This window comes from Microtus pennsylvanicus, chromosome 8, assembly GCF_037038515.1.
Source record: "Microtus pennsylvanicus isolate mMicPen1 chromosome 8, mMicPen1.hap1, whole genome shotgun sequence".
Lineage (NCBI taxonomy): Eukaryota > Metazoa > Chordata > Mammalia > Rodentia > Cricetidae > Microtus > Microtus pennsylvanicus.
In genome coordinates, this window is record NC_134586.1 from 105,453,458 (window position 1) to 105,594,594 (window position 141,137).

Consider the following 141,137-nt stretch of genomic DNA (forward strand, 5'->3'; position numbering starts at 1 on the left):
GAGAAATCCTGTCTTGTAAAACCAAAACAAACAACAAAACAAAAAACAAAAAAAAAAACTTTTCTGAGGCCGGGCGGTGGTGGTGCACGCCTTTAATCCCAGCACTTGTGAGGCAGAAGCAGGCAGATCTCTGTGAGTTCGAGGCCAAAATGGTCAACAAGAGCTAGTTCCAGGACAGGCTCCAAAGCTACAGAAACCCTGTCTCTAAAAACAACAACAAAAAAAATCTTTTCTCGTCGATCTTCCCTGTGATGATCCCCATTAATCTGCAAGGTTTTTTGCCTTGGGTCTTCGTGATGGCTTTCTCCGAAAAGTCTTCTCTCTTAGTTTTCTGGTTGCTCTGAAGGCTCCTGTCTGTGCGGTCTTCTTTTCTTGATCTTAGCTTTTCAGTTTGCGGGGTGCACTGCCTCCTTCCTCCGTCCCTGGAGTCCCTTGATTGCCTTCGAAGGTTCCCCCAGTCCGGGGAGCCCGCCTCTCGCCTGCATCTCTCAGCTACGGCTGCTGCGGTGTTCTCTGCAACTGGGAGGGCCAGCGGGACGCGCACGCCGGGCGCGGCGGCGACGCGGGGCCGCGCGCGCAGCGTGCGCGGTGACGTCACTGCGCTGGCGGCGGCGGCAGGGCTGTTTGTTCTGCTCTTCCCGCAGCCGAGGGAACCGAAGCAGTGGCGGCGGCTGCGGCGGCGGCGGCGGCTGCCGGCGGTGTCCGCAGGCGAGCGTGGCCTGTGAGTGCGGCGGCGCAAAGGGCGCGGCGGACGGGCCCCGGCTTTGCGCAGGTGGCCCGGACAGCGGGAGGCGGCGGCGTGCGGCCTAGCGTCTCAGGTGAGGACCGGTGTCCTTCGCGGTCGCGAGGCGGGCTCGCCGGGCCCCACGGCGCGGCCCGCGTAACCTGCATTGCGTAATGGAGCCGGTGCGCCACCACCTACGCCATCGGCGCGGCGCGGGGGCTGGGAGGCCGGAGCTTCGTGGGCCCGGAGACTGCTTGCGGTCTGCTGGGGCCGCCCGCGCCGTTGGGGCGGCGGCGGCGGGGCGAGCTCGCGGGCTTTCGCAGTGGAGCGGCTGTGGCCGCCGCTGTCCCCCGGGGCACGGGCGGCATTGGAGATCGGGACCGGGGGCGCGGGCGCGCTGGGCGGCGGGACGGGCGGCCGGGGGCGGGTGGGGGGCGGGCCAAGCGCCCGGCACTTCCTGCCGCCGCCATTTTGTCAAGTGAGGAGGAGGAGGAGGAAGCGGCTGCCGCGGAATCCGCGGTGCGCGCCCGGCCCGGGTAAGTCCGGGCTCGGAATGCCGGCCGCGGGTACTCCTAGTCCCCTTTCTGCAGTTCCCCATCGGGACTGGTCGGGGCTGCGCGCTGCGTCCCGGCGCTCTGACCTTCCGCCACCTGGGTCCTCCTGCCCGCGCTGGGATAGTGAGTTCCCGCTTCCATAATCTCACCTTTCGGCTGTTCCTGGAGCTCTACCTAGAAAGAGGTAGAAGATCCTGTCCAGAGGGAGAGGACTGCCACCTCCTGCCTGCCCCAGACGGGACCCAGGGAACAGGAGGGGTGACGAAGGACTAGTGGTTCCCTCGACCCACCCACTCCCAGTCTGGAAGCCCCCTCTTTGGGCGCTTTGTTTTGCCAGGTTCTGTGTGCTCTGGCGTCACTTGCAGTGATCTTTTTTATTTGCGAGTGTGTGTGTCGGTTTAGGGTGGGGATGTGGGGGAGTTGTGATTCAGCAAAATAAAATGACCCCCCTCCACACACAAACACGGAAATAGCACAACTTGAAGGAGATACCCCCACGACCGGGCCTTCGTTGGGGATGGGAAATCCCAGGTTAGTGTAGTGGACAGTGTGAATACTTGTGCTCAGGCCGGTGGATGAGTCATGTGCTTCTGCTAAGTGGCTGACCTCTCTTTTAGTCAAGACAGGAATTTTTTTTTAAAGTGTTTTTAGCCTGCTTATTTACTTGTTTATGCTTTGTTCAACCTGGTTAGATTATCTTCTCTCGCATTCTATGTGTCTTGGATGTCAGTGATGTCTTGCAGCAAGCCTGTAGAAAATTGGAATATCTTTGCTTACCATCGACGGCCCTGGTCACAAAAATCCGATACGCTGTGTACTAAGCCAATGTGCTCTTTAGTGCTGTAATGAATGGTTGGAAAATTTTTATGAATGGAGATGTCAACTTTTAATAAACTATAGTGCCTGTAATTGGTAGACCTTGGAAGTTGTAAAGAAAGTCAGGTACAAAAAATTTGAAGGTTTTGTGAATGTTTTCAATTTCAAGAAGACTTTGGATGGCACGGTATTTTATGGCCTTTACAATAATTGTTTATTTGGTTTTTCGAGACAGGCTTTTCTCTGGGTACCTTGGGTACCATGGAACTTGCTCTGTAGACCAGGTCGGCCTGGAACTCAGAGACGTACGCCTGCCTTTGCTTCCTGAGTGCTGGGATTGAGGGTGTGAGTCGTGCTGACACTGTTGTTTTAAGGCCTTTCCAATAATTAAAAGAACAAGCTTTTCATTTAAATTTGGATGGGGATGATCTTTCCACGGAGGGCATTTATAGATAACCAACTCCTTCCTACCCAGAAGATAAAGCCAGGAAGGTTGGAGAAGATAAAACTGTCAAATATTTTAAGTTGATCAAATCAAGAAGAAAAGTGCCTAATCTACTACAAAATACAAGCACCACATATTTGGGGAGATGGTAGAGTTAGGTCTCAGGCTGGAGTCAGTCTCTTAAAATGGTGTGGTAGTTGGTTTTAACTGGAAAAAACCCACCCCCTTTTATCTTGCGAGTATTCTCCTAATGCAAATTTGCTAAAGATAAGGGATTTTGCCTACTGATAAAAGTTGGGAGACAAAAGTGGCTCGGATAGTTTGGGTGTTCTGAAAGTGTGTATCTAGTTTGGAGGGCTGCAGGGGTGAAAATAGCTAAGAATTTCTGGAGAACCTTAGACCACTTAGTAACAGTTCCACTAAATTATTGGATTTTTTTTTATTTTTTATTTTTGGTTTTCTGAGACAGGGTTTCTCTGTGGCTTTGGAGCCTGTCCTGGAACTCCCTTGGTAGACTAGGCTGGTCTCGAACTCACAGAGATCCGCCAGTCTCTGCCTCCCAAGTGCTGGGATTACAGGCGTGCGCCACCACCGCCCTGCATTATTGGATTTTTTTAAAAAGGAATTTAGACTTTGTTTTCAAGAGATAGTCCTTTTGAGCCAGTTTCTGTGATCTTTGCCCTAAATCACACTTTCACTATTTGGAAATAGGGAATGATGTTGTATATTCAGGCTGTTAAATGACTTGAGAATTAGAAAATTTTGAAGATTGGAAGTTACGTTAATTTTTGTGCACCGCACGCATTCTTCCCTTAGCGGCCAGAAAAGGGCCTCAGATCTCCCAGACTTAGAGGTGCAGATGTTCGTGAGCAGCGGTGAGAGTGCTGAGACCAGAACCTGAGTCCTCAGCAAGTACAGATGATCCATCTTGCCAGTCTCTGGATGTTAATATATTTTGAGACAAGGTTTCACTCTAGCCTAGGCTGTTGTTAAACTCTACAGTCCTCCTGTCTCAGCTTCCCAAGGGCTGTGAGCCACAACATCCTGCTTGGGATTGTTTTCAAAGAAAAGTCATTTTGGGCACTTTGCTTCTGACAGCCCACTGTCATCTGTGTGGTATAAAGTATTTTGATGTCTAGAGTCTGCAGAGCTGGCTCAGCTGCTCTTGTGTAGGACCCACAGTGGTCAGTTTACAATGTCCTATAACTTCAGCTCTTCAGAATTGACACTGTCTTATGACTTCCTGGAGCCCAGCATGCACTGCACATCCCTTCATCCCTCACCAAAAGTTTGAAAAATGTGGGATTGATGACATTGGTTGGAAAGAAGATGGGCAGAGTGTTACAGTAATCTCAGCACTAAGCAGAGAGGCAGGAGACTCCCCAGTTATAAGATAGCCTGGGCCACACACTCATTCTGATAACAAGAAAGAATATTTGTTATTGAAAATTGCTAATGGAAGCCGGGCGGTGGTGGCGCACGCCTTTAATCCCAGCACTCGGGAGGCAGAGGCAGGCGGATCTCTGTGAGTTCGAGACCAGCCTGGTCTACAAGAGCTAGTTCCAGGACAGGCTCCAAAACCACAGAGAAACCCTGTCTCGAAAAAAACCAAAAAAAAAAAAATTGCTAATGGAGCCAGGTGTGGTTGCACACGCCTTTAATCCTAGCATTCCAGAGGCAGAGGCAGGCGGGTCTTATGAATTTGAGGTCAGCCTGCCACACAGGGAAAGTTGCTGGACTACCAGGGCTACTTGGAGAGACCCTGAATTGAAAAACCAAACAAACAAACAAAAAACCCTGTTAATAGTAGTATTGTTAAGTCTTTGTGATTTTTTTTTTTATTCTAGTAAGAAAATACTGGACATTTGCAAAGTGAGAGTTCTGAGACAACTCTTGCTGCTATTTCATTTAATACATGTAGCATGCACATGTAACATTTTCCTTTAAGTTACTTTTTTTCTTTCATCAGAATTAAATTCCACCAGAGGCTTTTGACTTTGCTTTTTCTTATTCATTTGTCTCTTTGCCTAAAAGAACATCTTAATAATTGGATAGGAATTTGCCGTACATAATACTAAATGCAAGTTCATTAAAAAAAATACTACGACTTATAAGGAGTGTGAGTTTTAACTAAGGTAACATTGAAGCCCCTAGTAATTTTGGTAAATTTACTGAGTTTGAGCAGTGTGGTACACAATTACTTAATGTGCACTACTGTGTGTTCTGAGTTTTCTACTTAGCAGCTTTCAGTGTGCCTGGTTGGAATTGATCTGTCAGTTCAACCTGGCACGGAGAAAGTTTTTTAAAAGGGAGATAAATTGTGGAGAAAGTTTTTTATTTTTATTTATTTATTTATTTTTTTTTTTGATTTTCGAGACAGGGTTTCTCTGTAGTTTTTGGTGCCTGTCCTGGAACTAGCTCTTGTAGACCAGGCTGGCCTCGAATCCCCCTGCCTCTGCCTCCCTAGTGCTGGGATTAAAGGTGTGCACCACCACCACCAGGAGAGAAAGTTTTTTAAAAGGGAGATAAATTACATAAGAAATGTAGCATTTCTTAACTTTCATGTCAGTAAAACATTTGTTACTTTTTGTTTGTTTGCTTGCTTTTTCCAGGCAGCGATTCTCCGTAGCTTTGGGGCCTGTCCTGGAACTAGCTCTTAGACCAGTCTGGCCTCAAATTCTGCCTCTCCAGTGCTGGGATTAAAGGCATGCATCACCATCGCCTGGCTAGTTACTTTTTTTAAAAAGTTGATGGTTTTATCATTGATTCTTGTATAAATATCAATCTCTGTCATTCCTTAACTCTTACTATGTACAAGAGAAAAAAGATATTTTTTACAGTGTTTTTTTTTTTTTGGTATCTCAAGTGTTACCAGTTTTGTGCAATCTGAGGTTAACACTGTTGTATAATTTTTATCAAACTTCTTGTTTGTTTGCTCTTTGTTTTACATTTTTAAGAACACCTTTGAGGTGCATAATTCACACAACAAAATTTACCTAATTTCAGCATGGTCACAGACTTGTGCATCCATCGCTATAATTAATTATAGGACATTTCTATGTCCTCACAAAGGACCCATCTTTTTGGTAGCAAGTTACTTTCCATCCTCCCATAATCCCTGGAAACTATAATCTACTCTGCACATTTGCTCCTTCCAGATACTTCTTTAACCTTTGGTGCCTGACTTTCATTAAGTATGTTTTTAAATGTTTCATTTAACATGGATCAGCACTTTATTTTCTTTAATGAGAAAATAATACTCTATTTAGGTGTATCACATTTTATTTACTCAATTTTAATGGATAAAATGGGCTTGAGTATAAACTACTTTTTGTTTGTTTGGTTGGTTTTTTTAAGATAGGGTTTCTTTGTAGCTTTGGAGTAGTCCTGGAACTCCCTCTTGTAGACCAGGCTGGCCGCGAACTCACAGAGACCTGCCTGTCCCTGCCACCCAAGTGCTTGAATTAAAGGCATTTGTCACCACCGCCCAGCTGTAAAACACTTCTTTTATACAAGGTCAGACAGGAGTGGTGGCTCAGGCAGGTGGGTAGAGACTTGGTAACCCCCCTGGGATGCGTTGTAAAGCCCTGTTTGTTTGTTTGTTTGTTTGTTTTGGATTTTTGAGACAGGATTTCTCAGTAGCTTTGGAGCCTGTCCTGGAATTAGCTCTTTTTTTTTTTTTTTTTTGGTTTTTTCGAGACAGGGTTTCTCTGTGGTTTTGGAGCCTGTCCTGGAACTAGCTCTTGTAGACCAGGCTGGTCTCAAACTCACAGAGATTTGCCTGCTTCTGACTCCTGAGTGCTGGGATTAAAGGTATTTGCCACCAGTGCCCAGCTGTAAAGCCCTGTTTATAAGAAAAAAAGTTGTGCGTAAGTATTTATGTGGACATGCATTAATTTTTGTGGGCTATATAGATGTATGTAATTTGATAGGTCAGATGATAATTATAGTTAACATTTTGAAGATGTACAGAAACTGTTGGTTTGTTTTGTTTTTGATTTCTAGCAGAGGGATTAGTTTGAGTCTGGGTCTCAGCCAAGGAAGACCTTGAATTTAGGGTCCTTCTGCCTCCACTTGAGTGCTGGAATTAACAGCTGTGCTTCACCATCCTCCATTTATGTAGTGCCGGGGAATCATACACTGAATTTTGCAAGTTAGGCAAGCACCTTACTAGTTGACCCGTTCCCCCCAGCCCTGCAGAGATGAACAGCATTGCTTTGTAATGCTTATATCATAGGGTCAAAAGAAAAGCCTAGCAAAATGCATTTAGATGAATGGAGATATGGTAGCCTGAGAATGTAGGTGCTTACAGAAAAGTTTGATACAAGTATGTAGGAGAAAGTCTGGAACAGGTAGCCAGAGTTTATACTTAGTTCTCACTGTCCTGAAATTCACTGTTTAGACCAGGCTGGCCTCAAGTCACAAACATCTACCTTTTTTCTATTTTTGCTTCTGTGTGCTGGGATTAAAGGCGAGTACCAACATGCCCAGCCTTAAAATTTTGAATTGTGTATTTCTTTTGGGTTTATGCATGTCTGCCTTAAGTATGTGTAGTGGTCAGTAACTTTTGTAGGAATCGATTCTCTCTTCTACTGTGTAGTTCTTGGGGATTGAACTCAGGTCCTCAGACTTTGCTGCGAACACCTTTACTTGTTGAGGCATCTCACAGGCCTTATACCTCTTTTTTTTTTTTTTTTTAAAGAAGGGTTTCTGTTTCTCTGTGTAGCCCTGACTGTCCTGGAACTCTGTAGACCAGGCAGCCCCTTGAACTCCGAGATTCACCTGCCTTGGGCTCCCAATGCTGGGAATAAGGCATGCGCCACCATGGCATGCTTCTCTCTCTCTCTCTCTCTCTCTCTCTCTCTCTCTCTCTCTCTCTCTCTCTCTCTCTCTCTCTCTCTCTCTCTCAAAGGCTTATTTTCTGTGTTTGAATGTTTTACCTGCATATATGTGTGTTAGCTGCAGGCCTGGTGCTCTTGGAGTCAGAAGAGGTAATGGGATTCTATGGACCTGGAGTTAAGGATAGCTGTATGGATCTGGGTACCAAACCTAGGTCCTTTAAGATCGATCAGAAATGCTCTTAATCGCTGAACCATCTCTCTAGTCCCTTATTTTTATTTTTTAAAGCCACCTTCTTTTTCTTCCACACTAAACAACCGGCCACCTTAATACAACTATCCACATATCCCAGGATAAATTTCAGAATGATTCTGAATAAGTTGATGAAACAATGTCCAGTGTCACGTTTAGAACTGAACAGATACTTATCTCTTCCTAATTTCCACATAGGCAGGGGAAGATGGAACCTGGGGCCTCTCAAAAGCTAGGCAAGAGCTTACTATTGGGCTATGTGTGCCGCAGTCTTGACTTATACGGTTCTTGTCCCTTGATGTCTCACTGTGTAGATCTGGCTGGCTTCTTAACAGAGATCTAAGCTATGCGTCACAACACCACATCATTTTTATTTTATCTGGACAATTGTAGGTGTTTGTGGTCATTTAAAGAGTTTGTAAAGTTTAAAATGGTTTTTGAAGTTAAAAAGCTATCTTTTAATCCTATCATTCTTTTAGTTTTTCCCCCTATACTTTTGTAACAAAATTGGGTTAGACCTTCAAGATCATTGCATAAGCTAGGCAGGCACTCTACTACCTAGTTATCTTCCTAACTCTGTTGTTTATTACTGTGACAGTATATGAGTGTTAGTGCAAGTGTGGAAGTCAGAGGACAACTTTTTAGACTTGGTTCTCCATTCTCTTTATGTAGGTCCTGACTGTCTCTTGTCAAACATCAAAAGCTCTTTGAACTGCTGAGCAGTCTCACTTGCCCTGGTTGGGGTTCTGTTTTTTGAGATAAATGCCCTCTGTAACCCTGGCTGGTCTTGAAATAAGTCAGCCGGCATTTGCCTTCCAATTATTGGGATTACAGATGTTCATCAGCAAAGCCTACCTAATTTCTTTTGTTTTACCAAATTACTACACGGGTAAGCCTTCCTAAAAGTACTTAAACTATCATTTAATTCTAACATAATTTCTAGTTTTGGATGTGGTTTTCAGATTTTCATCTCTAGGAACAAGACCACTATATCAAAAGGTGTGTATTTTTGAAATTTTTCAGTTACATGCGTTTCCATTTCTTTTGTAAGAGTTTAGCAATGTCTTGTTTATATAAATGAGGTTCTTAACATAAGTGACTTGTGAAATATAAAATATCTTTTCTTAGGTGTATTCTCAGGGCTTCTGAGAGAAAAATGTTCCTGAGCACTTGCTCTTTGACCTTTCTCCCCCAAATCCAGTTTCCTGGTCCTGCCATCAGAGCCCCTATTAATCTGATTGTTGTGTGTGTGTGTGTTTGTGTGTGTGTGTGTGTGTGTGTGTGTGTGTTGAGACTGGTTTCTCCAGCTTTGGAGCCTGTCCTGGAACTTCCTTCTTAGGCCAGGTTGGCCTTGAAATATGCCTGCCTCTGCCTTGTGAGTGCTGGGATTAAAGGCTTGTGCTACCACCTCCAGACCTTATCTGGTTGTTTTAAGGAAGGTGGCTCCAGAGACCCAAGCAGGCTTTCAGTTGCAACTCAGTTTTACTATTGTGCTCATAAGACTGTACTTGGCATCTTGAATCTAGTCCTGCTGCCTGACTTTCAGTCTCTCATTTGTCCCTGCCTGTCCTTGCCTTTTTTGCATTAAAATAAATTTCTTGCATGACACTCATTTTAATCTTGTCACCAGTCCAGAGCTCTCTTAAGGTATTTACAATCACCAGGCGGCGGTGGCACAAGCCTTTAATCCCAGCACTCCAGGCGGAGCTCTGTGAGTTCGAGGCCAGTCTGGTCTAAAGAGCTAGTTCCAGGGAAGGCTCTAAATCTACAAAGAAACCCTGTTTCGAACAACGAAAACAAGGAAAAAGAAGGTATTTACAATCTGCTTGTATTACGTAGGATAAAGAGAAAGGTGGGAAGAAGGTACCAGGCATTGAGTATATCCACAGGTAGGAATAACTTAACTCTGATGCTGATAAAGCAGGGCTTGGTTTTCTGGGCAAGTCATCTGATCATACCACTAATCCACCAGGTGCCTTCCAAGGGTGCCTTGTCTCCTTCTAAGCCAATTTCAGTGAAGACTAATGTAGACGATTGATAATAAAGGTGGGAATTGCCCATCTTACCTGATGAGATACTAAGAGCAGGATAATGGGATTAGTTGAAATATACTAGTTATGAAGGTATCTGCTTTGATGTTTGCTGCAATTTGGAAAAATGATCTAGCAGGAGCAGGCCTGATGATGATGTAATTTTATGAAAGAGCAAAAAGATGCTGGTGGAGTGGAGACAGACACATCTCTGCATACCCTTACTGCTTCCATTGGCTCCGTTTTGAATTGTATTGATGTTCAGGTTTGATGATGGTCTCCAGCAAGGGATTGGTAGGATGAAACTAACAATTGAATGGCTGAGCTGTTATAGTTCCTGAATGTTAGGTTGGGTTCTTGCGATTGGATTTTAGGTCTTGACCACGAGAACCAATTTCTGAGGGAATATCTTTTTGTTAGTTTGTGTGAAATTCAAAGATGTATTTTACTTGTTTTGAGGCAGGGTTTCTCTGTGTATTCCTGGCTGTTCTGGAACCCACTCTATAGACCAGGCTTGTCTCAAACCCACAGACATCTGCCTGCCTTTGCCTCCCAAGTGCTGAGACTAAAAAGTGCTGGGATCAGAGGCGTGAGCCGCAACCGCCCAGCTCTTTTACAAATAGGTTGGATAATTTAAACATTAACTCCAAATTAAGAGAAATTGCTGGACATCTTTCATCTCAGCACTGAGGTGGCAGAGGCAGGCAGACAGATCTCTTGAGTTTAAGGCCATCCTGCTATGAAGGCTAACCAAGGCTACATTGTGATGCCCTATCTCCAAAACAAAATCAAACGAAGGAGAAATTGAGTAAATTTCACATCTCCTGAATGCTGGGATTGATGGTGTACTATCGTGCTTACTGACCCTTTTTCCCTCTAGAGAAAATCCTGTTAGATCTTCCATTGTGGGGTGTCTCTAGAGCTCAGCAGCAAGCAATGGTCTTGGGTATCATTGTATACCAGAAAGATAGCTGTGGAAGTCACTGTCAACGGTACAGACTGAAGTTTGTAAAATGGAGTCTGTATTCTAAGCTTTGAGAACAGGGTGGCACTGTATGTGTGACTGAGGGCATATCTTGGGTAGGGAAAGTGCAAGCCAGTAGCAGCATTTGTTTTGTTGAAAGGACTGAGAATATTTGTCTCTCTCTTTTATTATGTATAGTGTTCTGTCTGCATGTATGCTGCAGGCCAGCAGAGGGCACCCAGGTCTCATTGCAAATGGTTGTGAATCACCACACCATGTGGTTGCTGGGAATTGAACTCAGGACCTTTGGAGGAGCAGGCAATGCTCTTAATTGCTGAGGCATCTTTACCCCCCCCCCCTTTTTTTTAAGATTTATTATGTATACAGCATTCTGCGTGTCTGTATGCCAGAAGAGGGCTCCAGATCTCATTATAGGTACCTAGGAGGCACCATGTGGTTGCTGGGAATTGAACTCAGTGACCTCTGGAAGAATAGCTAGTGCTCTTAACCTCTGAGCCATCTCCAGCCCCCCAGATCTTTTCTACTTTGCAGCGGCAGCTCTTCTTTTTGGTTTCTATTCAAGGCCAAAATTGCTTATTTGTTTCTAGCTGCTGTTGCATCAAGAGACTTGGGCGGACACATTGTGGAAACAGTGCCAGGGGAGAGGTATTGTTGGACTTTGTATTATGCAATTTCCAGAAATACTAATTAGTAATTCCTGTGTCCTTGAGTGTAGTTAATATCCCCAGTTGTCAGGTAATAAGGCACATGTGACTACAGGTGGTTTGGTTTGACCTTTGAGGCTGTGTAAAAATAAAAAGGAAGAGGACTAGTTAGTTAAAGGGGGACTTAAATTTGAAGACTTTACACCTGAAATAGCTGGCATTCACTTTGAAGAAGCATGTATTTTATGGGAGCTGATCATTATTGTAGAGTTGAAATGAGAAACACATGTATAGAACCTGCTGGTGTGGGTGGGCAGTGGTCATAATGGACAGCTACCCTTGGACTACTGTAATTTTCCAGGACTCAGTTTCTTGTATATAAAATGATATAAAAGGTTTAGGTTCTAGAGTCTCGAGTTTGAGGGAAATATTGTTGCTGTTCTGTTCGTTTGTTTGTTTGAGATATGATCTCTGTACCCTAGGTTGGCATCTAATTCAGCGATCCTTCCTTAATAGCCTTCTGAGTATAGGGATTACAGGTGTTGAGTCACCTCACCAATAGTAATTCTTTATCTTTTTTTTCAAACAATGTGTCATAAAACTTGCATTAAAGATGTGACAGGATATCACACTTTTAAGGCTAGTTTGTAAACCCTTTGCTTGATTTTATGTATTGAAATGTTTTTTTTTTCCTTTGTTTTTTGAGACAGGGTTATACACAGTTGTGAGCTACCATGTGGATGTTGAGAATTGAACCTGGTTCCTCTGGGAGAACAACCAGTGCTCTTTTTTGTTGTTGTTCTTGTTATTTTTCTTTTTTCTTTCTTTTTTTTTTTTTTTTGGTTTTTTTCGAGACAGGGTTTCTCTGTGGTTTTGGAGCCAGTCTTAGAACTTGCTCTGTAGATCAGGCTGCTGTCGAACTCACAGAGATCCGCCTGCCTCTGTCTCCCGAGTGGTAGGATTAGATTAAAGGTGTGCGCCACCACCAACTGGCCAGCCAATGCTCTTAATCGCTTAGCTGTCTCTCCAGCCCTCTCCTCATGACTTTAATTTTATTTATGATATGTGTGGGTGCTTCCAAGTATGTATATACACCATGTATGTCTGGTAGTCTCTGGAATTCAGAAGAGGGCATTGTATCTGTGAAACTAGAGTTGCAGACAGTTGTGAGTTACCCTGTGTGTGCTAAGAATCCTACCTGGTTCTCTTAACTGCTGAGCCATTTCCCCAGCCCACATCTTTTGTTAAGGTAGCTTTTCTTAAGGAAATGTTAGGTCTTTGAGGGTTCAAGTAGCAAATCATCAAACTTGAGTTGGGCATCAGAGGTAGAACACCCATGTCAGATCATGCTGCTGTTAATACAGGTTTCTCAGTGTGGCAAAAAATAACTTAGGAAATAGAAGGATGAAAGGTTTACACTATGAAGGAATTGTCAGGAAGTCTTGGTTTAGAAGTCAGATAGGTTAAGTTTCAGTAGGCTTACATGAATGACACTCCTGGAAGATGTTTTAGAATTGTCTTCCAAGTTTAGAGAAGCAACCGTTAAGAGTTTCATGATTGGCTAAACTGTTTCTGTATTCAGCGTTTTGTAAAATCTGCTGCTTAGCATTCTTCTAGTATTACAGGGGGTGTATTGAGATTTCCATAATCAAAATAAGCTCAACTATAATAATCATTTTCATATGGTTCTTGCTGTTGAAAGCAGTTGTCAAGATTGACTGAAGGAGGACAAGCAAACAGGAGGCAGACCTTTCCATTGCATCACCTTTTATTACCAATGTTGGCTCCTTAGGCATAGTATCTGCCCTACCCCATCAACCCAGGCATGAGTTCATGAACGAACACCGCATGGGTCTTTAGGCCATGCTCCCCAGGGGAAGTTGAGTGGTCAAGAATTAGACGAGCCGTACTTTTTGCTGGTGCATCAGTTTTTAGGAAAGGTTGGAGAGTCCTCTAGAATTAGAAGATCTCTTTTAAAAAATGCATGCATAGTTTGAATCTTAAAAACAGATTCATATTCAGGAGGAATTTACTGTGTTTTACTTCAGCGATAAATCTATGATGTTAAGATATTTTGTTTTGGAGATTTTCACATATATCCCATTCTTGTAGAGATTCACAGACTTTTGACCTCAGATTGGTCTGGAGTATTCACTAGTGTTTGTCCCTGTAAATATCCATGGAGGGTTTTCTAGAGTCTTCAAGTTACCTCTGTATCCACAATGCTGCCATATTGCTGGAATTCTTTTAGCCTCCCTCACCTTATTACTTGTGCTTTTTTTAATGGGAAGGAGAAATTTCAGAATAGTGTATTATAATCTACAGATGAAGAAAGGTTTTGTTCTTTTTCTTTTTTTCCCTTGAACTCTACCCTGGCTTCTTCTTTTCACATCTCTTATCACTGAGATTTGATGTTTGCCTGGAACCTCTGCTGTAGAAAGCAATCCAGCGGTTCTTAGCCAGGCTGATCATTATTTGGATAGGTAGACTTTGAGTAATGGTCTCTTATGGTAGCTTTTAGTGCCTGCTCTCAGTTATGGGAAAGTTGTTCAGGTATATATGTGAATTTGCAAGCTGAAGTAGATAGTTTATGAGAAAGTAAGTGTACCATTCTTGGCACATCAGGTATGAGAACACATTATACCAAGCTGCATTTGGGACCTCACTCTACTCTCCCTCCCCACTTCACTGCCTGGTGGAAGAAGTAGGAAATACAAAACCATAAACTTAAATAATTCATACTCCTGTAATTGGGGCAGAATTGAGTCAGGATGGAAAAGAACTCATTACTGAGAACAGTGCAGTGTCTATTATAAACTCCTTCACCCCTCTCCAATTTCTCTGAATATACACTAATGACTTTTTCTGCATTAATTTACTTTTGTTAGCTTTTAGTTATTCCCATTTCTTTTTGATCCACCTGCCTCTGCCTCCCAAGTGCTGGGTTAAAGGTGTGCACCACCACCACCTGAATAGTTATTCCCATTTCTTACTTTAATTCCACTCATGTAAAGGCATGCCTTTTATTAACTCAGGCAGTTTTCCTTTTCTATTCTGTAAGAGAAGTAAGATTACTTACAGAAGTTTTACGTTTTATTTGTGTTTTTGAAGTGGGTGCATGGGATTGGATAGGTGGTTTCCATTTCCACCCTCAGCTACCTTCACTTTCCTCAAGTTGCATCCTGTAGTCTAGAGGTCCACTTTTGTTACTCCAGCATGCTTTGTGTTAAATGGGCTGTGGATAGTTTTGAGGGCTATCTTGATTCATCAGGTCTCATTTTGAAAAACCTCACTGAATAAAGCTAACACTTCTATGTGTTGTATCAATGTTGCTAGAGCAGCTTAATGTTATAGATGTTTTAAAGAGAGGCTTCTCTTACTTCTTGAGCACATGTAACAGTGGAAATAGCATCTAGCAATGCCAGTATTGATAAGCTTTGCCTCAGTAGTCTGTGACTTACTCGATGGGCATGAATTGCTTCTTCCTCTTCTCTCCAGTGATTCTTGGATACTGAATATTAGTCCTCAGAAGTTCACTATTAAGCTTTGGGATTGAGTGCTACATTATGCAATTTTCTCTCCCAGAGGTGCTCCCCCCCCCTTAGGTAATTCTGTCTCTTATGAGTAATGCTGTGACTTTTTTTTTTTTTTTTCGAGACAGGGTTTCTCTGGCTTTGGAACCTGTCCCGGAACTATCTCTGTAGACCAGGCTGGTCTCGAACTCACAGAGATCCGCCTGCCTCTCCTGTGACTTTTTGTACATGAAGGATTTCGTTTTTGTAGAAATGTGCTTCCTTTCCTTGGATATATACATGAAAGGATAGAATTATGAATTTCGTAGTGCCCTTGTTTAAGTAGTTTTCAAGGAACTTCCTAATGGGTGTTGAAAGTGTTTGCCTTATGTTACATTCTCCAGGATTCTGTTTGGTTTTTCATTTTTTCTACACCCTTGCCTGTTTATTTTTTTGGGGGGCCAGGTCTCATGTAACCAAGATGGGCTTTGAACTCTTTATGTAACTCAGGCTATTTTCTTTTTTCTTTTTTAAGATTTCTTTATTTATACAGTATCCTGTCTGTAAGCCAGAAGAGGGCACCAGATCTCATTACAGATGGTTGTGAGCCACCATGTGGTTACTGGGAATTGAACTCAGAACCTCTGGAAGAACAGTCAGTACTCTTAACCTCTGAGCCATCTCTCCAGCCCACTCAGGCTATTTTCAAACTCCCTCTCTTATTACTTTGGCCTTCTGGTTGGGATTAGAGATTTGTGTCACTACACTCAGGTAATAGTCGTGATACTGTTTCTCAGATGAGTCTTGTTCAGTTCCTGTAGGGTGACCCTGTATACAGGCCTGAATGCATGATGTGGTCAAGATAGATGTTGAACTTCTTATTTTCTCTGTGCTTTTGCTCATTTTCCTCTATATCTTATGTATTTTACATGTATGTGTGTATTCAATTTGTGTAATCAGAATTTTTTTTAATTTTTTATGATTTAACTTTATTTTATGTGAATTGGTGTGAAGGTGTCAGATCCCTTGGAACTGGATTTTCAGACAGTTGTAAGCTGCCATGTGGTTGCTGGGAATTGAACCCGGGTCCTCTGGAAGAACAGTCAAGAGTTCTTAACCACTGAGCCATCTCTCCAGCCCCAGAATTGTTTTTATTGGTAGTACAGAACAGACACATTAAGAGAGCAGTGTTGTCATGAGCATTTTACATGTAAAATATGTCTAAATTTTTCAGCAAATGCATAGGAATGGAATATCTGGGTCAGCAGGGATGCTAATGTAAAATGACCAAGTATTTTTTTCTTTTCTTTTCTTTTTTTTTTTTTTTGAGACAAGGTTTCTCTGTAGCTTTGGGGCCTGTACTGGAGCTAGCTCTTGTAGACCAGGCTGGCCTCGAACTCACAGAGCTCCGCCTGCCTCTGCCTGTTAAAGGCGTGCGCCACCACTGCCTGGCGACCGAGTATTTTTAAAAAACGACTTATTTTTATTTCATATTTTATTTCAAATGAATTGGTGTTTTGCCTGCATGTATGTCTGTATAAGGGCATCAGAACCCCCCGGAACTGGAGTTACAGACAGTTGTGAGCTGCCATGTGGGTTCTGGGAATTGGACTCTTTGGAAGAGCAGTGCTCTTTACTGCTGAGCCATCTTTCCAGCCCCTGACCAAGTATTTTAAAAACAATTGTAGCAGTTTCCTTGCCAAGTTTTTAAATGTTCATTCACATTTTCACTATAGGTTAATGGAATTAATTTTGCCAGTTTTGGTTATGTAAAACGTCATTGTGATTTTTAATTATAAAGCTATTGGTAGGATATGAGCACTGTTGTCTTTGTGGGTAAAGTTTGGTGTCCCCTCTGCATGTTTTAGAGTATTGTTTGATAGAGGGTCTTATTTTTAATGTATGTGGATTTATTAACTCCTCCTTTGTGCTTTGCAAGAACACTCCTGATACTAGCTATATTCTATGTTGATAAAATTTTCTGTAAAGGGCTAGTTATAAAGGTGCTTTTACCATCAAGCCTGATGACTTGAGTTTGATCCTCAAGACCCACATAGTAGGAGAGAAATGGTTCCCAAATGTTGTTTTGACTTCTACCGTCTGCATTCCCCACCCAAATGATTAAATTTGATAAGAATACTTAAAGTCTTTTTTAAAAAGTTGTACGATTTGCCTTTCCAGTCTGTGCGAGTTTGAGATATAGGTAAAGGGATCATGCAGATTTTTTTTTTTTTTTTTTTTTTTATTTTTCGAGACAGGGTTTCTCTAGCTTTTTGGAGCCTGTCCTGGAACTAGCTCTTGTAGACCAGGCTGGTCTCGAACTCACAGAGATCCGCCTGCCTCTGCCTCCCGAGTGCTGGGATTAAAGGCGTGCACCACCACTGCCCGGCTATCATGCAGATTCTTGACTGACTTTTTTGTTTTAGTTAATGAGCTTGACTGGATCTAAACCCAAGGTCCTATACTCTTTTATTGTTCAATATCCTTATGAAGTTTGAATACCACTGCGAGCCCTATGCCTCGGTGGAGACGGTCAGTAATTGCTTCTTGGTCTGAGTACAGACGGATTTTATTTACTTACTTACTAACTCATTTATTTTTTATTTATTTTGATTTTTCTAGATAGGGTTTCTCTATGTAGCCCTGATTGTAGTCCTGACTGTCTTGGAACTCACTCTGTAGTCCAGGCTGGCCTCATTCACAGATCCTCCTGCCTCTGCCTCCCGAATGCTGGGATTAAAGTGTCTCACTACCACTTGACAAGGTTCATTCTTTAAACATGTGGGTGGTCAGGGAAAGTTGGTACTTAACTGAGAAAATTGCTACTGATGCATTGCTTACCAATTCCAGTTGTGACAACTAGGCTCAGCAAATTTCCTAGTGGGGGTACTATTGGTTCTCAGGTACATGTGCTTAGTCAGTTTTGGTTCATATCATAGCTATGCATTCTAGAAGTGAAAGCACAAGACTTTTCTTCTGGGAAGCTAGGAAGATAAGGTATAAAATACTTACTTGCTTTACAGTCACGAAGACCTGAGAACCCATGTAAAAAATTAGAAAAACATTTCAGATGAGGTGACGTTTACTTGTAATTTCAGTATTGAGATACTGAGATGTAGTGACAAGTGGATCTTCTGGAACTTGACAGCTAGGCAGCTTAGTTCACTTGGCAAGCTTTAGGCTAGTGAAAGAGCCATTCTCAAAAACAACAACAAAAAAAACCAAGCTGGGTGGTTCTAAGGAAAGACATGATGATTGTCCTTTGGCACTGTCTTTCTCACACACCCACCCACCAATAATGGCTTCTGTTTTCTGTATCCCTGTGATCAAACAGGTGGGCTGCAGGGGATCTGGTGACTTTTTTTTTTTTACATTTTTGCCACATGTCTTCTGAATACTTTTTGATGGGATAGAATGGATTGAAATTGTGTGGTAGGTTTAAAGATGTAGGCAGTGAGAGAAGTATTTTTCTGGAGGAAGGTAGGTAGTTACCATGAAAGATCAATGGTTCTTTTAAATTTTATTTGAAGTAATCAGATGTCAGAATGACAATATTCAAAGGTCTTTGAATTTATGCATGGCTTGCTAATGGGATCTTGATTGTGCTGGGTTTTTTTTTTTTTTTTTTTTTTTTTTGGTTTTTCTAGACAGGGTTAGACCCTGGCTGTCCGGACCTCACTCTGTAGACCAGGCTGACCTTAAACTCACAGAGATCCACCTGCCTCTGCCTGGGATTAAAGGCAAGCACCACCACTGCCCAGCTATGCTGGGAGTTTCTGATAAATTTCATTTGTGGGACAGAGTCCTGTTAGTTTGCCCAGGTTGGCCTTAAATTAATCTGCTTCTGAGTAGTGAAACCTATGAGTGGCCACTGTGCCTGGCCTTGCTGTATGTTAGTTAGGGTCTTTATCCTGTGTCTTTTACAATGAAGGCTGTTCTAACAGGAGTGTAATAATTAGCCATCAGATACTTACCCCTTCCTTCACTTTAAAAACTGGAAACATCAGGCAGATGTTGGGACTTGTTGAGTGAGACTGGCCTATCGTGATGGGAAAGCAACTATCTGTTCATACTACAGTTAAAGGGGACAACTAAGGTGTGGGTACAATTTTGATTCTAAGCACTATTGTGACTTGTCTTGGAAATATGAAAATAAGTGTTTATACTAGCTTTTTTCATTCTATTTTAATGACAGTTTATATTTTAATCACAGAGTCCCATAGACATATCATTTTAGCTGCTTTTTCCTCTGAACATGAAGATGTTTTGTAGGGGCTACTTATTAATTTTGACTCTTTAGCATTTCAGCATTTTTCTGTCTAGGATTTTTCATCATCTCTCTGAAGACACAAGTATCTTTACTAGAGATTTAATCAACACTTTAAAATTTGGCAAAGGTCTTTCAGAAAATATTATTATGAAAAAATATGTTTTAGCAATTGTTGCTATGTCAACACAGTTGAGTTTTCCCAAAAGGTTAGCTATATTTTAGGCACTTTGAATTTGCTGTGCATTGGTTTTTCTCTTCCTCTTTTATTTATTTATTCATTCATTCATTTATTATGTATACAATATTCTGTCTGTGTATGTCTGCAGGCCAGAAGAGGGCACCAGACCTCTTTACAGATGGTTGTGAGCCACCATGTGGTTGCTGGGAATTGAACTCAGGACCTTTGGAAAGGCAGGCAATGCTCTTAACCACTGAGCCATCTCTCCAGCCCCCTCTTCCTCTTTTTTAAATACATATTTTTATTGATATTTATTGAGCTCTACATTTTTCTCTGCTCCCCTCCCTGCCTCTCCCCATTCTCTTCCTCTTAACTAGGAATGCTTCCTTTTCTCCGATGAGTATGAACACAGTGATTATATAGTCTGTGGTTTTTCTTTTTTCTTATATTTTTAATACATGGTCTTAATAAAGGGTTGATCTCCAGCTTCTCAGTGTGGATTACATGTCTGCCCTAATTGATCCATCTATCCTTCCCTGCCTGCCTGCACCCCCCCCCCTCCTCCCTTCCTCTGTAGTAAGGAACTGCTTGTTCGTCCCAGCAGCCGAGAACCTAAATAATCACACAGAAACTGTATTAATTAAATCACTGCTTGGCTCATTAGCTCTAGCTTCGTATTGGCTAACTCCCACATGTTAATTTAACCCATCTTTATTAATCTGTGCATCACCATGAGGTCGTGGCCTACCTGCAAAGTTTCATTCAGCACATCTATCTTAATGTTGGATCCATGGCGTCTCCCTTCTTTCTCCCAACATTCAGTCCAGTCTTCCCAGCCTACCTAAGTTCTGCCCTATCAACCAAGGCAGTTTCTTTATTCATTAATGGCAATCACCGCACACAGAGGGTACTCCCACATCATTCTTCCTCCTCCTCCATTTTTAAAATAGGAAACACTTCATGAATTTGCATGTTATCTTTGCACAAGACCATGACAAATCTTCTCTGTATCGTTCCAGTTTTAAAATATGTGCAACTGAAGCAAGCACTTTATTCTCTTAAGATTGTGGTATTGGGGCTGGAAAGATGCTCTTCTAGAGGACCTGGGTTTGATTCCTAGTACCCACATGGCTACTGACCACTCTAAGTCCAGTTCCAAGGGATCTGACAGCCTCTTCTTACCTCTGAGGGTACCAGGCATGCATAAAATAGAGAGGCATGCAGACAAAACACTCAACACACAGGGATACACATTGTCTTGATTTCTGCTTTGCCTTTTCTTTTTTTTTTAAATAGGGGTCTTACTATGTAACCTTGGTTTGCCCAGAGTTCCCTTTGTAGACCAGGATGGCTTTGAATTCATAGGCATCCTCTTGTGTCTATCTTTGCTTTTGCACAAATACTAAAGTCACCAGCACCGTTACTTTACATAGAGACTTCTGTCAGAAATACAAAATTTTCAGCAAGCTGTGTTCTACTTTTGTTTTAGAGAAGTTTCTAGTCTGAGCAAAGTCTAGTTTGGAGGTTTGTTTTTACTGATGTTCTCTCAGTCTCTGTGATTAAACACATGTATCATTTTGTAAAGGTACTTTCAAAATTTATTTATTATATATATACTTTCCAGAAGAGGGCACCAGATCTCATTACATATGGTTGTGAGTCACCACGTGGTTGCTGGGAATTGAACTCAGGACCTCTGGAAAAGCAGCCAGTGCTCTTAACCTCTGAGCCATTTCTCCAGCCCTGTAAAGGTACTTTTTGTAAGTTGTGAACTAGCAGTTAAGTTTCTGAGCCTTTAAAAAATATAAAAAGAATGCTTTGCTTACACGTATGTATGTATTTATGCATGCATGCATATATGTATGTATGTAATATGCCTGGTGCTCTCAGAGATCAGAAGGAGACATTGGATCCTCTGGAATTGTCATCACAGCCTGTTTTGGTTTTTTTTTTTTATTTTTATTTTTGAGACAGGGTTTCTCTAGCTTTTGGTTCCTGTCCTGGAACTAGCTCTTGTAGACCAGGCTGGCCTCTAACTCACGGAGATACGCCAGCCTCTGCTTTGGGATTAAAGGTGTGCGCCACCACCGCCCGGTTATCACATCACAGCCTGTTTTGAGCCACCGTGTTGGTATTGGTAACTGAGCCCTGGTCTTGTAAGAGCAACAAGTGCCTTAACACTGAACCTTCTCTCCATCCCCCGTGTGTGTGCATCTTTTTGTCTATAGGTGATAACTACTGTCCCATATTTGGCTGTGTATTTGTTTTGATTTTGAGATAAAAGACTGACCTCAAACTTACTATATAGTTCAAGTTGACCTTGAACTCCTTCCATCTATCGCTGAAATTTCATCACACCAGGGTATGTGTGTGCTTGTATGTATAGACGAGTGGGGTTTTATTTATTTATTTTGGTTTTTTTGAGACAGGGTTTTTCTGTAGCTTTGGAGCCTACAAGTGGGGTTTTATGTATTCTAGGCAAGTTCTCTTATCTACTGTGCTACATCCATAGCCTTCACACATTCTTTTTAAAGATTAATTTACTTTTGTTTTCTGTGTATGAGGGTTTTGTCTTCATGTCTGTGCATGTACTGTATGCCTGGCTGGTGCCTCTGGAGGCCAGAAGAAGGTATTTGTTGTATTCCCTAGCACTGGAGTACAGTGTGAGCTGTGATGTGAAATGCTGGAAATTGAACTCAGGTCCTCTGGAACAGCCAGCGCTCTTAACCAAACCATCTCAAACTTTTTTTTTCTTTTTTGAGACAGGGTTTCTGTTGGCTATTCTAGTACTTACTATATAGACTGTACTGGCCTTGAATGAACCCTTTGTCTGATTTTGCCTTCCCATTATTGAAATTAAAGGTGTGTGCTGCCACTCCCAGAATCTCCACATTCTTTAGAAAAATTATTTTTAATAACCTAGCAGTAGTGGTGCATGCCTTTAATCCCAGCACTTAGGAGACAGAGGCAGGCAGATCTGAGTTCGAGGCCAGCCTGGTCTACAGAGACAGTTTCAGGACAGCCAGAGTTGTTACACAGAGAAACCCTCTCTACCCCCCACCCCCAGTTGTTTATGTATATGGGTGTTTTGCTTCCTCGTATGTCTGCACCATGATTGTGCAATACATTAGATCATAAGAGGGTTCAGAGCCCCTGGGACTATAGTTACAGACAGTTATGAAGCGCCTGGTGTAGGAATCAAGTATAGGTTCTCTGGAAGAACAGCCGGTTCTCCTAGCCACTATCCAACACATGGGTTTTAAAAATAATCTCCCAAGTCATTCATCAGATCTAGAGGCTCCATTTTGCAAGGGTTTTTAGTAACATATTTAGGTTTTGAGTAATACACTTAGTTTTTAAAAAAGATTTATTTTTTTTAAATTATGTGTCTGTGCGTATGAGTATGTGCACATGAGTGCAGTGTCCTCGAGGGCAGAAGGTGTCAGATTTCCTGGCTTTGCAGTTGGCCATCGTAGTTGTAAGCTATCTGATGATCATGCTGGGAACTGAACTTGGTCCTCTGAAAGAATAACACACACTCTTAAATGCTGAGTCATCTCTAGTATCTTATTCTTTTTCCTATAAACCTTGAAAGGGCTTACTTAGGTGAGTAAGATGCAAAGCAGATGACCACTTACTGTAAGATAGCACTAGAATATCATTTTTTGCTCCCCTAAGTGATGGGTACTGAGTGACCACTCCGGTTTTGCCCAGGGAGGAAGGAACATGAACATTATACCCCATGAGTGACCACTTTGGTTTTGCCCAGGGAGGAAGGAACATGAGTGGATACCCCAAAATCCACTCATGCTGTATAACCAAAAGAACTATGGAACTATATTAGTTTTCCATGTGCCTTTAAACATGGGTTCTTACTTGAGAGTTCTGCCTGAGGCTAGAGCATTGCAAAATAAATTGCAGTTGTGTGAATGAACTCTAGGAGGTGGGAGTAGTAGCTGAACTTGGAAACCCAACATTCTGCCTACATGCCCTTTTATCCAGATCTCGATCTCTCTCTCTCTCTCTCTCTCTCTCTCTCTCTCTCTCTCTCTCCCTCCCTCCCTCCCTCCCTCCCTCCCTCCCTCCCTCCCTCCCTCCCTCCCTCTCTCTCTCTCTCTCTCTCTCTCTCTCTCTTGATAAAAGGATTGGATGACTTGTAGATGGGGCTAGAGAGATTGTTCAATGGTTGAGCCCATGTTCAATTCCTAGAATCCACATGACAGCTTAAAACTACCTATAACCCTTCTGGCTTCCACAGGCACCCACCTGGTAGTAAAGTGATGTACAGACACAGCAAGTCAAACACTCATACACCTAAAATAGAAAAGAACTGGGGGTACTGGAGAGATGGCTCAAAAGTTAAGAGCACTCAATTCTCAGCAATCACTTGGTGGCTCATAACCATCTATAATGAGATCTGGTGCCCTCTTCTGGCACATGTATACATAATAAATAAATCTTTTTTTAAATAAACCTTAAAACAAAAGAACACTTGGCTTGTCTATCTAGACCTCCTTTTCTTACATGTGCATGTGTAGGGCTTAGCCTTTTGTGATTATTTTAAGCTTCAAACACTTTGGGACCTTCCAACCTGCTAGGTTCCTCACTTGATATTGTCACTTCATATCTGATTGGAAAGAAGGGGTTACAGACACAATCACAGTAGCACAGTATAGAAGATATAGTTGGGTGCTTGTAATTTCAAATCTCAGTTTGTTGGTGGTATATAAGAAAACAGCTGTTTTCATTTGTTATCTGTGTCACGTTATCTGTAAACACCTTGCATTTGCAACTTTGCCTTTAGTTCTAGAACATTTTTTGTTGATTTCTTTGGTATCCTCTAGGGAGGTAATCATGACGTCTTGAAAGAAAGATTTAGTTACTCCCAGTCGTACCTTTCTTTTGTTTCCTTTTGTTATTAGGTTAGTTAGAACTTCACAATTTAGAGGACACCCTTGCTTGTTCTAGATCATAAAGGGCAAAGCCTCTAATTCTTCAGTTTACTTGTGAATGTGATACAACAATCTGTCCACTTTCAGAACATTTAGGAAGATCACAAGGAGTGCAGATGCAGGGTTGTGGAAGACAGGGTAAGCTAGTGTAAAGAAATATTAGGTGGAATACCTCAGCAAGAGAGGTAGAGAAACTTAGTTTCCCTGATCCTACCACATAATGGATGCATAACAGAGGTGTTAGGCATGTGGACCACTGACCCTAGACTTAGCGTGGCATCTCTGGACTGCAGTGGAATGTTATACAGCTTTTTTAGCAAGTTGGTTCTCTGAGGTTGACAGATGCTACCAACGTTCATCTTTAACTGTATAATTTGTTTCTTGGACTGTTACCCCCTTGCTTGGAACCTCTAATTGGTAGCAGAATAGGAAAATAATAAACAACAGAGGCAAAAGTATAATGTTGAGTGTTTTTGGAGTTAGAAATGCTAGTTTGTTTACTGAACAGCCTTTCTGGCATGGAGCCTCCTCCTTTCTTGCCTCTCTCTGTCCTTGACTGCTTCACCACTTCACCACTCAGGGACCAGGGTTCCACAGTCCGCCACTGGCTAAGCCTAACGAGGAGTTTGGATGTCACCAAGACCTTGGAGCCCTGGGCTCTGAGGGAATTGGTGATTTTGTTCATTTTGGATTATTCCTGGCATCTAGCCGTCATTTGCGTTCTTCCCTGGGAACCTGGCAGAGGAGTCTCAAAAATTGGCTCAATCTGCCCTTGGAAACACAAGCCTGCTCTAGGTTGTTAGTTTTTTTCTGATATATTGAGAAGACTTCAACAAACAGTAGAAAAAGGGTGGGGATGATTATCACTAGGTTTCCAGGTCAGTACTTTATATCATTCTGCCCCCTTTCCATTCTCATCTTCTAGCTGTCAAGATAGCTGTGTTCCAGTTTTGCTCAGAATCGGTAGTGAAAATGTCCTCCTCTTCTCATTCCCTTGTTTGTGATTGGACCGGACAAAACAATGGCTCTAAGAAAATCTGCATGCCAGGGTATATTTACTGCATTGCATTGGGGTTTTCCAATTTGATTTGATTCTTTCTCCACTGAACTGTATATTCAGGCCTTTATCAGTTACAGCTGCAGTAATGTGTGGAAAGAGAACGTTACACTTACTCATATCCACTTAATGTTTTGTTGAATACAGAAATTTTTAGCTTTGGATTATGAGGAAATGGTTGTCAAGTTAAGTTGTGAAAACTCAGATTTCTGGTGCCTCTAGCATGGCTCTCTTATTTCTTCATTGTTCTCGATTGTGCTTTGGGTCAGAATCATGTCTTGAAGTTTTGAATCACCAGGGAAGGCTTTTTAAAATGTAGCACTTGAGCCAGGCAGTGGTGACTCACACCTTTAATCCCAAGACTTGGGAGACAGAGCCAGGTGCACCTCTGATTTTGAGACCAGCCTGGTCTATAAAGCAAGTTCCAGGACAGACAGGGCTGTTACATAGAGAAACCCTGTGTCAAACCCCCCCCCCAAAAAAAAAAAAGGGAAAGAAAGGCAGGCACGGGGATACAACACTTGGTACTTAATAGGGACCCCTCTATTGAAATATCTGGAGGAGCCTAAGTAAGCATCAAAAAAATGTAAAAGTGTCCTAGATGCTACCGGCTGTGTAGTTATGCACACCATTGCTTCTAGTCTTACCCTGGGTCAATGCTTAGCTATTTAAAAATACTTGATACTAGATTTCTCTTGTTGAGCAGTGACTGTTCAATTAATAAATGGTTGTTTGGTTTGTTATGGCCCAGTTGACTGTTTCAGCTGTACTTAAACTGATAAAATCTGAGAAATTAATTGTTACCACCTTCAGTGTTGAGGCTATTTCTATTGGTCATGAATGGACACTTTTAAAGAAAATTTTTGCTTCTTATATCATTACTACCATGATAGTACTATTCGCAATAGTCATGGACCTTCAAAAGATTTAGACTAGCGTGGACTACATAGCGGGAACCTATTAGCAGACTTAAGCAGTAGAAACAACCTTAACTTAGGAAATATGCAAAATGTAGTTATACCCATACAGTGTAGTATCATTCAGACTTAAAGGAGACTGACATGTTATGATTCTGGTAGATCCTGAACACAGTATACACCAGTGAAAACAGCCAGATGCAAGTAGACAAATAATGTTTTTCTTTTTTTTCTTTTTCCTTTCCTCTTTCTTTTTTGGTTTTTCTCTGAGGCAGGGTTTTTGTGTAGCTTTGGGGCCTGTCTTGGAACTCACGGAGATCCACCTGTCTCTGCCTCCCGCCTCCTGAGTGCTGGGAGCACTGCCCCTGCAAATAATGATGGTTTTCTACTCAGAAGATACTTGTACAATCATATAGACAAAAATAGAACAGTGGTTCCAGGACAGAAGTGAGGAGTGACTGTTTAGTGGGCAGACTTTTATGTTGGATGATGGACAGGTTTTGAGGAAGGATAGGATTGATGATTGTACAATGAGGATTGTAAATGTCCTTAGCACTACTGAGTCTCTCACTTTCTAGCCTCGCCTGGCATTCTACCACAAACTATACATGTAAGAATTGGTGTTCTGAGCCAAGTGGTGGTGGCTCACACCTTCATAACAGATATTTACATCATGATTCATAACAGCAAAATTACAGTTATGAAATAGCAACAAAATAATTTTATGGTTGGAAAGTCACCAATATGAAGAGAAACTGTATTAAAGAGTTCCAGCATCAGAAAGGTTGAGAATCATTGACCTAAACTGTCCTAGACCTTTGTGGTACAGGTTGCCTATAATTCGGAAATTCCTCTTTTCAGTACGCTGTAGTTGAAACTGGTTGATTTTAAAATGGCTGTCAGAATGACTGCCAGACAATTTAACTTCCTTATAATTACATCTGCTGTTAACCAATGGACGTACCCCATGTGTCATGACAGTTGATGAACACTCTGGCCTCTGTTGATACTGATAGCAACTGAATTCCTAGAAAATTTCCAGCTTTTCCCAGAAGCCGTGAAGATTCTTTTCTATATTAGCCTACCCCTCCTCATTTTTTTTTATTCTATACCTGTATCCTCCCATCCCTCGAGGATGAGGATGATTTGGAAGTTAATTTTTTTCTTTTTGTTGTTTACTGAAGTAAAAGTTCCACTGTTGGGTCCATAGTTTTCAGAGTGCAAAAAGAATTAAGAATTTCCAAAATGAGTTGCATATATCTGAAAATGTAACAGTATAAACCTCTGGGTTCTGTCATAGCCTGCTTGAGAAGGTGCGGTAGATCAAATCATACTTAACTCATCAAAGGGGAATCGGCAGGTAAAATAGCAAGAACAGCATGTACAGTCACAAAGTTGTAATATAGGTTTGGTTTCATGAACTGTCTTATGCAAAGTAATAGAAACACCACTTTTCCTAAGCATTTCTGGTGTCGCTGTTGAAGACTGGAAGCTGAGACTAAAACTTCAGAATCAAAAGAGGTAGTTAATCTGGGAAGCCAACTTCATATAAATTTGTTTATAAATGGGATATTTCAGTGGAGAAAGTTGGGTGGATTGTGTCATTGCACTTACTATATTATATGGAGGAAATGAGGAAAGATTAAGAACCACAGAACCTCAGTAGTGAAACCAATAAGGAATACCGCATTTTACCTGACCAGGTTCTCTCATTCCTTTGCCTCCCTCCTCTTCCTCTTTTCTACTTTATTTCTAATGGCCTGTCTTTGTGAGGCCATGACAACAAATGTTCTTATATCTTTTTTTAGTTTTTCGAGACAGGGTTTCTCTGTAGTTTTGGAGCCCGTCCTGGCACTAGTAGACCAGGCTGGCCTCGAACTCACAGAGATCCGCCTGCCGCTGCCTCCCGAGTGCTGGGATTAAAGGCGTGCGCCACCACCGCCCGGCATGTTCTTATATCTTAAAAGTTTTGTTGTACAACAAAGTATGTAATAAGTCATTTGTTGAGTGAGTGGCTGAGTGAGAAGTCCAGTTTTCAACTTAATAGTAATAAACAGTTCAGACTACAGAGTTGAAGTGATGGACGTGTTCTCCAAGCCTACTGTTGTTCCTTGACCAACCTTAACCAAGAGTTAATTTGCAGCCGATTCTTTACCTTCACACAACTTTTGTAGGGAGGAGACAATCAAAGTCAGAAGGAATCCTTATAAATGCTTGTTAGTAATTAGATAAAGATAAATAGTGGGTAGATCTCAGGAGCAATTTGCACCCTTTCTGCAAGTCATTGATTGGGCTATTGTGCCATGGTGCTTATTTTCCATCTAGGTCCTGCTGGAGTAGTCAGATATATATATCTTCTACCTCTGTAACTTGTAACTGAAGATTTCTTTCCCTCTTTGGTGGTACTGGGGATGAAACCTGGTGCTTTGTGAGGTCTAAGTACTCTGCCTTCTGTTTATACCCCTATACTAAGGACACTGCCTCCCCCAAGAAAGGGTTTCTCTTTGTAGCCCTGGTTATCCTAGAACTTGCTCTAAAGAGCATGCTGGCCTTGAACTCAGTTCTGCTTGTCTCTGCTTCCCAAGTGCTCGAATTAAAAGGTGTGGATCACCACCACTTGGCTCAAGAATACTTTTTAAAGCCTCAAATTGGTGTTTGGTTTGAAATTAAATCTTTAGTAGATATATCTAACAGTAAAAGACAGTGAGCCAACTCTAGGTTGTGTGTGTGTATGTTGGTATATTTTTATGAATATGTCTTGGAATGAAAAAGAAACAATAGAAACGTGAAAAGTGTTGTATTGGAGAAGGAAGGAGATACATGTGAATTAGGGCTCTCTAGGATATAACTAAAGTCTGGTGGTATAGAATATGGTAGCCCTGGAGGGGAAGGCAACTCACTTAAGTCAGATTGCCTGGATTCTTCCATGGGTTGGTATTTTGTGTTAAAATGAATGAAAAAGTCTTTCTCTCAGGCTTAGAGCATTTATTTGGGGGGTGTTCTGGGTTGTATTGCATCCATTTATTATTAAAAATGTGTGCCCTTGTACTGGATTTAATAAGATTTTTCTTCAGCACTATAGTACGTTTCTTCACCTGAAAATCCCATGTATTTTGATGCCATTTCTATGGCAACTAGTGAATTCTCAAGGGAGCAGGTTCTATTTTTGTTTCTAAAATGATAACAGGATTATTGAAGGCATATCTAAAATTCTGTTGTAAGCCAGTGCTGAGTTATAAAGAGAATTGAGCTTACCCACTACAAATTTTTAAAAATTAATTTTATTACTGCTTAACCTGACTGGCTCTGGGACTCACCAAGTAGAGTAGGCTCTTCTTGAACTCACAGAGATTTCCTTGCCTCTGCTGCCTGAGTGCTGGGATTAAAGGTGTATACCACCACTTCCCACTGTGTCCTTTTAATAATCTACATGTCCCTCTACATAGTTTGCTATTAGAGTTTGGGGCCATAGGCCTTGATAGGATATGTTTCTTTTACATGTATGTCTGCACCACAGAAGGGGAGGGCATAAGATCCCCCAAGAACTGGAGTTAACAGACAGTTGTGACCACCTGATGTGGGTGCTGAGAACTGAACCTGGACACTCTGGGAAAGCAGCAATGCTCTTTTTGTTTTGTTTTGTCCCAAATAGATCCTTAGTAAAATAATGACTTTATTCTTTGGGAATGCAAATTTGTATATAGAGTATATAAATCTTGGTGCATTCAGTGTGGTAGTCCACTCCTCTCTCAAAAACTGAGGGTTGGGCTGGAGAGATGACTCAGTGGTTAAGAGTACTGGCTGCTCTTCCAGAGGTTCTGAGTTCAATTCCCAGCAACCACACGGCGGCTCACAACCATCTGTATTGAGATCTGGCGTGCGAGCATATATGCAGCCAGAATGTTGTATGCATAACTAACTAACTAACTAAATCTTGCCGGGCGATGGTGGCACACGCCTTTAATCCCAGCAGAGGCAGGCGGATCTCTGTGAGTTCAAGACCAGCCTGGTCTACAGAGCTAGTTCCAGGACAGGCTCCAAAGCCACAGAGAAACCCTGTCTCGAAAAACCAAAAATAAAATAAAATAAATAAATAAATCTTTTTAAAAGATATTTATTTATTTATTTATTATGTATACGTCTGTGTGTATGTCTGCAGGCCAGAAGAGGGCATCAGACCTCATTGCAGATGGTTGTGAGCCACCATGTGGTTGCTGGGAATTGAACTCAGGACCTTTGGAAGAGCACACAGTGCTCTTAACCACTGAGCCATCTCTCCACCCCCAAAATAAATAAATCAAAAAAAAAAAAAAAAACAACTGAGGGTTGGTAGTGTAGCTCAGCAGTAAAGCACTTGTCTACAGAGTCCCATCTGTAATATAGCAGGGGATGGAAGTAGGAGAGAATATACTTAGCTTTCCAAAAGCTTGGGGTTACAGAATTGTACCATTTTTGCCAGCTCAAGAAGGCATCTGTTTTTAACTTGTTTATTATGTTTCAAAAACCAAATTTCTTCAAAAAGTAAAAATTGTGACTGCTTCTTTCCTTTCACCTCAGGAAACTTGTCTTGACTTCTTGCTACTACCTGTGACACCCTGTGAGGTATCTCTCTGTCTGGACCTGGTTATATAGGTAGTGTGCCATGGCGTACAAGTCATTGTCCCCATAAGCCACATCTGTCTTAGCTTTTGTTTTTGTAGCTTGTCAGATTTAGCTGCATGGTACAGTTTAGAGTCAGGAAAAATGCTTTTTCAAATCTGGGGCATGAAAACAAATGCACCTAATCTTGGAGTTCATTCTTTTGAGACAGGGTTTCATGTAGCTGCTCTTGAATACCTTATCTTCCTGCCTCAACAGGTGCGCACCAGCAGCTAGAAAACCTACTCTTCTACTAGAATCATTTGAAGATAACACTGCCTGGTAGGCTTCTGACGTAGGCATCAGTTGAACTGAATCTAGAATGTAAATAACACAGGCATGAGAATGATGGGATAAGGGAGAGCTAACAAAGACAAGCTGAGGTAGAACACTGGACACATTTCTGATTCAGTTACTTGAGTTGTTTTCTTTTAGAGTGTTATGGACAGAGGAATTTATTGGAGCCAGGAGTGCATGCCTGTTGGATTTCTTTGACGATCTCACCAATAATTTTGCCTGTCTGTGGAAGGCCCAGCAATCTATTTCTGTGACCTTTCTGTTCCCTAAGCAGATAATTCTGTAGGCATGTTTCCCAGCAATAAAAGAATTCATTCACGGCATTCACAGAGCGGTATGTTCAGTGGTCTGCCTTCACATCCCTGAGGGGTCCTGAATGTTCCCTCACTTATGGCAGAGCACTGACTTGTGTATACTAGTTGCTCAGCTGTTGTGACAAGAAGAGAGAATGCTATATATAAAGCTCATAGATTTCTGTACCCCTTTGGAGAAGCCATGTAATGATGTAAAGAGTTAGATTCTAGAAATTTATTTATGGTTAATTGGCCATATCCGTTAGTGTATTTTCCTTGTTATAAGGTTTTCCTTCAGTTTCTGCTATATGTGGAACTATTAAAGTACCTCACTTTAATATTTTTTAGAGTGGATTTCTGCTGCTTCCTTTGCATATATACTATTTATTTGACTCTTTGAGAACAAACTTGTTTTCCCCCTACTTTAAGCTGACAATAGCCTAAGACCATGTGACTCCTAACAGCCACCTCCAACCTGCTGTGCTATGTTCTCTTTAAACTCGATGCTTGAAAATCCAATCCATTCCAAGCTCTTAACTCTTTTTTTTAATTTGTTTTTTTGAGACAGGGTTGGTTTCTCTGTAGCTTTGGAGCCTGTCCTGGAACGCACTCTGTAGACCAGGCTGGTCTCAAGCTCAAAGAGACCCACCTGTTTCTGCCTCTCGAGTGATGGGATTAAATATGTGTGCAACCACCGCCCAGCTCGTTCCAAACTCTAAATTACTTTTGAGTCTTACTCAGTCGTTTCCTTCCCCTCTTGGAGGATGTGTGCACTAGGAATTGAAATAAGAGCTTTGTACATGATAAACGTGTGCTTCACACTGATCTATGTCCTTAGCACCCCCTTCCCCTTTGTGGTTTTTTTCTGGTCCTGTAGTAGCCTCTCCGCTAAACTTGTTGCTGTTCCCTTCCTCTCAACAAAGATCTCAAAGGGTTTGTATTGATGTGTACTTAGTAAGATGACTAGCTAGTAGACAGATTGCCATCCCTGTGGGAGCATGGTCTTCTCTTTTTAGTTACCTCAGTTTCTCTCATATTTGAGGAGAAAAATCTCATCAGATGTAAGAAACCAAATGCAGCCAAGACTGCTTTCATTGTGGTTGGTTTTATACTGGCTTTCTGTTCTATCTAGCATCTAATATTGGATTTTAACTTAGGGACTTTTAATTAAAAGTTTTGTTTTTGAGAAGGTCTCACGTGTAGGTAAAGCTGGCTTCAAATCTAGGAACCTCGTAATTCAGCCCCTATGGTCCTAGGAGTACATGTACACACACCATAGTGCTTTTTGGAAGCTTTCAAATCCTTAAGAAAGATTCATCAGTTAAAATTGTGCTTTATTTACTTTTTTTCTTCTCTGTCCTCCTTATGAGGTCTTAACTATGTTGCCCAGGTTGGCCTTTAATTTTGTGCTTTAGAGATCTTCCTCTTACCTCAGCCTCTAAAGTAGTTCAGACTACTCTTGTGTCACCATGCCTCTTGTAATTCACCTCTCTCCCAAAGCTTCAGATGTGATATTATACTTTCTCTGTAATTTCACGAGACAGGGTTTCTCTGTGGTTTTGGAGCCTGCCCTGGAACTAGCTCGTGTAGACCAGACTGGTCTCGAACTCACAGAGATCCGCCTGCCTCTGCCTCCCGAGTGCAGGTATTAAAGGCGTGCACCACCACCGCCTGGCTCACAAAAATCTTTATTCTTTAAACTAACTTACTTTCTTTCTTTCTTTCTTTCTTTCTTTCTTTCTTTCTTTCTTTCTTTCTTTCTTTCTTTCTTTATTTTGGTTTTTCGAGACAGGGTTTCTCTGTAGCTTTGGAGCCTGTCCTGGAACTCCCTTTGTAGACCAGGCTGGCCTCGAACTCACAGAGATCCGCCTACCTCTGCCTCCCAAGTGCTGGGATTACAGGCATGTGCCACCACCGCCCGGCTCACAAAAATCTTTATGAAGATGGCTCAGTGAATAAAGCACTTGCTGTGCAAATATGAGGAATAGAGTTGGGATTCCACAATCTTTGTAAAAGCAATGGAGATGTGTGGCTGTCAACTGTTGTCCTAGCACTAAGGAAGGAGGGGTAGGATCACCAGGATAAGCTGGCTAGTTAGAGTAGGTGATCACCAAACTGAGTTCATAGAGAGATCCTGTCTTAATATGAGTTCAATCAAGGAAGATACCCAGTATCAATTTCAGGCCTATAGGCACATATCACACACACAGACACATGTATACCTGTATGCATGCTAAAATGAAATAATGAGGGCAATCTTGTCAGATGTGGTGAATGCTTGTAATATAGGTACTTAGAAGACAGAACCAAAGGATCATGAATTCAAGGCCAGCCCAAGCAACCTTGTCTCAGTAGACAAACAGGACATTTCTTTTTTTTAAACAGGACATTCTTGTAATCAGGGATGGATGCAAATGGATATTTATATACCTTACAGCATCATGGTTTATAATAACCACACAAACTGAAAAAAAAAAAGAAAGAAGGAAAGAGGGGGTGCATCCAAGTAACTACTGCCAGTTGATCTATATGCGCATTTCTGACTGTAGATTTTTGAGTGAAAATTTTTCTTCGAATTTGAGTTGTACAGTGTGGAGTGCCAAGATTAGGTATGGAACATTAAACATTTTTAAAAATTATTTTGGGGGCTGGAGAGATGGCTCAGTGGTTTAGAGCATCGCCTGCTCTTCCAAAGGTCCTGAGTTCAATACCCAGCAACCACATGGTGGCTCACAACCATCTGTAATTAGGTCTGGTGCCCTCTTCTGGTCTGCAGACACACACACAGACAGAATATTGTATACATAATAAATAAATAAATATTTAAAAAAATTATTTTGGGGGTTTGTGAAAGAACACAAGTGATTATGTGAAAGCCAGAGGGTAACTTTTGGGTGTTGGTTCTCCTGTGGGTTATGGGGATCAAACGTAGGTTGTCACACTTGTATGGTAAGCCCTTTTACCTATTGGGCTATCTCCCTTCCTCCAACCCTGCTTCTTTTTCTTGTTTGTTTCAGAAGACAAGGCTGGCCTCCAGGCCTAGCCAATAATGTGATTAATGTTATAAACATCACATGTTGAAATACTTTGGACATAAGAGGTTTAGCAAGCAAGCTATTGACTTTACCTCATAATGTGCCGTATGATAATGTCATCACATTTCTGTGGATACACATGGATACAGTGTCATTGATGGAATTTCCATTTCTGGGGCATTCCACTAGACCCTCTTAACTTTCCGTCCTATGCTGATGCAGAAGTCTTTTGTCCTTTGAATTCTTGGCTGATATCTCATTTGTCCTACTGAGATCTCAGGCTGTTTGAGTGCCCCATTGCCTGCCCAGTCTCCTCCCACTCCACCAAGTGTTAAGTCTAATAAATAAGGCTACTTCTAGTGTGTCCCTACTTATACCCTGCTATTTAAGATATTTTTAATGTATTTTTCCTCCTAGACTGGAAACATTTACCAACCAGGGAGATGGGGAAGAGAAAAAAAAACCCAAAAGACAAAGATAGATTATTATATTTTTTTCCTCCTCTGGTTTTAGTCTGTTGTTCTGTACTTTAAACTTATTACGTGAATATTAGTTTTATCTTTTTAGTTCTTATACAGAAGCAACAAGGAGTTCCATGGAGTACTACATTTTCATCTGCTGTGTGATAGTTTCTGCTTGGAGTTTGTTTTGCTGTGGGCTGAAAGTTCCCTATTGATAAACAGCTTTCCTCTTTTTCTTTTCTTTCTTTCTTTTCTTTCTTTCTTTTCTTTCTTTCTTTCTTTCTTTCTTTTTTTTTTAAATTTCGGGTTTTGGAGTAGGAGCTCATGTATCCCAGATAGGCCTCAAACTGTTTCTGAAGCCAAGAACAACCTTGGACTTCTGATCCTTCCCACCCCCATCCTGGGTGAGTATAGGTATAGTCATAATGCTACCATGCCCAGATTATATGACTCTATCAACTCACCTATGTTCCAAGTCTAGCTTTTTCTTATTTAGACCCACAAGATGAGTAGTCTGCAGAGGAGTAAGGTTCTAAGTCTAAGATGCATGCCAACCTGTGTTCCTGAGGTTCCTCTGGATACCTAGATACACCAGGGAGGGGTTGATTATTATTGCCCTTTCACAGAGACAAGGGCGATTGGGAAAACCCCAAGAGGAAATGAGATATGCCTTATGTTACCTGCTTTTTTTCCTGTACCACTTCCCTCTTACTAGTGTTGGTTGGGGTTACTTTGTGGAAGGAAGATGGATTTAATGTCAAATGCAACATTATTTCTTGCGAGGTCATAGCTCTTACTCAGGGATTTCTCTTTTCTTTCTTTCTTTCTTTCTTTCTTTCTTTCTTTCTTTCTTCTTCTTCTTCTTCTTTTTTTTTTTTGGTGGGGATGCTGCTTTTAACTGTTTTAATTTTAAAATGATGTAGGGTTTATTTCCATTCAGCCCCAGTCATACTGGAAGTTACTGAGAAGGTGTAAGTGCAAGCACCCCTTTCAAACTGACTTTGGTTAATTTTCTTCTCAGTAAAAAATGGAACATTGGCTGAGGACTCTGCTGCAAGTTCTTATTATTCTTAAGAAGAAAAAAAAAAGAAAGCTGTTTTGTCAGGCCAGGCATGGTGGCACACACCTTTAATTCCAGCACTCAGGAGGCAGAGCAGGCAGATCTTTGAGTTCAAGGCCAGCCTGGTCTATAGAGTGAGTTACAGAACAGACTCCAAAGCTACAGAGAAACTCTCTCTCGAAAAATAAACAAACAAAACCCCACTATTTTGTAACATTTTCCTTTCCACTTCTCTTCAGAAAGTCTGGAATTCTGTGGAACAGTGCCTACAAACTAGCTCTCAGGCTAGTTGGAGTTTCATTCTTACCTTTTTGCCTGTCTGTTTGCTTTCACATTGTGGTAACAGAAGAAAAGATTGTTTTGAGAGACCTATGTTCATCATGCACAGCTGTGACAGTATTTACTCTGTGCTCCTTTACGAGTAAAGTTAGCTCAGCAAGCTTGATCACGTCCATACCAGTGTTTGGTTTGTTTTAATCAAAACAAACCACTGCATGTTCTTCCAGAAACCTTTTAAATTTATGAATTTAGGGGTGGGGGAGGTTCAAGACAGGGTTTATCTGTAGCTTTGCAGCCTGTAGACCAGGTTGGCTTCAAACTCACAGATAAATTCATGAATCTTTCTCTCCAGATTTAGCTGTCAGTGCCATGATGTGACCTCTGTCAGCTTTTTTTCCCCCAATTATACACAAGCTGTTTGTCTATCAAGATCACTGGCAACCTTTACAGCGAAGAGGTAAAAAGTTCAACTCTCATATTCCCATTGTAGCTGTCCTGCCTATTGCTAGAATTCTAGTTAGTGTAGTTGTAGCCAGCCCAGCTTCTGCTTTTCCTGGCTATAAGATCTTTTTTGGCCCATGCCTTCCACCTTCCCCATGCCATTGGGGAGGCAGAACTTGAGTGTATATCACATTCCCTTAGCAAAAAGGCTGGCTTATTTTCATCTTCACTTATCTGGTTCAGGAGAAGATTCAGGGTCTGTAGTACTGTAGAGTCTAACTTGGCAGGACCAAGAAAGGAGGGGCAGTATATACAAACCTGCCCAAAAAGGATTAAGGCTTCTAAGAGCTGTCTCAGCACACAGCCACTGCTCCAGGCAGTGCAGTCTGGCTCGTGATATAAGTGTTGTTCTCACCAGCTGCAAGAACTAGTCAGAAAAGTAATCCCGGTTGTACTTCCCCACTGACACAGATTGCACAATTAAATGGTGCTATCATCATAATTGTGAAGTAGCCACTACTCTAGGACCAGGAAAGGAATGGGCCTTTTCACACTCATGTTGTATAACTAGTGTTTCAGCAAAGATGTTCGTAGGGCAGGGAAAAATATGCTGCAACTTGACTAGTAATGAGAAATTATGTGTGTGTTTAATTTTTTTATTTCTTTTTGAGATTGTAATATGATTAGATTATATCATTCCTCTAGTCCCCCCTCCCAATATGTCCCTCCTTCTTGTCCTTTTTCAAATTCATGGTCTTTTAAAATTGGTCATTGTTCACATGCATATGCGTATGCATATATATATTTTTAAGTATAAATAAAACCTCAGTGTATGCAAAGTGACTTTTGTTTTCAAGGTTGACCATTTGGCATTATTAGATAACCACTTGGTGTGTTTTACTCTCCCACTGTCAGCATTCCTTAGTTGCCTATGTTCTTTGTGTAGGATTGGAGCTTTGTGACCTGCTCTCAGCATGTCTATCGTTTGTCCTTGTTCAGCTTGAGTTTAGGCTGTTATGTTGGTGAGACATCATGAGTATAACTTGGCATTACTAGGAGTCAGTCTCACAGCAATCTTCCTGATCCTCTCTAGCTCTTACAACCTTTCGACCACCTCTTCCAGAGTGTTCCATGAGCTTTAAGGTACAGGAGTGTTTTTAGTTGTATTCATTAGTACTGGTCTCTATAAATTTCTGCATTTTGATTGGTTGAGGTTTTCTGTAATTGTCTCTGTTGTAAAGAGAAGTTTCATTCACGAGAAGTGAGAACTGTATTCCTCTGTGGGCATAAGGACAAATATTTAGAAGGTAGTTAGGGATTATACTGATCTAGTTAAGTGGTACTTGTAGTTTCTCCTCCAAGATATATGACTTCACTAGCCCTTGGTAGTTGGCTAAGTTTCTAGTACGAAATATAATTTTCCCTCCTGTTGAACAGGTCTTGAGTGCAATCTTGATAGCTCTTGGCTACCACGAAGGGTTGTGTGCTGTGCTTGCCGGTCATCAATGTGTTTCATTGGAGGCATACCTGGTTTGGTCTGTTTGTTGCTTCCCTACTTTGGAAGCTTGCATAGTACCTTCAGGTACCATGAAAAGCTAGTTTTCAGTGAGGAGGCATTCAGGTCAGTTCCAGTTCTGTGCCCTGTGTCTGAAGTACATGATGTATTCAGAAATAGGAACTTTTCTTCCGTCTCTCCAGAGTAACCAAAGGCATAGCAATAGCATGCATGTTTGGGAGTCTCTTAAACTGCCCTAATGAACAAAGAGGGCTTCTCATGCCTGTTTGGAGCTTTTTTTATTAGGTGGATTTTGGATCTAGGAGGGAACATTGCGAGCCCAAATGAGAAAATATCATTAATTAATATATATACATATATATATTTATACACAAACATAATGTGTATATTGGTTTTTCTTTAGTGAATAAGTTAATAGTATGACTTTTATTCTTACTGTTATTTTATCCTCCCTTTTTTTTCTCCATTCTCCCTCCCTAAGTACTCCCACACATTTGCCAGATCAGATCACTTACATCCTGCTATTCACCTCTCTAGTGTTCCCCCAGCCCCTTACCCTGGCAGTGGTCCCTTTCTTACTTCCCTAAGTTTTACTACAGTTACTCCAGGGCATGTACTCATGAGAAATAAGATGAAACATTTGTCTTTCTGCATCTGGGTTACCTCACTCTATGTTGTTCCATCCATTTATCTGCAAAGTCCTTGTTCATTTTTCTTTATTATTGCCAGTATCAGTGCTCCTTACCTCTTTGTTTTTCTTTGTGATAGACTCTGTCATTGCCTCAAGTGCTTTATGCAGATAACCTTGTGCTTATAGAAAGGCACCATGCTTTAAGGATATATGTGAATTTGAATGTATTTTTCCTATGTGCCTGGAACTGACCATATTGGCCAGCAGGAAACAAGTTTAAACTATATCCTTTCAGGCCTCTTCTTATACCCAAGCTTCAGCGGGGAATTGTGCTTTTAATTTTGCCTATAATGATGTGCAATTCTCCTTGCAAACAGATGACCAGTTACCACAAGGTGTCTCCGTTCTGACTGATTTGTTGGGACCGAAAAAATGTTCGGAGATAGCACTACTAGAAATCTGACTTAAGCCCCAGCTCATGATGCTCTATAGTGAGGGTAGGTAGGCCTTCTGAGGGATGAAGTGTTATTAGCCAAGGCAGACGCTCATGGTTATTGCTCTTATGCTTTTGGGGCTGCTCTGAATCAGAGTGCACTAAGTACTCACTACTCCATGTGACATCCATTTGACTGCTGTGTTGTCACGGGTATCATGGTGAAGGTGATGATGCCACTGTCTGGCTTGTAAGGTTTTTGCGAGAATTAAACTAATATAGCTCAAGTCTGTAATACAGAGCATAGAGCATCGTTAGCACATTAAGTAAAGAGATTTTCTACGCTTTAGGGCAGATGATACAGTGATGGCTTTCAATTAATAAACACTCATAACTGTTACCTCCCTGGCATTTTACTGTCTGTGTGTTGTAACTTTAGGAAGAAGGTGAGTCTGACAGGACAAGACAGAACTGATGGTATTACTGGGGCTTCAGTGGACTAGGAGACTGGAACCAGAGAAACAAAGTGGGACTGGTCACATCCACTCAGTTTACTAAACTTCTTAGCAATGGGTAACACATTCCGTACTAGCAGCTGAGGCCTGAGATTAAAGACATTCTCCATCACTGCTGAGCTATCAACTGTTTTTAAAATAGCCTTATCACAATGATAAGAGGGGAGATGGTATCAAAGAATGTCTTTGAGAGGGCTGGTGAGATGGCTGAGAGGTGAAGAGCCCTGACTTCAATCCCATGTGATTTGCAGGCATGCAGGCAGAACACTGTATACATAATGAATGAATGAATCTTTTCTTTTAAAAGTGTCCTTGAGAAGAAGCCATACTTAATCAGAAGTTGGTGAACTTTGGGAGTTATATATTCACATACAGACAGTTTATGTTAATGGATATATATCCTTAATATATTATATATTATAAATATATACACAAATATATATATTTGTGTGTGTATCTCATATATATATATACACACACACACACACACACACACACACACACACACACACACACACAAATTTAGAGGTTCACAGACTTTCACAGCATCCTTAAAAATCTCAAAGTTGGGCCTGTGGAGATGGCTCAGAGATTAAGTACTTGCTATCCAAGCATGAGGACCAGAGTTCAGATACTCAGAAACTCACATAAATGCCAGATGGACACAGTGGCTTTAGGGACAAGTTGGCTAGTAAGGCTTGTCTTATCAGTGAGCTCTTGGTTGGATTGAGAGATTGTCTCAAATCAATTAAGGCGAAAGAGAAATTGTTAATTCTCAAAGTCAACCAAGGGCCTACACACATTGAAACACATGGATATACCCAGCACAAACATAGCCGTGTGTATAAAATAGGTAAAGGTAATTTCTGCCTTTTTATGTGTATGTACCAAAGTAAACACTGTGTCTGGGGCAAAGCATGTATAGAACAGAAATGATCTATTTAGCCTCCCTTCAACATCATCCTCACTAGGCCTCAACCATCTATGCGCCACTCAAGGCTGGCTGACTGGTCTTTATTTAATCATCAGCCCAGTCAGACTTAAGTGAGGTAGATACACCTTTAGTTTAAACTGTGGTACCCTTTCACCATCTCTAATTCTGTGTTGGAGAGATGCCAGGACGAGGCTTTATATTCCATAAAACCCTTCCTCATCCCACTTCTTAAAGAGGGAGAGGTTGCTAGTCCTTGAGCTGTGGTTTATTTATTAGGATTAGTTTATTTCATTAGGTTAGTTGGATTGACAAGTATGAATGAACTTTTTTTTTAATGAGCAATAGCCTTTTATGAGATTTCTTTACTCAGTAACCATGCATTATTTGAGTTACTCAGAAAATGTTCTCAGTAATTGTAAAGCTGTCCAAAGTCAGGTGAATAAGACTTATCTTGCTGATTCTTCCTTTGTAGCCCTGGCCTAAAAGAAGTATTAACTTGACTTTGTGCTTCAAAAGCCACAGTTACAAACAAGGGCTTACACAATCTTACCCTGTCATGCTACCAGCATCCTCTAAAGATCTTTAGGTGAGGAGAGGGTTATGCAGATTTGCAAAACATGCCTTTATTATACCTTCTTCCTTGTGAACTCTGTAGTTCTTGGTGGCTTTGTTTGTTCCTTATAAGCTTCTACTGAGTTCTCTGCCCCTGGCTGTTGATAGGTTATATATACCTATCTTCTGTGCTAGATGGTCAGGCTTTCTGTTGTACTGGGATTGTGTGTAATAGGCATGCATTTTTACTACTGAACTGTGTTCAGGTAGTCTCCTTTTTATTTTTTGTTTTGAGACAGTCTGACTGAGTACTGAGTTGTCCAGACAGGTCTTAAATCTCGTAAACTACCTTCCTTAGCCTCCAGCGCAACCAGGATCACAGGCCCTTATCACCAGGCCTAGCTAGATAGACAGTCTTAGAGAAGCACTAGGGTCCTTTTAATTGGGTTATTACAATTCCGACCAGTTGCTGGCAATTGATTACAATCTTTGGCGTCTGCAGCCAGGGTCACTTGTCTTTTCTAGCGTGGTCTATGTGCTGTGGTCTCTGATGGGACTTTTTTTCTTTCTGTGTAGAGTGCCTGGTGAAGAATGTGATGGGATCTCTAGCATGTCTACGGAGAGCGGCCCTGGGACAAGATTGAGAAATCTGCCAGTAATGGGGGATGGACTAGAAACCTCCCAAATGTCTACAACGCAGGCCCAGGCCCAACCCCAGCCAGCAAATGCAGCCAGCACCAATCCTCCACCTCCAGAGACCTCCAACCCTAATAAGCCCAAGAGGCAGACCAATCAACTGCAATATCTGCTCAGAGTGGTGCTCAAGACACTATGGAAACACCAGTTTGCGTGGCCTTTCCAGCAGCCGGTGGATGCCGTCAAGCTGAACCTCCCTGTGAGTAGCTGGGCAGGGCCTGAACTATCACCACCCTCAGTCTCCTGGTGAAGGCAAATTCTGCAGATGGGTGGAAATGGGTTTAGAGTTGTGGTAAGAACTCTGAACACCAGTATCCACAGTGACCTTTCAGTATATGGTTATAGTAGTCCTGAAAATCAAACAGGAAAAAAAAAGGGAAGATAACTGGCTTAGATATAATACTTCTTAGTTAATTGGGACCCCAGTGAAAGTTGTATAGGAAGAGATTAAAATAAGGTGAACTGAAATCAGAACCCCAACTAGTAGTCCAAACCCTTTTTTTCTCTAAGCTGTGGTTGGTCAGCCTGTGTAGAAAGGGAACTGATTTACTGCAACAGCAGTTACTTGCATCACCACCAAAGCACTGCCAAGCTGGTAAAAATATTGGAGCATCTCCCAGAGAACATGGTTGAAGGGGACTGTGTTATATGTCACCCTCCAGAACATACTTTATCTTGGTTTTTCCTTCCTTTCTCCCCTTCCCTTCCATTTTTCCTTTCTTCAGGGTATCCCATTTGTATACATCCCTAGCAGAAAGCTCTGTAGTCTGAACTAATTCACTGAACCTCAGGGAGTGGTTGGAACAAATGTGTTCATATTTCTAAGTTGCTCTCTGGAATGTGCTGTTTTCATGCACTCCTGGCAAATGTGTTATGTGGATAATGCCATTATCCAAGTTGGGCCTTTGAGAGCTAAAACTCTTCATGTGTCTTTAGTCTCTGCCAGATGTTCAAGTTCTTCAAAATGTGAGACCCTACTCTGGCCTGTCTTGAAAACCATAACTGTGATCAGTGTTCGGTGTGTGTCCACCAAATATGTTTTTTGGCCTTTGGAGACAACCACAGTGACATTCTTAGATCAGATGGGATAGAAGGAACTGGAGGTGGAAGGCGAGTTCCAAAACTTTAAAAGAAAGGCTTTATGGAAAAGAGAATTGCCAGCAGATAGCAGTCCCCAGATTTCTACATCAGAGAACACAGAGAGACAAAAAGAGGAGGGTCTTATACTACCATCCTGCTGGCAGTAGGAAGATGTGACACTGAAGTTGAAGCCAGATTTATGATTGTGTGAGATAGCGAGGATGTGAGACCACTGTTTGAAGAAGCTAGAATAGAAGGTCACTTTGTTATAGGAGAAAACAATGGGGCAGAGGCAGAGAGGCCTCAGGACAGAGTCCAAGGTAGGGGATTGCTAGGGAACTGAGGCTAGGAGGTTACTGAGATATCCTGACCAGTAAGAGTCGTGTGGTAGGGGAAGCTTGACTATTAAAATCTGTCAAGTGCACAGGCTGGAACTCCTGAACTTGTGCTAGAATTTCCCTTTCTTGGGTGGTGTGAATCCTACTCCTCCATTAATTTGGATGTCACCTTTAGCAGCCTTTTTAAAAATAAAAGGACAGAGTCTTGCATGACCCAGACTGGTTGTGAACTTGTTACCTAGTCTCGTCTGGCCTCTGGGCTCCATACCATCCTACCCTTACCTTCTAAGTTCTAGAATCTCACTGATTTTCATGTCTTCAAAGAAGGGCTGCTGGGCAAGAGTGATCTTAAAAGACCTTTATTCAAAGTAGACCTGTATCTAACCAGCTGGTGGCCTAAGAGCTAATGCTTTTCAGGAGCTATTAGAGAGCTATCTTCTAGCTCTACCTTTTGTATTTTTGTATTTATGTCTTCATGTGTAATTTTGACCTTGTCCTGCCTTAAACCTACTCCCTTAGCTCTCAGTTCCTTTTCATCCCCCTGCTCTACTGTTGTCCTTTTTTACCCTTGAACGACTTGCCAGTCTGCAACGCAGGTCCAGATACTATTCTCATAGTTTTGTTCACAGAATAAAATCTGTCCAGATTTCCACAGGAGTTAATTAGTTTTGTCATTAGTTCTCAAGGGAAGGAAGGAGGTTTACAAGACTGATTTTGAGTTGCCTTTTGGTATGGGTGTGCACATGCAGCTCTTACCAAATTAAGGCGCCTGTATGTGCCTCCTCTTACATTGGTAAGTGTCCTTTTCTTTATGGGTATTGGCACAACTCAAAACCTTATTGTCCACTTTATTTTTGGGACAGTATCTTGGTGCTCTCCTCTGTCCCTCAGCCCCCTTTTAAAAGGCTGCATGATTTGATTTCCCTGATACTTATTTAGAATGAAAGGATATTTTAACACCCTGAAAGAGAAGGGGAGCTTATAAGACACCACCCCTACCTGAGGAGCTAATGACAATTGATGGCTGTTGGGGGAAGGACAGTCAATTTTCTTTGGGAATATGTCCACTGGGAGGTTACTGATGCTCCTAATGGTCCTACCCATGTGCATACAGGCAGCACTAATTTGACTTAGTGGAATATTTAAAAAGGATAAAAAGGAGGCCTGGATGAAGGGACTAGGAAATGAGGGCAAGCATGATCAAGATACATATTTTGCATATACAAAATTATCCCCTCTCTTCCTCCCTCTCTCCCTTCCTTTTAGTAAAAAGTATTTGCATTTGTTTTTCTTATGAAGACAACCTGTTAGGTTGTACGTTTGCCATCTAGTGTTTAGGAATCTCTCCTTTACTCACTTTACCTTGAGTTCCTTACTGATACCATGAAAAATTTTTGAGTGTGGTGAGAGAGGGGATTAAGCATAGGTCCAGCATGATGACTGCTCAGGTGACTCTGGCCTTCTTTGATCTGTTTCTCAGGATTACTATAAGATCATTAAAACACCCATGGATATGGGAACAATAAAGAAGCGCTTGGAAAACAACTATTACTGGAATGCTCAGGAATGTATCCAGGACTTCAACACTATGTTTACAAATTGTTACATCTACAACAAGGTGAGATGTGGCAGGGGGCAGGGGTCCAGCTTGGGAATGAGAGGTAAAGATGGGGCACTTGTCGGGATCCTAGGGGCAGTGTTGCTGGGAGCAGCTGGGCTGTAAGTATGATAGTAAGATACTTGCAGAAGTAGGGTGATGGGACCTGTAATTGTGCCTAGGACAGGGTGTTTCTTTTGTGGGGAGGAGGGTACTATCCTTATTAGCCTGAAGTACCTGCCTCTAGTACTCTGGGGATTTTATTTTAGTTCTTGAGCATGTCTGATAGAGAACATATGAGGACAGACGACACTAGATAGTCCATTGGGATGGTGTAAATTGTTAGATGAAAGAACCTGTGCAACTACAGTCTTGCAGAGGTGTGCTCAAGCACAAACCTTGATTTGAGAATGCACAGTGGGGTTAATTGCAGACCCCCACCTATTCTGTGGGTCACAGTCTCCTGGAACTGTGGACATGGCCATAATATTGAGTGTCCCCCTGGTCTTATATATAGACCCAAGGGTCACTTCCTAACCCCCTAGCCAAACGTTTCGGCTCGGCTATGCCATGAAGCCAGATCATTTGTTTACAGTTCAGACCACAGATGTGATTAAAGCCAACCCTTTCAAATAGAACGACTCTGGAGGGAGACACTATACAGAACTCAGCTTTTGACCTCTGCTCGTGTAGTGGGTAAAATTGCCCAGAAGAGATGGGTAGGTGAGTTTCTTGAAGTTTACTGTGTTTTGTAAAGCCTTAGTCCTCACTTAGGTGAACAGCAAAATGTACAGACTAGACCCTCAGTTGAGAGCTGAATGGGGACAGCATGTTTTGGACTTGGTGATTAGAGTGGAAATCCATAAAGGCATTGTGATAAAGGCTTCATTTAATCCCACTGAGCTGCCTCTAGGGCATGTTGGGGAGCATTGTTTGAGCCCTAAAAAGCATTCGTCACAAGAAATGCTATGTAATTTATTTCTAGTGAATTCATTTGAGTTGTATTTGAAGAAACCCCAAAGTCAAGGAGTATAGAGACAGACCGGGTTGGTAGGTACATAAGGCACAAAGATGGTTTCTTGGAGCTTAAAACTGAAAGAGAAACACAGTTGGAGAGATCTTGTTAGGGGTACCTAGTAGCATAGCCTTTATGGCCCCTTGGAATCCAGATTATGGAAGGAGCCTAGATACAATGCTCCATGTGTTGGGGCATGGGGGTGGCCTTGGTGTCCTGTCTACAAAGATGGGAAGAGGGGGCCTTCCAGCTCTACCCCACCTGTTTCCTCATCCAGCCTGGAGATGACATCGTCTTAATGGCAGAAGCTCTGGAGAAGCTCTTCTTGCAAAAAATTAATGAACTACCCACAGAAGAAACTGAGATCATGATAGTCCAAACAAAAGGAAGAGGACGAGGGAGGAAAGAAACAGGTAGGGTATTTGAAATAGCAAGTAAATCAGCTGTTTTCTCCCTTATCTTTGCCTATTTTTCAAGTTTAGAAGAATATCAGGGATTACTGGTGACAGGAAATATTGGAGTGCTGTTTAAACAGGATGGGTTTAGTTTTATTATTGCCTATGCTTTCAGGGGTCTCACAAATCTGTCTCCCCACAGCAGAAGTCACTGGGTCCTGAGTGGTTGATGGACTTAGGTAATAAAGAAAGCACTGTTTGAATTCTTCACCTTCAGTGTTGTAGATTTTTTTAAACTATTGAGCCCTGCTTTTCCATTTTAGAATAAAGAAATTAACCTGACCAGTGGGTATTGTAACTAGTGTCCTAATCCTAAAATCTTAAGGTTTATTATCTGAATTGCTAGTTATGTTTGCCTCTGATGCACAGTCATTTGAAGCCAATAACTTACTCTATTCCTTGTCTGTCTGCACATTCTGCCTCCTCTATCTATGTCTGTGTCCTTTATGATTCTGAGCTGCAAAAAGAGTGATAGTTTTCAGATGACTCCTGGATGTGAGTTTGCTTCTTTGTAGAGATGTTTTTAGCCTGGCCTCCCACCTTGCTCCAAAGTGGCAAAAACACACACTAAATCCAATGTAGCTTTTGAAATAACCAAAGAAAACCAGTCACTCACATGGATGCTTCCCTTCAAACTCCCCCCCCCCCCCCCCCCCCCCCGCTTTTTTCCCTTCTTTCCTCTCCACCCTTTTAGACAGTTCTATGTTAATTCAGACTCTTTGTGTCTCTTGAGTATTGTCATTACAGATGTACACTATGATGCAAAGCCATTCTTTTGGCACATACACATAATAAGTCATATCCCTTCCTTCCCCATACATTCAGAGTCTACCCCTCACTTTTTGGGATCAACAGTTAGGATTCTTCGTACGCAGGGCAGGCATGAAAATGTCTTCTCTACAGGTACTAGATGAGACCCAGGCTTGGTGACTAGATAAGAAAATTGGGAAACTAAATAGATCTTCCCCTCTTGCTCTTCATATGGTATCTCGACACACTGCTCCAGGGCAGCCGTAGCTGCAGAGTGCCCTTTCTTTCCTTTTTCCCTTCCCTTCCCCTACTTTTCCCTTTCTTCCTAAGACAAGGTCTGTATTAATATATCCTGGGTTGGCCCCAAACTCTCAATCCTTTGTACGTTGGCTTCCTCATTGCTGTGATTACAGGCTTTGAAGACTTGCTTTTATAGGGTGTTGGGTTTGTTCTCTTTCGACAGCATCCAATGTGTAGAGGATGTGGTAGTATGGGGTGTAGTCCCTAGTCCATCAGCTCACATTTGAGCTGTAGTTATAATCCTTTGTTTTTTATACTGATTTGGTATGCCGTGTGTATTTTGTGTTGGGACTTATGGTACAACATCAAGGAAACAACCTGGGTTGTCATGAGAGGCAAAAATTGTGTACTAATCCCAGTGGCTCTGAGAGTTGAGGTCATGCTAGTTTCTGAAGAAACCTTGCAAGTTTGGCTGCTAACCTCAACCCGGGGGACACAAGAATACATTTGGTGCACCGTGATGTCTGGAATGTTCGGGATGGTCTTAATCACTAAAGCAAATGTTCCACATAAATGTGTATGGGTCAGCTAGTGTTTGCCAGAATTACCCTTTAACCTCCTACTTTCTATGATTGGTAGGGACAGCAAAGCCTGGTGTATCCACGGTACCAAACACAACTCAAGCATCAACTCCTCCGCAGACCCAGACACCTCAGCAGAACCCTCCTCCACCTGTGCAGGCCACAACTCACCCCTTTCCTGCTGTCACCCCAGACCTCATTGTTCAGCCTCCTATCGTGACAGTGGTGCCTCCCCAGCCACTTCAGACGCCTCCACCAGTACCCCCCCAGCCACCACCCCCACCTGCTCCAGCTCCACAGCCTGTGCAGAGTCACCCGCCCATCATTGCAGCCACCCCACAGCCTGTGAAGGTGAGCATCCTAGGCACTGGTGAACTGCTGCCACCAGAGACGGGCTTGAAGGAGACAGGTAGCTTCCTTTAGTTGTTCCTTCTGTGGGTTCTGTGGTATTAAACGGGAAACCTCTTCAGTAGGTTCTGTGGCCCCTAAGGGAGCAAATACTCAGTTTTGTGCCTTTCTGTTTCTGGCTGGTCCTGTCCCGGCTGTGAAAAACAGTGGTACGACAGGGTCTCCGTGCAGTTACTTTAGGGCCTGTTTTGAGTGTTGGGAGCCTAGTCAGGGCTTGGTTTCAGAGGTGATCCTGAAGAGCAACTGTACTGGCCAGAGCCTCTGATTGAGCCTTTTGTGCCTGTGCTCATGGCAGACAAAGAAAGGGGTGAAGAGGAAAGCAGATACCACCACCCCCACCACCATCGACCCCATTCATGAGCCGCCCTCACTGGCCCCAGAGCCCAAGACCTCCAAGCTGGGTCCTCGGCGGGAGAGCAGCAGACCTGTGAAGCCCCCAAAGAAAGATGTACCGGACTCACAGCAGCACCCAGCACCAGAGAAGAGCAGCAAGATCTCTGAGCAACTCAAGTGCTGCAGTGGCATCCTCAAGGAGATGTTTGCCAAGAAACACGCTGCCTATGCCTGGCCCTTCTACAAGCCTGTGGATGTGGAGGCACTGGGTCTGCACGACTACTGTGACATCATTAAACATCCCATGGATATGAGTACAATCAAGGTTAGCCACCAGGCTCCTGGGATGGTGGGCAGAGAAGGATTTTCTCCTAGACTTTGGGTGCTCTGGGTTTAGTGTGATGGGCAAGGCTTTGCTGTCTTCTATGTAGAAGACACAGCACCATCTACCAACATCTTTATCAAAATATTTTTTTCTTCTCTTTTTTCTTTTTGTTTTGTTTTTTTGATTTTTCGAGACAGGGTTTCTCCGTAGCTTTTGGTTCCTGTCCTGGAACTAGCTCTTGTAGACCAGGCTTTTTTCTTTTTAAATAATTGTTATTTTTTCTCTTAGAAGTAGAATAGCATTAGTCAAATAGGAAACAATCTGTGTTCCTTGAACCAAGTTCTGTTCTGTACCTTCAAAACAAGTACATACAAAATCAACTGGATTCAGTCTTTTTAATCTTCTCATCAGCTTTGGCATAATCTCTTCGGGGTTCTGTGTGTTCAATTTCCCTTTAGACCTTAGTGACCTCAGTAGAAAAGCTTGGTGCTAAGAGGTCATTTCCCAGCTCTGTGGCTTGACAGTCTTCTTGTCCCATAGTGAGAATTGGATTGACAATCTATTGTCTGGTTCCCCTCCCCCATACCCTAGCCAGGATTAAACCGAGGACCACTAAGAGGCCACCTTATTTCCACAAACATTACCACGTGGCATTGCACACACCACCCTCCCTTTAGAACAGTAACAGGCATGGCTAACTAGGATCCATCTTGTATTTCCAGTCTAAACTAGAGTCCCGTGAATACAGAGATGCCCAGGAATTTGGTGCTGATGTCCGATTGATGTTCTCCAACTGCTACAAGTACAACCCCCCTGACCATGAAGTGGTAGCCATGGCTCGAAAACTCCAGGTGAGGTTCTGAGAAGGATAGGCCATACCTTATATGGGCCTAGGCAGATCGTAATTGTAATTCTGTTATTTCACTCATAATATGCTGGGGGACTGGGGAGGAGGTTTGTTTTCCTGTTGTTTGCTTCTTTTCTTCTCCTTCCTTTGTTTCTTTCTTTTTTGAGACAGGATCTCTCTTATGTAGGCCTGACTGTCCTGGAATTCAATATAGACCAGGCTGACATCGAACTAGCAGCACGTGGGTGTCATGCCCCCCCCCCCCCCCCACACACACAACATATGTAACAATTTAAGTAATGGCATATACACTTTTTTTTTTTTTTTTTAGTTTTTCCGAGACAGGGTTTCTCTGTAGCTTTGGAGCTTGTCCTGGCACTAGCTCTTGTAGACCAGGCTGGCCTTGAACTCACAGAGATCCGCCTGCCTCTGCCTCCCGAGTGCTGGGATTAAAGGCGTGCGCCCATATATACATTTTAAGTCAGGGTTGTTAAAACTAAAATAGGGTGGCTGGTTTTGTTTCCACTGAAAGTCCTTTCTCCCTTCTCCTTCATCTACATTCAGTTGCTCTGGTGTTGTATTAAAAAAGCATGCGTGTTGTGCCTGGCCCCAGTCTCTTCAAAATAGAAGAGACCTACCTGTCTTAAGTAGGCAGGGGCACTCCCAAATGTAGACATTGTGCCACATTTGTATTCACATGTGAGCCAGAGTAGTGGCATATTTTCCCATCAGCTTTGGAAGCCTTCATTTGCCTTTTAGTTGCAAAGTGGCTGTTTATAGGTTGGTTGGTTTGGTCATAGATCCTAATGGATGTAGTTCCCATGCTCTATTCTTAAAGTTGACAGTTCTGAAGAGTACACAAATTGAATTGAATGTATGAACTGCTTCCTCTTTTCTTTTGTTTATGGACAGGGTCTTAAACTATCAGTAATCCTTTTGTATCAGCCTTCCCAGTGCTGGGATTATAGATGTGAGCCACTATAGTTGGCTTTTCTTTCTTCTTCTCTTTCTCTTTCTCCTCAGCAACCTGGAGGAGGCTTTAAGTGGGTTAATGGTGGTTAAAATTGGATAATAAGGGCAATATTTAATCCCTTTATAACCTGCCTTTTACTTATTGTTTTTAATTTTATTTTTATGTATGTGTCTGTGTATGCCATGTATATGGGTACCCACAGAGGCCAGAAGAGGACACCGGATGCCCTTGGATTTGGAGTTAAAGGGAATTATGAACTGCCTGACGTGGGTGCTGGGAACTGAACTTGAGACCTGTAAGGTGCAATCTTACTGAGCCATCTCTTCAGCCTCCAGACCTTCCTTTTTTTTAAAAGGAAACATATAAGATCATAATTCCCAGCCATTTCTTCCTTAGTGCATTGGTTGCTATTGCTCTCAGGTCAGTGGTCTGTAGGCTGAGCAACCTGCTCTTAAGAGACACAGGTATGTTGATTGTAGATCTCAGGGTTTCCTTAGGTCTTATAGCGGTCTTTAGGTACTTCCAAGCCAGAGATGAGAATTTGCAAAGATATTGGTGACTCATTGGTCTTTGTCACAAAGAGACCATTTCGTCCCCAGGACTCCCTGCCTCCCTACTTCTGTTGGCTTCACTACATGCTACATAATAGCAATAGCATCTTCTCCTTTCACCAGAATTAAGATTCTTCAGCCATTTGGCTTCTGGTGATGGGTTGCCTTTGGTGCAGAGAATTTTCAGTTTGGAGGATTGGATTGTTGTTAGTGTTGAACTGGCTCTTAATTCAAATGCATGCTCAGGCTAGAAGGATTTTTTTGTTTTGTTTTGATTTGTTTTACATTTATCTGTATAGGCGTTTTAACTGCATGTCTGTGCAGGCCAGAAGAGGGTAGCAGATTGACTAGTCAGGAGTTGTAAGCTGTCAGTCACCTTGTGGATCCTGGGGACCAAACCTAAATCCTCTGTAAGAACATCCAGTGCTTTTAATCACTCAGCTATCTCTCCGGTGCCTGCAAAGTTGTTATCTTTAGTTTTGTTATTTCTGACTTGCACTGGGGTTTAGTGTTTCCTCATCAATTTGGTGCTAATCTGTCATTTACTAGGTTATAGAATTCAGGTTTTTTAGTTTTACTATAATTTAAAATTTTTATTTATTAGAGATAGTCTCACTGTATATCTCTGGCTAGTCCTACCTCTGCCTTTTGAGTGCTGGGATTAAAGATAATGCTCCACCCTATCTCGGTGACTGCTATTCTTAAACAGGTCCACCAAGTGGCAGTGTGCCTTCAGACTTGGACCTTAAGCCACCTCATCGCCCACACAGTTTCTTGAAGCCAGGGCCAAGATTTGATATCTGCTGTTTACTTGCCCCCTTTTAGGAAACTGCAAAGCTCAAAAAACTCAAAGCCTAGAAAAATGCTACCTTGAACAACTTCATTTATTTCTTTGGTTTTTTGAGACAGGGTTTCTTTGTGTAGCTTTGGAGCCTGTCTTGGAATTGCTCTGTAGGTCAGGGTAGCCTTGAACTCACTAAGATCTGCTTGCCTCTGCCTCCTGAGTGCTGGGATTAAAGGTGTGCGCCACCTCCCCGCTTTGAACCTTTTTATTAAAGAGGGGAAAGAAAAAGAAATCACTGTATTATCTATCTAGCTTTCCTTTTTGTTTTTTTTTTTAAATCTGATTTTTTCCCCCCCTGTCCTGGGACCTTGCCATTACTTCCTTTTTGCAATTTCTACTTCTCTAAAGGGGGCCTTTTTTTTTTTTTTTAAGGACTGTCTGTCTGTCTATGTGCTTATGCGCCTGTGTGCCTTTTTTTTCTTGGTGAAGTTGTCCAAGTGTGTCATTTTAACTCTCATTTTGATCACCAAGCTATTTGCCACGTATCAGCCTCAAGAGATGAGTTCTTCCTAGGCATTGACTTGATAACAAACTCAACTTAGATGAGATGCCTATTCTCCAGAGGGTCTACTTGAGGCAGGGGTGGAGGTTCTTTGCCAATGTTTCTGAAAGTAGCATTATCTTTTGCCAGGGGAGTTTTTCTTCTGGAACACAGTTGTGTTTGTAGAATCTTTGCGCTTTGTGTTTTTCTCTAAATGCCCTCATCTTAGAATGCTATAAATGGTTAGAAAGGGGCCCACAAAACTCACCCTTGCTTACCTTTTTAAGAGACACTGAAGGGATGAAACTGGAGAAATGACTAGGTGGTTAAGAGTGCTTTCTGTGCATCATGAGGACTAGAATTTGGATCTCAGAACCCACATAATAAACCAGGCATCCTGTATATGCTTATAACCCAATTCTGAGGGGAATGGAGAGAGCAGGATAACTAACCCTTGCTAGCTTCTTACCCAAGAAAACATGAGCCCCATGTTCTGAGAAAGACTTTCTTAAGGAAATAGGTGAGTGACATAGGAAGACACCTGATGTCCTCTTCTGGCGTACGAGTGTGCACATAGGTGTGCACACACACTCCCTCTCCATAAGTATATATTCACACAGGCACTTACACTCAAACAAAATTTTTAAAAATGAGTATTGAGATCCACTTTGGTTTCTTAATTAGGTTGTGCTGCAAGCGTAGAATTTACTTGGAAAAGTAATATAGAAAAGGATCCATCCACTTCATTTTTGGGTTTGTACCTGCGTCTCTGACTTCTGGATTGGTTCATCTGAGACCATTTGGACAGACAACCTAGCATCTGAATTTGACTGAAAGGACTTTTATGCTTTTGTTTTGTTTATATTAGATGGTTTCTCTTTGTAACCCTGGCTGTCCTGAAACTTGCTTTGTAGACCAAGATGACCACAAACTCAAAGAGCTTCACCCGCCCCCTTTTATCTTTCCATTATGCATCATGTACAGCCTGGGCTAGGTGAGGCTACTTAATATTCTAACATCCACACAAAATACTAGACATGGAGTTTTAGGGCAGGTTGCAACTGAACCTACCTTGAGCCCAACAAGAGATCTGATGATTGTTATATTCCCGGTGAGTGCTATTGTTACTGCTCTTGAAACCATTGTCTTCCTGTCACTGCCCCATTACAACCATCTATGTTCTCTTCTTGACCTGGGTGTTCTTCTGAGTGAGGTTCCACACATCTTTTCTAGTCCCTCCTAGTTCTTTCTGCTCCCTTGCTGTTTCCTCTTAGTACTGCTTTGTGTTCAGTGATGGTCCTGCTTTCCACGGTTCTCTTGGTTCCTTTAAGGTAGGAAGCTCTCAGCAAGGTCGTCTTCCCATAGCTCTGTTTTCCTGATGCTTCTACCTCTAGTAGAGCAGGATTCCTGGGTCCCACAAAAAGAAAAGGATGAGTCATATAACTGAACACGTTTTGGAAGCCAGTAGCTCTATTTCTGCTTGTTGCTGTTTTCTCACCTTGACCAGCTTCTTGTCATGTATTACTTGTTATTTGGACAAGTCAGAGCCTCAGAGTGCTGTCTACCCTGCTTGTGTCCATAACAGCCAGTTTTGAAAAAAGGGAAATTTCTCTATTGTAAAGGGTATTTCAAGGGCTCGAGAGATGGCTTAGAGGTTAAGAGTACTGGCTGCTCTTCCGGGGATCCTGAGTCCAATTCCCAGCAACCACATGGTAACTCACAACCATCTGTAAAATGATCTGGTGCCCTCCTCTGGCCTCGAGGCATGCATGGAGGCAAAATGTTGTATATATAAGAAATAAAGCTTTAATTAAAAAAAAAAAAAGGAAGGGTAGATATAGATACAGCTTTTCCTTGTGTCCTCCCTGTGTTCTGGGAAGGAGAATTGGTCACTTCCCTTATAAAGTCCTGGCACTTCTCATTATATTGCTCTGTTCTGCTTGGCTTTCGACCTGGTCTTTTGTTTTTCGTTCTTTTGAGACAGAGTGTCTCTGTACTTTGGAGGCTGCCCTGGAACTCACTATATAGACCAGGCTGGCCTTGAACTCATAGAGGTCCACCTGTCTTTGCCTACCAAGTTCTGGGGTTAAAGGCACATGCTACCACTGCCCAGTCCTAGGCCTGTCTTAATAGACACCCATGACTCTAGCTATGTGCATGCGTATATGTCTGTGTCGGGGGTTGGATTTTGGAAATAGGGTTTCTGTGTAGCCCTGACTGTCTTAAAATATACTTTGTAGACCAGACTAGCTTCAAATTTAGAGTAAAAGATTTATGCTACTACCACCGGACTGCTTTTTGAGGGGCCATAGCCTGTCTGTGTTAAAGATCCTGAGTAGTGGATTGAGCTTCTGCCACATAGCAAGTGTTTTGGGAATAGGAGTCTTAGTTGTTTCAATAAGGGACCTCTGCTTTGGTGTGACACCCCTTTATTTCCTGGTCTTCTGTCTCGTCCAGTGCTGGTCACCTCCTATTTTATACATTTGTCCAGGGCTTTGCTCTAATTTATTTCTAATTAAGAAGTCATTGCATGCCTAATACCTGATCAGCTACACTTACACAGAACAGAATGCCAGATAAGACCTTACTACGGGAGGACGCCAAGCTTTGAATAATGGTATTGCAAATGTGAGAAACAGTACCATAGTTACATGGATACCTGCTGTAGAGGGCATCTTCTCCTAGATGCCTGTTTATGGAGCTTTTAGGACAGGTGTCTGGAAGGTTGAGTGTGTCCTGAGTTAAAACATTAACTTTAGTACTTAGCCACCACATCTCTCAGCAGCAAATACACAGATGAACGCATCCTTTACACTGTGACTATGTCATATGGTTGCCTTAATAAGCAACCAAACTCGTCAGTAGCTGAACAGGATAAAGTTAGGTAGGAAAGCCAAACTGAGAATGATAGGATGAGGAAGTGTGAAGTCATAGGAGTTGCCAGCCAGCCAAAGAAAAAGTCAGACACACAAAATGGGACAGAGATGAAAGCCACGAGTGTAGAGGCAGCACATAGATTAATAGAAATGGGCTAAGTTGTAGGAGCTAGTTAGTAACAAGCCTGAGCTATTGGCTGAGCATTTGTAGTTAATGTAAGCCTCTGAGTGATTTGAGAGCAGCTGCATGATAGGAAAACTCTGACTACACACACATCTTTTGAAGCAGGGACACAGCAAAAGGAATGTTCCTTCAGTGTGAATTGCTACACTGATCGTTTTATTTTATTCTTTGAAATTTTAATGTATTTTGACTGTAACATGCCCATCTCTTAATTCCTTTTAGATCTATCCTTCATTTTATTTCATTCTTAAAGATCTTTCTGGGAAGCCAGCCTTATTCTTTACATGTCTGTTCTGCAAGTCATTATTAAATTGACTGTGGAGTCCCCACTGTGTGTGTGTGGGGGGGGTCTGCTATTTGGTTTGCTGCTTGACTTGATCCCTGTGAGCGAAAGCAGGGACTACTGCTCCATGAGTTGTATTATTATATTACTCCATGTAACTCTCAGCTGGTCTTCAGAGTCTCTTGAAGTGAGTTGCTGTGCCCAGAATCACTGGCTTCTCTTCTGATTGATTATTACCACACAAGGTACTCCTCCTTCCTCATACCTGTCATAAACATCCCATTCCACTCCCCAGCATTGCTGGAGGTGCCTGAGCCAAGGATTTGCATCTGCTCAATTAAGCATACATGGACCACTCTTGAGTTATAGCAGGGCAGATGCAGACACGTGCACTCTGCCATGAATGCTCAACTCAGAGCCTTTGCCAGTACTGTTTTCTCTCTGGGAAGGTAAGCAAGCGCTCCTGTCAGACTGCTACAGACCTGGCCTCTGTATATCCTCTAGGGAATGAATGCTCAGCCAGATCAGGACTGGTTGTAAAGCCTTGTGTGCTTGTGCACGTGTGCGGGGGTGGGACTATCCTATAATCTCTTATTTCTTGTTGATTTGGTTGAAGGAGGCTCTAAAAGCTGAACATCCTCATAGGCATAGCTTTTCCTCCATAGGATGTGTTTGAAATGCGATTTGCCAAGATGCCTGATGAGCCTGAAGAGCCAGTAGTTACAGTGTCCTCTCCTGCAGTGCCACCCCCTACAAAGGTTGTGGCCCCACCCTCATCTAGTGACAGCAGCAGTGATAGTTCCTCCGACAGTGACAGTTCCACTGATGATTCTGAGGAAGAGCGAGCCCAGCGGCTGGCTGAGCTCCAGGAACAGGTAAGAGAACTGTGGTTCTATGCCCCGGAGACCAGGGTAGTTTCTCAGAGGTTTCCAAAAGATGTTCTTGATTTTGCTTTTCCGAAGATTCCCTTGTGTCATTTCCTCTTATTCAATAGAATGTTAATCCTGTAGAAATATGAGCTGTGTGTTTAAATAGGACTCAGGCATGATATTTTCTGGACACATGGGCTTCAGAATCCTGAAGCTGCCTGCCTACAGTAATCTTAATGTTTGCCTTGGTCATCATGCCCCAGTATTTCAGTACACGCTTTACCTAGCATTTTAGAAACCTCCTCAGAAACATCCTGGGACTAAGATAGCTAGGAAATTTAACATCTGTCAACTTGAGAAGCTCCTCTTATAGAGATGTAGCAATCCTTGGAGATCAAGTAGTGGGTGGCCACTTTAGGGATCTCGTTAATTTGGCAGGTCCACAGTAGCCTATCTTGGTTTCTCCCATGTCCACAGCCTGAAAACCAAGCATACATTGTTTCCATGATATAGAGCTGTACTCCAGGGTTAGGTGGGTTAGTTTGTTTTTGCAACAGGTTCCCACTGTAGCCCTGGCTGGCCTAGAACTTGTAGAGATCTACCTAGCTCTGCCTCCCAAGTGAAGGAAGGAGACTAAAGGCCTGGCCCAATCGTGATCTCGTTTGTTTGTTTGCTTGCTTGCTTGCTCCACAGCTCAAAGCAGTGCATGAACAGCTTGCAGCCCTCTCACAGCCCCAGCAGAACAAACCAAAGAAAAAAGAGAAGGACAAGAAGGAAAAGAAAAAGGAAAAGCACAAAAAGAAAGAGGAAGTAGAGGAGAATAAGAAAAGCAAAGCCAAGGAACTTCCTCCGAAAAAGACAAAGAAAAATAACAGCAGCAACAGCAATGTGAGGTCTGTACTTCCCAATTTTTCTGTCTTTGATAGTGGTGACCCCCAGAAACCCATGCATGGTAGGGACAAAGACCACTCTGTTGATGCAGCCACCAGTCCCAGTTGGTGCCCTGTCATAAGCACTTAGCTGTTATTTCTCCCTCTGCTTTTTTCCCTTCGTGAACTTTGGTAGCTCACTGAGGAGAGAGAGAGTAGCCACCGTGCAGCCATAACAGAACTTCAGCTCCTGGCACCTGCTATGATTTCCTTCTGGTCTTTCTGATTGCTAGTAGCCTTAAATCCTATTTCCAGTTGGGTGTGGGCAGTCAGCCCCTACCCACCCACATACTTTGGAGGGATGTGTGCACAGCTTCCTCAGGAGACCCATTCTTAATTGTCTGTATCATCCCTTCGTAGCAAGAAGGAACCAGCACCCATGAAGAGCAAGCCCCCTCCCTCATATGAATCAGAGGAAGAGGACAAGTGTAAGCCCATGTCCTATGAGGAGAAGAGGCAGCTAAGTCTAGACATTAACAAACTTCCTGGTGAGAAGCTGGGCCGTGTAGTACATATCATCCAGTCAAGGGAGCCATCACTCAAGAACTCCAACCCTGATGAGATTGAGATTGACTTTGAGACTCTGAAACCGTCCACACTGCGAGAGTTAGAACGCTACGTCACCTCTTGTTTGCGGAAGAAAAGAAAACCTCAAGGTAAACTTGGGAACTCTGTGTATAGGGATCCTTTCCATGGAAGCCCTTAGTTAGCCCTCTTCCAACTTAGCACTCCACACTTGAAACACCACTCGCTCATCCACCCCCACATATATGAATTCTATACCTTTGCCATAGAAACCCCAAGAATGATACCACACTGGATCCTGGGTTGTCGGTTCTTTTCTGGACCTCTTTGGTGGTTTGCTGAAGCCTTCTTGAACCTGTCTTGACAGCAGCTGTTTACTTCTCTGTTAGCCAGCCATACAGTCTTTTCCAGAAGTGACCTCCCACCTCTGTTGAGGTGAGGCCAGGAGGAAAGGGGTGCCCGGAATTCCCAGGAATGTGTGATTATGTTAGTTCAGTACCCAGCCCCACTTTTGCAAGCAGAACTGATGTTCACTTCATCCCTACTACTAGCCTTCCAGACATCTCTTCATTTTATGCATGATTCACATTGGCATATGCCTTTCCCTCTTAGTGCTAGAGGGTTTAGCTTGGGATATCTGTCAAAGTATTTTTATACTGCTTTCTTAGTCCTTAGAACTTTGCTCTGGATTTCTGTTTAGTGACATTATTTGGACTTCACTCATAAAACTAATCAGGAAGGCTCGGAGAACCCTTGAGCTCTTTGCATGTTTTGCTGTGCTTTGGACATAATATCCTATATGAAGAATGCCTATTTACCCAAGGCTAGTAGTATATTGTATGAAGAAATTACTGCTCTGCTTGGTCTTCTGAATCCATGAGAAACCATTCAGAGGGTATTATAAGAGATTGATTGAAATTACAGCACAAGCTTTGTTTTAGCTAGTGTGTAGTAGGCTACCAGTGAGAACAGTGTGTAGCTCTCGGGGTCTGTACTGGTAGAAGCTGTCAGGACCAGTCTGTAAGCCTATGGGGAACGTGCTTCCCACTGATCCTTCCTCTGGACAGTGGGAGTGTGCTGTGGCTAGCAGCAGCTGCCTGGGCGGGTATCCTTTCTGATACAGGTCTATTATTTGGGTTACAGCTGAAAAAGTTGATATGATTGCTGGTTCTTCCAAGATGAAGGGCTTCTCATCTTCTGAGTCGGAGAGCACCAGCGAATCCAGCTCCTCTGACAGTGAAGACTCTGAAACAGGTTAGTTGACTCCTGTTTAAATATGTTATCAAACTACCCCACTCGTCCCTCATAGTAGTCCTTTGTCCAGGTTGTTCAAGAGCTTAAGAGTTGGTGGTCTCTGAGAACTGCCTGGGCCCTGCTGGCTACCCATTCACCATATTCTCACTGCAGGGTTAGCAAGACACCCTGTACAGCAGCAATTTCTTCTTTCCATGAGGGTAGAGGGCAGACCTGAGGACTGTAGGTGTTAGGGTCCCAATCAACCTTGGTGTGGAATGCTCCTATTCCCTTTCAATATTCTGGCATCATAGTTGGCATGGAAGCAATTTTGGCCACATTGTAGCAGAGAGTAGAGTCAAGTCACCTGCATCTGGCAGCCTGCATGATCAGTCAGCTTTGAGCCCTGGGCTCTAAACCCTGGGAATTGCCATTTTCTTTTCTACAGTGTGCTCAATGCTGTTTTGTGTTGGCTGTTCCTTTCCAGCTCTGCTCTATCTGTGCACTAGAACATGTATGTCTTGCCCTTCTCCTGGCCCTTTCTTGTGTACTTTGGGCCTATACAAGAGTGTTCAGTTCCTGTGTTATTTCTGAGCAGCAGCTGCAGAGCTGGAGGTAGGAGCAGGTGGTAATGATGGGAACAGGTTGTTTTCCCAGATGTACACTTTTTCTTCATTGTTCCCAGAGGAGCAGGTGCTCACATAGGCTTCAAGGGAAAGATTAGGGGGAAAGGCATGGTGTATACCTGAGTTGCCTGACACATGGCTTGTGTGAGTGGGGTTACCTCTAGACAGGTCAGGTTCCATCAGCTGAGCAGAGATAAATTACAGTCCACCTCGGAACCAGCCCTAGGGTCTTAATGTGCTGGTGTGTGTGAGGTTTGTAGTGGGAAATGGGTCTGTGGGCTAAACGGCTCTTGTCAGTCAGTATTCCATGGATCCCTCACTTGTGGAATAATGACCTAATGGTGTCAAGGACGGTCAACACTCCCTTACATCAGCTAGGAATGAACTCTGTTGCTCTAAGTTATTTGCACAGGTTCACCTCTGCCCAAAGAAATTGGGAGTTAAGGGGAAAAGGTATTTTTTTGGGTCATGGAGTAGACTGGGACCTTTCCAGGGACAGTTTTCTGTACTGCCTTGTTTTTAATTTGCAGTGTAATTACTGAGGAAATGTAATCCATTACGTTGGTTGTTCTGCATTTGTTCAACTCAGACTGCAGAAGTTACCACATGCAAAGTGACTGACCTCAGAGCCTCTCCCCAATTATTCTTTCCCGTTTTCATTCTAACCTAAACACTAGCCTTGCTTCCTTGTGAACCAGCAGGGGGCGCTGCACCCTAGCCTGCTGGGAAGCGCTGGCTCTGAGCCACTTTCGGCTTGAACTGGGGCCACAGCCTTCAGTAGGGTGAATGGGGTGAATGAATGTATTCTTGGGGCTCCATTAGCATTCTTGGTGGCCACTGACTTTTCACTTTCATTGCCAGCCAAGCTTCAGATTTGCCTTTCCTCTGGATTTTTTGTGCTTCCTGTATTTTCTAGATCATTCCTCCTAAGATTTTGCAGCCTTTTCTAAGAATCTAAGTAATCAAAAGGCAATCACAGAGACTGATCCTGACATGCTGAATAGCTTGGCTTATCTTTGGGATATTAGGGAACTCTGACCCCTCACACAAACAAATGTTTGAGCTACTCTCTCCATAGCCCTCATCTTTAGATAGAAGTCCTCGTATGGTCCCACACAAATGCTATGCTCCTGTGTTTCCTGATGGCTGCCATGATGACATTTCCAGAAGCTTTCTGCTACTGTTACAGAGAGAAGATTTTGTTTTTTTTCCAGCCCGCCGCCTCCCTTAAGTAGAAAGCTTGTGCAACAAGTAATCCGAGAGTCCTGGGAACAGCTGTCCTGGCGGGAAGGAGAGTGAGATTTAAAGTGATGGAGCTATTAACCGGCAGACTTTAGGCTGTGGCCGTCTAACGCTTACCATTTGTTTGGCTGCCTGGGCTAAGCACCTCCCTCTTAGCAGATGATGCCCTTCCCACTTTTGTTTTGCTTACTAGCTCTCTTTTGTCTTCATTTAGGCCACTGGTATAGCCAGTGGAGCAGTAGATTTTTATTTCCTGCTGTGTGCAGAGTGCTATGTTGTGGGGTTGTTGATACTACTACTTAGGAAGGACCTGCTGAGTTTTTGTTACAGATCCCCAGATAGGACATACAAACACATACAAGGACATAGACACAAATGGACACAGGCACACACTAGTAAATGTCACACCAGTGAAACAAAGCTTTTGTTTCCTCATGCCGCACAGACACTGCACTTTGTGGGATGTGGAGTACAGGATGGGCAGATCTTGTAGCAGCTGATTCATGGGTCTAGGAAGCCCAGCAGCCCCAACTTCTCTAACAAGTTACTGGAAATTCTACCTTGACAGGAGAGTAGGGCAGAGGTGGAATAGACACTGAAAGTGTTTTCCTTTGGTCTTTTGGGCTTAGTTTATGTCTTCCTTGTTCTTCATGTTTCTATTTAAATTTAAACTAAAATTTCTCAAAGGGCCTATTTTTGTCACACAACACTAAGGGTCAGTTCTACAGGCATGGCTCACTGACATGAATGTAGAGAAACTGAAGAGAATTATTTGTAGGGGAATCTTTCTACCATTACAAAGTATACAGGGTCAGACCACTCTGCAGATGAGTGGGTGGGATGCTTTGCTAGACGAATTTCAGCCACCGTGTATGCCCTTATGTTCTGTAGTAGCACCAGTGACCATCTTGACACTTCCTTGAGCCCAGCTGTTTGTTGTTGGGTTGTTTTTTATTGTTATGTTTTTATTGAGCTTTGATTCTAGCTTGAGTCTGGAACTGCTCAGGGGTTCAGTGTTAGAACAAGCAGAATAAGGCCCAGTTGCCACCTCCCTCCCTCCCAACTTCTAGGAAGTCTTCAGACCTAGGCTGGGCAAGCCGGAACAAGACACTGTGGCTCTCCCTTTTCCATTACTCTCCCAGCTGTGGCCATGCAATCACCAGCATAGGATCAGATCAGCTGTCATGTGGGGTAAGGGATGTCCTAAGATTCTTTTTCAGTTCTCTATTGCTGATACCTGGTTCTTCTCACGTATCTTCCACGGGTGTTTATGGGCTTGGGTGACTACATAGTGTGTGTGTGTGTGGGTGGGTGTGTGTATACACACACACACACACACACACACACCCTCTTTGGTGCCACCTCCGGACTGCACCTCAGCTGCCTGGGGTGGAATGGATTTGGATAGGAATAGCGAAAAGGCTCTGGGACTGTGGATTGTTCATGCAAGAGTACAGTCCAGCTATTTTAGTCTTATTTCCTTTTCCCAGGATTGGAGCAAGTGGGTGTTCCTTAATAGCTCCAGGGTAAAGAGGAATGCATGGTGTTTTGGAAAGGCTGGAGCTGGGAAGTGCAGACAGAGGCCATGAGACACTCTTGGGGCTTTGATCAGGAAGCCAACCTCAGCTCCCTGGTCCCAGGATCTTTGAGGGACTCCTTCCAGTCCTGTTTCAGGGATATGTTGTTCCTGCTGCCAGAATGTGGCAGTTGCTTCAGAAAGGGGTAAGGACCCTCAAAATTGGGAATTGTGCAGAGCCAGGTGACACATCTAGAAGTCCAGGAGTTATAGTTTGGAGGGATTGGAGCTTCCCCGGGGTGAGGGCCAGCCTTGTGGAATGTGGCCTACAGTAAGAGGCTGAGTGGGCGGGTTTTTCCCAGGCATGTTCTGGGACTAGGGATTGTTACATCCATAATTCCAGCAGAGGCGCCACTCTGCTACGTGTGGGAACCAGTCCAGGCCCCTCTCTGGAGCAGAAGCCATATTGGATGTCCTGAAAAGGGATGGAAAAGACAAGGCCTTTTCTCTGGCCTCTCCCGCCCCTCAACAATTGCTATGTCACCAGTTTCTGCTTTGGTTTTGTGGATATGGTAGTAGAAGAGGTGACTTTGCTCTTTGCCTTCTTCAGTGGGAAATGTTATAATGCAGTGCTCCCTCCTTTGTTGGGACCTTTTCTTCCCTAACCACACTATGTGGAAAGGTTGGTTAGCTGACGCTTTGTGATTTTGATATACCTGGCTGGTAAGAGACAACTCAGGGGCACCTCTCACATTCTAATGGGACATTAGGAGTAAAGAAAATACCATTGCACTCAGGCAGGGCACATATGGAACTCATTAAGAGAAACAGTTGTTCTGTTGAGAAGTGCAGACAGGCTTCAGGCAATTTTAGAGACTTCTACATTATACTATGGCCTTTGTATATGCAGATTTATCCATCCCTGCTGAAGCAGGCCAGGCAGGGATGGGACTCTTGGTTTCCAATAAGGTTCTCCTGTGCCCTTTCAGTCACTAGGGCACAGAAGCTGGCTCAGTCTGCAATTCTTCTGTTCTTGTAACTTGAACGGTACATTCCACACCATTCTCTCACACTGGTTTCTTTCTCCCTCTACGTAGGTCCTGCCTAATCATTGGACACGGACTCTTAATAAAACGGTCTTCAGTTCCAGATTCCTTCCCAGCGAGCTATAGCTTAAGTCAATTTTCTTCAGTGAAAGGGACAGAACTCCATCAAGTTATGGAATTGCTCAGAGGCCTGGGCCTGTCCCCCTGGGGTGGATTAGTCATGTTCAGCAGCATATACGTAGTCTCACCTTCAGGAAGGCTGCCTGCCTGGCCTGCTGCCTGGGCCTCTCTGTACAAAGACTGACTGGCTGTCCAGCCCAGCTTCTCTGGTCATCTGGGGTCCTCTGGGTGGGTGGCATCTCCTTGAGGGTGATAATAATCCCCCTCTATGCATACGTGTGGTGCTCCTCTGTGTGAAGCCTGATTGCAGTGTGTTTTCTCTCTTCATCCCTTCCCTCTTTTTTTTTTCTGAGACTCCAAGCCTTGCAGTGACTTTAGCCCAGGAAAGATATAATTCACCCTGAGGATGAACATCTTGACCTATGTGGGGCCTTTAGAGGCCGTCTGGTTTCCCAAAGGCTATTTAGGTTCACTCTGGCTGACTTGATGAGGTGGAGACTGTGACCAGCTTTAGTTTACCCATTGCCTCCTGAAGTCGCCATTGTTTCCATAGAGCACTAAAAGTTAAGTGGTCTGGTGGGCATTTCCCCAAGTTCTTTGGTCTTTTCTCCTCAAGTCACCTAAGAAAAATACCTTCAAGGCTTGTCACCATGTCATTATCCAACACCATCTTCATCTTCCTATAATGACAGCATTATTGGGGTTAGAGCAGGAAAGAATTGGCCACATCATCCAAACCTTTACAGAGACAAACCAAAGTAGGCTGATTTTATTTTATTTATTTATTTTTGCGGAGGGGTGTCCTCCTTAAAAAACAAGTATTGGCCCTGACCATTTTTTACTCACAAATCTCGCATCTTAGCAGAAAACTGCCCAATATTAAAAGGTACCCCCAAGGAATTGCATCTGCATTTTTAGCAGGTTCTTTCTGTCCTTTTCTCTTTTAAAATGTGCTTTTACATACTTCTGAGAAGACTGACACACTGGAGCCTGCCTTCTCCTAGTGCTTAAAGCGGGCTGAGGTGGTGTTGTCCCCTTTCCCAGGTTCCAGAATCCTTGGGTTGCTTGCTGCCCTATACCTGATATGGCCTTTGGGTCTCAGGCTCCCTAGAACATCCAATGGCTCCTCAGTGATACTGCTGAGTTCATAGGCCATTCCAAGTCCTCTGTGTCTAGCTTCAAGTTAGCTTCTTTTGCCAAACAGACTATTTTGAGCTGCCCTTTGGCCTGTGCGTGACGTGTTCCCAGCGAACTTGGCTTGACTGGGATGGGGGGCGGTGGAGGCCTCTTGCCCAGAGATTCCCACAGGACATTTGGGAAGCTGTTGGCATTATCTTTCTGGGAAGATTTTGCTATCTTGGACCAAATGATAGCCTACATTCCCACAGTATTTTGGCTATGTGCTGCCCCTGCCCTTCCCCACACCCTTTATACACAGGGCAATTTGTCCTTTATATTCTTTACTGTCCAGAATATCCCTGGCTATGTTGGCCTTATGTGTGACAGGAACACTCAGGACCCGTTGAACTTGAAAGATCTTTAGACTACCAATTATACTTGGTGACCTGGGTACACAGCAGCCAGAAAGGACAGCATCCCACCTACTTTTCTTTGTTCCTAGTTTTCTGTTCCTGGGCATTGGGAGGTACCCTTGGGAGGGCCTTAGCGTACCAACTGGCTGTGGGGTCCTGATGGGAGCCATCCAGGACAGTAGAGGGCTCTTCTCTGCCCCTTATTGCCCTTGCCCTGCCCTTAAACCTTTGTCTCCTTTATTCAAGTGGGGCTGGGCTGGGGTGGAAGAAATCAGTGTTTGAAATCAGATTTTACAAGATCATTTTACTTTGTACTATGCCATCCTAATGTAAAGATGGAATTTGTGTTGGAGTTTAAGATTGTTATGGAATAAAGATCACATAGTATTTGAGGCCATCTCCATGTAACTCCTTCTAGAGAGTTGTGTGTGTGTCTGGGGCTGGTATGTCATAAGCTGTATGCTTACTGTCTTGTCTTCTTACTGGCAACCCAACACAAGCATTGGGCCCCAGGAGCTTCAAGGGAGCCTCACAATATGCCACTTCTCTAGTTCCGCCTGGGCTCGGGGGAAGAGGGGCTGCCTTGTGCCTTCTCTTCCAGTTTGAAGATGAGCTCCAGAATATTCCTGTGACCTTTCCAATGCAACTGACATGCTTCCTAGAACCCATGTATCCAACCGCTCTTGCTCCTAAGCCTGGTCTTGTGGACCTCTGCTCACAATATGAGGCATGTGGTGAGGGGTTGGAGCCATTGTCCCTTTAGTGTAAGTGGGCAAACTATGCTTTGTTCAATGTTACCAGACAACAGGCAGAGCCTCTCTCCTTCCTAAATAGCTCACATTCAGTTTAGCATCTGGGTAGCACCTCTAGTGCTTTCCCAGGTCACACTTGACACAGTGGTTCAGCTTTATTGACTAGCTTCTCTATGCTGAGATCCCCTCAAGAGTGTACTCGCTTTTGTTTTGAGCAACCTTCCTCCCAACCAAGTCCCTTTCTCTTCCCCTGCCCACTCCACCTTTTTACACTGGAAATGCTAATAGAGGAGCCTGTCCACTCACTGACTGTCCCAGCCCCCCTCCCCCCACTACTGAGTTATCAGCTGTGTCCCCTGCCATACAAATCCTTCTGAGTGAGGTGTCCAACCTTCTCTGCTTCCATACTCAAAGCAACCAAATGTCCCGATTCTATAAATCTTCCCAGCAACCCCCTTTAAAATCTCTTCCCTGTAAGAGTTTCTTACCAAGTTTCTTCTTCTGACCCAAGGAGAGCCCTGCTTCCTGGCATCAAGATAGGGGTTTCCTTGTGCTAGGTGTCCTTGCTGCCCTTTGCCATTTGTATGAAGACATAGTTTTGGCTGCTAGGGTCTTTCTGTGTCTTGTCAATCCTGCATGGAGTGGCAAACTTGGGCATAAGGTCCTATCTTAACTCCTGCTGGTAACATGCTACACAGCAGGGGTACACAGTAGCTCGACACAGCTATGAACAGAGAGGTAACCTCGACGCTAGCAGTAAGAACTGGTGCTCTGACAAGGTGTTTGGGGTAAGCCATAGCAAAGAAACAAATCGTTCTTTCGTGACAGAATCTGAAAAGCTCTGTACTATGGACCCAGACTCCAACCTGGTATAATTGTATTGTTTGCTAGCCCAGAAGCACTGGCCAAGGTGTTAATCCATCTCCTGGAGTATTCTGCTGGTAAACGTTTCTTATTACAAAGTCTAAGGTAGTGACAGAGGTATGCACCTAGATTTTTAACAAGCCTCCACAAAGACAGACACATTCACAAACCTGAAGCACCAGGTCTTCAGCCTCTTGAAGAGCCTGGGCACATTAACTGTTCCAGAGAAGGGACATGACTGATAATCAGAGAAAGGGGGTCAATGCCATCTATTTGGCAGTGAGCACCTACCCTGTTTGTTCATGGTTGTTCTGCGGAGGCCATCCTTTTTCCTTATTCCCAAAAGGTAAAACTTTCTGTGTTCTCACTCTACAGAAATTTCCTTGCCCACCCTGTGGCTCTGATCAGGTCATGCCCTATGTCAGTATCACTGATCTTTCTCAGGTCCCGCTTGAACACTCTGAGGCAAAGACCTCAGTAAACCATCTACAAGAGTTCCTAAATTGTTGTTTCAGCTGTGTGGCCCTGAATGGTTGTCCTCGCTTTTTGGAGTGTTGTTCTCAACTGTCCAATACATGGGTTATTGCAAACATCCCGACTCATTGCAAAAACATAGCAGGTTATACATAGTCTAGAGTGTGCTGACACTACTACCCAAGGTCTAATTCATGAAATGGGGAAGTGTAAGGTAAGGTCTCTATAATTCAGATTCTGACATAGCCAGGGCCTTGGCTATTTCTGGTGCCTATGGTCTGGAGCTTACTGAGGCTCTTTCCAGGCATAGTTCCTTGGGAAAACCACGGAGAGGTGGATAGGTGACACATCCACCCTGATGGCCCAATGCAATCAAGCCTTTGTCCTGAGTGTCCTGTATTCTTGTCCTCTTCTCTATCCAAGGCTAATCCATGATTACTTCCCCAGAGTCTCACTACCTTGTCTTCTCTCTGCAGAGATGGCACCCAAGTCAAAAAAGAAGGGACACCCTGGGAGGGACCAAAAAAAGGTATGTGCTTCAGGGGTGTTTCCTCCTTAGGTGTTAGATGACCCTCTCAGCTGAAAGGATGTTGTGGATCTGACCCTGACTATTTTCTCATGTCTGACATCAACCTGTTTATCTTTTTGTGTGCCTACAGCATCATCACCATCACCATCCACAGATGCAGACAGCCCCAGCTCCTGTGCCCCAGCAGCCACCCCCACCTCCCCAGCAGCCTCCTCCACCCCCACCTCCGCAGCAGCAACAGCAACCCCCACCCCCACCTCCGCCGCCCTCCATGCCACAGCAGACTGCCCCAGCGATGAAGTCCTCGCCCCCACCCTTCATCACTGCCCAGGTACCCGTCCTGGAACCACAGCTACCAGGCAGTGTGTTTGACCCTATTGGCCACTTCACCCAGCCCATCTTGCACCTGCCGCAGCCGGAGCTGCCACCTCATCTGCCCCAGCCGCCTGAGCACAGCACTCCACCCCATCTCAACCAGCATACCGTAGTTTCTCCTCCAGGTGAGCCATGGCCATCTCCCCCTTTGCCACCTTGGTTCTACCCCATCATTATCAGGTATTCTAGGCTCCCTGTTAGCACCAACAATCAAGTCAGTTGCTTCTCTGGGACCTGACTGGCATGTCAGAAGATTGTAGTTATGGGGCCCAGGCATTATGTTAGAAAAGATTGGACTTGTCTGCAGCTCTTGGTTTAGGGCATGGAGGAGACATTCGTTCTCAATAGTTTACTGTAGAACATGGATGGGGTGGAGAAATTTGCTCAACATGTTGGCATACTGATAAACATCTGTGAATAGGTATCAAAGACCTACAGTGAAGCTTGAAGGTCTGTGCAGGGAACTAGAGGAAGGGTCAGGGACACAAAATATAGGACAGGATGACTGCAAGGAGCCTACTCCAATTGGTCTTTGGAAGCTTAGGAAAATTGGAGGAAAAACAGAAAGAGGTCACCATAGTCTAAACAAGGTTGGGACAGAGCAGAAAAGACAGTCCAGAATCAGATAGATAACTAAGGCCTCACTTCCATATTTTTTTGTCATTCCAGCTTTGCACAATGCGCTGCCCCAGCAACCATCTCGGCCTAGCAACCGAGCTGCTGCTCTGCCCCCAAAGCCTACCCGACCCCCAGCTGTATCCCCTGCCCTGGCCCAGCCCTCCCTACTCCCACAGCCACCTATGGCTCAGCCCCCACAAGTGCTGCTGGAAGATGAAGAGCCACCTGCCCCACCCCTCACCTCAATGCAGATGCAGTTATACCTACAGCAGCTGCAGAAGGTGCAGCCCCCCACACCACTACTCCCTTCTGTGAAGGTGCAGTCCCAACCCCCACCACCTTTGCCACCCCCGCCCCACCCTTCTGTTCAGCAGCAGCAGCTCCAGCAACAGCCTCCACCACCCCCACCTCCCCAGCCCCAACCACCACCCCAGCAACAGCACCAGCCCCCACCACGGCCAGTTCACTTGCCATCCATGCCCTTTTCTGCTCACATCCAGCAACCCCCGCCACCCCCAGGCCAGCAGCCTACTCACCCACCCCCAGGCCAGCAGCCACCTCCAACACAGCCTGCTAAGCCCCAGCAAGTCATCCAGCATCACCCTTCCCCCCGGCACCACAAGTCAGACCCCTACTCAGCTGGTAAGTGGCCTATTTTTGTACTCGGAGTCTGGAGGTGGGCCTGGTAATTTATTCTAGCAATGTGGTGTTTCTGGCTTCAGAGCCAAACTTTGTAGCACTGTGTAGTTGAGAATATCACTGTCCCTGCTTTGTGTTTATCAGGTTGTCTTGCTCACAAGCAGAGATAGCCCAGACAAAGACCTTTCTTAACCTTACTCCTACTAAGTGGAAGCCAGGATCTACCCATTTAAGGTTAGGACCATGAGGTGAGCAGAAGCTAATTTGGTGAACAGGCTCTTTTCTGAGCCCTGAAGACCCAGGTGGCATTGCATGGCCCATGTTGGTGAATATGGTTGGGACTCAGGAACCATGCCTCTCTCCAGCCTAGTGCAGACTTCCCGTTCTTCAACAGTGTTGCTTAAGCCATACCTTTCACCCTTCTTTTTTGTTTGTTTGTTTGCTTTTTAAAGACAGTTTCTCTGTGGAGACCTGGCTTGGCTGTCTTGGAACTTGATCTGTAGACCAGACTGGCCTTGAACTCACACAGATCTATCTGCCTGTCTGCCTCCTGAGTGCGAGTGTGTGGGCCACCACCTCAGGGCTTCTCATTCTCGGGACACTTGACTTTCAAATTTGGGTAACCAAAATGCCCTGGCCATCTCTGTTTGGAAAAGGTTCCAGTAAAGTTTGGGCTATAGAATGGCGTACCTGGACTCACGAGGCATTATACATTTACAATGTGGTCTGTCTTAGGGTTGAGCTAAATTGAGCAGCAAAGCAGGATTGTGACCTCTCCTAGACTCAACACAAGCTGCCAGGTGGCAAGTGAATTACTCCATGCCCTGAGCTGGGAGCAGCTGTTGGTTCTCTCTGGGAAAAGTAGAGTTGGACATGGCCACCCATGCAGCTATGCTGTTACTACCCTGTGCAAGGAAGTTGATGAACAGGTGGCAGAAGAGTCGGCCAGTTCTGCACAGGACAGCCTCCATCCACTTTCTGTTAGCGTCCTCAGGGCCCCACCCATGCTCCTGTAACCTAGGCACATAAGGAACCATATGGGTTGGGACCTAGCGGACAGCTCTGGGATAAAAACCAAATTGTCAGAAACATTCAGTTGGATACCCAGCCAATTTCCCAACACCATCCCTGAACTGCTAAGCCAGCTCTCCAAAGCCACCAACAAAACCCTAGACCTAAGCCTTCTGTAGTCCAAGTCAGCCTCACAAAGTGTTCTTTTTTTTTTCTTTATTATGTATACAATATTCTTCCTGCGTGTATGCCTGAAGGCCAGAAGAGGGCACCAGACCTCATTACAGATGGTTGTGAGCCTCCATGTGGTTGCTGGGAATTGAACTCAGGACCTTTGGAAGAGCAGGCAATGCTCTTAACCACTGAGCCATCTATCCAGTCCCTCACAAAGTGTTCTTGACAACACTGCCACAGGTGAACTACGGACAAGTGGAGCCAGGGTGCTAGCTTCCAAGGGAGTTCTGACAAGCTGAAAAGTCACCCTACTAGACTTTGGTGCTAGCACAACAGTGTAGCCAAGAGTCTGCCACATAGGTGATATTATGGTCTGCTTTAGGTCTGCCAAATTGGACACCTTAGACTGGAGGAGAGAGGGTGAGATATCGGAGGACCTAAGGATTCCTGTGCTAGTATATAGTAGCTTAGAAATGGAACCTGGAGGACTAGTCTGGGCTGTAGCTAACTGGGTTATAACAGGTGGCAAGGCCCCTTTCTAGCTGGGATTTATGTGGAGAGCAAGCTATGTGGGAATGGCAGAGATTGAGCTTCTCCAGTTCCCAGACTCTGGCTCACTAAACTAGCTCAGTTTCCTCATTGGTACAGCTGAGTGTCAGAACTACATGTTCTGAATTTCCTTTGCTAGCATAGAGCTCCCTAGCACTCCTAACCTGTGCCAGGTATTTAGGTGGCCACCTTACACCTGTTGCTTAGATGTGGGTAGTAGACTGGCTGTGAGCTCTGGGACCTGTTGTACTTGCTTTGCCCAGGTAGAGGTCAGTCCCAAGTTTTTCTACATTCTGTAGGGTGAGCTTGGAAACAGCATTGGGGGAAGACCACCTTCACCCCAGGGCCTGGGCTCCATTTCCTCTGCAGCCACACAAGGGGCCAAAGTGGATTATCTGGTTGAGTCTTTAGAAATTATCTCCCTTGTATAGCCCAGGTTAACTTTAGAGCCTTCTGGGGGCTTTTAAAAAGCTCTGGCATGCAGATGCCACATGAGATCTAATGTGTTGGGTTATGTGTTTAACGAAGCTTCCTGGGTAATGCTGAGGTGCAGAAGAATCAAACCCTGGGACTACAGAAAAGCTTTTGGGCATCCAACTTAGGGCATAAAAACAGGCTCCACATTTTGGGACTAGGGATCCTCATTCCCTCAAGGTAGGGTGGTGTCATGTTCTTACCAGGTATAATGTTCTTATCAGGTATAATAGATACTGTGAGTCTCCAAGCTTGTTTGGGCCACGTGATAATAGACTATGAATAGCCTGGCCTTTCTTTCATTACTGTCTTCTCAAGGCACAAGTGGCTCAGGGCTAATGGCCTGTATACTAGCCCCAACACAGTTCTTGTCTTGTTTCCTAGGTCACCTTCGTGAAGCCCCCTCTCCGCTTATGATACATTCCCCTCAGATGCCACAGTTCCAGAGCCTGACTCATCAGTCTCCACCCCAGCAAAGTGTCCAGCCTAAGAAGCAGGTAAAGGGCAGAGCTGAGCCACAGCCCCCAGGGCCAGTCATGGGCCGAGGCCAGGGATGCCCACCTGCCTCACCGGCTGCCGTGCCTATGCTGTCCCAGGAGCTGCGCCCACCCTCAGTCGTCCAGCCCCAGCCCCTGGTGGTAGTAAAAGAGGAGAAGATTCATTCACCAATCATCCGCAGCGAGCCTTTCAGCACCTCACTGCGACCAGAGCCCCCCAAGCACCCAGAGAGCATCAAGGCTCCAGGCCACCTGCCCCAGCGTGAGTGTCCTCCCTGCCTGCACATGAGACTTGGGCCCCAGACCCATGTTGGTGATGACCTATACGCCATGAGCCACACCTTTCAGGTGGCCCAGACCCACATATTGTTTGTAAATTCTAGGGCCTGAGATGAAACCTGTAGATGTGGGGAGGCCTGTGATCCGGCCCCCAGAGCAGACTGCACCCCCACCAGGGGCCCCTGACAAAGACAAACAGAAACAGGAGCCAAAAACACCAGTGGCACCCAAAAAGGTAAGGATAGTAGTACTCTGAGGTACTCACCTCATTGAAATAATTTTGGTGGGCATAAGCTTCCTGTCATATCCTGTGCAAACAGGTCCTTACCTGGCACCCGATCTCTGCCTCTATAGGACCTGAAAATCAAGAACATGGGCTCCTGGGCCAGTCTGGTACAGAAGCATCCAACCACCCCATCCTCCACAGCCAAGTCCTCAAGTGACAGCTTTGAGCATTTCCGTCGTGCTGCTCGAGAGAAGGAGGAGCGGGAAAAGGCCCTGAAGGCTCAGGCTGAGCATGCGGAGAAGGAGAAGGAGCGGCTGAGGCAGGAGCGTATGAGGTGGGCTGGGGTCCATGCAGGGCACTGGGGCTCCCAGGGCCATACTGGGCTCCAGGCTGACCTGGGGCCCCGCTCTGCCCAGGAGCCGAGAGGATGAAGATGCGCTGGAACAGGCACGTCGAGCCCATGAGGAGGCACGACGCCGCCAGGAGCAGCAGCAGCAGAGACAGGAGCAGCAGCAGCAGCAGCAGCAAGCAGCTGCTGTGGCCGCCGCCGCCGCCCCCCAAGCCCAGAGTTCTCAGCCCCAGTCTATGCTGGACCAGCAGAGGGAATTGGCTCGAAAACGAGAGCAGGAGCGGAGGCGCAGGGAGGCAGTGAGTAGGGGAACCTGGTGGGAACTTTGGGCAGGAGTCCACCTTGAAGATCCTGGGATAAAGGTTGTCGTAGGACCTAGGGAGGGAAGGATAGGCAGTGAGCCCAGGCCGGTTGCAGTATATCTGGCTGGTCTCCTGAGTTCACTGGCACCTGGGTTTGAAACAGGGCTTGAAAGGACCAAGGTGGGTATGAGGGAACAGCACCTGGTGGAACAGTGCACCCCAAACTCACTTCTACCTCCTTCTTCCCCTCCAGATGGCAGCTACAATTGACATGAATTTCCAGAGTGATCTTTTGTCAATATTTGAAGAAAATCTTTTCTGAGAGCACCTAGGTGACTTCTGCCTTTTTCTGGCAAAAATACTGACTCTCCATAGTGTTAGGGGCAGCAGTGGAAGCAGTAGCAGCGGCCAGAGGTGTCTCTGGGCCTGGCTCTCCTGCATGCTATGCCCGGGGCAGGCCTGACGGGCAGCTGAGGATCACAGAGCCCATCTGCCTTACAGCCAGTCGGACAGACGTCCTACCACATGCCACCCCTCAGAGGACGTCAGTTCAGAGCACGCCTCAATATGAGTCAAGTGCCGGCTGGACCCAAGGCCTGCGTCCCCGCTTGCGGGGCAGAGGCCCTTCTCTGCGCCAAATGTCTACACAGTATACACAGGACATCGTTGCTGCCGCCACCATGACTGGTTTTCTGTCCCTGAGAACATGACGTTCGTGACGTCCTACCCGTTGGGAGTCTTTCACACCCCAGCCATCGCTGCCCACTCCCAGGAGGCCAGGGCAAGCCTGTGTGGACTGGAACGGCAAGGCACTGGCCCACCCCCTTGCTGGCACTGACTTTGCCTTGAACAGACCCTCTCCCCTCCCCCCACAAGCCTTTAATTGAGAGTCGCTCTCTATAATAAGTGTTCGCTTGTGCAAAAGGGAATAGTGTCATGGAAGTGTGTGTGTGTCCATGGCAGATAGAGGTGACTGTTCACATATATGGACAGACCTCACCTGGGGAGTAAGGCCACCAACCAAAGTCAGTTCCTTCCCACCTGTGTTTCTGATTTTGTTTTGTTTTTCCTATATATATATATTTTTTTGTTGAATTCTATTTTATTTTTAATTCTTTCTTCTCCTTCAGACACAGTGGCACTGCTTATCTCCAAAATGGTGTGATCGTCTCCTCATTGAGTGGCGGCTCCCACCGCGCTGTGGGTAGTGTGTGACCGTGGCTGTACTGTATAGTGAACATAGTTGGCATATCTTTGTTTGAAGTTTGTTGGTGACTCCACCAAACTGGTGTTAAAAAAAAAGCAACAAAAAAAAAAAAAACTTCACTAAAAACCCACACAAAACAAAATCCTGCTTGTATTAAGTTTCAAACTTTATTAGTCTTACTTTTAATTATAAAACCAGAAAGCTGCAGTTTTTTTCCTTTCCCTCTATTTGTTGACTTCTTTGTTTTTGTTTTTTTTTTTTTATGTCAAATCTGTTTGTTTTTACCAAGAAAGGGAGAGCCTGGGGATGAGGTGGGCCCCAGGCAGGGGGGGCTGCAGACTGAGGCAGAAGCTCCCCATCTAGCACCTGGTTAGACCAGTGGGCTGCACACCCCCCCCCCCTTTTTTTTAAATTGGAGCCCCTGGTGAGGTTACATGTGCCATGAGAACCCACTCTACACCACAGTGCTGGTGCCTCGGTGTTGGCCAAACTCTGGAGTCACTGACTGGCTTGACTTTCATATGGTGAATATGCATTTGGTCTGTACTGATCATGGAATAAACACATCTCTCTTTTTTAATGCTGGTGTCTCCCTGACATTTCTTTGTGAACCAACTAGGTTTTCTAGTTTGCTAGGCTAGGCCCAGGTCCCCAGGTACCTTTGCATAAGATTTACCAACAGTGAGCACTGAGCCCCTCTCCACTGGCAGGTCCTTCCTTTCTTGGGCAGGAGTTGCTTAGGCTCAGTTTCCCCACAAACTGAAGCTGTAACAGGGAGCCAGAAACCCTGCCAATACCTGAACTAGGTGGTTATGGGCTTCAGTGATACCTTGGTCAATATCCAGACTACACTCTGACTGAGGGCCCTTCTTCATCCTGGTCCCCTCTTCACACAAGGATCTGGGCCACTTTTCCCACCATGCTTGCCTCTACCTAACTTCTAATTTGATTTAAGCTCAGGGTTAACCAGATACTCTTAGGTAAGTGTACATTCCCTCCAAATAGGATCTCTGTATCCCCACATATCAACACATTACTGCTGAGAAAGCCTCCAGATGGCTTTGCTGCCTTGTGCTCACCTGTTCACACATGCCCCAGCTACAAGGCATGGGTGGCACCCTTGAACAGTCCCTAAGATGTAAGATAAATATATGTATGCAGAGACAAGTTGAAATGTTTCTAGCACTGTTAATCCATACCTTGGACCCCTCAACCAGAAAGGCCAAACCTCAGTGTAGGGCACAGTTAGGGTACTTAGCCAGTGTTCACCTCCCTCCAAGCATTTCATATACTATGTGCAGGAACAATGGTGTTCTGGTCCTCTGAGGTTTCTGCCACATCCCACTCATGTTTTCTCTCGTTGAGATGATTTCCCCGTGCTGGGCCCCACTTTTGAGCTGGGGGAAATGATTTATCTGTACGTTCTTGCTCAAGTTTTACATGACCTCCACACCTTCCCGATAGGTGTTCCTCTAACTGGGTTGTAATTAGAACTGGGATCTATTTAATTTCTGACCATTTTCAAATCCTTCTTACAGTTTTAGCCCTATACAAGAATAAGAGGTGTGTACAAGCCCCTAATGTACTGTATGCACGGGTTGCTTGGCCAATAATTATGTCAGTGAATCTTGTATTAAAATACTTTAGACATTTGTAGAAGGGAATTCGTAGACTTTTCACTTATATACTAAAGGGGTTTTTTTTGTGCAGTTCTCATTGCAAAAATAAACATTTGTACTGAATATAAAGTTACCCTCCTGTGATTACTGATGTCTTTTTGAGTGTAGAATTGGAAAATGGAGGTGAATTGGGGTTTAGAGACAAGATTGTATAGTATGGAGTTCAATGAAGGGAAGTTCTCAGATGCCTATCAGCCAAAGAGCCAAGTCAGATGCTCAAGAGAGATCCTGGGAACACTTATGAGAGATAATTGATTTTATGGAGTATTAAAGAAACCAAAGTTAGCCAGGTGTGGTGGTGTTCACACTTAAATTACAACACTCAGGAGTGGTGGAGGCAGGAAAAATGTGAGTAGGTGGCCAGCCTGTTCCTCCTCCCTTAAAAAACAATACTAGTTAATCATGCGAGAAAAGAAAGGATAGTAAAGTCTAAGAACAATAAAGACGTGTAATTCTGCTCAAGTGCATTGTTTACTGAGGCCAAACAATTTATGGCCGTTTGCCACGGGTTTAATCATCCTTGGGTAGAATAAATAATACTGTTTTGAGTCCTGTTTGATAAAGCGTGTAACAGAAGTATAGAAAAGTGAGGAGCCTCGTCCACTAAATGCTGAGAGTGACTTGATAAGCTGGGCGGTTGTGGTACACGCCTTTAATGCCAGGAGAGGCAGCTGACCGTGAGTTCAGGGCCAGCCAGGTCTACAAGAACTAGTTCCAGGACAGGCCCAAAAGCTACAGAGAAACCCTGTCTCAAAAAAACAGAAAATGAAAAAGTGACTTGATAGACAATGCTCCAAGATGGTAAATGTATAACTAGCCACTTAGAAGGGAGTGTGGCCCAGCTTGTAGCATGCTTGCCTAGCATATCTTACATATGAAAGAGGTTCTAGGTTCAGTTGCAGCATCACACAAGCCAGAGGTGCATCCCTGTAACACTCAGGAACAAGCAGGGAGGATCAGAAGTTCCTGGTCATTCTCTAAATTGAAACCAGCTCTAGGGTCTATAGGACCCTGTCCCCTAAGACTAGTCACTTAGGCATCTGTGGCTTCTCAGGAGGCTAAAGCACAAGAGGATTATAAGATCTTGTCTCTCTGGGTGGTGGTGGCACACTCTGGAGGTAGAGGCAGGCAGATCTTTGTGAATTTGAGGCTACAGAGTGAGTTCCAGGACAGGCTCCAAAGCTACACAGAAACACTCGGGGGGAAAAAAAGAACTTGTCTCAAAAATTTGGGTACAGATCGTCTATGCCTTATAATCTCATAAAGCCAGAAGAGGAGGAGATTGTAAGCCACCCTAAAATACATAATTGCAAGAGTCAGTCTAGAAACAAAAAATAATAATAAATAGTAATTCCCCCCCTTTATTGAAAATATATTCTTTTTCAGTAAAGGGGGGTGGATAATTCCGATTATAATTTTCCCTTCCTCTACTCTTGGTTTTGCCCCATCTCCCCTCTCCTGGATCCACTTCCTTTCTGTCTCTCATTAGAAAAGAACAAATTTCTAAAACACTGAGGTTAGACAAGGCAACCTAGCAGAAGGAAAAAGCCCCAAGAGCAGGCATAAGAATTGGAAACCCTGGCCTGGCTATGGTGGCGCACGCCTTTAAGCCTAGCACTTGGGAGGCAGAGGCAGGTGAATCCCTGTGAGTTCGAGGACAGCCTGATCTACAAGAGCTAGTTCCAGGACAGCTAGGACTGTTACACAAGGAAACCCTGTCTCAGAAAAACAAAAAACAAAACAAATCAGAGACCCAGCTGGGGCTGTGGTGGCACATGGCCTTTAATCCCAGCACTTGTGAGGCAGAGGCAGAGAAATCTATTAGTTCAAGGCCAGCCTGATCTACAAAGGAAGTTCTGGGACAGTGAGGGCCACACAGACTCAAAAAACCAAACGAACAAGAAAAAAAAATTGTTTACACACTCAGAAGTCCCATAAAAATAGTAAGCTGAAAGCTATATACCTGGAAAACCTGGGCAGACTTATGCAGGTCCTATGCTTCCTGCATCAGTCTCTGAGTTCAAATGAGAGCCTTGTTCTCCTGGTGTCCTCTATCCCCTCTGACTCCTTTCCACAGAGGAACCCCTGAGGAAGGGGTTCACTGAGCTCAGAGGAGGAATTTGATAGAGACCTCCCCTTTAGAGCTGTATGTTCCAAGGATTCTGTCATGCATCTGCTCCATGAGCTGCAGGAGGAAGCTTCTCTGATGATAACTGAATAAGGCATTGATAGCCTGCAGAGTACCTTCCCACGCCAAAGACACTATAATATAGGGGTGAAGGCTCCTTGCGAGCACCACCTCTGTTTCTCCATGTTCAGTGAGTTGTTTTAGCAACAGCCTGGATTGTTTGGGGATTCCCATAGGACCCCCAATACTGGAACCCCCATTGGTGACAAGAGATGGCCAGCTGGAATTTCGTATCCCCTATTTTTAGGAGACCTCATTAGAATCACCTTATATTTTAGGGTGTTTTTCACTGCACTAGGTTTCCATACCATCCCTTAAATGCCCAATTCCAGCTATCCCCCATTTCCTCTCAACCCTGTTTCCCCTCCCCACCTGATCCTCCTGTTCCAATCCCCACGTATCCCCACATGAAACCTATTCTAAAATCCCTCGCAGGGAGATCCATGTTTCCCCCTAGTTCCTTTCTCTGTACCTAACCTTTCTGGGTCTACAGATTGTAGGCTGGTTATCATTTATTTAATGATTGATTCCCACATTTAAATGAATTCATACCATATTTATCTTTCTAAGTCTGGGTTAGCTCAAGGTGATTTTTTTTCCTGGTTCCATTCATTTGCCTACAAATTTCATGCCTGCAATTTTTTTTTAAACGACTGAGTAATAGCAATCAAGTTTTTTGGTTTTTTGTTTGTTTGATTGATTGATTTTCGAAACAGGGTTTCTCTGTAGTTTTTGGTGCCTGTCCTGGAACTAGCTCTTGTAGACCAGGCTGGCCTTGAACTCACAGAGATCTGCCTGCCTCTGCCTCCTGAGTGCTAGGGTTAAAGGCATGTGCCACCACCGTCTGGCCAGCAATCAAGTTTTTTAAGGCTAAGGGTGAAGCTCCCTGCTGAAGTGCTTACCCTGCACGAGCAAAAGCTCTGGACTCTGTTACTAGTACCACAGTAACAGAAGCAGCTACGGAAGTGCATCTTTCTAAATAACCAGTATTTCTCTGATACCTAAATAACGACCAGAAGAAATCTGAAATCTTGTCAGTGGCCTCAGTGTTGAATGAAGCACAGATTGCTGCTTTTGTGTTGTCCTAGGTTGCTGCTAAGCCAGATATACGACTCCAGGCAAAATGACCTCATCCCCGAATTTCAGGTTCGTAATCTAATGTGAGAATATGATAATGCTACCTAAAGTACCAGGGTTTCTATAAGGGTTAAATAATGGGTGTTCCTAAAATAGTCAAGGATCTTGAGAAAGGTTGCAAAAGAAGCTAGCCTCTTGATAGATACGACTCATACCGGGTACTGCCCTGCTTCCTCTTTGAAGCAGAGCCCCAGTGACCCAATCTGCCCAGGCTAGCTCCAGCTTCCAGTTCTCCGGGAGGCAGGGTCTGCCCATGGTTGTCTGCCACCTACAGAGCCTGCGCCTCAACACCCGCTGTTTAACACCTAGGCCTCACCTGTCGTTTAGAAATCAGTGGCCACTGCTATCCAATCACAGTCGTGTAGATCGACGGACTTTCTAAGCCAACGAAAGAAGAGGACACGGCGGGGTTGGAACCAGGTAAAGCACTGGTGGGTACATTCAGACCAGGTCAAGGGAATGACTCGCCCTCTCGCTTGGGAAGTATTGGGAAGTACAAGGGGAGACGACTCCTGCCCACACCTGCCTACTACTCCCAGCTATATAACGTTGTCAGGCCTTCCGCTTCTGGATTTGTTCCACACTCATGTTTCCGGCCCCTTTCCAGCTCCAGAACAAATTTCAGTTCTTGGGTCTGGCCTTTACCCAAGCCATCAAGCCCAGCCTCCGTCTTTCTCATCCAAATACAGACTCCGCCTAATTCCTCCTCCACCTTCATAAACCACGCCCTTCACCCTTGCGGGGCGTCGGGACTAAATTGGGTCTACCCACCCTGGACGTGCCTCGTCCCTTCGCTCAAGGCTCCACCCACCCCACAGGGCGCTTGCCTCTGTTCCTCCAGGCTTCACCTCTCCTTTCTTTAGAGTCTTGCCAGTTCCTGGTTTTGTTTGTTTGTTGTTCGTTTGCTTTTTAATGTAGCCCTGACCGGTCTAGGACTTGCTAAGTAAAGCGGCTGCCCTCGAACTCAGAGATCTGTCTGTTTCTGCTTCCCGAGGGCTGAGATTAAAGCACCGAGGGGTGCACCTGCTGCAGCATGAGGGTGAACAGAGGACAAGTTGTAAGGGTCAGGTCTCTCCTTCCACTGTGTGGTTCCCTGGGATCAAACTTGGGTGGCCCTTACCTGCTGAATCATCTCCAGGCTCTGGACACTGCGACACTGCCGCCTGCTACGGGAATCATTTTAATCCCCTGTTCCATTCAAGATGTCCCAGGGCGCCGCCCACAGTCCCTCTTTCTCCCCAAGTTCCTCCCCAACCACAGAAACCAGGTCCTCTTAGGCTCCACCCCCTCATCCTTAAGTGTCTCATCCGGCCCAGGTAGTTCACCTGCCACTTCGGAGTGAGTCATGTGCGGTGGCAGTCTTTGCCCCAGCGGGTCACCTGCTTCCTCAGCGGGTCCCGCAGCGCTGGACAGCACAGTGGGATCCCAAAACAAAGGCGGTGGGCCCCCGGGGCCAGCACCCCCGGCTCAGTCTTCCGTCCAGGACTCTGTCGTCGTCCCCGAGCGCGAAGATATGCCGGAGTTTGTGGTGACGGCGCTGTTGGCGCCCTCACGCCTCTCGCTGAAGTTGCTGCGAGCTTTAGTGATGAGCCTGGTGTATTTGGCTGCCTTGGTGGCCGCGGTCGTCTACAGCTGCATCGCGCTCACCAACGTACTGTGCCACCCCCGCAGGGGCTGTCGCGGCCGCCAGCGGTTGTCGGCGCCGGACTGCCTAAGAGACCCCACGCTGGGCCAGCACTGCTTTCTGACCCTTAGGGTGAGTGCCTCATGGAGGCAGGTTTCGTGGGGTGGATGCAGAATGAAGAAAGGGGGTTGAAACGTCGAATCCAAATCGATCTCGGGGCTCATCTAGGAAGGAAGTTCCCTTACCTTCCTCAGTTCTTACTTAGATTGGGCCCTCCTGCAGAGTTCGGGTCTGCGGCTTCACTATGTCTCTGCTGGTCGTGGAAACGGGCCCCTCATGCTGTTTCTGCATGGTTTCCCAGAGAACTGGTACGTCTGGGTCCCTGGGTTCTGGTGCTCCCTGGACTAGGTAGAGTTCTGACCACGGTTTACTTAGGAAATGGGAACCAACGGGGTTGAGTAGCCATGGGGGTGCAGAGCATATGAAGTCCACATGGGGTGCAAAGGGATCTAGATGCTGGCCCAGGGGGCGCTGGTTATCCCTCTGAAGAGATTGAACAAGAGGGTTGCTGAAGGGGAGGTGGCCTTGGGCCTCTCTGCCTGGGATTCTCCCATTTCCTTCCTAAGAAGTCCAGAGCAGAAATGTGGGGTGACTCAAGGTATCTGCCAGGTATAGGAGGTACATCCTGCAGGCGGCTGACTCAACTCCAAACTCCCTCACCGGGCAGGTTCTCCTGGCGCCACCAGCTTCGGGAGTTTCAGAGCTGTTTCCATGTGGTAGCTGTCGACCTGCGTGGTTATGGCCCCTCTGACGCTCCAAAGGATGTGGATTGTTATACTATTGACCTGCTGTTGGCTGATATCAAGGATGTCATTCTAGGCCTGGGTATGAGTCAGTGCCCAACTCAGGAGAGGCCTCTCCCCTCCCCCTCATCTCCTCATCTTTGCCCCTTTTGGGACCCACTCCCATAAGTCTGCCTCACCCTGCTACATCTTACACCATCGTGTCTGTGCCCTCTACTCCCTCAGGGTACTCCAAGTGCATCCTTGTGAGCCATGACTGGGGGGCTGTCCTTGCCTGGAATTTCTCCATCTACTTCCCGTCTCTAGTGGAGCGGATGGTTGTGGTCAGTGGACCTCCTATGTCGGTGTTCCAAGGTGCGTTGGGAGTGTTGGGATATGCCTCAATGCCAGGGTACGTATCTGGGACCTATCACCATGTCAGGGATTGAAATCAATGAGAATACCCTTAGGAACAACCCACCTTTTTTCTTGAGCACTTCCAGGTTGGAGGTGAGTCTAACAAAATGCTTTAGACTACGGCTGGAGTATATGGACATTTGTTTAGTATATTAGAGGGCCTGGATGTAATCTCCAACGTTTTGAAAGAGAGAGAAGAAGGGAGGGAAAGAGAGAGAGAGGAGGGAGAGAAGGCCCAGTCAGGAGTGTTTCTGATTTTGCATTTTGTTTTATTTTATAGTATTTACGCATATAAAAAGATAACTTGTTGCTAGAGCCTAAATCTAAGCACGAAATTAATTCAATCTTCTTGTACACTTTCTACACATAAACTGAAAGTAATTAACACAATAATTTTAGCAATTTTGTAAATGAAGGAAGTTTGTGGAGCTGGCTATACTAACATACACCTATTACTGGCGGGGGCGGGGGCTGGAAAGAGAGCTCAGTAGTGAAGAACACTTGCTGTTCAAAGAATCCAAGCGCACACCTTTAATCCTAACACTCGGGAGGCAGAGGCAGGCAGATCTCTGTGAGTTCGAGGCCAGCCTGGTCTGTGGAGCTAGTTCCAAGGGTATACAAAAATACCCAGTCTCAAAAAAACAAAAAAGAAAAAAACTGGGGGATGAGGGTGGTCAACTCCTGCCTGCCAGTTGCCTATGATAAACTTGCAGGTGTCACTTTACAAGGCTCTTGAGCTTACAAAAGTGCTGTTAGCTTCATGTTCCAGCAGAGGGAAACTGAGGCAAAGGCAACGATATTGTCTCTTCAACCCCCTTCTCTCTTTTTTTCTGAGAAAGGAGTCACACTATGCTTAGCCGGCATGGAGCTTGCTATGAGCCAGACTGGTCTCAGACTCATAGAGAGACATTTGCCTCTGCCTCCTAAATGCTGGACTCAATGCCTGTGCCTCTACACTCAGCACTGATGTCTTTCTTTTGACAGCAGAGACACAGGCAACTCATCAACCATACCACAACAGAATCAGGTGCCCTCTCTGGCCACCTAATGTCTTTTGTCACTTGGCCTTTATTGGTTAGATGGTGTGGGGGGAAGGGGAGGTAACAGAATCTAGCACATCAAGATTGCTAATCACATACTACTCTACACTGAACTACACCCCATACCTTACCTGAAATAGCACTGTAATCTTTACTGTGTTGGGTATCTGTCTCCTTCTACCCCTTTCTGCAGGAGCCTGGTATGCAGTAGGTGCTCAATAAATGTTTACTGGGTGAAGCAGGTGTCCAGGCCTAAGCAGGGGAAGCCTGCAGGTATCTCTGTGGGCACTCAGGAGCTGCAGAGAAAGGCACTCCATTCTTTTTTGTTTCTTGGTTTGTTTTTGCTTTTTCGAGGCAGGGTTTTCTGCATAGCCCTGACTGTCCTGGAACTTGTGCTGTAGACCAGGCTGGCCTTGAACTCAGAGATTCACCTGGTTTTGCCTCCTGAGTGCTGGGATTAAAGGTGTGCGTTACCACCACCTGTTCTTTTTTAATGAGTTATTTTTGTTATCTTTCTCTGTTTCTCTCTCTCTCTCTCTCTCTCTCTCTCTCTCTCTCTCTCTCTCTCTCTCTCTCTCTCGTGTGTGTGTGTGTGTGTGTGTGTGTGTGTGCTATGGAGGCCAGAAGAGGGCATTAGATTCCATGGAACTACAGTTACAGGCCACCCAATATGAGTACTAGGAAATAAACTTAGGGCCTCTGGGAAAGCAGCAAGTACTTCTAAACACTGAGCCATGGCTCCAGCTTTGCCTGTTCTGCAGCTGTAGAGACAGCTTGGCAGGTCAGTACCTGGCCAGAGTGTTCGCAGTACCTGACTAGCATCTTCACAGACAGACCAGCAGTAGTGGTGCTCTAGACGTCTGTGTGCCTGAGCTGGGTGCGTAAGGATATAGGATCACAGGGCTATCTCAAGCCCAGACCTCACATCTTTTACATTCTTCCCAGAATACTCAACCCGTCACATTGGCCAGTTATTCCGATCAAACTACATGTTCCTGTTCCAGCTCCCCTGGCTGCCAGAGACGCTATTGTCTTTGTCCGACTTCCAGGTGCAGTGAGGGCTGAGGTCTAGGAATTGGGGATAGCAGATTGGGGTTGAGAAGGCCGGACACTGAAACCGGCACTCTACTGTGTACACCCAGATTCTAAAAGCCGTTTTCACCGACCGCAAGACGGGCATCCCGCGTCTCACCCCTTGTGAACTTGAAGCTTTCCTTTATTACTTCTCACAACCTGGAGGCCTCACTGGGCCCATCAACTACTATAGGAACGTGTTCAGGTAAGGCTACACCCAAGAGAGAAGCTCAGGAGAGTGCCACCCCCTCCCTTGAAAAACCGAGGGTAGCCATTTATCTTTCTAATTGTCTATCTTGGCCACAGGAACTTCCCCCTGGAGCCCCAAGAACTGTCCACGCCCACGCTGCTGCTGTGGGGGGAGAAAGACCACACCTTACAGCAGGGGCTTGTGGGAGCCATTGGTAGTCGCTTTGTGCCGGGTCGGCTGGAAAACCACATCCTGCCAGGCAGTGGACATTGGATTCCACAGAGCCATCCTCAGGAGATGCATCAGTACATGTGGGCCTTCTTGCAAGACCTGCTGGATGAGTAGCCCCTGCTCCCCAGCCCAACAGATACATGATACATGTGGGATTACATACCCACGTCCTTGTGTACCTGAGAGTCTGTGCAGTGTGTGCACAGAATGGACTCCCAGCTCACCCACAGCAAATGGCTCCTGCGTTGCACACAAAAAGCAACTATGGGTGCCCTGCCTCACACATAGCATAGGTGTTTGCATGTGTGAGAAACCACTTGGACTCTGGCAGCCAGGAATGCTTCTCCCTTATGGAGTTAGTTGATGGGACTCACCTTTCCAAAGTGTTCCTTCCTCAGTCGCTTCACAAACCACAAATTCTAACTTTTCTATCTGGTTTTCTACCTCCAGTCTGCAGCTTAGGGCTTATTCAAAGTGCATGCAATTTATTTCTTTTTGTTTTTGGAGACAGAATTTCTCTGTGTAGCCCTGGCTGTCCAGGAACTCACTTCGTAGAGCAGGTTGATCTTGAACTCAAACATTTACCTGCCTCTGCCTCTGGAGTGCTGAGATTAAAGGCATGCATCGTCACCACTGGCTGTATCCAGTTTCTTCCTAACGTACAGGGATACTTCAATTTAAATGTTAATTAGTAAAAATGAAGTTTCATTTGCTATGAAAAATACAGTGTCTCTGGGAAGGTGACTTAGGGGGTAAGAGTATTCGTTGATGTCGTGGAGGATATGAGTTCAGTTCTTAGCACTCATATGGGGTTTCACAACCATCTGTAAAGGCATGTCCTAGGGAGCTGATACCCTCTTCTGGCATCCCTGAGCCACAGGCATGCACATGGTGCATACATACATTCAAGCCAAACACTCATACACATAAAAAAAATTTAATGAAGAAAAAAAAATTTTCAGGACAGGGTTTCTCTGTGAAGCCTCCACTGTCCTAGATCTCACTCTGTAGACCAGGCTGGCCTCCAACTCACAGACACCCACCTGGCTCTGCCTCCTGAGTGCTGGGATTAAAGGCGTGTGCCACTGCTGCCCAGCAAGAAATACACTGTATTTTAAAAATACAGTGCCTTGGTCACAACAACTGCGTTTTAAGTGCCATATCACCTAAGCACAGAACGTTGTATCAGACTCTTTCAGTCTTTAAGAAAGATGTCCAGTAGATGAGGACACTTGCCACCAAGCCTGACGGTCTGACTTCAACTGAATGTTGAATGCATGTGGTTGTGCACTGGGCAGCTGGTGAAGACGCTTTGTGCTGAGCACCAAATCAACGTAATCACGGTTGGTGACAACAAGAAACCAGGGGAATGGGTAGGCCTCGAGACTGAGGAGGAGGGAAAGCCAGGTACAGTGGTTGGTTGCAGTTGTGTAGTGGTTAAGGGCTATGGCAAAGACTCTCAGGCCAAGGACGTCATGGAAGGATTTAAATGGAGGAAAAAATAAATACAACTTTTAGCTCATTTTCTCAAAAAATAAACAAATAAATAAGAACAACAGAGAGTAAGGTGCCCCCTGCTGGCTTCTAATCACCTCACCAAGAATGAACCCTTGTGTAGGAGAACAGGAGAGTGCTCCACTGCTTCCCAGCTAACCCAGGGCAGCTCCCAATGATCCCTCACCATCATGACCAAATTCAAGGCAGGCTCTCTTCTCATCCTGTCTCAGATCCTCAGGGAAGTATCTCTGGGCTCTGTTAGAAAGCCTGGGATGCTAGACTCGGCACAAGAAGTCCCCAGCTCACTGCGTGGCCATCTGGGAGCACGTGATGGTGCTTGCCACTAGGCCTGATGACCTGATGACCTCAATCCCCGAGGCTCACCCGATGGAAGGTCAGACCTGACTCTCCCCGCCCCCGCCCCCCACAGACACACACACTATACTAAATATATATATTTCATCTGGGATCCATCTGGGATCTGAGGCCTCCAGCTCTTATTATCTTCTCTTCCAAACTGCCATTTTTTGTTATTCATAAATGAGGCCAGTGTTGAGCTGGAGATTTTTTCCCCCAAAGCCTCCTGAGTACTGGGGTTACAGGTGTATGCCCTCATATATGACTTGGCCAAAATTCTGTTGAGTGTCTATAGGCCTGTGGACCCAGCCCCCAAATGATGGGGTTACAAATGGAGGGTGAAGGTCAGGCATGGTGGGTGGTGCAAGCCTATAATCTCAGTACAGTGGAGGCTGTGGAAAATGATCATAGGTTCGAGGCCAACCTGAGCTTCAGAGTGAGCCTGAAACCAGCTTAGGCTACAGAACAAAACCCAGTCTTAGAAAAATAAAATAATTATAGACCAAGTGTGGAGGTGGGTCATCGGCTCCGGGGTGGTCATAGTAATCATAATATTATTTCTATTACTTAATCTTTTATAATTAATTAATTAGCTGACTATTTATTTAGAGACAGGGTCTCACTGTATAGCCTAGAATTTGCTATGTAGACCAGGCTGATTGGGAACCCACAGAGATCAGTTGCTCCTGGCTCACTAGTACTTGGATTAAAGGCATATAGTACCATGTCTAGCTGCTTATTATGTTGTTGTTGTTTTTAATTTTTATTTATTTATTTTGAGACAAGATCTCGCCGTATAGCCCTAGCTGGCCTCAAACCCACAGAGCTCTACCTGTCACTGCCTCCTAAGGACTGGAATCAAAGGCGTGTACCCCACTCTCTCTTTTTTAAAATTGCATTTTATTTCTTTATTTCATGTGCATTTGTGCGTGTGTGTGCGCACGCGCGCCTGTGTGTACATGGGATGTCAGAGGACATCTTGCAGGAGTTGGTTATTTCTGTCTGCTAGGTGGGTCCTGGGACCAGAATGCAGATCATCAGGCTTGGTGATCAGGCATCTTTGCCCACCCAACCATCCTACCTGCCTGCCTTCTTGTTTTTTAAAATTACATTTATTTATTGTGTGTGTGGTGCTAGAGCTACAATGCTTGTTGAGGAAGTCAGAAGTCAGCTTGCAAAAGTCCCTCCTCTTCTACTGTGTGGGTCCCAGGGATTAAGTCAGGACATCAGGCTGCAGCCAGCACCTTTACCAGATGTGCTATCCTGAGGGCCCCCACTGCCCTGGCTTTTGCTCATCCTCTGGAAACAATATCACCTGTAGCACGAGGGCTTGGGAAACCTGAAAAAATGCTTTCTATTTTGGAAATGAGCCTGCCTAAGCAGAGCCCCCTGTACGGCCATCATTCTCAGAGACATGCTTATACCGACTCCCGCCACTGTTGTCAGTTCCGGGCATAGATCGTGAGTCATAGAATGGACCATCATGGAATTCTGGAGTTCGCAGATGGGGAGAGATTAAGAGGCTATGTCAGTGAGTGACAGAATTCAGATAAGGCCTCCCTGAGGAGCCACACGAGGAGGCAAGCCCTGATGAACTTTTCCCAGGAATGGGAAACAGTTCCTAGGAAGGTCTGAGGAGGGAATGAGCTCTGGACATTGGAATAACAGGCTAGTCACTCCCAGACCATCAGGGGCTGCAAGCTGACTGATCGTCAAAGAAAGCCGAGCGATGTCCCCCGCCCTCCCCCCGCCCCGCAGAGGAGGTACATGGCTTGCATTTTAAAGAGCTGCCTGTGGCGGCTGGACAGTTCATGCAAGAATGAACAGGGGGAACAGGAAAGGACTTTTTCAGACTGCAGAGCGGGGGGACCCTTAGGGCCCGGCCTACACACACTATAGAGTGGAACCAAGTCCTGCCTCCCTGCAGGTCAGGAGGAGGGGCTCTCAGAGCCTAGAGTGGAGGTCTGGGACAAGAAAATCTGTAAGCTGGATGAGAATCGACACCAAGGTGGTGGTCCACTGATGGTTGCCAGGGTGACAGGAGAAGGGTTGATGGTTGACCAGAACGAGGTAGCGGTTGTCTGGGTGACTAGAGAGGCCCAGGCAAAGGCTGACCAGAGGCCTTGGACAGTTGCTGGGACGGTTGCCAGGGTAACCAGAAGGCTCTGCCTTCTGTCAGTCCATCCTAGTCAGTCTTCCCTACCCCCACCCCACCCCATTCCACCCCATGTGCAATTGTAGAGAGGGAGTGGGAGCCTGGCAGAGTAAAAGTCTTCTAAGGGACCATATTCATTGGTCAGAGTCCTCTGACCAAGGTTGGTCTTCCCCAGCCTGAATCAATCAATCGAGGAGCCAATTTCTTCTGACCTGGGGACCTAGCATAAACCTTGCTTTGAGCGGGAGTGGAGGGCTGGGTTCCAAACCAGGTTCTCTAAGCCCTTGCCTTCAGCCCCCTTTCCACCATCCATCCATCCACCCACCCACTCACTCGTCCATCCATTCATTCATTCATCTGTTCATTAGTTCATGCATCTCAGGTCGAACACTGTCAGTCAGAGGAGACAAAGTTAGACAGGGACAGAGACGTGGCAAGAATGTGATCTGGCCCCGTGTAGTAAGGAGTGGGGCAGGGATAGTGACCTGGTAGGAGGAAGCGAAGGAAGATTGCCTGGAAGGGGCCAGTTTAAGAGTGAACACATGCTGCTCCACTTTAAGTAACCCCCTCACCTTCGCTGATTTATCGTTTCTTCCATTCTTCAGGCCAGTGTGGGCTAAAATGACACAGGGTTATAAGAAACTTCAAACTACCAGCAAGGAAGAAGATTGGACAAATTTGTGCGTGGAACTTTATTTGGGGGCAAGTAAGGGGGTCAGATAGAATGGAGGCAGACAGAGAGGGTAAGGCAGGCTGAACTGAGATGACCGTGGTTAAGTCTAGGCAAAGGGAGACAGATGTACAGGGAAGGCACTGAGGCATGTCTAATCTAAGAGAGGTGGATTCTTGGGACAGGGTTCTAGAAACATCTTATGGGTTCAAGGACAGGGATAGCCTTAGCATGCACAGGGGGAGGATGAGGAGGTGAAATACTGGAGCTGGGACATCTTCCCAGAGCAAAGAGGACCCCGGTATCTAGGGAGAGAGAAAGAATCAGGCTAGTGTGCACGTTCCCCCACCCCAGCTATGGAAGCAAGACAAAGGTGTCAAAAGAAGCCTGGTATAGACTGCGGTTTCAAAAGATGCTGAGTGATGGAGGGTAAGGACCAAGTATGCAGACTCCTGGAGGTCCCAGAGAGCTGTTTTCCCCCATATTGAGAAGGGGGAAAGCTGGACAGAGCTGGGTACCCTGAGGGAGGCTAAGCGGCAGGGCGGGGGGGGGGGCTGGCCAGAGGTCTTGGAACCTTCCTGTACTGAGTGGGTAGGCAGAGGATGGGGAAACATTGGGAGCCTCTGATGAGGCATGGGAAAGAAAATACATCTTCAGAGCCTAGAAACAGGCATTTATGTACACGGGCCAGCTATAGTGATCCAAATTGGGAAGGGCCCAAGAACTAATGTCTTTCTCTCTTCCAAAATCATCTCTGTCAGTGCCTCCCTTTGTCCAAGCTTACAGAAAAGATAAAACAGACAAGGGAAGGAATGAGATGGGCAGGTCTGGGAGTTGAGAGATGAGCATTGGCTGTTGTTAAGGAGGAGGGAGTAATTTATTCTATAGCCTTTTCCTGTGTATTTTATTTTTATTGTGTGTATATGTGCGCACACGTGCATATGGATGTATTCATGGTGTTAATACGAAGGCCAGAGGACAGCTTTGGGTTCTCTCTGTCCACCTTTATGTGAGCTCTGGGGATTGAATCCGTGAAGTCAGGCTTGTGCAGGAAGCATCTTTGCCTGCTGAGCCACCATCTTGCCAGTTCTTCACTTTTTAATTTTGCCATCTATCTATCTATCTATCTATCTATCTATCTATCTATCTATCTATCTATCTATCTTCTATCTATCTATCCATCCATCCATCCATCCATCCATCCATCCATCCATCTATCTATCTATCTATCTATCTATCTATCTATCTATCTATCTATCTATCTATCTATCTATCTTGCTCCTTGCGTCAGGATCTCTCTATGTAGCTTGTTCAGAGCACTCTTGAATTTTCTCTGTAGCTTAACCTGGCCTCAAACTCTCAGCCTCCACTTCCCAAACTCAGGGATCACAAGCATGCACACCATGCCCAGCTCCTCTAGGCTTTTTGAAGAATAAATATTCATTTCATTTTTGTTTATGTGTATGTTTGAGTTTATGCATATTCATGTCCATTTATGTGCACCTCATATGTGCAGACTTTTAAGAATTGTATCCTTTCTCTGAGTTTGAGTATAACGTGGTGTGCAGAGCGAGTTCCAGGACAGCCAGGGACACATAGAAAAATTCTGTCTCAAAAAACAAACAGCCGGGTGGTGGTGCCGCACGCCTTTAATCCCAGTACTCGGGAGGCAGAGGCAGGCAGACCTCTGTGAGTTTGAGGCCAGCCTGGTCTACAAGAACTAGTTCCAGAACAGGCTCCAAAACTACAGAGAAACCCTGTCTCAAAAAACAAACAAACAAACAAAACCCCCCACAAAAACCAAACATACAAACAAAAAAAACAACAAACAAAGCAAAAAATTGTATCCTTTAGTGTCTGGAGAGATGACTCAGTGGTTAGGAGCATGCATTACTCTTTTAGAGTACCTGAGTTTGATTCCCATACCCATGTCAAAAAACCACACCTTCTAATGATGTCACTCCCTTTGGGGGCCACTTTCTTTCAAACCACCACAGGGAGTGGGCTAGTCCTGAGGATGTACTCATTACTAGTCCAGCCTTCTGATTGGTTCAATTGACAGTTCATTAGGACTGAGGCGGGGTACCTAGTGACAGAGCCTTTGCCAAGTCTATGTGCAGCCTTCGATTCTAGCTCTAGCAGCCTACTAAATAAAAATTATTTTACCTCCTGAGCGCCAGGCTGTGTGGTAGTCAGTGGAGCTTCAGCACTGAGCAAGGCCAGGAACCCACAGAGCCCATGGTCTCATGGAGGAGCCAAGCAGGATCATGTAGAAGATGGGGCTTCTAATGGAGAAGGCTGTGGCAGCAGGAGCATGGGGGTCCCCCAAGAGAAAAGAAGATGGAATTTTTTATAATGATCTACTCAGCCTCTCACTAACATTCTCCAGTGGTTTCCATTATACTCGGCATAGAATCTCAGCGGCTTTGACCTCTTGGAACTCAGCCTTCTTGTTCCCTTGCTATCTCTACCCCAGAGCCCCTGCCTCCTTCTTCGACCAGAAATGCCTATTTACCGCTCCCTCTGCCTGGGATATCCTTCCCCAGGCTGCTGGCCTCCCCAGTTCACTTGGACTTTAAAATTTTCCTTTAATTCTCCCTCTTCAGCAAGTCCTCTTCACGCCATCTCTCCCTTCCTTGTGCCATATTTAACCGCCACATCTCAATAGGGTTTTGTTTTGTTGTTTTCTTTTCCCCTCTCAGTAGTAAGGACTGAACTTCAGGCCCCACAAATGCCAGGCAAATCTGCTACTGAGCTATATGCTACACCTTTTAATTTTGAAACAGGGTCTTATTAAAGTGTCCAGATTAGCCTTCCCAGTGCTGGGATTTCAGGTATGCATCACTATGGCTGGCTCCAATAGTTTTTAATGTCTTATTCATTTATTTATTTTTGGTTTTTTGAGACAGGGTTTCTCTGTGTAGCCCTGGCTGTCCTGGAACTCACTCTGTGGACCAGACTGACATGGAACTCACCAAGACCTGCCTATCTCTGCTTTCTGAGCACTGGGATTAAAGACGTGTACCACACCACCCAGCTTATTTATTTATTTATTTTTAATTATTGAATTTTTTATGTGTGTGTGTTTTGCCTTCCTGTCTGTAAGTGCACCACACCATGTAGGTGCCCTCCAGTGGAGACAGATCCCCTGGAACTGCAGTTGTAGGCAGTTGTGAGCTACTACATAGGTGATAGGAACCAAACTCAGGTTCTCTGCAAGAGCAGCATATACTATTAACTGCTGAGCAATTTTCCCCATGCTCCCTCTGATTTTTTTTTTTTAAGGTAGGGTCTCAATTGGCTGTCCTGAAACTTTATGTAGACCAGACAGGCCTTGAACTCACGGAGATCTGCCTGCTTCTGCTTCTGAAGTGCTGGAACTAAAGGTGTGAGCCGCCATCATGTGAGGCTCCTTTTTTTGTTTATATTTACATTTTGGGGATCAAACCCAAGGCCACATTTATGCTAGGCAAGTCTATCCCTCTGAGCCACATTCCTAGTTGTTTGTTATTTGGTTGTGTGTGTTAGTTATCAACTTTACACAAACTAGGGTTATCGTGGAAGAGGGAACAGCAATTTAGAAAATGCCTCCCTCGGGGCTGGAGAGATGGCTCAGAGGTTAAGAGCATTGCCTGCTCTTTCAAAGGTCCTGAGTTCAATTCCCAGCAACCACATGGTGGCTCACAACCATCTGTAATAGGGTCTGGTGCCCTCTTCTGGCCTGCAGGCATACACACAGACAGAATATTGTATATATAATAAATAATAAATATTAATAAAAAAGAAAATGCCTCCCTCGAGGGCTGGCGAGATGGCTTAACAGTTACAAGCACTGGCTGCTCTTCCAGAGGTCCTGAGTTCAATTCCCAGCACCCACATGGTGGCTCACAACCATCTGTAGTGAGATCTGACACCCTTTTCTGGCCTGCAGGCATACATGCAGACAGAACACTGTATTCATAATAAATAAATAAATATTAAAAAAAAGAAAATGCCTTCATCGGATTGACCTATGGGCAAGCCCGTAAGTCATTTTCTTGATTAATGATTGACATGGGATGGGAGGTGCCATCCCTGGGCAGCTGGTCTTGAGCTGTAGAGAAAAGCAGGCCAAACAAGCCATGTGGAGCAAGGCAGTGAGCAGCACCTCCATGACTTCTTCCGTTCCTGCCTCCAGGTTCCTGCCTTGGCTTTCTTGATGGATGGGCTGTGCTATGAGATGAAATAAACCCTTTCTTCTCAAGTTGCTTTTGGTTTTGATATTTTATCATATCAGTAGAAAGCAAAGTAAGATAGGATTTTTGGTGGTGGTGTTTTTGATACAGGGTATCACTCTGTAGGCCAGGCTACTCTTGAATTCACAGTCCTCCTGCTTCACCTGAGTGCCGTGGTTACAGGCATCTACCACTATGCCCAGCATCATTTATTGTTTGTTTGTTTGTTTGTGTCTGTCATGTTTCATCAGAGAACTGGCTCTGACTTGGGACACCTCCATCTACAACAGGGCCTGACACCAAGTAGGTTATTTATCAGGCTGGATGTGCTACTTGGAATCCTAGTACTTAGAAGGCTGAGGGAAGGAGGATTTCATGTTCAAGTCCAGTTTGGGTTACATATCAAGACTTTGTATTAAAAAACAAATGGGGCAGGCCTGTCAATGGTGGCGCACACCTTTAATCCCAGCACTTGAGAGGCAGAGGCAGGTGGATCTCTGTGAGTTTGAGGCCAGCCTAGTCTACAGAGTGAGTTCCAGGACAGTTAAACTGGTTACACGGAGAAAACTTGTCTCTAAAAAAAATCAAACCAGAAAACAAACAAACAAACAAACAAAACCCAAGAAAACAGGGGTCAGTGTGTATCTTAGTTGATACTATGTTTGCTTAGCCCATACAATGCCTTGGATTTGATTTCCAATGCTGCTTAGAATGTTGTATACCCACAATCCCAGCAGTTGGGTGGTAGAGGCAGGAGAGTCAGGAAATCAAAATCACCTTTGACTATCTAGTGAGTTAGTGAGTGACTTCAAGTCCAGTGTAGAATACTTGAGAACCTGTCTCAAAAATAAACAGACAGCTGGTAGAGTGGCTCAACAGGTAGACATACTTGCCACCAACCTGAGGACCTGGGTCTATCCCTAGATCTACGTGACAGGAGAGAACCAGCTTCTACAAGGTGTCCTTTGACCTCCACAAACATGTGGTACACACACTGTACAGGCATGCGCGCGCGCACACACACACACACACACACACACACACATCATTAATGCTTTAACATAATTAAGGAGGCCAAAGACATGGTCCAGTGGTTAAGAGCACTGGCTGCTCTTCTATAGGACCCAGGTTCATTTCCCAGCATTCCTATGGTAGCTCACAGCTCCAGTCCTAGGGGATCCCTTGTCTTTGTGTGGTTTTGGCTTTGTGGCTTTTTGAATGTACATGCAGTCAAAACACGCATGACAAATAGGAAAATAAAAGTAAAAAATTTAAGTGTAATTTTAAATAAAAGGGACAAGTAAGTAAACACAATTTAGTGAAAGAATGAAGAAAAGGAGGAGTATTGGGATGCCCCCCCCCCACCCCCCGCCACGTGAAGAGCTGTCCTGGGTGTGAGACTGGTGGTTCCCGCCCTGGAGACAGCCTGAAAAAGGCTCAAAAGGCTGCCAGGAGGGAGATGAAGCTGCTAAGGAGAGTGGTCATGCCATTTTAGGCAGTTTGGTAGTTCAGGCATCAGAGGATCCCAGGGAGGCTGTGTCAGCAGGCCTGGCTGGGTCCCCAGCCCACAAGTCCCGGAGTTTAGCCTTGCCACACATATCCAGGGAGCCCTTGCCTTTCTCCATGGCAATGGTACCCTTCCTGGGTGTGCGGTAGGAGGACCTCGCCGCGGATTCGATACAGAGGGCGGTTCTCGGACGAAAAGCTAAGGGCAAGTTCTCAGGTTCATGGTCCCTGTGCCTACAGCTGTGTCTTGGCCTGGTCCCATGTCCCAAGTCCCCAGGGACTGAGCTCATGGACGAGAAATGTAGTCCCTGGCCAAGGCGGCCAGCAGGGTCAAGGGAGGAGGCGCTTGCCCATCCACACCACACAGGTCTGAGCCGCCAAAGGCTGCAAAGCTGTGGGAACGGCCACTGTGCCACTCCTGTGCCCTTGGGACCCTGGAATCTTGAGCAATGCTTCCACCATAGCTCGAGAAAGGCAACGAGGATTTGCGGCAGAGGGAGATCCTCTTTCTGTCCAATTCCTCCTTTGTGGTCGCCTCTTCCTTTGGTCTCCACTCTCATATGTCAGCTTCGCCATTGTGTGCACTATTTCCTGTCTAACAGAAGCCCCTGGATCAACAAATTCCCTGGGTGCTTTTTGTGCGGGACGTCTCAGCACCCGTTAGAGCGTCCATTCTGAGAAAAAGTTTCCGTTCAGATGGCTCGGGAGAGAACAAGGCCTATCCGAGGGCTCTAGCTTTGCTCACTCTACACTCAGACCCTTCTCTGGATTCCACGATCCCTTAGATGGTTCTGAAGAGTGTGGTTTGGAACCACCATGACGAGTTTTACAGGCATCCTAACCCCTCCGGTTGCTTCCTGGGTTACCAAACCCTGCCCTATAACCCCCGCCCCCCGCACCCCCCCACTCATTGGCTGTTGGGGGCTCTTGGGAGTCTCATCTTTCATCCGAACCTCAGGAAACCCTCAATTTCCTGTGGGAAGGTCGTGGCTACAGAGGGAGATATAGACACCTCCCGCCTCTTCTGAACAAGGCTGAATCATGGGAATAGCTAAGGGGTGGGGAGAAGACCTCAGCTAGAGGGGAGGAGGGGCTTCCTGGAGAGGAATCCCTTTCTTTTTTAATTGCTTTTTTATCGTTAAAATGTGTATTCATCTTGTAGGGAGGGGGGCGTGAGTTCGGAGGTCGGTCAGATAATGACTTGCTAGAGTTGGTTGTTTCCTAACACATGGGGCCCAGGAGTTGAATTCTGGTTAGCAGGCTTGGTGTTGAGCACCTTCAGCCATTTATGTATTCATTTCAATATTGAGACATGGTCATACTACTCAGCCCTGGCTGGTCAGGAATTTGATATGAACACTTATGATTATGAACTCAAACTCATAGAGATCCACCTCCTCTACCTCTCAAGGGCTGGATGAAACTCGAACTCACAGAGATCTGCCTGTTCTTGCCTCCCGAGTGCTGGGATTAAAGGTATGTGGCCACCACTGCCTGACAATTAATTAATATTTTATGTATGAGTGCTCTGCATGCCAGAAGAGGATATCGGATTCTATTATAGATAAACCCTGCCTCGAAAAACCAAACCAAAACAGAACAAAAAACTGTGTCAATTCTGAAGTGTAGCTCTTCACACAGGATGTGGAAGGGCTCCGTTTTCTTTAAGGACCTGGCCACTGGGAGTTTGACGATGCTTCAACACAAGTTGGACTTGGTGTTTTCTTTTGGAGGGGAGAAGGGCACAGGAATGGGAAGTGAATGTGATTGAGATGCATTGTACAAAATTCCCAAATAATTAATAAAAATATTACTTTGGGGAAAAATAAAATCATTTGTTGTCAGTTCCTGATTGGAGAGGAAGCCAAAGGGTCCTCCCATCCCTGGCATAGAGAAAAGTCTGGGCCAGGACCAGAAAACTACAGGCCTGCTGGTTGAAGAAAGAGTTTGACATAGGATAGTGAAGGGTTTTTAAGAGTTATGGCCTAATGCCAGACCTAGTGACCTGAGTTTGATGCCCAGAACCCACACAGTAGAAAGAGAGGACTGACTTGCAGGTTGTTCTTTGACATATACACATGTGGCAAATGCATATGCATCACATCTCTTATACACAAAATAAATAAAATGCAAACCAGGCAGTGGTGGCCACGCCTTTAACCCCAGCACTCGGGAGGCAGAGGCAGGCAGATCTCTGTGAGTTTGAGGCCAGCCTCATCTACAGAGTGAGTTCCAGAACAGCCAGGGCTGTTACATAGAGAAACCCCATCTCAAAAAAACAAAACAAAACAAAAAAACCAAAAACTAAAACCAAACAAACAAATAAATAAATGCATTTTTAGATTTATCTTTTGTTAATGTTGATCATGTGTGTGTCTGTGTACAGATTTATGCACATGAGTACAATTGTCTTTGGAGGCAAAAGGAATCAGATTCTCTAGAGTTGGAGCTACAGGCAGTTGTGAACAGTCCAACATGGGCTATGGGAATCCAACTCAGGTCTCGAGAACAGTAGTGCTCTTAACCCCTGAGCCATCTCTCTAGTGCCAATAAGATATAACAGAAAATTGTTTTAAAAGGGAAGCTGCTAGAGAGGAATGAATGACAGGATGGGGAGGTAGGGCTGGAATTGCCTCCTGGGCCTATAGAGAGGAGGGGCTTGAGCTGCACCTGTCCAGACTGATTAGAGACACTGCTGAGTCAGCTGACAGCTTACTCAGCACACTGCGGAGAATCAGCCTGCCCTCCTTCTTATGCAACATTTTCCCCCTTTGTCCAGCCTCTACTCCTTCCTTACCCCTCCCCTGTAATCCACATGGCCTGAGATCAGTTCAGAACTGAGTTCTTAACGCTAAGGAAGTAGCTCATTGGTACAACCAGTTGCCTGGCATGCACCAGGTCCTGGGTTCCATCTTCGGAACTGCAGAACCAAACCTAATGATAAAGCAGGCAGAGCAGTACACACCTTCATTCCCAGTTCTCGGGAGACAGAGGCAGATGCGCCTCTGTGAGTTCAGAGACAGGCTGGTCTACCGAGTGAGTTTCAGGACAGCTAGGATTACAGTCTCAAAACACCAAAACCAAACAAAAACCTAATGGAAGCAACAGGGCTGGTGAGATGGCACAGTGGGTAAAGGCACTTGCCAGGCAAACCGGTGGGTGACCTGATTTCAATCCTCAGAACCCACACAAAGGAAGGGGAGAACCTACGTCACTAAGCTATCCTCCAACTCCACACTCGAGCCATGGAGTACAGGAACACACACACACAAACACACGCACGCACACACACACAAAATAAATGTAGTGATGATGTAACTCAGTAGAAGGCACTTGTCTGGCAAATATAAGGTCTTTTGGTAGATCCCCAGAACTTCCAAATTCTAAGTGAAAAAGAAAAGCCATGGTGTGGTGTGGTGTGGTGGTGCATGCCTTTAATCCCAGCAGTGAGGAAGCCAAAGGCAGGCAGCTCTCTAGAGGGTCTAGGTCAACTTGGCCTACATAGTGAGTTCCAGGCAACCCAATGGTACATATTGACACCTTGTCTCATCTCACAGCCACAAAAAAAGAAAGAAAAGCCAGTCAGAAAGTTCAGGATTCCATTTATATGGAATACTGGGGGGCCAAGAGAGATGGCTCAGAACCAAAGCCAATGACCCACATTTGATCCATGTCCACCTGGTGGAAGAGGAGAATTGATGCTTGCAAGTTGTCCTTTGACCTCTGTTCAGATACTGTGCACCCCTTATTAATAAATAAATTTATAGAAATTTGTAAGTATCCAGATCAAGCAATGCCATAGACAAAGAAAGCAGATTCATAATTGTCAGTGCCTGGTGGCAGGGAGAGGAGAAGTAGCTCTTGTTAGGAGCAAGATCCTTTCTCCAGGATAATGGAAAGTTGTGGAGGCAGAGAGGTGAAAACTAACTCAAATCTTTGATTATTTATTAAGTGACACTGAATTGTTAACAATAGAATAGCAAATAGGTAAATTTATGCAATGTAAATTATAGCTCAACTTAAAAAAATCAAGAATCAGGTGTGGTGGTACACACTTTTAATATCGGCACTCAGGAGGCTGAAACAAGAGGATCTTTGTGAGTTTGAAGCCAGACTGATTTACATAGCCAGTTCCAGGCCAGCCAGGGCTGTGTAGTAAGATCCTATATATATAAAAAATAAAAAACCAAAGCAGCCAGGCAATGGTGGCACATGCATTTAATTCCAGCACTCAGGAGGCAGAGACAGGTGGATCTCTGAGTTTGAGGCCAGCCTGGTCCAACACTCATAAACCAAGCATGGAAGCACACACCTGTAATCCCAGCACTGGGGAGGCAGAGGCGGAAATAATGGGACTTCCAGGTCATTCTGGACATACAATAACTTCAAGGCCATCCAAAACCACAGAGAAACCCTGTCTCGAAAAACCAAAAAAAAAAAAAAAAAAAAAAAAAACCAAAAACCAAACAAACAAAAAAACTTCAAGGCCAGCCTGGGCTGCCTGAGACTCTGCCTGGAAAGGAACTGCAGCGAAAGCAGAAAAAAAATAGCAGATTGGGCCTGAAAGATGGTTCCGTTGTTAAGAGAGCTTGCTGCACAGTCGTGAGCATCAGATTCCAGATCCCAGCTCTCATGTAACAAGCTGGTATTCCATAAATGCCCGTAACTCCAGCTTTGAGGGATCCAGGGCTCTTTCCTGATTTCTGCATGTGCACGTGTGTACACATGCATGCATACATGCGCGCGCGCACACATACACATACACACACATTAAAGACAGGGTCTCGCTCTGTAGCCCTGGCTGTCCTGGAACTTGCTATGTAGACCAGGCTGGCCTCAAACTCACAGAGATTCTCCTGCCTCTGCCTCGAGAGAAGGTGTGCCATATGAAATCTAGCCCAATAAAAAATGCATTTATTTATTGTGTATCTGGTGTTGGGGGCATGTGTTCTACTTCTTGGGCTCAGAAGACAGCTGTGGGAGTTGGTTTTCTCCTTCCACTACACTGATGTCTGAGTGAGCCCTTCCAGGATTCTATGAGTTCTCTGGCCCAGCCTTTGGTCTCTCAGTGCTGGGGATGTCACTTCCACCCCTCCCGCTCTTGAGACTCCCCGGGGACAGAGCTTAGGACCTCTAGAGTTTCCATTCTCACCCCAGAAGGGGGCGTCTGTCAGAAGCCTTTGCAGGTCAACTGGTACTGTAAAACTCAGTTAATGGCCATGAAAAGATAGGCCTCCCCAGGCATGGAGGTGGCGCACGTCTTTAATTCCAGCACTTGGGAGGCAGAAGCAGATGAATCTCTGAGTTCGAGGCCAGCCTGGTCTACAAACTGAGTTCTAGGACAGCCAGGGTTACACAGAGAAACTCTGTCTCGAAAAACCAAAATTCTGTAAAAAAGAAAGAAAAGATGGGCCTCATGGTGAAAACACATAGAATGTGGGTGTGCTAGGGGCTGGTGTGAACCTTTAAAAAGTTTGCATCTTACTTATTTCTCGTGTGTGTGTGTGTGTGTGTGCACAGTGTCTGTTTAGGGGTGCGTTTGCCACAGGGTGCATGTGACATCAGAAGACAATTTATATGTGTTGGTTCTTTCATTCTACTATGGGGAGGGGGGGTCCCAGGAATTGAACTCAGGTCTTCGGGATTGACTGCAATCACCTTTCCCCCTTCAGTAGACCTTTGTGACCATCACACTGTAGGAGAAAGGAGGCTGCTTCCTGCAAGAACGGCACACAGGCACATGAGACTCACGTGCACTCGACTCCTGGCAAGACTGCCCGGGTTTATGGCATAGTTAGGTACGAGTTTTGAACTGGTTGATGTTTCGTGGCCTCATGAAACTTCTGCATGGGTTTGCTTGGGTCTGACCGAGGCTGGGTGTTCATTAGACTCTCCGGACCTAGGCTGGGAAGGTTTGGAGTGTTGTTGGTGGGTGTCTGCGTTTGTGTCCTGGCTATGTATGTGTGCCCTGGCTTTGGTTGTGTGCTGGAGGATGGGGATGGGTATGCCCATGATCTGGATGCCTGTCATGTCACACCGGTTAGCTCCACATCTCTCGTGGCCGACGTGAGTGTACCAAGGTCCGCTGGTCCAGGCTTGAGGGGTAGAGGGTCGGACCCCAGGAGGCCGGGCAGGGGGCGGGGGCGCTCAGGGCCGGCCCCGGGGCGGGGCGAACCGCCCAGGGCTGGGGGCGGGGCGGTCCGGCAGCCTCACTTCGGCGAAGTTGGCGGCGCGGAGGCTGGCCCGGGACGCGCCCGGAGCCCTGGGAAAGAGGGAGGAGGGAGGAGGGAGGAGGAAGGAGGGAGGGTCGCGGCCGCCATGGGGCCGGGGGCCCGGGGCCGCCGCCGCCGTCGTCGCCTGATGGCCCTGCCACCACCACCACCGCCCATGCGGGCGCTGCCCCTGCTGCTGCTGCTAGCGGGGCCGGGGGCTGCAGGTGAGGGATCAGGGACATGGAGGGTGGGACTGGGGTTGCAGGGGCGGGGAAGCACAAAATCCCCTAAGTTTGGTACTTAGGGGACCTGTAAGCCCGGGACTAGAGCCAGGGCAGAGGTGCAGGAGCTGGGGTCTGTATGCCAGTCATGGGGCGCGCAGGGATTCGTTATAGGAAGGAAGGGTCCTTGAGGCCCAAGGAATCAAGATCCTTGAATGAACCAGGAGACGGAGCCTGGAGACTCGGATGTGGGAATCTGGGATTTGGGGGCTGGAATTTGGAGGCGAGGTGTATCAAAAGTTCCAGGCTCACCCCATCCTACTTCTGCTTGGGAAGGTTAGGGTGAAGGCTCAAGGACCCCCAAGGCCTAGGACCCCCTTGCACAAAAGGTTCTCCCCCATCCCGGGCGGGCCGGGAGTGGTGGTGGTTGGGGGGGCAAAGTGGGGGCGCGAAGTTCTCTGAGCTCTGAACTCGGAGAAAACTTCTCAGGCCGGAGAGCTGCAAGACCTGGCACTGGAGCGCGAGGAGCCGGAGCTGAAGCCCCAGCGGCGCCCGCGCCCCCTCCCCTGCGTGCCGCCCGCTCCCTCTTCTGGCCGCTAGGATCCCACAGCCTCAGTACCCCACCTCTCTGCCGGGAGAAGAAGGGGCGAGGCCCACGTGCTCCTCTCCGGCTTCTGAGCCCCCTCCCTATGGCCGGAGCCCCTCCCCAGCCGGCCCAGGGGCCCCCCGCCCCTCCTCCTCCAATCTTCACTCCCTTCCCCCGCTCGGGACAATGGCTGCGCCGTCTAGACACCCCCTCCCCCCGGCCGGCCTCGCGCTTTCTTCGCCAGACAAAGCAGGACCCATGGAGGGCCAGAGCGGGGATTGAGGGGGCGCCCCCATCCCCGCCCCGGGAGGCCTGATCAGCGGGGGAGGGGCATAAGCCGGTGGCCTGGGCCAGGGGTTCTAGGGAGCCCACGGTGAGACTCAGGGTTGGGCCCGGTGAGAGTTGCAGAGAGCGACCGGCGTCCCTAGCTTCGCCTCTGGGCTCATCTAGGCAGGACCGGGCAGGAGCCACCGCCCCCGCGGGGCCAGCGCAGACTCATGGCCTGTCACACAATGAGAGATGCAAATGTGCATGTGCTTAGGTTTAGCACACCCACTGATGCACACTTGGCACACACAAGACACACCTACGTGTTCACTGTTCATATGCCGATGTGCATTCATACAAGGTCAAATATGATCACACATGCATGGATCTACCAGGACTTGATGTGCATTCATAGTCAAGGTCATACTCATAGGTGCCAATGCATGTCCTGTACAGACACACCCTAGCCACAGCTGTATGAATAATGCTGCTCATATAGGTGGATGCACAGCACATGTAGTACTTGACTTTGCTGTTCACAGATAACCAGCGTGATAACATGCACATAGACTTTCACTATTAGCCACACAGTGGCCTAATACTCTCAAGTCTTCACAGACTGTCACACAAACTCACAAGCATGTGTGCACAACATACACACACAGCGCTCTTGCACAGTCGTGTCTCCCATCAAACACTTTCCAGTGTGATGTCACAAAAATGACTAGGTCCCTCATTCTTAGCTCATTCTCTTGTGTTTCTTTCAGTTGCTGTCTGTCCTATCCCCTTTCCCCCCCATTCTTTCTCCCTCCAAGGAACACACTTTGGCAGTGGCCCGCACCTGCCTGAGCACATAATTCTCCACTAACTCAGACCTGGCCACACCTCTCACCCATCTGGCAAGACTGACACACCCTGAGGGATGGGGACACTGGATAGGGCAGCACACGTCTCCCTTACACTACACACCCTGCTCATGTAGTACCCAAAACCATCTCTACTGCTGTCATCAGTTACTCCTGCGTGCACACTTTGCCTGCTCTTTCAAGAGCCAGCAGACTTGACTGACTGGGGTAGATACCCCAGCATTAAGGGAAGGTAAACCCAGAGGCCCACCGTTCCCCGCCTCCTCCATTCTTCCAGGACATGGGCTTGAAGATGTACCCCTTCTCTATTAAGCACATCTTAATTTGGGCAGCTTCCTGAGCCCCCACATCTGGCACAAGTCAACTCCTCCTTCCCACCCCTGCCTTGTGGTTCCCAGGGCTTGAGCTGGCAGGGACAGCTGCGGCCCCAACAGCTGGGGCTGGGGTGGGGGGCCGTGGGAACTGTAGATAGGGGGCCTCTCAGTACCCACAGAGACACCCTTCCAGCCCATGCAGCTGTTGCCTGGCAGACAGGAAAGGAGGGTCTGTCCTTTTGGTTTGGGGTTCTGGGTGTCTGTCTGACCTCTCCACCTTCTTTTGCCCTCACATAGCTCCCCCTTGCCTGGATGGAAGCCCATGTGCAAATGGAGGTCGGTGCACCCAGCAGCCCTCCCGGGAGGCTGCTTGCCTGTGAGTGTCTGGCCCAGTGCCATGAGTGGCCCTGCATGGGGAGGGGATCTGTCCTCTTCCTCTGCCTCTGCGTCTCCTGGGGATTGCTGGTATCACTTCCTCCATGTGTGTGGCTTGGGTAACCTCTTGTGTTTCCCTATTGGGAATCAGACAGAGTTAAGAGCGGAGGCTCTCTGAACTTCATCTGGCTGGGGTTCAAATCCCACATCATGTTGCTAAGTGGCTGAGACTTAAACCGGTGAAGTCACAGTATTCTGGAATGGAAAATTGATTCCCAGGGCCAATGACAGGGACTTGACAATGTTGAGGACTCCCATAGCCTCCCATTATCTCAGGATTCAGGAGGCACAAAGGCTGCCTATACTAGAGTCCTGTTGTACTGTTCTCTGGATTGTGTGACCTTAGGTTAGTCACTTCTCTTTCTGTACCTCCTGCATCTGTGAACTAGGAAGGCTTTCCCTGGTATATGACCATGAAGGAGCCCAAGAATTATTTCTTCAATAATACAAGGAAATGCAGAGGGTTGGGGGAAGAAGAGCAGGGGTTGGGAAAGAGCTAACTAGAGGCAGACAGAGCTCTGAGTTCTGGGACATCTGGAGCCAGTGCTGAGAACCCTCGGAGGGAGCCACTTTTGCATCTGTAATGCCTTTTCTTTCACGAGGTTGGCAGTGAAGATTTGAAAAGAACCTTAAACTGGGTGGTTTACACTTGTCTTTCCCAGCAGAAGCAGGAGGATTGCCTTTAGTTGGAGGTCAGCTTGCACTACAAATTGAGTTCCATGCCTGCCTATGCCACAGAGTGAGACTGTCTCAAGAACGTTTTGTTTTTGTGTTTAAAGGCAGGGGGCCCAGCGAGATAGCTCAAGTAGATAAAGGAGCTTGCTGCCAAACTTGGCAACCTGAGTTAAATTCTGGGGACCCACAAGGTGGAAGGGGAGAACCAACTTCTACAAGTTGTTCTCTGACCTACACACACACACACACACACACACACACACACACACACACACAATAATGTAATAAAACATTAAAAATACATTTAAAAATGAGAGAGACTTTCGAAGCTCTTTGAGGGCTGGAGGTGTTCACTGGTGAGTGCTTGCTTAGCCTGGGTTTTGTGTGTGTGTGTGTGTGTGTAGGGGGACAGGGTGGGACGGACCTCAAGGTTTGTGTCCTTATTGGGCTTGTTTTCATTTTAATAGTAATAGCAGTCCATCCAGCATCTATTAATTAGTTCATAAATGTGTTCATTTACTCAGTACCGTGTGGGCCAGCCAGTAGGTCAGCCTCAAGCTAGGTGGGACCTGGATGACTTCCGATATAGAAGAGCCCCCTTTGAAGTCAAACTGGCTGATGACCTCAAGTGGCTGGAGCCACATTTAGCTTCACCTGGGGCCTGCTGGCCGAGGAGCATCCTGAGGCTGGGGGTTTATGCTGGTGGAACTGGGAGGGCAGCTTGGAAGGAGTCACTTGGAAGGGAGGTTGAACCACCGGGGCCGGGCGCCTGCGCAGTGGATCTACACGCCTGGACTACTGCCGACAGGTGAATACGCCCGAGGCCGCCCCGCCCCTTGACAGGTGAATCACCGGCTCACGCGGCCTCCGGGAGCCCGGATCGCGCGGAGTGGAGCCCGCTAAGGCTCCAGAGTAGATCTCGTGGGGAGCCTCACCCTATGTCCCCCTCAGCCTTCAACCCTCTCCTTTAATTTCTCAACACCTCCTGTCTGCTTAGGGGTGACCCTCCAACTGTCACTTTCTTCCACCGATACCCCCTCAAATCCGTGTGCTCCCTTCCCCCCACCCCTCCCCACCCCAAACTTCAGAGCTCCCCCTCGCTCGGTCCTCCCCTGCCTTGCCGGTCGGTCAGTTTCCTCCTTGGAAGCCGCGCTCTCCGCCCCCGCCCCCCCTCCCCACGTCTCTCTCCCAAAGCTCAGGCCGCGGGGCGGGGCGCAGGGCCCGGGTTGGAACCGGCCCGACCGGTCGGTGGGGGCGCCGGGCGTAGAGCGTGGGAACCCGCCCGCGGCGCAGGGAGGGGGCCGCGCCCAGCCTGGCTGTGGTACCCGCAGTCCTCGGCGTCCTGCACGCAGCGCCCCCTCCTGGTGCGCCATCGTCACCGCTCTGCTGGTCTTTGGGGAAGGGGGTAGAGCATCTCCTCTCGGTTTCCAGAATTCTAACGCCTCCCCCACCCCTGCCGGGCTGAGCCTCTACTCATTTAGCTGGGAACGAAATTCCGGGACGCGGCGAGGGGAGGAGGTATTGTAAGGTGACGCTAAAAACTGAGTCACCTGCTTTGAGTTCTGCCCCGGGCCTTGGTTCCAATTGAGCTAGGGGATCCACGCAGGGAGTCGGAAGGGTAGGGTAGAGGAGAGGAGGGTCGAGGTAGGGGTGATGTAGGTTGTATCACTGCAGAACCAGAACCTTTCATCCACCCTCCTTAGTCCTCCTCACCCCTGTCCTTGGGAAGGCTGAAAGCTTAAAGTCTTCTTCAGTTCTTAGTTTCTTACACTCAGGATACCTTGGTGGGTTTGGGGACGGGGTTGCAGGCTGCAGGTGCTCCTTCCAGCATGAGGGCTGAGGTTGCCCGTGAGAAGCCCCGCCTGGTCCATGGAAGGACGGTTGTGTGCGCTTGAGAGAAAGGAGTTTAGGGTTTGTGGCTATCTTCTGTCTGTCCATGTGAGCGAGAGTTTTCCATATACGCGTGGGAGGCTGTGGTTTGGTGTCTGTTTGCCAGGCCAGTATGCCCAGCTGTATGTCTCTGTGTGGCTTCTGGGTCCTTCAGGGTGTGTCTTAGGAGTCTTAGGCTTTTCTTTTGTTGTTCCCACCACCTGGAATGCCCTTCCCCACATCACCCTTTGGCTCACCCTTTTACTTTCTTTAGTGTGTGAAAATGTAACACCCACTCATCCTGTCACCCTTAGGCTGCCTGTGAGTTCCCTGTGGTTGCTGTAACAGATTATCACCAACAGGGTGGTTTAAAACAACAGATATGTACTCTGGAAAAATCTTGGAGGCCGGAAGTTGGAAATTAAGGCGTTGCCAGGACTGGCTTTCCCTACAGACGTTCCATGGCTCTCCTTACTGTCTCTTCCAGCTTCTGGCTGGCTCAGGCAGTCCTTGGCTTATGACTGCCTCACCCTACTCTCTGCTTTGTCGGCACATGGCCTTTCTTCTCTCTATTCCAAGTCAGTTTCTATCTCAGTCTCTCCTTCTCTTCTCTTGCTGCCCTGACTTCTTTCTCTTGTGTCCTGGAGTGGAACCCAGGGCCCTGCACACGCCAGGCAAGAATTCTGCCATTGAGCCCCATTCCTAGACTTTCTCTTCTAAAGAGACTGTATGTCCAGGCGGGTGAAATGACTCAGTGGTTTAGAGTACATACTGCTTTTGCAGAGACCCCAAATTTGATTCCCAGCCCTCAGATGGTTATCCACCTGTCACTCCAGCACCAGGGGTTCTGATGATCTCTTCTGGTCTCTGAGGACACTGCACGCAAGTGCACACATATGTATACACATAATTAAAAAGAAATAAATAGGGGCTGGAAAAAATGGCTCTGCAGTTAAGAGCACTTATTATTCCATACGACCTGGGTTGTAGAACCCATATGATGGCTCACAACTATCCTGAGTGTCTGTGCCTTCTTCAGACCTCCATGGGCAGCAGGCATGCACATTGTATACATACATGCATACAGGAAGAACACTCATCCGTATGAAAGTAAAGTAAGCCAGTCTTTAAAAGAAAAAGACATCTGTCATTTGGAATGGCTTGGATAGTCCAGAGTGAATTCATCTTGAAATCCTTCATAACCATATTGGCTAAAATTCTTTGTCCTTCCTTCTTTTTTCTTATACTGGGGATTGAACTCAGGGCTTTGTGCATCCCAGACAAGTGTAGTATCACTGAGCTATATTCCCAACTCTCTTGTTATTTGTTTAAAAATAAATATATATTTATTTTGAGATAGGGTCTTGCTTTGTGGCTAAGGCTGGCTTTGAACTCCTGATCCACCTGCTTAAACCTCCCGAGTTCCAGGTTTATAAGTGTGAGCCAACTCCTTAAAAAAAATAAGGTGAAGTCACAACTTGTGGCACATGGACATGTTCTTCAGGGGAGTACCATGTCTTCACAAGCCCTGTGGCTTATACAAGCTGTTGCCCGCATGTTTTATGCTAATTTGTTGATTTATTTTCTTTGCCTGACCTGGTTGTGAGGACCAAGAGGGTAAGAATCACTTTTATTTTGTGTGCTTCTGTGTTGTAGTTTGTAGTAGGCGTTGATAATATTTGTTGTCAGATTAAATTGGTATGGCTGGGACTGGTGGCGCGCACCTTTAAACAAAGCGATCTAGAGGCAGAGGCAGAGACAAGTAAATTTCTGTGGGTTCCAGGCTAACCAGGAGTATGTAGTGAAGCCCTATCTTAAAAAAAGAAAAAAAAAAAGAAAGACTAAGTGGATGTTTGACAGTTTATTTGGCACATGTGTTTGATGATTGTTATCTGTTGGGGATTGCCACGCTTAATATTGTCCTCTCCACACATCTCTTCCCACAGGTGCCTGCCAGGCTGGGTGGGTGAGCGGTGCCAGCTGGAAGACCCTTGCCACTCAGGCCCCTGTGCTGGCCGTGGCGTCTGCCAGAGTTCAGTGGTGGCAGGCACTGCCCGATTCTCCTGTCGTTGTCCCCGTGGCTTCCGAGGTGAAGGGGTGGGCTTGGATGAGAGCCCGAGTTAGGCAAAGATGTGGTCAGTCCCAAGCTCACCCTCTCCTGGTTCTTCCAGGCCCAGACTGCTCCCTGCCAGACCCCTGCCTCAGCAGCCCTTGTGCTCATGGTGCCCGCTGCTCAGTGGGGTCAGATGGCCGCTTTGTCTGCTCCTGTCCACCTGGCTACCAGGGTCGAAGCTGTCGAAGTGATGTAGATGAGTGCCGAGCGGGTGGATCCTGCCGCCACGGTGGTACCTGCCTCAACACTCCTGGCTCCTTCCGCTGCCAATGTCCGCTTGGCTACACAGGGCTGCTGTGTGAGAACCCCACAGTGCCCTGTGCCCCTTCCCCATGTCGTAATGGTGGCACTTGTAGGCAGAGCAGTGATACCACTTATGACTGTGCTTGTCTTCCTGGTGAGTAAGTGGTACCCAGGGGAGGCAGCTGGGGACGGAAGGCTAGCCTGCTAGTGACCATCCTTACCTTATCCTCCCCTCTAGGCTTTGAGGGCCAGAATTGTGAGGTCAATGTGGATGACTGCCCTGGACATCGGTGTCTCAATGGGGGAACGTGTGTGGATGGTGTCAACACTTACAACTGCCAGTGCCCTCCTGAGTGGACAGGTGGGTACTCGGGCTGTAAGGAGGTGGGGCTGACATCGGGTGGGTACACTGGCAACCTAGACCAGTTCATCTTTGTGTCCTAGGCCAGTTCTGCACAGAGGATGTAGATGAATGTCAGTTGCAGCCCAATGCCTGCCACAACGGGGGCACCTGCTTCAATCTACTGGGTGGCCACAGCTGTGTCTGTGTCAATGGCTGGACGGGTGAGAGCTGCAGTCAAAATATTGATGACTGTGCTACGGCTGTGTGCTTCCACGGGGCCACCTGCCATGACCGTGTGGCCTCTTTCTACTGTGCCTGCCCTATGGGCAAGACAGGTGAGTGGTCATTTTCTTTGTAGGCAGCAGGATGCCAGCTAGGGTGTCAGAAAGGAAGGTGAAGATAGACTCTGATTTGAGCAATAGAAAGATTGTGATGGGCTGGGGTGTTCATTATCAGTAGAGCGTGTGCTTAGTGTGCACCAGGCCCTGGTTCAGTCCTTAACATGAAGGGAAGCAAAGATAAGGAAAAAAGGGAGGAGGGAGGGAGGGAGAGAAGGAGGGTATGCTGGATTTGGGAGGCAGGCTGAACCTCTGTCCTGTGAGGGACTGGTATACAGTCCAAGACAGATGCCACTGGACTTGGGGAACTACTGAGATGTCTGACTGGTAAAGAGGCAGCACCTCGGGCAGTTAGAAAGGGCAGAGTGTATTAAGGGGGGTACTGGGTAGCGGGGAATGGTGGCACACACCTTTAATTCCAGTGGCAGATCTCTGTGAGTTAGAGGCCAGCCTGGTCTACAGAGTGAGTTCCAGGACAGCTGAGGCTGTTACACAGAGAATCCCTGTCTTGATCTTCCCCCCAAAAGTTTATTTTATGTATTTGTGTTGTCTGCGTGTATGTCTGGTCCCACATGCGTGACTGGTATGCTCAGAGGCCAGAGGAATGAATCAGATCCCCTGGCACTGGAGTTACAGATGGTTCTGAACTGCCTCATGGGTGCTGTGAATCAAAATGAGTTCCTCTGGAAGAGCAGCTAGTGCTCTTAGCTGCTGAGCCATCTTTCCAGCCCTCGGTGACTTGTTTGTAAAACATTTCCAAGTGATTTTCAAATGATTTAGAAGAAACAGGTTAAAAGATAAGTAATAGTGAACCAAATGCTCTGTATGTGAAACATATTCTGTATATTTCAATTTTTTTCATAGTAAGTGGCTTAAGAAAGAGCAGATATGGGCTGGAGGGATGGCTCAGCCATTAAAGGCTAGGCTTACAACCAAAAATTTAAGAGTTTGATTCCCAGTACCTATGGCTGTCCAGACACAAAACTAAAATAAAATAAAGTAGATACTGAATACACTGCTGGTTATAATATAAACAAGAAACAGGAGGCATCCAGGTGTGGTGGTGCACATCTTTGATCCCAGCACTTGGGAGGCAGGTGAGAAACCCTGCAAAACAAACAAAACAAAACAACAACAAAAAGAGGAAGCAAGCGAGATGGGCCAGATTGATGCTCAGGGGGTTAAAGGTGCTTGCTGAGTAAGCCTGGCAATCTGAATTCCATCACTGGGACCCACATGGTAGAAGGAGAGCATCAGCAATCCAGGTTACCCTCTGACCTCTATATATGCATGATGACACGTGCAAACCCCCCAGAGAATTAATTAAAATTAGAATTAATTAAAAAAGTAATAATAAACAAAAAGCTAACAGCTGGGAGTGAAGCTCGGTGGCACCATTCGTGCTTTCTATGCCTAGAGTGCTGTGATTCCATCCTTAGAACCAACCTTCTTCCTCAAATGCTAGGCGTGTGGGAACTTTGAGCAGACCTGGGGACAAGCGCTCTCTCTCTCTCTCTCTCTCTCAAAGAATAAAAAGCAGATATATTCAATTCAGTCTTATTGGAAAGAGTACAAAGGGACCCAGTGATTACCGCCCCACTCAAGTCTCTGTTCAGGGACCCGAAGAGAGATTAAAGTTTAAATAGAGTGCCAGGGATATGCTCACCTAAGCTCTGCTAAGACCTGAGTCCCTAAGAGGTCATAGTTCATAGAGGAGAACCTGGTGCTGTCGTCTTGTTTAAATGTATGTGCTAGGAAGGGCTTCAGAAGTGGCTGCAGGGTTAGCAGTGGCTGCTCTTGCAAAGGACCCAGGTCCAATTCTAAGTACCCACACGGTGGCCACCATCTATAATTCTATATCAAGAGCATCCGATGTCCTTTTCTGACCTCCTAGAGTGCCGGATGCATGTTGCATGCTTGCAGGCAAAGCACTTATACACATAAAATAAATAATTATTTTTTAAAAAAATGGTTGTATTGCCGGGTGGTGGTGGCGCACGCCTTTAATCCCAGCACTCGGGAGGCAGAGGCAGGCCGATCTCTGTGAGTTTGAGGCCAGCCTGGTCTACAAGAGATAGTTCCAGGGCAGGAACCAAAAGCTATGGAGAAACCCTGTCTCAAAAACAAAACAAAAACAAAACAAAAAAAATGGTTGCATTGTGGTTGGGTACTCACCTCGATATGAGGCATTTATATTAACTTCTTCCCCAGAAGGCTCAGGGAGCATCTTGATCTTGGCTTACCTTTTCTCAGGCCTCCTGTGTCATCTGGACGATGCGTGTGTTAGCAACCCCTGCCACGAGGATGCTATCTGTGACACCAACCCTGTGAGTGGTCGGGCCATCTGCACCTGTCCACCTGGCTTCACTGGAGGGGCATGTGACCAGGACGTGGATGAGTGCTCCATTGGTGAGAGGGGCACCCTCTGGAAATGAGTCTGAAGACAGGGGAGAGTCTGAGCCGAGGTTGGCCATGTTCATCCTGCCTGTGCCTTTCTTCGGCAGGTGCCAACCCCTGTGAACATTTGGGTCGGTGTGTGAACACACAGGGCTCCTTCCTGTGTCAGTGTGGCCGTGGCTACACTGGACCTCGCTGTGAGACGGATGTCAACGAGTGTCTGTCTGGGCCCTGCCGCAACCAGGCCACATGTCTTGACCGAATTGGCCAGTTCACCTGCATCTGTATGGCAGGTGGGTGTTGGCTGTGGCTTGGGTGGGTCCAGAAGGCTGGGCATGGAAGCACTTGCCTGTAATTCCAGCACTTGTGAGGCAGAGGCAGCCTGGTCTACATGGTGAGTTCTAGGATTATGAATGACACCCTGTCTTGAATAAAATGAAATAAAATAAAACAACATAAGAAGGGGCTAGAGAGGTAGTTTAGTGGTTTAGAGTAGTTCCTTCTTTTCTAGAGGAGTGAGTTTGGTTCTCAGCACCCATATGGGGCAGTTTGCAATTGCCCGTTGCTCTAACTCCAGGGGATATACCACCCTCTTCTGGCCTCTGAGGATACCCATGCTCCCCCCCCACACACACATACACACACACACACACACACATAAAGCATTTCAAGTCAGCTATAACACTTTCAGTACATAGGGAATTGCAGATTAGCCAGGGCTACATAGTGAGACCGTGTCTGGAACTCACCAGGCTGACCTTGAACTCACGGAGATCCACCTGCCTCTGCTTTTCAAACATTGGATTGAAAGGTATGTGCCACTGTGCCTGGTAACAATATTTCTTTCAAAAATTGCATTCGTTTACATGTGTGTATGTGTGCTTGAACACACATGTGTCTGTACATATGGATGCATGCACTGATGAGTTCATGGCATGGTGTGAGTGTGGAGATTACAGGACAGCTGTCAGGAGTCAATTCTCCTTCCACCATGAGGGATCCAGTTGTCAGCCTTGGCAACAAGTGTCCTTATCTGTTGAGCTGTCTTACTGGCCCCAACCTAGGTTTAAAGTAAAACTTCCTGGCTGGAGAGAGGGAGCAAGTTCTGTGTCTTTAGGGTAAAACCCTGTGACTCTGGATAAGGTAGGAGCAGGACCAGAGCAGAATTTTGCCAGATGGTATTGGAGGGGGAGCTTCATCAACCTCGGTCCACATGAGACCACAGCCGGGTGAAGGTTCAGTTGTTTGAGACTAAATCTGAGTTTGTGCTCGTGGACGCCTGTAATCCTAGCGTTTGGGTATCCAAAGCAGGAAGATCATTAGTTGCAGGCTAGCTCAAAGTATGCAGAAGGAACCTGTCTCAACGAAACAACAACAAAATCAAAGCCCTGAAACTAAAGAGAAAAAGACCCCCGAGGGGAATTTCCCATGCCTCATCCCATCCGCTTTCAGGCTTCACAGGGACCTACTGCGAGGTGGACATAGATGAGTGTCAGAGCAGCCCATGTGTCAATGGTGGCGTCTGTAAGGATCGCGTCAATGGCTTCAGCTGTGCCTGCCCATCCGGTGAGGATCCTGGGGCAGGGAGCCTGGCCTGGCAGGCTATGACACATTGAAATTTAAAGTAATTAGTTAATTAGTTACTTTTTTTGTGTAGGTGGGTTCTGTTCTTCCACTATGTGGGTCTTGGGAATCGAACTCAGGTGGTTGGGCTTCACTGGCAAACCCTTTCTCCTCTGGGACGTCTCCCTGGCCTTGAGTACACTGAAATTAATTTAAAACAAAGCAAGGGGGGGTGTTTCCCACTCAAATAAGGCAGGGTGCCTGCTTTGATTATGAATGTCACCTTTCTTCACGCCTTACTCCCAGGATTCAGTGGGTCCACGTGCCAGCTGGACGTGGACGAATGTGCAAGCACTCCCTGCCGGAATGGCGCCAAGTGTGTGGACCAGCCCAATGGCTATGAGTGTCGCTGTGCAGAGGGTAAGGGTGGACCGTGAGACTGTGGCAAGAACCACAAGGTGGGCTGGTAGGCTGGTGGATGTCGAGGACCAATAACAGAATTAGGGACAGCCTCAGAGGAGGGTTTCAGCGAGGCCAGGGCAGGGCGAGTGACACCCGATGTATAGCTGATGATGCAGGTCAGCAGGGATCTGGACAGGATTCAGGGTGCAGCTGGCAGTGGGATTTAAAGGGGGATCTTCTGGTGGCAGCACTTGGAGCTGGGTGGAAGGGGAGGGAGAAGGAGCGCGGCCTGACAACCGAGCTAGAGTTGGGTTGAGACTGTAGCCATGGACAAGTGGGTACCCTCCTGTTCCTGCAGGCTTTGAGGGCACCCTGTGTGAGCGAAATGTGGACGACTGCTCTCCAGACCCCTGCCACCACGGGCGCTGTGTCGACGGCATCGCTAGCTTCTCATGTGCTTGTGCCCCAGGCTACACGGGCACACGCTGTGAGAGCCAGGTGGATGAGTGTCGCAGCCAGCCCTGCCGCTATGGTGGCAAATGCCTAGACTTGGTGGACAAGTACCTCTGCCGCTGTCCTCCGGGAACTACAGGTGGGGTTTGGGGCTGTGACGGGAATCGGACACGGGTGTGTGCGTGGGTGTTGGTGAGGAGTTTGGAAGTGGTGCTTGACAATAGTGGCAACTCCCTGCTCTATTCCCCTCCCTGCAGGTGTAAACTGCGAAGTCAACATTGATGATTGTGCCAGCAACCCCTGTACCTTTGGTGTCTGCCACGATGGCATCAACCGCTATGATTGCGTCTGTCAGCCAGGCTTCACAGGTGGGCAGATGGCTGCCATGGAGTGGGGAGGGCCTTGTAGCATGAGGATTAAGCTCCAGTGTCTTATGGGTGGGCTTCCCCCCACCTTTATTTTTTTTTTAAAAAATTACATTTTATTTGTTTGTGTATGTGTGAAATTCACAGGACGACTTGGTAGAGTGAGGTCTCTCCCACTGTATAGGTTTCAGGGATCCAACTCAGTCATGGTAGCAAGCATTTTTTCCTTGCGAACCATTTTGTCATCCCCCTTTTCCCTTTATTTGCACACACACAAGATTTCCTAGGGCCAGACGTGATGATGTACGCCTGTCACCACAATACTCGGGAGGCAAAGGTAGCCTTGGTGCAAGTTTGAGGCTAGCCTGAGCTTCATAGTGAGTACTAGGCCAGCCAGGGCTACATGGCAAAATCACATTTCACAGCCAAACAGCACAGAAAGTGCTGGAGAGCTGGCTCTGATGCTCTTGTAGAGAACTGGGGTTCAGTTCCCAGTGCCCACATGCTAGCTCATAACTGCTTGGTTTTGTTTTTTAAATATAAAATAAAATATAATAAAACAAAACAAAACCAACACATTGGAATGACAAAACAAAACCAGAAGGAGAAGACACAAGGATCAGATACCCGCTGGGTGGTGGTGGTGTATGCCCTTAAGCCCAGTACTTGAGAGGAAGAGGCAGGAGGATCTCTGTGAGTTCAAGGCCAGCCTGGTCTACAGAGCTAGTTCCAGGATAGTCAGGGCTACACAGAGAAACCCTGTCTCAGAAAAACACCAAAACAATGACCACAACAATAAATAGAATCAGAGAGCCACTCACCCACACACTCAGGAATCCCAGAAAACATAAACTGGAAACTATAATATATATGCAGAAGACTTGATGCAGGCCCGTGTAGGCATGTGCATACTGTCCCTGTCTTTGTGAGTTCATATGAGCTTTGAACATGTTGATTTAGAGGGCCTTGTTTTCTTCGTTTCCTCCATACCCTCTGTTTTCCACTCTCCTGCCTCCTCTTCCTCAGGGTTCCCTGAGCCCCGAGGAGAGAGATTTGATGGAGATACCCCATCCACCTAAGGCTGAGTTTCCCAGGTCTCTCACTCTGCACAATGACTGTGGTTCTCTGTATCTGTTCCCATCTGCTACAGGAGGAAACTTCTCTGATGATGTTTTTTCACTACTTTGTTTTTCTCTTAAGATTAGTAGTATTTGGTTGTATCATAGGTCCTAGGACTATCTGGTCTCAGGTTCTTGGCTTCTGAGGCAAATGTCGGGTATTGGTTTCATTTTGAGTAGGCCTTAAGTCAAATCAAATATTGGCTGGTATATTGGTTGGTTACTCCCACAAGCTAAGGGGCTCCTTTACACTAGCAGATCTTGGAGGCAGGACACCATTGTAGATCAAAGGGTTTGTGGCCAGGTTGGTGTTCGTTTTCTCTCTCTCTCTCTCTCTCTCTCTCTCTCTCTCTCTCTCTCTCTCTCTCTCTCTCTCTCTCTTTTGACAGGGTTTCTCTATAGCTTTGGATCTTGTAGACCAGGCTGGCCTCAGACTCTCAGACATCCACCTACCTCTGCCTCCTGAGTGCTGGGATTAAAGGCGTGCAGCACCACCATTAGGCTTTGGGTTGGTGTTCTTGTTTCTCTTTTGGTAACTTGTAGAGTACTTTCCTGTACCAAATAATCTAGAACGTAGACGGCTCTATGTAGGCACCAATTCTATTTCTCCATGTTCAGTGTGTTTCACAACTGCTTGTTGCTCCAGTTCTGGGAATCTAATGCCCTCTGCTGACTTTCATGGGCACTGGGCGCACACTACGGTGCACTAATGTACATATAAACACTCACATGAAATAAATAAATAATAAATAAACTTTTTAAAAAGCAGGAAAAGAAAGGAGAGATGATGGAGAGACAGAGGAGGAAGGGAGGCTGGCAGAAAGAGAAAGAGAGAGAGAGAGAGAGAGAGAGAGAGAGAGAGAGAGAGAGAGAGAGAGAGAGAGCGCACCTACTTCGTGGCATCCTGAGCTTGCTCACTCATTGGTTTGAGGTTCTCACCCTGTTATCAGAATGTGGGCCCCACATGGAGATGCTGCTGTGTGATACAGAACAAAGTGTTTCCTCTCCCTCAGTCAGCACCACTGTCTTGGCTCTGGGATGAAGTTGCATGTATGCTTCCCAGGGCCCCTCTGCAATGTGGAGATTAACGAGTGTGCATCCAGCCCCTGTGGAGAGGGTGGCTCCTGTGTGGACGGGGAAAACGGCTTCCGTTGCCTCTGCCCACCTGGCTCCCTGCCTCCTCTCTGCCTGCCTGCGAATCATCCCTGTGCACACAAGCCCTGCAGTCACGGAGTCTGCCACGATGCATCTGGCGGGTGAGGCCCCTCCCCAACACTGGACCCCTCTTCTGCTGTCTCTCTGGTCACCTGCCACCCCTGACTGCCTCCCCCACCAGGTTCCGCTGTGTGTGTGAGCCTGGTTGGAGTGGCCCCCGCTGCAGCCAGAGCCTGGCTCCAGATGCCTGTGAGTCCCAGCCCTGCCAGGCTGGCGGCACCTGTACCAGTGATGGAAGAGGCTTCCACTGTACCTGTCCCCCTGGATTTCAGGGTGTGTGTCCCCACCTTCCTCCTCAGAATCCCTGATACCCTTGTTTCTCATGTTTCCTTTCTACTCTTTTTAAATCTTTGTCCTCCGCGCTCCCTTCTCCCCCCCCCCCCCACGTGTGTCTCTGTGTGCTCATGCCTGTGTGTGTGGGCTAGATCCGGAAGAGGGGTAGGTGTCCTCTTCTGCCACTCTATCTCTTCCTTTGAGGCAGGGTCTCTCCCTGAACCTGGGGTTTGTACTTTCTTGGATAGGCTGGAAGCCAATGAGTCCCCGTTGATCCCCCTGTTTCCTTCTGACTTGCAACTGGGGTTACAATTTGTTATATAGATGCTGGGGTCTGAGCTCTGATCCTTATGATTGGGCATGAGGTGCTCTTAAATACTGAACCATCTTTCCAACCCCTCTGCATTTTCCTTTCCTTTCCTTTCCTTTCCTTTCCTTTCCTTTCCTTTCCTTTCCTTTCCTTTCCTTTCCTTTCCTTTCCTTCTCCTCTCTCTCTCTCTCTCTCTCTCTCTCTCTCTCTCTCTCTCTCTCTCTCTCTCTCTCTCTTTCTTTTTTGGTCTTTTCTGGATATCAGGGTGGGACTCCATGGCTGGGGGGACGGGAGCAGTGTGTCTTTCAAGACTGTCTAAATCCTGCTGGTTCTCTACAGGCCGTCAGTGTGAGGTGCTGTCCCCCTGTACTTCAAGCCTCTGTGAGCATGGAGGCCACTGTGAGTCTGACTCCGGCCAGCTGACTGTCTGTTCCTGTCCCCCAGGCTGGCAAGGTACACCAGTGTCCCTCTTCCTCTCTTTTCTCTCTTCCTCCCTTTCTACCTCCTTTTTTCTTCCTCCTCCTTTCCCTCTTCCTTCTTTTCCTGCTTCTTTGGGAAGCCAAATGGGACCCACCCCTGTTCTGCCTTTGAAGGTCCTTCCTTCTGGGAAAAGAGCTGGATCTAGACATTCACAGCTCAGGATAAGAGGGAGCCATCTGGGGCTGAGAATGCTGTAATGCCTGAGGTTTGATGGCCATTTCCTGCCTCAGCCTGCGGGTTCTTGAGCTACAGGCCCCCCTCACACCCCACTTTACCTCTCTTACCTAATTACTTCCCCTCTCACCTCCAGGCTCACGGTGCCAGCAGGATGTGGACGAGTGTGCTGGTGCCTCCCCCTGCGGCCCCCATGGTACCTGCACCAACCTGCCTGGGAGCTTCAGGTGTATCTGCCATGGGGGATACACTGGCCCTTTCTGTGATCAGGACATTGACGACTGTGACCCCAGTAAGTGCAGGGAGCCATGGGGTGCTTCCCCAGGGAACCCACCCATCAAACCATATTGTGTGCCTGGCACTGTGTTGCTGTATCCTTAGTTCCACCTGTAGCACTGCTGAATAAACAGTGGACTGGTGAGATGGCTCTGCGGGTAAAGGGGCTTGCTGCTAAGCCTGATGACCTGAGTTCAATCCCACAAGGTGTCCTCGGCTCTCTACACAAATACCGTGTGTACACACACGTGCACACACACATGCACACACACAAAGTAATAATAAAAAATTACAAAAATGTTATAAAAAGTTTAAAAAATGTTTTACTTAAGCCAATATAGAAAATATTTTTGGGCAGTGGTGACTGGCACATGCCTTTAATCCCAGCACTTGTGAGACAGAGGCAGGCAGATCTCTGTGAGTTTGAGGCCAGCCCTGGTCTACAGAGTGAGTTCCAGGACAGCCAGAGCTACACAGCGAAACCAAAAAACAAAACAAAACAAAACAAAAAACAAACAAAAAAGAAAAATATCTTAATTTCCATATATAAGTCTGAAAATTTGAATCTGCTAAATGTATTTTACTGCTTTTTAAATTTGAACTGGCAGCAATACCAAGGGCCCGTTAGCCTCATGGCTGGTCGTGGCTGCACTGTTCACACAAGTCTGCACTGAGCTCACGAATCTGAGCAGGCATTAGAAGTTCATGTGTTCTTTGGTACTGTGAGATTGGCCCCAGAGCTTCCAGGGATACCAGACTCTATGGGTACTCCAGCCCCTTATTTTAAAATGGCTTAATGTTTGCAAATAACCTACATACCAAAGACTTTCAGTCATCTATAGATATCTTACTTTTTATTGAAATGCTTTTTTTAAAATATTTATTTATTTATTATGTATACAATATTCTGTCTGTGTGTATGTCTGCAAGCCAGAAGAGGGCACCAGACCTCATTACAGATGGTTGTGAGCCACCATGTGGTTGCCGGGAATTGAACTCAGGACCTTTGGAAGAGCAGGCAATGCTCTTAACCTCTGAGCCATCTCTCCAGCCCCCTTATTGAAATGTTTTTACATTTTCTTATTATTGTGTGCATGTGTGTGGGTATATATGGGCTACATGTAGAGGTCAGAGGACAGTTTTTGGGGATTCTGTTCTTCCACCTTAAGGGACCTGGGGCTCTGATTTAGCATATCGGGCTTGGTGACAGGTGCCTTGCCCATGCTGAGCCATCTTACCAATTTAGACTTAATTTTTAATTTAAATTTTATTATTGTGTGTATGGCGTGTGTGTGTTCATGTATGTGTGGAGGCCACAGGACAGCTAGGGGTTGGTTATCTCCTACCGCGTGGGTCCCGGGCATTGGACTCAGGCAGTCAGTCATGTGTGGCAGGCACCTTTACTTGCTGCACCACCTTCTTGGACTCTCCGGATAGTCTAAGCACTAAGCACAGTGCAGATGCTATGCGTGTGTTTCCTATGCTCTGTTGCTTAGGGGATAATGAGAGGAAAGTTTTTAAGTTTTTATGTGCAGCATTTGTGTGATCTCTGATTTTCACCCTTTCCTCTGCTGGTTGAACCTGCGGATTCTTGTAGGCAGATTTTTCTTTGGGCTGCCAGTTTACAGAAAAAACAAACAAACAACAAAACGACATGGAGACATTATTAATTATGAAAGATTGACTTTAGCTTAGGCTTACTTCTAGCTAGTTCTTACAACTTAAATTAATCCATATCTTTTAGTCTGTATCCTTTTACGCAGCTAGGTTACCTTTACTCTGTTTTGCCCATCCTGCTTTCTCTGTGTCTGGCTGGTGACCTCACCTTTCTTCTTCCCAGAGTTCTCTGTCCCCAGGAGTCCCGCCTAACCTCTTCCTGCCTAGCTAATGGCCGTTTGGCTCTTTATTAAACCAGTCACAGTGACACATCTTCACACAGTGTACAGGAATATTCCATAACAGATTCTGAATTTCAGGATAGCTAGGGCCAGCTTTATAACTCACAGGGGATTTTTTAAATTTTACTTTTATTAATTAATACATTTTTTCCCAGCCCAAACACAGTTTCCTCTCCCTTCCTCTTCTCTTCCCATCTTAATTCTTCCTCCCCATCTCCTCCTCCTCCAAATGAGATTTTAAAAAATCCTCCGGGTTGAATCTGGCTTCTTCTTGAGTTTTCCCCTGTGTGAAGTGTAGTTGGGTCAGGGCGGGCTGATGTGGGCATAGGGAATGACCAGACATCCTTCCTGCTCACTGCAGACCCTTGCCTCAATGGTGGTTCCTGCCAGGACGGCGTGGGCTCCTTTACCTGCTCTTGCCTCACTGGCTTTGCTGGTCCTAGCTGTGCTCGGGATGTGGACGAGTGTCTGAGCAACCCCTGTGGCCCTGGCACCTGTACTGATCACGTGGCCTCCTTCACCTGTACCTGTCCACCTGGCTATGGAGGCTTCTACTGTGAGAATGACCTGCCGGACTGCAGCCCCAGGTGGGTGGGGCCTGTGGCAGAATGGGGACCAGGGAGGGCTTCCTGACCTGGCATCTGTCTGAGGAAAAGGCAAGGCTGGATGGAAGTCAGACTCCAGTCCTTGCAAGGCCCAGACTGGGACGGGTGGCCTTCAAGGTGGTGGAGCTTGACCCCCTTGTCTTATTCTCCAGTTCCTGCTTCAATGGAGGAACCTGCGTGGATGACGTTAACTCCTTCAGTTGTCTGTGCCGCCCTGGCTACACGGGCACCCACTGCCAATATGAGACCGACCCCTGCCTCTCCCGGCCCTGTCTGCATGGGGGCGTCTGCAATCCTACCCACCCAGGGTTTCAGTGCACCTGCCGGGAGGGCTTCACTGGGAATCTGTGTCAGGTGGGTGGTGGCTAAGGTCCTTGGGGAAGAGTCCAGAAACCAGGTGGTGCCTGTGGGGCGTCTTGAAGGGAGAAGCCCACCTTGTCTCTAGGGTCTCTCCCAGCACTGACCTTGAGGGCTTCTTTTGCAGAACCTGGTGGACTGGTGCAGCCAGTCACCCTGTCAGAATGGGGGTCGCTGTGTCCAGGCTGGGGCCTACTGCATTTGTCCCCTTGGGTGGAGTGGCCGCCTGTGTGACATAAAAAGTCTACCCTGCAAAGAGGCTGCAGCCCAGATGGGTGAGGGGCAGCATGTGTCGGGTGTGTGGGGCTGAAGGATGGTGCATATCTCTTGCTAGTATTAGTCGAACGATGGGGCCACATAGCATGTGGATCTAATGAGGTGTGTGACTGTGGTATAGTTGGCCAGGGTGGGGAGACAGCTGGGATGCTGTGTGTGTGATGTGGGCCGGAAGAGCGAAGGGTGCATGACTGCCTCACACCTGACATCACCGTCTGCTCCTCAGGGGTACGGTTGGAGAAGCTGTGTCAGGCAGGTGGGCAGTGTGTAGACAAGGACCACTCTTACTACTGTATGTGTCCAGAGGGCCGCACCGGCAGTCACTGTGAACAGGAAGTGGACCCCTGCACAGCCCAGCCCTGCCACCATGGGGGCACCTGCCGTGGTTACATGGGGGGCTATGTGTGTGAGGTAAGTATGCATCCCAGGGAGAGGGAAGAGAAGCTAATCATGCATGGTGTGTTTCTTTTGCCTGGTGGGGGAACAGGAATGCTTCATGCGTGGAGGTGAGAACTCTACCACTGAGCTTCATCCCTAGTCTGCATGTCTGGTTTGTATGTTTTTGTTTTTTGGTTTTCTTTTTTGAGGCAAGGTTTCTCTGTAGCTTTGGAGCCTGTCCTGGCACTAGCTCTTGTAGACCAGGCTGGCCTTGAGCTCACAGAGATCCTCCTGCCTCTGCCTCCTGAGTGCTGGGATTAGAGGCGTGCGCAGCCAGACCTAGCAGTCTTTATCTCTCCTGTGGGTATGTGTCTGTGTCTGTGTGTGTGCACTGGGTGTACACAGTACTGTGCTCAGAAACCAGAGGAAGACAACAGCCATCTTCCTCTGTTACTCTGCTTTATTCCTTTGAGGTCCTCTCACAGAACCTGAAGTTAGGCTGGTAGCAGTGCCCCAGTGTTCCTTCTGTCTCTACCCTGGCACCTGGGTTACAGACACAGAAGACCATGCCTTGCTCTTTGAGTGGGTGCTGGGGATTTGAACTCAAATCTTCATGCTTGTGCAGCAAGTGCTCTCACTGAGCCATTTCTTCAGCTCCCAACCCTCATGTCTTTGTGAATGGATCTGGGCACGTTTGTGTGAGTTTCTGTCTTCAGTTCTGTGTTTCTGTGGGCATGAGTTGCTCTGTCAGTGTTTGTGTCTAGATGGGTGTTTTCCCTGTGTTTTCATGAACATATGTCCCCATATGCTGAGTGTCCTGGTGGCCTTCACAATCTCACTCTGACCAAAAGCAACTTGAGGGAGGAAAGGGTTTGCTCACAGATTACAGTCCGTCATTGAGGGAAGCCAGGGAAGGAGCCCAAGGCGGAAAACTGCAGGGCGAAATGGGAGCAGAGACCACAGAGGGACATCGCTTACTGGCTTGCTTCCTTTGAATTGCTCAGCCGCCTTTCATATATAGCTCAAGCCCCCGGGGATGGGATCACCCCGAGTGGGCTGGGTCCTTCCACATCAAGCAGTCAAGAAAATACCTAGACAGTCATGCTGCAGGCCAATCTGAAGGAGGCAGTTTCTCAAGTGAGATTCCCTCTTCCCAGACGTGTCTAAGTTTGGTTCAAGTTGACAAAAAAAGAAAAACCAAAAAAACAAACAGTGTGTTTCCTTGTACTGGGTATGTCTGCCCTCTCTATTGGCTGTATATTGGATGTCTCCATGTGTCCTTTTGTGCTGGGATTCCTTGTGTTCACAGGTATTCCTAGGCATGTCTGTGTCCCCTAGATCTGAGCGACTTCCTTTCTTGCCCCACTACAGTGTCCTGCTGGCTATTCTGGTGACAATTGTGAGGACGATGTGGATGAGTGTGCCTCCCAGCCCTGCCAGCATGGAGGCTCCTGTATTGATCTCGTGGCCCGCTATCTCTGTTCCTGTCCCCCTGGCACACTTGGTATGTCAAGGCCAGAGCTGGGGACAGGCTAAGAGGCTGTCTCCACACTCCACTGACCACTCTCCCATCCCCTAGGAGTTCTCTGTGAGATCGATGAGGATGACTGTGGCCCAGGCCCATCCTTGGATTCAGGACTCCGGTGCCTACACAACGGTACCTGTGTGGACCTGGTGGGTGGCTTCCGCTGTAACTGTCCCCCCGGATACACGGGTTTGCACTGTGAGGCAGACATCAATGAGTGTCGCCCAGGTGCCTGCCATGCAGCTCACACCCGCGACTGCCTACAAGATCCAGGTGGGCACTTCCGCTGCCTCTGCCATCCTGGCTTCACAGGGCCTCGCTGTCAGACTGCCCTGTCCCCTTGTGAGTCCCAACCGTGTCAGCATGGAGGCCAGTGCCATCCCAGCTCAGGCCCTGTAGGTGGGCTGACCTTCACCTGTCACTGTGTCCAGGTAGGTGTGAGTGGCCGGGGTGGAGGCTCTTGGGGAAGGAGAAGGGGGTGTGGCCTCAGGGAAGGGTATTGTCTATAAGGGAAAAGTGGAAGGCAAAGGGATTCTGAGAGATGCTGAATTATGGTTTGGAGAGTAACTTAGTGAAGTTGTGGCTTACTGGGGGTCCTTCCTGTGGCTTTCTGGGGGTCCTGAGGTCCTTAGAGAAAAGGGGAGGTCGCTGAACTTGGAGAGGTTGGGAGAGGGAGGAAGGGTTATCGTTTCTCAAATCTTGACCTTCACTCTTTCTTTTCCACCTTCCTGTTCTTTTCTTCTCATTATCATTTTTTCCCTTTTGATTCCCTCATCCCATCAATAGCCATTCTGGGGTCTGCGTTGCGAGAGGATAGCACGCTCCTGCCGAGAGCTGCAGTGTCCGATGGGTATCCCATGCCAGCAGACTGCCCGTGGGCCACGCTGTGCTTGTCCTCCTGGGCTGTCCGGTCCCTTCTGCCGGGTCTCTAGAGCGTCGCCCTCAGGCGCTACTAACGCCAGCTGCACAGCTTCCACTTGTCTGCATGGGGGTTCATGCCTGCCTCTGCAGATCGTCCCTTTCTTCCGCTGTGTATGCGCTCCGGGCTGGACTGGCCCGCGTTGCGAGACCCCATCTACAGCCCCTGAAATCCCCGAGGAGCCACGGTGCCCGAGAGCCGCCTGCCAGGCCAAGAGAGGGGACCAGAATTGCGATCGCGAGTGCAACACCCCGGGCTGCGGCTGGGACGGCGGCGACTGCTCGCTGAACGTGGACGACCCCTGGCGGCAGTGCGAGGCACTGCAGTGCTGGCGTCTCTTCAACAACAGCCGGTGTGACCCAGCCTGCAGCTCCCCAGCCTGCCTCTATGACAACTTTGACTGCTACGCTGGTGGCCGCGAACGCACCTGCAAGTGAGCTCACGACTCTGTCCCCTGCCCATCTGAATTGCTGCACTGTCTGTCAGTGAGTCACATCTGACCCAGTTTTCCTGGAAGTCCGTTTTTGGACTGTCTGATGGAGCTGCTTCTTCGTTTTTCACAGCTGCCACCGTCTGGGGTTCCATTCACCTATGTGCCTCATCTTTGACCATTTGTATTTCCCTCTACACATCTCGCCCGTTTGTTTCTGTCTGCCTGAAGTCACACATTCCATCTGTCTTTCTAAAATTTAAAAAATTAAGCTCATACTTTTAATCCCAGGACCTGCGTAGCAGAGGCAGGCAGGTCTCTATATAAATTCAGCCGGGTTGGTCTATGTGGTGAGTTTCAGGCTGACCATGATGAGAGCTTGCCCAAACCAAAACATTACACTTACTTATTTAGCATGTGTGCATGTGGTGGTCAGAGAACCCACTCGCAGGGATCTGCCCTCTCCTTCCACCTTGTGAGCCCTGAGGCTGTCTGTACACCCAGCTGTCTGTACTTTGTCTTGTCCATCCATCTGTCTGCCCGTCTTTGTGCCCTGCTAAATTCATATGCCTCTAATGGCCATCCTCCTGTCCCGTGGATCCCCCGTCTCCCTCCGTGTGCCTTCCATCTCCTCGCTTGTCCCTCTCCATCCATACATTCTACATCTCTGCATCTATTCCTGTGCCCCCCCATTTGTCTGGAGCCCCCTCCTGCCTTCATCTCCTCATTATCTTCCATTCCAACCTTCCCAAGCCCTTCAGTCACCCCGACTGCCTCGGATATCCCATGCTTGCTCTTCAGTGAGGACGCTCTGCTTACTCCTACTGGCTGAATTGTTCTTCCCTGAAGCAGTTCCTCCCACCTCCTTCAAGCCTCTGCTTAGATGGTGTTATCTACATTGTGAACTACTCCTACCTCCAGCACGTCCCATGCTTCCTAGTATTTAATTCCAACACTGCCACATATACATTTATATTAACCATTTATTGTCATCTAATTAGAATGTTGTATATTCTCCTCACCTGTCTCCTATGACATCTCTCTCCACCCACCGGGATGCCAGTTTTTCTGGGGCAAGGAATTGTGGGTGGTGTAGTAATATGGGCGGCGGGGCTGTGTCCCCACCACCCGGCTGCCTGCTCGGCTAGCTTATGCCCCGAAATAATTACACAGACACTGTATTCTTTTAATCACTGATTGGCCCTTAGCTCTAGCCCTTACTGGCTAATTCTGATATCCCAATCAACCCATCTCTAATAATCTGTGAGCACCGGTCTTACCGGGAAGATTCTAGGTCAGAGCTTCATCGCGTGTGTCTGCCTGGGAGCGGGGCATGGCGTCTCTGCTGAGGCGTCTGCTCCCGAGAGGAGAGCTGTCGAGTCTGAGCTCACTTCCTCTTCCTCCCAGTGTTCTGTTCTGTTTACTCCTCCCACCTATCTCCTAACCAATGAGAGCCAAGCAGTTTCTTTTTATTTAACCAATGACCTCCTCCATCAGGGTGGGATCTGGGTATCTATGGCAGCATGTAGCAGGTGCTCAATTAATAGTTAATGCATTGATACTGGTTGAACATCCCTGATCCCAAACCCGGAACCCCGAACTGTGTGGAGTGATGCCACAGTGGAAAATTCCATCTTTTACCTTATTGATAAATTGCAGCCAAAATTCAGGTTGGGATGTAGTTCAGTGGCAGAGCGCTGCCTAGATGGCATGGGGCCCTTGGTTCCATCCCCAGGAAATAAAACAACCCCCAAACTCAGGCACACTAGAGACATATAGTTACTTTTGGGCTATGTGTTTTTTCTTTTGTGTTTAAGCTTGGACATTATTCCTGAGGTGCCTTACATAAATTATGTATAGAAGGCTGGGGGTGTAGCTCAGTTGGTGGGATGCTTGCCTAACATGCACAGAGTCCTGGGTTTTGTCTCAAGCACCAGCTAACCTGTGAGCGGAGATGCATGCTTGTAATCCCAGCACTCAGTTGTTGGAGGCAGGACAGTTCATGATCACCCTCAGCTACATAGTTTTTTCTTTCTTTCTTTCTTTTTTTATTTAATAGGGTTAGGATTTTATTATGTAGCCCTGCCTGGCCTGGAATTGGCTATGTAACCCTGGCTGGCCCTGGAACACCCCTGCCTCCGCCTGGAGTACTGGGATTAGAGGTGTGTGCCAGCATGCCTGGCTAACATAGGGAGTGTGAGGCCAGCCTGAGATACGTGAGGTCTTATCTTAAAACAATGTTTTGAAAGATAATTCATTGCATATATAATAGTTAAGAAAATATGCAGCTGCATTTACAGAAAGTCTGACATATGGAAGGTCATTCGAGTCCCCTGTGCAAGGTGCAGTAGTACTCTTTGCTATGTGTGCATTTAGGTGTCTGAGGGAATCTCTGATGGTGTGTTCTCTGCCTCCAGCCCGGTTTATGAGAAGTACTGCGCTGACCACTTTGCAGATGGCCGCTGTGACCAGGGCTGCAATACTGAGGAGTGTGGCTGGGATGGACTGGACTGTGCCAGCGAGGTCCCGGCCCTTCTGGCCCGAGGGGTTCTGGTCCTCACGGTTCTTCTGCCCCCTGAAGAGTTGTTGCGTTCCAGCGCTGACTTCCTGCAGCGACTTAGCGCTATTCTGCGCACCTCTTTGCGCTTCCGCCTGGATGCTCGTGGCCAGGCCATGGTCTTCCCCTATCACCGGCCAAGCCCTGTCTCCGACTCCCGTGTCCGACGCGAACTGGGTCCCGAGGTGATCGGGTGAGTGACTATAGCCCAAGTCTGGGTACAGTGGGCAGGGCACTGATGATCCAGACCTTGCGTTTCACCCTTCTTAACTGAGAGCGTTCCTTGCTATGCATCTTCTACAGGTTTTTCTTTTCTTTACTTTTAAAGATTTATTTGTCTATTACGTATTCTGCCTCCGGGTATGCGTGCACACCAGAAGAGGGCACCAGATCTCATATATAGTTGTGAGCCTTCATGTGGTTACTGGGAATTGAACTCAGGATCTCTGGAAGAGCAGCCAGTGCTCTTAACTTCTGAGCCATCTCTCCAGCCTGGGTTTTTAAGTGTCTGTGAGGTTTTTTGTTGTTGTTGTTGTGGGTCATGTTTATCCTGTGCACACCACAGGGAGCCTAGCTGCAGTGCTAGGGTTTTACCCTTCAAATGCAGATGACAACACCTCCTAGTGGTGACAATGAGAAATGCCTTCAGATGTGTGTGTGTGTCTTGGGGGGAGGCTACCTAGTGGAGGTGTAGGGGTGGCCGTTCAAAATGGCACTGGGGATATGGTGCTACTGCCTCCAGGAGAGACAGGTTGTTTCTAGAGCAGTTAAAGGCATGTGTGGACTTTTAAAAAATAACTTCAATTAAAAAGTATTCATTATCGTGTGTATGATGTGTGTGTGTTCCCAAGAGCCATGACACTCAAGCCACTGCATGCATGTGGAGTTAGAGGACCATTTTGTGGACTCAGTTCTCTCTGCATCTTTATGTGAGCGCTTAGTGCTTCAAACCAGGTTGTCAGGCTTGCATGGTAAGCACCTTGCCTGCTGAGCTGTTTTGCAGGCTTCCCCCCCCCCTTATTTTTGTTTGTTTTGTTTTGTGTTTTATAGGCTCTGGCCTGTAAACTTCCATGTAGGTTGGCTTTGAACTCATGGTCGGCCCATCTCAGCCCTCGAAAGTACTAGGATTATAGACATATACTGTATCTCTGATATACATACTCTCTCTATGCCTCCTCCATCTCGTGAAAGTTGCAGAACTAGCCTCTGGTGACCAGGCAGGGGGAATTGGAAGTGAGAGGGGCATTTGCTGAGGGTGGAACAGGGTCTGAGGTTTGGGTTGACCCCGAAAGGAGGGTTGGATTTCAGAGATGCTGTAGTTTGCATGTTCTGATTGGATGCAGCCAGAGTGGAGGAGATGGGTGACGTGGTGCATGTGCTCTCTCTTGGCTAAAGTGGCTCAGTGATGAGGACACAGGGTGAAAAGCAGGGGCTGTGTTGGAGCTTGCTATTCTTAGGGTTCCTGAGGTAGGGGAGAAACCCCAGGAGATGCATGAGGGCTGAAGACAAGACAACTGGGTATGGAAGATCATTGGAGGGAAAGACGGGAGACTCAGGGAAGCAGGCGAGAAGGAAATGAAGAAGGAATCAGGGTGCATTGAGACCTAAGGGTTGATGGGTATTAGAGCCGGTGGCTCAGTGGTGGAGTACCTGACTTGCACATTCAAGGCTCTGAGTTCTTTTCCAGCACCGCAAGAAACAAAGGAGAAAAGCAAGCTTTTAGAGGAGCTGACATATGGGTGCAATGTCCCAGCAAAGGGCTACATCCTGGTCTCTAGTAGGGTGAACGAAGACCTTATTGGATTCACAGCTTTGGGACCCTGGTGGTCAACAAGACCCGTTGGGAGAGACGGTGGGGTTGGATACCAGCTGAGAGTTCGGCGGGTGGTGTGGAGATGGAGGTGGCTTTCTGAGGTTTGGTGTCTAGGATGCTACAGACAGATGTTGAGCCTTTGGGTCCTGTTGCTCTGTTCCCGCAGCTCTGTAGTGATGCTGGAGATTGACAATCGGCTCTGCCTGCAGTCACCTGAGAATGACCACTGCTTCCCCGATGCCCAGAGCGCTGCTGATTACCTGGGAGCCTTGTCAGCAGTAGAGCGACTTGATTTCCCATACCCACTGCGGGACGTTCGAGGTGAGGTGGGAAGAAGCGAGGGATATCAGAGCATGTGACCCCAGGAGTGGTACTGTCCTAGAGTGTGACCGAGGTCTCGTGAGGAAAGTCCCATCTTCTGGTTGAAGCTCAACCTGATGACTAGAGCCTTGGCCCATAGCTAAACCAGCCCCATGAGTAAGAGCCCCTCACGGTTGGACCTCTAGTTCCTCCATGGCTAAGGCGTTGCTTCATATCTATCGCCCGGGATTGAAACCCCACCTGGTTGTTCCTGCTCTGCTATTTGACCGAGGGCTCATCCACTGCTTCCTTCTTACAGGAGAGCCGCTGGAGCCTCCAGAGCAGAGTGTGCCATTGCTGCCTCTGCTGGTAGCAGGTGCCGTCTTTCTGCTGGTCATCTTCGTCCTGGGTGTCATGGTGGCCAGGCGCAAGCGCGAGCACAGCACTCTCTGGTTCCCCGAGGGCTTTGCACTACACAAGGACATAGCAGCTGGCCATAAGGGCCGGAGGGAGCCTGTGGGACAAGATGCACTGGGCATGAAGTGAGGACCTTGTCTGCTCTCCATCCCTAACTATGGGACCCCTGGAAGTTCTGGACCATCCCCACCTTGGTCATACTCCAACTTTGACCCCCGACCTGGTTTTAACTTCAGACTCCATCTGGAGCTTCAATGTTCATCCTCTTGACCAAAGACTCCATGATCCCTGGGGATTGCCTCTGATCCCTGACGTTTGACCTTATCTTCTATTTCTCTCCATTTTCTGACTCATATCCTTCCCGGGCCCCATCCTGAGTTGGCCTCCCAGACATCATTCTGATTCATTCCCGCGTGACTGCTGGCCTCATCTTTGTCGTCATCCTGACCTGTCCCTGACCAGGAGGACTGTATTCTTGATGGTCCCTGCCTCACCTCTGGCTTCAACCCACCTGCCTTTGATCTCACCTCAGACCCTCATTTCCACCCAATCCCAGTGTTCATTTCCCTGTGATCATCCTCAATTCCGAGCCTCCTACTTGACAACCATCTTCTGATTTTAACCTTCCCCTAGGATTCCAGGACTCCTCGTCGTGACATTTCCAGTCTTGGCTACCCATCTATTTGTCATGAGAGCACCTCCTCTTCGTGAGCGTTGACATCGTCTTTTACAGTTTGCTCATCTCTCTCCGTTCCACGTTAAGATTCTGGCTACCTGGGGCTTGAGGGATGGCTCAGTACTTTAAGTGATTGCTGAGCAGCCATGCCAACTGGAACCCTAGAGCCCATATAAATGTTATCAATTCCCTAAATGCTTGGTGGGCATGGCAGCGTAGCCATGACAAATCATGACACAAGACTTGTTATTAGTTATGAATGCTCGGCCTTATCTTAGCTGTTCTTCTAATCTTTTTCTCTTTATTTACATTTTGCCTCAGGGCTTTTTACCTTTCTTTCATTTTGTATGTTCTACTTTCACTGCTTCCTCCATGTCTGGTTGGCTGGCAGCTTCCTGGCTTCTGGCCTCGGGCATCTCCTTTTCTTTCTTCCTCATTTTCTCTTCTTTTCTCCCCTCTTACTTATTCTCTCTGCACACCAGCCCTGCTTATCCCTCTGCTGCCTAGCTATTGGCTGTTCAGCTTTTTATAAGGCCAATCAGGTGTCTCAGGCAGGCAAGGTGAAACAGCAACACACCTTTACACAATTAAATAAATGCAGCATACACAAATGTAACACCTTTACATAGTTAAAGTAATATTCCATAACATGGCAGCCTGCCTTGGAAGATGAAGTCCTGATTCCTAGAGCCAGCTGACGAATGAAATTGTCTTATCAGTGAGCTCTTAGTTTGATTGAGAGACCCTGTTTCAATGACCAAGACTGAAGAGAGATTAAAGATGATTCCTATTTATCAGGTTCATAATTGCACACTTACATCCACACCCATGTGTCCAAAACACTCGTGTGCACACACACAGGCACACATAAATGAGAAAAAATTTGATTGCAACCTGACATGATTCTTGTAACTTCATCAACCTGACACGATTCTTGTAACTTCATCTCTGCCCTTCCATCCCTCATTGGAACCTGTGTCAACAACCCAAGACCCTTCCTCAATTCCTGACCCATAACCTCCTCTGTGACCTCTGCTTGAGTTGAACCCTAAATCCTCCTTCTGGATCAGATGTCTCTAGTGCACTTTCTCATGTCTTTTTCTTCCTGTTTTCCCCAAGGAACATGGCCAAAGGCGAGAGTCTGATGGGAGAGGTGGCCACAGACTGGATGGACTCAGAGTGCCCAGAGGCCAAGAGACTGAAGGTATTGCCTACTTCTCTTACTCTTTCCCCATCAGGATCACAGGTCGGGATGCCCTGGTCAGCTGGGAGGCCTAGGGGAGTCTCCATTGTCTCCATTGCCACAGCTCCAGACAATTGCCACCTCTGTGTGACCTCATTTTCTTCTTAGTGAGGCTCTGTTGCCTTGTTAGGAGGGAAGGAGATTTGCTACAGGTTACCTGTGTGGATGGGAGTTCCCCTTCTCCATCTGGTTCTTCCTCATGCAGGTTCCTGTTCCTAGGGTCACCCTATAATAGTGATTTTTTTCAGTCTGTGGGTTGTGACCCCCTTGTGGAGGTCAAACAACTCTTTCACAGAGGTCACATTTCATATATCCTGCATATTAGATATTTATATTAAAATTCATAATAGTAGCAAAATCACAGTTGTGAAGTAGCAATGGAATAGTTTTATGCTTGCAGCGGTGGGGGGAGGGGGAGGGGAGGCGGTCACCACGGCATGAGGAACCGTGTTAAAGGGTCGCAGCCTTAGGAAGGTTGAGAACCACTGTCTTAGAGGGAGCACCCGGCTCACAGAGTAACTGTTTTTTCTGTTCTTTGGCCGCCATGTCCAGTCTGAAAGCGTCCCCAGGCTGCTCTTGGGTTCCATTCATCTCTAAGAACCATCCCCATTGGTCTGCTCTCTCCATTTTCAGACGCTTCAGTCGATAAAGTGCTGAGTTCCTGAGCTTGTTTCCCAGAACCCACACAGGAAACAGAAACAAACAAAACACAAACCAACAACCCAGGTGTCATGTAGAACATTTGTAATCCCAAGTGTTCTAGGGAGGCCGAGACAGCAAACTCCTGGCTGGTTAGCTAGCCTGGCCCACTTAGCAAGATCCTGGTCAGTGAGAACCTGTCTCGTAAAAAGGGTGGACAGTGCCTGGGCAATGACACCTGGGGGTTCTTTGGCTTCCATACTCATGGCTGGGCACACACACACACACACACACACACACACACGCACACAGTACCTGAGGCCTGGATAATGTATAAAGAAAATCTTCCTGCCTCAGTGGCTGGGTTTACAGGCATGTGTCACAAGCATCCAGCCTCCACATCTCTTTTATGAGGGATCTGTAGTTCCCAGAGTATGAGGACTGCATCTAATTTTTTAAAATTCCAAATATTTATTTATATTTATTTTTAAAAATTGGAGGGTGGAACATTAGGCCGACCTCAGGGAATCCTGAAGAAGAGGGGGAGGAAGGATTGTAGAAGCCAGAGTGGTCAAGAACATCACAAGAGAACCCATAGAATCAACTAACCTGGGCTCACAGAGACTGAACTGACAGTCAGGGAGCCTGGCACTGACCTAGGCTCTCTGCGTATGCGTTACAGTTGTGTAGCTTAGTCTTCCTGTGGGACTCCTGCCAGTGGAAGTGGGGGTCTCTGACTCTTACGCCGGCTTTTGGGACCCTTTTCTTCATACTGGTTTGCCTCGTCCATCCTTAAACTTGACATGCTGTGTTTGGTTGGGAGGCTTGCCCTTCTCTGAATAGAAATGGAGGAGTGGATGTAGAGATGGAGAGCTGGTTAAATAAAAATATATAAAACAAACAAACGAAGTATTGGAGGCTGGAGAGACGGCTCAGCAAGTAAGTGCTGGCTGCCCTTCCAGAGGACCTGTGTTTGGTTCCCAGCACCCACATGTGGCTTACACATGTCTGTAACCTAGTTCCGGAAGATGGGATCCAGAAGATTCCATGGGCACCAAAGACATACAGGCACAGCACCCATGCACATAACTTAAAACACCTTTAAAAAAATTTATTTATTTATTTATTATGTATACAATATTCTGTTTGCATGTATGTCTGCAAGCCAGAAGAGGGCACTGGACCTCATTACAGATGGTTGTGAGCCACCATGTGGTTGCTGGGAATTGAACTCAGGACCTTTGGAAGAGCAGGCAATGCTCTTAACCACTGAGCCATCTCTCCAGACCTTAAAACACCGTTTTAAAACATTATGTTTTTATTTATTTCGTGTATGTGCGGGTACATGTAACACAGTGTTGTATGGAGATTAGAGGACAGCTTTGAAGAACCATTTTTCTAATCCTGTGGGTCCCCTGGCTTCAAATCAGGTCATCAGGCTTGGCAGCAAATGTGCTTACCTGTTGAGCCACTCAACCTAGAACCGACTAGGATCTAGGATAGCAGGCCGGGCTCAAACTCAAGAGATCCACCTGCCTTGGCCTCCCAAGTGCTGGTAGCATTAAGGGTATAACTAACATTCTGTATTCTTTTGAGTCTTAACATGTAGACCAGACTGGCTGCAAACTATTTATCCTCCTGCCTCCGCTTCATGAGTGCTAGATTATAGGTTGTGCCACTGTGACAGCTTTATTTTTATAATCAAAAAAATTTACATTGCCAGGTAGTGGTGCACGCCTTTAATCCCAGCACTCGGGAGGCAGAGGCAGGTAGATCTCTGTGAGTTCAAGGTCAGCCTGGTCTACAGAATGAGTTGCAGGACAGTCAGGGCTATACAGAGAAACTCTGTCTCAAAATAAAGAAATTTACACTTGTTTATTATTTATTAATTTGTGTGTTTGTGAGGGTATGTGTCCATGTCATGCGTGTGGAAGAAAACTTGTGGGAGTCGTTTCTTTCCGTCCACTGTGTGGATTCCAGGGATCAAACTCAGGCCGTTGGGCTTGGTGGCAAGTTATCTCTTGTTCTGATAATTTAATAAAAATGTTTTTTAAAAAAAATGTTTTGGCTGGGCAGTGGTGGTGCACGCCTTTAATCCCAGCACTCATGAGGCAGAGGCAGGAGGATCTCTGTGAATTCGAGGCCAACCTGGTCTACAAGAGCTAGTTCCAGGAGAGGCTCCAAAGCTTCAGAGAAACCCTGTCTCAAAAAAAAGTTTTGTTCTTTTTCTTTTTTAAATCTTTATTTTTATGTATGTGTGTACATGTTGGGATGCGTGAGCACATGCGTGGAGAGCCATGTCTACTCTGCAAGGACGTCGGCATGCCGAGCTCTCTTCCCGCTCTTATATTGTTTTTTTGAGACAGCAGGCTATCAATGGTCCCCTAGACTTAGATATAGCTCCATTAGCCACACCTGTGGAACTGCCCACCCTCTCTCTGGTACTGCCTCTCCCACCACCAAATGGGAGATCAGAGCCTGGATCTGTGTCCCTCCAGGTAGAGGAGCCAGGCATGGGGGCTGAGGAGCCTGTGGACTGTCGTCAGTGGACCCAGCACCACCTGGTTGCCGCTGATATCCGTGTGGCCCCCGCCATGGCCTTGACTCCGCCCCAGGGTGATGCAGATGCTGATGGCATGGATGTTAACGTACGTGGCCCTGGTGAGTACCCTTCCCCAAAGAGGCTCCTCAGTGGTCCTATTGATAGATCTCACATGGGACTGTATTCTGGGAGCGTCTGGGGGTCTACGCCTGGTGTGGGTGTTAAGCCAGACTTCAGGTTGTAAGTGATAATGGCCCAATGCAAGGTTAAGTAAAACAGCATACACGGGTATGTAGCTGCAACTTTGAAGCTAACTGGATCTTGACCTTTTCTTCATGAGGTTGAGATTTCCTTCCTTCCTTCCTTCCTTCCTTCCTTCCTTCCTTCCTTCCTTCCTTCCTTCCTCCCTCCCTCCCTCCCTCCCTCCCTCCGTCTCTTCCTTCCTCCCTCTCTCCTCTTCTCTCTCTTTCTTTCCCGAAATAGCCCTGACTGGTCCTGGAACTCACTCTGTAGGCCAAGCTGAACTCAGAGAAATCCACCTGCCTCTGACTCCCAAGTGCTGGGATTAAGGTGTGGGCCACAATGCCTGGTTGGGGGGTTATTTTTATTTTTAATTACATCTATTTGTGTGTTATTCATGCACAAGGTCAGAGGACACCTTGCTGGCATTGGTTGTCTCCTACCACACTCTGGGTCCTAGGAATCAAATTCAGGCGGTCCAGTTTGGTGTCAGGCACCTTTACCCATCAAGCCCCTGGTTCCTGGGCATTTGATTCATTTTTTTCTACTTAGCTCCAGCTGTACAGCTTGTCAGGAAAATATCAGAATGCGTTCTGACTGGGCAGACTAGAATCACGTACTCATCCTGGGGCCAATCAATGTGGCTAGGGGACTATAATATACAGATAAACCAGTCTCTGTCTGGTCTAAATAGGGCTTGCTACTGGAGAACGCGTGAAAAGGAAAACGAGGGAAGAGGTAGTACTTACTCCCTCCCCTTGTTCTATAAATGCTCTGCTTCCTGAGATCCCGTTTGTGATCTTTGTTGGGGTGGCTTTGCAGTTGGGAGAACTTACCTCTGTCTTGTGGTGTGGTGTGTCCGAGTTGCGTCTACTACAGAGTCCCTGACATTATCCCTCAGGAAGATCCCTATGCCAGTGACACCCTCCCGGTCCCTGCAGATGGCTTCACCCCACTTATGCTGGCCTCCTTCTGTGGGGGAGCCCTGGAGCCGATGCCGGCCGAGGAAGACGAGGTGGATGACGCGTCAGCCAGCATCATATCAGACCTGATCTGCCAGGGGGCCCAGCTCGGAGCACGAACTGACCGCACTGGCGAGACCGCCCTGCATCTGGCTGCTCGCTATGCCCGTGCGGATGCTGCCAAGCGGCTACTGGATGCTGGGGCAGACACCAATGCCCAGGACCATTCGGGCCGCACCCCGCTGCACACAGCGGTGACGGCGGATGCCCAGGGTGTTTTTCAGGTGAGACAGGCTTGTCTCTTCAGACTGCAGAGCTACTGGGTGGGCATCGGATTCACCTGGATTTGAGCCCTTGTCTGTCTGGCAAAGCTTGTTTTTGTCGTTTGGAAATAGGGATATTTGGGACTTGCCAAGAATAAGTAGTGCCTGACCTAGAGCTTTTAAAAAAGTATGGAGGTCAGTGGATAACTTTTAACAATTGGTTCTCAGGAACTGAAGAGGTGACTCAGTGGTTAAGGGCATTTAGAGCTGCTCTTCAGAAGACCTGAGTTTGGTTCCCAGCATCCACATCTGGTTGTTCATAACCACCTGTGACTCCAGCTCCAGGGGATCTGACACATTCTTCTGGCCTCCTCAGACCCCGTGTGTGTGCGTGCACACACACACACACAATTAATTTTAAAAATTAATTAATTAATTAAAAGCCAACAACCAGGAATTGGTTCTCTCCTTCCACCATGTAGATCCTGAGGATTGAACGCAGGTCTTCAGGCTTGGCAGCCAGCCTTTACCTGCTGAGCCGCCATCTCCCTGACCCTCTGGCTTAGAGTTTTCTACTTGTGGCCTCAGTGTTCTGCTCTTTCACTTGTTAGTGAAATATTCAAGGAAATACACGATGTTCAGCACTATTTTTTTTTTTGACCGTCTAGTGTATGGCTTGGGCTTGCATTGAACTTGATCCTCGTGCCTCAGCACCCCCGAGTGATGGGATTACACTACCTGCTTCCTGATATATAAATAGCTCTCTGTCCCCTCACTGGGGGTTGAGCCGTGGTCTGCACATGCTGGACAAACGCTGCACCGCAGAGCAAGCCCTCATTTCTATCCTAGTTTGCGTGTTTGCTGCCTTTGTTCAACTGTAGACTGACACTTTGTTTCCAGTACTTTTAAACTGGGCGGGGTCCACTACTCTCTGCTCTTTAGTGGATTAGGGTCGTTAAACCCATTGTTCTTACCTGGATGTGCTGGCACACGGTTTTAATCCCAGCCACTAATCTACAGAGTGAGTTACAGGACAGCCAGGGCTGCCCAGTGAGACCCTTGTCTTAGAGATAAAAACAAAGATTTTTTTTTCTTAATTTTAGCATATAAAGTGCTGTGTTTTATTATGGTGTTATTTTGTATTTGCACGTTTGAGTTTTTTGTAAGTGCTGATGTGTATATGTACATGTGTGTTGGTGCTTTACTTTGTGTGTGGTTTATTTGTGTGGCATGTGTGTCCCTGTGTATACACATGCCTGCTGTTCAGCTGCAGCAGCCAAAGGAGGCTGTTGGATGTCTTCTTTTCTTTTCTTTTCTTTTCGAGGGATACTTTCTCGGTGTAGCCCTGGCTATTCTGGAACTTGCTTTGTAGATCAGACTGGCCTCAAATTTACAGAGATCCACCTGCCTCCCAAGCATTGGGATTAAAGGTGTGTGCTACCACTGCCCAGCTTGCTGTTGGATATCTTGCTCTATTGTTCTCTATCTTATTCTTTTTGAGACAGAGTCCATCACTGAATCTGGAGCTAGGCTGGTGGCCAGCAAGCTCTGTTGATTCTCCTGTCCTCTCCCACACAGTCTGAGGGTTATACACATGGCAAAATTTGGCTTTTTTTTTCAACATGGGCTTTGGGATCTGAGGTCAGATACATGTCCACTGAGCCATCTCCCTAGCCTCCTACATACTATTCTATAAATCTATTTTTTCAATGAGGTTACTTTGATCTACAATGTCATTAGCAAAAATATCACCCCCTTGTAAGTCAGGAAGTACCTGAAGCTCGTGGGTCCCAAGGCCGTGGGGTTTGGGGCTCTCCGGGTGCCATGCATTCCTCTGCTCCTACATGATGTCCTGCCATGGCTTTTTTTTTAATTGTTTTTTTTTTTTTTAAGATTCTCATCAGGAACCGCTCCACTGACCTGGATGCTCGCATGGCAGATGGCTCTACTGCACTGATCCTGGCGGCTCGCCTGGCAGTGGAGGGCATGGTGGAAGAGCTCATTGCCAGCCATGCTGATGTCAATGCTGTGGATGAGCTGGGTAAGTGCTGAGGATGTGGTGGGTGGGACCTGTAGGTGCTGCTACCTTCTTAGTGTGAACTCACACTCATGTTGACACCAAGTGTGTGCTCAGCTGTCCACACCAGGGCTCCCACATGGCTGGAACAGGACTTATAGGGTGCCTCTATTTTAGGAAAGAATGTAGGTTCCCCAAGACATGCTCTTTGCTTCTCCTTCTCTTCCTCTCCTTTCTCTCCCCTCCCTCCCCTCCCTTCCCTTCCCTCCCCTCCCTTCCTTTTCCCTTCCCTTCTTCCCCTTCCTTTTCCCTCCTCTCGCCTTCCCTTCCTTTTCCTTTCCCTCTCTTCCCCTTTCTTTTCCCTCCCCTCCCCTCCCTTCCCTCCCCTCCCTTCCTTTTCCCTTCCCTCTCTTCCCCTTCCTTTTCCCTCCTCTCGCCTTCCCTTCCTTTTCCTTTCCCTCTCTTCCCCTTTCTTTTTCCTCCCCTCCCCTCCCCTCCCCTCCCCTCTCCTCCCCTCCCCTCCCCTCCCTTCCCTTCCCTTCCCTTCCCTTCCCTTCCCTTCCCTTCCCTTCCCTTCCCTTCCCTTCCCTTTCTCTCTCCGTGCTCCCTGACCCTCTCCCTAGCCTGACTGGACGCATTAAGTTTTGTTCTTATGACAGCACACTCTGATGACATCCACTCCCCTTTCACTTCCTCTCTCCTTCCTATCGAGTCCCACCCTCTAAAGTCCACCTCTACTTTTGTGGTCCTCTCCCTTCCCCTGCTTTTTTTTTTAAGAGTCCAAATATTCACTAAACCCTGAAGTACTTGTCTTTGAGTCTGCATTACTTCACTTACCATGATGGTCTCCTATTCTTATCAGTTTTCTTGAAAATTGTATAATTTGACCCCCCCCGCCCCCTTTTGAGACAGGGTTTCATGTAACCCAGGCTTGCTACCACCTGACTGTGTAGCCAAAGATCATGAACTCCTGATCCTCCTGTCTCTCTTTCCCAAGTAAGGCATTTGCCACCGCCTAGTTCATTTTCCTTCTTATAACGCTCCATTATAAACAGTGTTGATGGGTACCTTGGCTGGATTCCATAGTGTAGATGCTGTGGGTGCCACAGTTGGCATGGGTGTGCGGGTGCCTCGATTATATGCTGACTCAGATTCCTCCAGGAGAACCATAGCTGGATCATAGGGCAGTCTACATTTAAGTGTTTGAGGACACCTGTAATGTCCTTATAGTTGCTGCGCCACCTACATCCTCATCACGAGTGCATGAGGATCCCTTTCTCGAGGATTTGTATTCTCTCTCTCTCTCTCTCTCTCTCTCTCTCTCTCTCTCTCTCTCTCTCTCTCTCTCTCTCTTTCTTTTCCCCTTAATGAAAGTCATTCTGGTAGCATTTCAGTATACTTCTTTTTCAATACAGTATTTCTTTGAATAGTTCTGGTTATCTTGGAACTTGCTTGTAGACCAGGCTGGCCTTGAACTCAGAGATCTGCCTGTCTCTGCCTCTTGAGTGCTGGGATAAAGTTGTGTACCAACACTGCCTGGCTATCTCAGTATAATTTTAATTTTATTTTTCTTTATGGCTAAGGTGTATGGTAAGGGTTTTTGTTTGTTTGTTTTGGTCATTGGTGTTGTTTTGTTTACGACAGGTCTCACTATGTAGTCCTGGCTGGCCTGGAACTAATTCTGTAGACCAGGCTGGCCTTGAACTCAGAGAGGTCTACCTTCCTCTGATTTCAGAG

General features: G+C 46.4%; 3 protein-coding genes and 1 non-coding gene across 12 annotated transcripts in view; 3 read left to right on the forward strand and 1 right to left on the reverse strand.

Annotated features, from left to right (window-relative positions):
- The first annotated feature begins 679 nt into the window (after nucleotides 1-679).
- Brd4 (bromodomain containing 4) lies at nucleotides 680-75,654 on the forward strand. 9 transcript variants are annotated; one of them, XM_075984277.1, is made up of 20 exons: nucleotides 680-818; nucleotides 41,837-42,155; nucleotides 44,855-44,992; nucleotides 46,264-46,399; nucleotides 48,071-48,363; nucleotides 48,716-49,078; nucleotides 49,801-49,929; nucleotides 56,783-56,992; nucleotides 57,680-57,879; nucleotides 58,276-58,571; nucleotides 59,584-59,694; nucleotides 68,322-68,374; nucleotides 68,505-68,874; nucleotides 69,419-70,009; nucleotides 72,599-72,711; nucleotides 72,811-72,973; nucleotides 73,095-73,225; nucleotides 73,345-73,550; nucleotides 73,633-73,864; nucleotides 74,121-75,654. In XM_075984277.1, the coding sequence occupies exons 2-20, from the start codon at nucleotides 41,871-41,873 to the stop codon at nucleotides 74,187-74,189; spliced, it is 4,089 nt and encodes a 1,362-aa protein (XP_075840392.1). In that variant the 5' UTR covers nucleotides 680-818; nucleotides 41,837-41,870; the 3' UTR covers nucleotides 74,190-75,654. The 9 variants fall into 9 exon arrangements, with proteins under 9 accessions (XP_075840392.1, XP_075840388.1, XP_075840394.1 ...); XM_075984278.1 differs by lacking the exon at nucleotides 680-818 and adding an exon at nucleotides 1,150-1,260; XM_075984273.1 differs by having other exon boundaries at nucleotides 72,599-72,973.
- Nucleotides 20,192-20,298, reverse strand: LOC142856651 (U6 spliceosomal RNA). The gene has a single exon (XR_012911692.1). It is a non-coding gene; the product is annotated as a U6 spliceosomal RNA (small nuclear RNA).
- Nucleotides 75,655-81,370: 5,716 nt separating the features above from the next.
- On the forward strand, nucleotides 81,371-86,060 carry Ephx3 (epoxide hydrolase 3). The gene is made up of 7 exons (XM_075982105.1): nucleotides 81,371-81,834; nucleotides 81,985-82,070; nucleotides 82,430-82,587; nucleotides 82,731-82,859; nucleotides 84,887-84,990; nucleotides 85,084-85,220; nucleotides 85,322-86,060. The coding sequence occupies exons 1-7, from the start codon at nucleotides 81,424-81,426 to the stop codon at nucleotides 85,548-85,550; spliced, it is 1,254 nt and encodes a 417-aa protein (XP_075838220.1). The 5' UTR covers nucleotides 81,371-81,423; the 3' UTR covers nucleotides 85,551-86,060.
- Nucleotides 86,061-102,117: 16,057 nt separating this feature from the next.
- Notch3 (notch receptor 3) overlaps nucleotides 102,118-141,137 on the forward strand; it is a 44,814-nt gene continuing 5,794 nt past the window's right edge. Inside the window, exons 1-30 of the mRNA XM_075984282.1 lie at nucleotides 102,118-102,271; nucleotides 104,599-104,677; nucleotides 109,227-109,369; nucleotides 109,452-109,790; nucleotides 109,875-109,997; nucleotides 110,081-110,314; nucleotides 112,571-112,726; nucleotides 112,822-113,007; nucleotides 114,167-114,280; nucleotides 114,584-114,697; nucleotides 115,038-115,271; nucleotides 115,390-115,500; nucleotides 117,679-117,871; nucleotides 117,952-118,103; nucleotides 118,753-118,866; nucleotides 119,204-119,359; nucleotides 121,603-121,828; nucleotides 121,999-122,200; nucleotides 122,331-122,478; nucleotides 122,706-122,890; nucleotides 124,229-124,361; nucleotides 124,437-124,813; nucleotides 125,169-125,734; nucleotides 128,149-128,481; nucleotides 130,268-130,422; nucleotides 130,721-130,943; nucleotides 132,614-132,698; nucleotides 135,875-136,037; nucleotides 137,100-137,404; nucleotides 139,277-139,424. Coding sequence (XP_075840397.1) covers nucleotides 102,154-102,271; nucleotides 104,599-104,677; nucleotides 109,227-109,369; nucleotides 109,452-109,790; nucleotides 109,875-109,997; nucleotides 110,081-110,314; nucleotides 112,571-112,726; nucleotides 112,822-113,007; nucleotides 114,167-114,280; nucleotides 114,584-114,697; nucleotides 115,038-115,271; nucleotides 115,390-115,500; nucleotides 117,679-117,871; nucleotides 117,952-118,103; nucleotides 118,753-118,866; nucleotides 119,204-119,359; nucleotides 121,603-121,828; nucleotides 121,999-122,200; nucleotides 122,331-122,478; nucleotides 122,706-122,890; nucleotides 124,229-124,361; nucleotides 124,437-124,813; nucleotides 125,169-125,734; nucleotides 128,149-128,481; nucleotides 130,268-130,422; nucleotides 130,721-130,943; nucleotides 132,614-132,698; nucleotides 135,875-136,037; nucleotides 137,100-137,404; nucleotides 139,277-139,424 — 5,815 coding nt within the window. The 5' untranslated portion in view covers nucleotides 102,118-102,153. The remainder of the gene's footprint in view (nucleotides 102,272-104,598; nucleotides 104,678-109,226; nucleotides 109,370-109,451; nucleotides 109,791-109,874; nucleotides 109,998-110,080; nucleotides 110,315-112,570; nucleotides 112,727-112,821; nucleotides 113,008-114,166; nucleotides 114,281-114,583; nucleotides 114,698-115,037; nucleotides 115,272-115,389; nucleotides 115,501-117,678; nucleotides 117,872-117,951; nucleotides 118,104-118,752; nucleotides 118,867-119,203; nucleotides 119,360-121,602; nucleotides 121,829-121,998; nucleotides 122,201-122,330; nucleotides 122,479-122,705; nucleotides 122,891-124,228; nucleotides 124,362-124,436; nucleotides 124,814-125,168; nucleotides 125,735-128,148; nucleotides 128,482-130,267; nucleotides 130,423-130,720; nucleotides 130,944-132,613; nucleotides 132,699-135,874; nucleotides 136,038-137,099; nucleotides 137,405-139,276; nucleotides 139,425-141,137) is intronic.

Bases quoted from the DNA above. Each gene is read 5' to 3' on its own strand.
- Brd4 (XM_075984273.1), top strand. From the start codon at position 41,871: ATGTCTACGGAGAGCGGCCCTGGGACAAGATTGAGAAATCTGCCAGTA. The intron at 48,364-48,715 runs GTGAGCATCCTA...TGCTCATGGCAG, and splicing joins CCACCCCACAGCCTGTGAAG to ACAAAGAAAGGGGTGAAGAG. The intron at 49,079-49,800 runs GTTAGCCACCAG...TTGTATTTCCAG, and splicing joins TGGATATGAGTACAATCAAG to TCTAAACTAGAGTCCCGTGA.
- Ephx3 (XM_075982105.1), top strand. From the start codon at position 81,424: ATGTGCGGTGGCAGTCTTTGCCCCAGCGGGTCACCTGCTTCCTCAGCG. The intron at 81,835-81,984 runs GTGAGTGCCTCA...GCCCTCCTGCAG, and splicing joins ACTGCTTTCTGACCCTTAGG to AGTTCGGGTCTGCGGCTTCA. The intron at 82,860-84,886 runs GTGCGTTGGGAG...CATTCTTCCCAG, and splicing joins TCCTATGTCGGTGTTCCAAG to AATACTCAACCCGTCACATT.